At 42.4% G+C, this 144,179-nt stretch overlaps 3 protein-coding genes and 1 pseudogene across 4 annotated transcripts in view; 1 reads left to right on the forward strand and 3 right to left on the reverse strand.

Annotated features, from left to right (window-relative positions):
- Positions 1 to 1,094: 1,094 nt before the first annotated feature.
- On the reverse strand, positions 1,095 to 1,194 carry LOC132870250 (U2 spliceosomal RNA; annotated as a pseudogene).
- Positions 1,195 to 5,456: 4,262 nt separating this feature from the next.
- Positions 5,457 to 40,589, forward strand: usp44 (ubiquitin specific peptidase 44). Its single transcript, XM_060902951.1, has 8 exons — positions 5,457 to 5,539; positions 14,641 to 14,898; positions 16,562 to 17,542; positions 25,137 to 25,394; positions 25,484 to 25,679; positions 31,580 to 31,688; positions 31,772 to 31,983; positions 39,511 to 40,589. The coding sequence occupies exons 2-8, from the start codon at positions 14,722 to 14,724 to the stop codon at positions 39,639 to 39,641; spliced, it is 2,064 nt and encodes a 687-aa protein (XP_060758934.1). The 5' UTR covers positions 5,457 to 5,539; positions 14,641 to 14,721; the 3' UTR covers positions 39,642 to 40,589.
- A 9,373-nt stretch (positions 40,590 to 49,962) lies between these two features.
- Positions 49,963 to 80,316, reverse strand: metap2a (methionyl aminopeptidase 2a). Of its 2 annotated transcripts, none has more exons than XM_060903610.1 (11): positions 80,122 to 80,316; positions 75,538 to 75,639; positions 75,319 to 75,384; positions 68,805 to 68,925; positions 68,210 to 68,371; positions 67,865 to 68,046; positions 67,661 to 67,755; positions 61,122 to 61,218; positions 59,345 to 59,448; positions 57,190 to 57,305; positions 49,963 to 52,125 (listed from the first exon to the last, which is right to left on the reverse strand). In XM_060903610.1, exons 1-11 carry the CDS (start codon positions 80,249 to 80,251, stop codon positions 51,873 to 51,875), a joined length of 1,428 nt encoding a protein of 475 aa, XP_060759593.1. In that variant the 5' UTR covers positions 80,252 to 80,316; the 3' UTR covers positions 49,963 to 51,872. The 2 variants fall into 2 exon arrangements, with proteins under 2 accessions (XP_060759593.1, XP_060759592.1); XM_060903609.1 differs by having other exon boundaries at positions 75,310 to 75,384.
- Positions 80,317 to 90,342: 10,026 nt separating this feature from the next.
- The window catches only part of vezt (vezatin, adherens junctions transmembrane protein), an 80,830-nt gene continuing 26,993 nt past the window's right edge, over positions 90,343 to 144,179 (reverse strand). Inside the window, exons 3-12 of the mRNA XM_060902952.1 lie at positions 141,545 to 141,634; positions 140,972 to 141,156; positions 138,003 to 138,287; positions 126,936 to 127,073; positions 124,689 to 124,836; positions 119,824 to 120,152; positions 119,509 to 119,702; positions 103,667 to 103,764; positions 101,438 to 101,642; positions 90,343 to 93,098 (exon numbers count right to left, since the gene is read on the reverse strand). Of these exons, the coding sequence (XP_060758935.1) occupies positions 92,560 to 93,098; positions 101,438 to 101,642; positions 103,667 to 103,764; positions 119,509 to 119,702; positions 119,824 to 120,152; positions 124,689 to 124,836; positions 126,936 to 127,073; positions 138,003 to 138,287; positions 140,972 to 141,156; positions 141,545 to 141,634 (2,211 nt within the window). The 3' untranslated portion in view covers positions 90,343 to 92,559. The remainder of the gene's footprint in view (positions 93,099 to 101,437; positions 101,643 to 103,666; positions 103,765 to 119,508; positions 119,703 to 119,823; positions 120,153 to 124,688; positions 124,837 to 126,935; positions 127,074 to 138,002; positions 138,288 to 140,971; positions 141,157 to 141,544; positions 141,635 to 144,179) is intronic.

The following is a 144,179-nucleotide window of genomic DNA, read 5'->3' on the forward strand; positions in this document are numbered from 1 at the left end:
TTGGACTGTGGGGGAAACCGGAGCACCCGGAGGAAACCCACGCGGACACGGGGAGAACATGCAAACTCCGCACAGAAAGGCCCTCGCCGGCCACGTGGCTTGAACCCGGACCTTCTTGCTGTGAGGCGACAGCGCTAACCACTACACCACCGTGCCGCCCCTGTAACAAATCATATGATATATTTTATGTTACTTATAATTATACATAGTACAATTTGTTGTGAAATGTTGCCTAACTCCAATGACTGTGCAAAAGCACAAAGAAATGTATAAAACAATAATATACAGGACTGTGCAAAAGACCCCTTATTTTTTTCCATGCAAACTTTGTTATAGATTTCTATTTTATGACTTCTACATTATCAAGTCAGTACAAAAACATTTTAGGGTCCAAACGTTCGTTTTCCAGCACAAAATTAAATCTCATCTCATTATCTGTAGCCGCTTTATCCTGTTCTACAGGGTCGCAGGCAAGCTGGAGCCTATCCCAGCTGACTACGGGCGAAAGGCGGGGTACACCCTGGACACATAGACACAGACAACCATTCATACTCACATTCACACCTACGGTCAATTTAGAGTCACCAGTTAACCTAACCTGCATGTCTTTGGACTGTGGGGGAAACCGGAGCACCCGGAGGAAACCCACGCGGACACGGGGAGAACATGCAAACTCCACACAGAAAGGCCCTCGCCGGCCCCGGGGCTCGAACCCAGGACCTTCTTGGTGTGAGACGACAGCGCTAACCACTACACCACTGTGCCGCCTACAAAATTAAATGTTACAGAAAAAAAATGTTTGTAGCTGACTGAGCAGCATATTACATAAGAAAAAAGCCTTTATTTGTCACATGTACACAAGCACAGTGAAATTCCTCCTGGGCATTTAACCCATCTGAAGCAGTGAACATATGCATGCACACAGTTTGGTGCCTTGCTCAAAGGCACTTCAGCCATGATACAGAAGAAGGGGAATGTGCTGTTCATTCACTCAACCCCCTCACATTTTTCCTGCTGGTCTGGGAATCAAACCGGCGACCCTTTGGACCCAAGGACACTTTGACTGCCCAAAGCTGCTTCTCTAATCTTCAGGCCATGGCTCCCCCTAACATCCTCATTTAGAGGACGTATCAGATATTAAACTGATAAGAACAGATGCTACTCCTGATCTTAGCCAAAAGGCCGAGAAGCGACAAGAAACTAAGAGAGCACTTTTCAGATTATAAAAGAAAACGTAATGAAGGCTGCTGGGTTTTGGTGCAAAATGAAGAAGTGAGTGTGACAGTGAAAGTGTCCAGAAGAACTGTGGCTGGTTCGGTAAGATGCTCAGTAAAACCTACAGCTCATTTCCGCATAAAACTGCACTCACTGGACCTCAGACTACTATTTTTTTGAAAGCAAAGGGTCGTCTCACACCAAATACTGACTTTGTTTCATTTATTATGGCTTACTGATGATAGTATTTTTTTAACGTTGAAACATTTCATTTCATTATTTTTAAGCCATTTTTGGTCTACAGCATTTCTTTACACGTGCCTAAGACTTTTGCACAGTACTGTAAGTCAAAATAAATCTCAAACAAATCTTTACTTTTAAAAAATTAAATTAATTTTATTTTGTAAATAAATCCATTAGGGGCGGCATGGTGGTGTAGTGGTTAGCACGGTCGCCTCACAGCAAGAAGGCCCTGGGTTCGAGCCCAGCAGCCGGCGAGGGCCTTTCTGTGTGGAGTTTACATGTTCTCACCGTGTCTGCATGGGTTTCCTCCGGGTGCTCCGGTTTCCCCTACAGTCCAAAGACATGCAGGTTAGGTTAACTGGTGGTTTTAAATTGACCGTAGGTGTGAATGTGCGTGTTTGCCTCTGTGTGTCAGCCCTGTGATGACCTGGCGACTTGTCCAGGGTGTACCCCGCCTCTCACCCATAAAGAAAGAAAGCACAACTTTATTCATCACACACTTGTGAAATTTCCTCTCTGCATTGAACCCACCTGAAGGAGTGAACACACACATGAGCAATGAGCACACACACGTACCCAGAGCAGAAGGCAGCCATGCTAACAGCGCCTGGGGAGCAGTTGGGAGTTCGGTGCCTCGCTCAAGGGCACTTCAGCCTCAGGCCGTCCCATATTAACCGAACCGCATGTCTTTGGACTGTAGGGGAAACCAGAGCACCCAGAGGAAACCCACACAGACACGGGGAGAACATGCAAACTCCACACAGAAAGGCCCTCGCCGGCCGTTGGGTTCGAACTCAGAACCTTCTTGCTGTGAGGCGACAGCGCTAACCACTACACCACCGTGCCGCCCATAGTCAGCTGTCCTGCGACTCTGTAGGACAGGATAAGCAGCTACAGATAATGGAGGATGGATAAATGCATTATACACTGTAGAAGAAGAAGCAGCATGTATTGCATAAAAGTACAATGGGATGTGAGCATTTAATCAGATGTACATGACAGAAATGATATAGATACAAGCAGTGGCGTGCAGAGATAGACACGAGGTGGTGCTCAAGCACCTGCCCCTCTGCCCTCTGTCCAAAAAAGTGCCCTTTTGAATTTTTTTTTTTACAGTTTACTGAGGCCAATGTCGACATGATCTTTTAGAAAAGCCGTGGCATTAAAAGCGTGTGTGAAAATAATGTCCCGATGTGTGCCCCCTCCGCACACACACCGGACCTCTGTCTCTCTTGCTCTGTCACGTGAACAAGCGTGCAGTGCATTCAATGTGAGGTTGCAGCAGCATAGCGTCCTGGAAGCCACGGCCTTGTCGTAGCGCAGACAACACATCGGGCAGTCAGTCAGCTCTTCCCCTGCCCCACCAGCCAGGTAACACATGAATCGAGTGAAAATGTATTGTTTGCCCTCTAAGCCCAAGCTGTAATTATTTTGTCGTGAAGTAGCCCGTCGCATACAGAAACAACTGCACATAAGTATTATATTTTTTGCTAGACCATTTTCAGATTTAGGAAAACAAAAATTTCTTTTTCTATTTTGTTCAACTAGAGATTCCTGGCAAAGTCAAAAAGCCTTGATGTAATAAATTAACATGAAGTGGTTGTTTTACACCTTTAAAAACTAAAACGGGTCAGTGGCGACCCGAACACAAGAGGAGGGTTAAATCTCAGACTTTTATAATAAGGTGTTCCACATGCGCAAAAAAGTGCCCTTTTTCCCCCCCAGAGCACTTGCCCACCAAAATGTCCGTGCACACCACTGGATACAAGATAAATACGGCAATGTGATAGAAACAGTTTATTTAACTTCACTTTACACTACCGTTCAAAAGTTTGGGGTCACCCAGACAATTTTGTGTTTTCCATGAAAAGTCACACTTTTATTTCCCACCATAAGTTGTAAAATGAATAGAAAATATAGTCGAGACATTTTTCTGGCCATTTTGAGCATTTAATCAATCTCACAAATGTGATGCTCCAGAAACTCAATCTGCTCAAAGGAAGGTCAGTTTTATAGCTTCTCTAAAGAGCTCAACTGTTTTCAGCTGTGCTAACATGATTGTACAAGGGTTTTCTAATCATCCATTAGCCTTCTGAGGCAATGAGCAAACACATTGTACCATTAGAACACTGGAGTGAGAGTTGCTGGAAATGGGCCTCTATACACCTATGGAGATATTGCACCAAAAACCAGACATTTGCAGCTAGAATAGTCATTTACCACATTAGCAATGTCTCATCTCATCTCATTATCTCTAGCCGCTTTATCCTGTTCTACAGGGTCGCAGGCAAGCCGGAGCCTATCCCAGCTGACTACTGGCGAAAGGCGGGGTACACCCTGGACAAGTCGCCAGGTCATCACAGGGCTGACACATAGACACAGACAACCATTCACACTCACATTCACACCTACGGTCAATTTAGAGTCACCAGTTAACCTAACCTGCATGTCTTTGGACTGTGGGGGAAACCGGAGCACCCGGAGGAAACACACGGGGAGAACATGCAAACTCCGCACAGAAAGGCCCTCGCCGGCCACGGGGCTCGAACCCGGACCTTCTTGCTGTGAGGCGACAGCGCTAACCACTACACCACCGTGCCGCCCCCATTAGCAATGTATAGAGTGGATTTCTGATTAGTTTAAAGTGATCTTCATTGAAAAGAACAGTGTTTTTCTTTCAAAAATAAGGACATTTCAAAGTGACCCCAAACTTCTGAACGGTAGTGTAACTTGTAGGAAAAGACGGCCGAAAAGGATTGTGTTGGGGCGTGTAGCGACTGTGTGGACAACGAGATTGAGTGGAATACCTGTTTTATTCGATCCACATTCACTGGATTTTGAGAAACACAGCAATTTTATACATTTTAAATAAAAACGTCTGATTCAATCATTTCCGCTTAGAATGTAAACAAGCCGGCAAAATGACAATTTTGTGTGTGTGTACGCGAATCGTTTTAAAAACGTTAATCTGATGATCCGCTGATTCGAAATAATGTAAACAGGGTTAGAGGCAATGAGCAAACACATTGTACCATTAGAACACTGGAGTGAGAGTTGCTGGAAATGGGCCTCTATACACCTATGGAGATATTGCACCAAAAACCAGACATTTGCAGATAGAATAGTCTCATCTCATCTCATCTCATTATCTCTAGCCGCTTTATCCTTCTACAGGGTCGCAGGCAAGCTGGAGCCCATCCCAGCTAACTATGGGCGAAAGGCGGGGTACACCCTGGACAAGTCGCCAGGTCATCACAGGGCTGACACATAGACACAGACAACCATTCACACTCACATTCACACCTACGGTCAATTTAGAGTCACCAGTTAACCTAACCTGCATGTCTTTGGACTGTGGAGGAAACTGGAGCACCCGGAGGAAACCCACGCGGACACGGGGAGAACATGCAAACTCCACACAGAAAGGCCCTCGCCAGCCCCGGGGCTCGAACCCGGACCTTCTTGCTGTGAGGCGACAGTGCTAACCACTACACCACCGTGCCGCCCAGCTAGAATAGTCATTTACCACATTAGCAATGTATAGAGTGGATTTCTGATTAGTTTAAAGTGATCTTCATTGAAAAGAACAGTGCTTTTCTTTCAAAAATAAGGACATTTCAGAGTGACCCCAAACTTTTGAACGGTAGTGTCGGTTCAAAACATTCGACTTTGAAAATCAGGGGCCGATGAAATCAAACTAGGCGGAAGTTACGTGTTCTATGGGGCGGGCTTTTCATGTTTGTTTACTAACATGAAAAGACCATTAGACGTGTTGCCAAGGAAACGCTCGCCCTTGTTGTGAATAGGAAGCTCAAATTGTCTGACCTACGCTACAAAATGTCGTTTGTAGGTATCTAAGAGGCATCAAGCATGCAGAAATTAAAACAATAACACTTTCCTGACGCTTTATTTGAGAGAAAAAAGGCTTCCTTTGTCATTGCAAGCTTTCCGCGCGACATTACGTCAGTGGCCCTTGACGTCATGTCGCACACCACGCGACAACTTGGAGACAAGATGGCGACTGTGGTTATGGTTATGCTCGATGTGTAAGTTAAGATACCGCTGGTAGAAAAAGGAGCAGGTATGTACACAAAACGGTTTACTCCTCCTCGTGAAAAAAAACGGAAATATTCAAGCACTAAACGTCACCTGTTGTTGGGAAGAGGTATCTAAATACAGCGGTCATTTCATCCTTTAAAAGTTAGCTAAAGCGTTAGCTTGCTAGCTAACTAGCCGTGATTGTTGTGAGCTAGCTTACTCGCTAACTTTATTCCCTTCCAACCTTGCGAGTTTTCTCAGTGAACGCAATTAGCTTAGCAACCCCAGAACAATCCAACAAAGTGGTTAGCGTTATTAAATATCATCACCCGCGCGATATTAGTAGTATCGTCAATGTAGCTGATAATTAGGCTAAATACTTTCTGCCTGGATGAAAACACAGGCATGAATCCATGCCCATGTTCAACTCGCTTCTCTAATGGGCGGACCCTGACCAAGAGCACCGACAGGGTCACTCTTTATACACTTGTTTATACCTAAACAAACAAATCTGTGCTCAGGGATTAGTAGCAGTAGTTAGCAAATAAACTTGCCTCGCGTTTCGGTTTAGACTGACTGGTGTGTATTGTTTGTTCCAGCCCCTAATGAGGTATATTAGATACAAAAGATGATCAGAATCAGGATTTGCAAGCTGTGTCTGTCTGTGATGGCTGTTTGAGAGCCTGGATCACTTTCAGAGCTGGCTGTTTTAATTTAAGATGATCGTGTTTAGGTGAGTGAGCAGCTCGTTACTGAGCCCAGTGTGCACAAGTGTGCTTTATGTAGTATCACTAATAACATTTATTTATTGATTGATTGATGCCAGGTTTTTTCAGCCCCTGATGTTTGTTGATGACAGAAAGAGTACAGGATTGTATACATGACATCAGCTCAGTCTCAATAATAATAATAATAATAATACGTGCAGCGTTCAGTTGCTCCCTCAATTCCTTACCACAGTTTCTCATGTGCATATTTTTTCCCTTTTTGTTTCAAATCATGAAACACCAGTTTATTTGTGCACACAAATAATAATAATTATTATTATCATCATCACTAATAACATTTATTGATTGATTGATTGATGCCAGGTTTTTTCAGCCCCTGATGTTTGCTGATGACAGAAAGAGTACAAGATTGTATACATGGCATCAACTCAGTCTCAATAATAATAATAATAATAATGATGATGACAAACTTGTACCATAAACACACTTTCGTGCAGCGTTCAGTTGCTCCCTCAATTCCTTACCACAGAGTTTCTCATGTGCATATTGTTTCAAATCATGAAACACCAGTTTATTTGTGCACAAAAATAATAATAATAATAATAATAATAATAATTATTATTATTATTATTACTAATAACATTTATTTATTGATTGATTGATGCCAGGTTTTTTCAGCCCCTGATGTTTGCTGATGACAGAAAGAGTACAAGATTGTATACATGGCATCAACTCCGTCTCAATAATAATAATCATAATGATGACAAACTTATACCATAAACACACTTTCGTGCAGCGTTCAGTCTCTCCTTCAATTCCTTACCACACAGTTTCTCATGTACATATTTTTTCCCTTTTCTTTTTGTTTCAGGTCATGAAACAGCGGTTTATTTATATATTATTATTATTATCACTAATAACATTTATTGATTGATTGATGCCAGGTTTTTTCAGCCCCTGATGTTTGTTGATGACAGAAAGCGTACAGGATTATATGCATGGCATCAACTCAGTCTCAATAATAATAATCATAATAATGACGCCAAACTTATACTATAAACACACTTTCGTGCAGCGTTCAGTCGCTCCCTCAATTCCTTACCACAGAGTTTCTCATGCACATATTTTTTGCCTTTTCTTTTTGTTTCAGATCATGAAACACCGGTTTATTTGTGCACAGAAATTATTATTATCATCACTAATAACATTTATTTATTGATTGATTGATGCCAGGTTTTTTCAGCCCCTGATGTTTGTTGATGACAGAAAGAGTACAGGATTGTATACATGGCATCAGCTCAGTCTCAATAATAATAATAATAATAATAATAACGCCAAACTTGTACTATAAACACGCTTTTGTGCAGTGTTCGGTCACTCCCTCAATTCCTTACCACAGAGTTTCTCGTACATATGTATATAATTTTTTCATTTCAATCATAAAACACCGGTTTATTTGTGCATGGAAATGCACACAGTGAACGAGCAACCACGGCTTAAAGCTTTGATTTAACCTGCAAAACTTGAGATAGTTTAAATGACGCTCAATTGCTGTTAATTTGTTTGAACCTTTATGCTGACAAAGCCCAGCCCACCCCACACCGTCATTGGCTAAACCGCCAGTGAGTATGAATCCCTGGCCAATCCCAGCGCAGGAAGGGGGAGCTGATAAATAACTCGCATGTCGGTTTGTCAGAATGAAGATAAAAAATGATATATAAACACATCAACATCCACACTTTCCCAAACGTCAGGTCAGTTTTATTTCTATTAGTGTCTATTATATTAAAAGCGCGAAACAAATAAAAGCTGAAATTTAAACATTTAAAAATTTTATCCCTAATCAGCAAGCCTGAGGTGACTGTGATGAGGATGAAACCCTGACTCAAAAAGAAAACCATCATCATCTGGGTAACAGATTGTGTGATTTATAAACAACTCGCTTCTATTACTGTGTCCTATCTGGTCAAAAAGTGCAACGGTGTAACCAGGAAATTAATTACAGCTTTGATATGAAGTCTACGATTTATCAGTAGTTATCTTGGTAACTAATTAACAAGCGGTATACCAAGTTAATTATTAGCACAACCTCATTGGTTATACACTTGTACAGGAAGTTTCTTGTCATGATGGATTTAGCCACTGTGTCTATCATTACAAGCTTTTAATGTTACCTCTAGTCTAGTTCTGCTGCCATCAGATCACGCAATATTTTTGTCCTTTATGATGGTCACTGTATCAGATTAGACAGTCACGGTGCCGAAATTCTCGGTCAGGAGACGGGCAACATTACAAATCGCCCATGTCCTTGTGTGTCGTCGGGGAGGAGGGTCAAGAAATTGTCATCCAAGCAGCACATCGTAGGAATTGTCAAACTTTGCGAGAAAATACAAAAAAATTCTGACATGCTAGACTTTGTCAGGACGTCGTAGTACAGCCATTATTTCATGTTGCTGTTCTTTGATTACGTCACACTACAAGCCCTGTTTATCGTTCCTGATGTTCTCATTCTGACAGTCTGATGCTGGAAATATGTCTGCCACAACAATCATATCAAAATCAAGCTGAATTCATGATTCAAGTAGTTTACCAGTGCAGTACTTGTGAGCTGAGCTTCGTTAGTTAGAACAGCAATAATAATGAGCTTTATTGATACAGGGGACACACTTCAGCTGAGCTGTTCTCCCAGGCACCCCGATACAAAATAAAATACAAAATTATAATGAATAGGATAATTACAATTATTTACAATGTGAAATACAATATCAGGCAATTATAATATACAATAGTGACTCGATTAAAATATATGCACTGGTACAGTGGTGTTTGAAAGTTTGTGAACCGTTTAGAATTTTCTATATTTCTGCATAAATATGACCTAAAACAACATCAGATTTTCACACAAGTCCTAAAAGTAGATAAAGAGAACCCAGTTAAACAAATGAGACAAAAATATTATACTTGGTCATTTATTTATTGAGGAAAATGATCCAATATTACATATCTGTGAGTGGCAAAAGTATGTGAAGCTTTGCTTTCAGTATCTGGTGTGACCCCCTTGTACAGCAATAACTGCAGCTAAATGTTTGCGGTAACTGTTGATCAGTCCTGCACACCGGCTTGGAGGAATTTTAGCCCATTCCTCCGTACAGAACAGCTTCAACTCTGGGATGTTGGTGGGTTTCCTCACACGAACTGCTCGCTTCAGGTCTTTCCACAACATTTCCATTGGATTAAGGTCAGGACTTTGACTTGGCCATTGCAAAACATTCACTTTATTCTTCTTTAACCATTCTTTGGTAGAACGACTTGTGTGCTTAGGGTCGTTGTCTTGCTGCATGACCCACCTTCTCTTGAGATTCAGTTCATGGACAGATGTCCTGACATTTTCCTTTAGAATTTGCTGGTATAATTCAGAATTCATTGTTCCGTCAATGATGGCAAGCCGTCCTGGCCCAGATGCAGCAAAACAGGCCCAAACCATGATACTACCACCACCATGTTTCACAGATGGGATAAGGTTCTTATGCTGGAATGCAGTGTTTTCCTTTCTCCAAACATAACGCTTCTCATTTCAACCAGAAAGTTTTATTTTGGTCTCATCCGTCCACAAAACATTTTTCCAATGGCCTTCTGGCTTGTCCACGTGATCTTTAGCAAACTGCAAACGAGCAGCAATGTTCTTTTTGGAGAGCAGTGGCTTTCTCCTTGCAACCCTGTCATGCACACCATTGTTGTTCAGTGTTCTCCTGATGGTGGACTCATGAACATTAACGTTAGCCAGTGTGAGAGAGGCCTTCAGTTGCTTAGAAGTTACCCTGGGGTCCTTTGTGACCTCGCTGACTATTACACACCTTGCTCTTGGAGTGATCTTTGTTGGTCGACCACTCCTGGGGAGGGTAACAATGGTCATGAATTTCCTCCATTTGTTCACAATCTATCTGTCTGTGGATTGGTGGAGTCCAAACTCTTTAGAGATGGTTTTGTAACCTTTTCCAGCCTGATGAGCATCAACAACGCTTTTTCTGAGGTCCTCAGAAATCTCCTTTGTTCGTGCCATGATACACTTCCACAAACATGTGTTGTGAAGATCAGACTTTGATAGATCCCTGTTCTTTAAATAAAACAGGGTGCCCACTCACACCTGATTGTCATCCCATTGATTGAAAACACCTGACTCTAATTTCACCTTCAAATTAACTGCTAATCCTAGAGATTCACATACTTTTGCCACTCACAGATATGTAATACTGGATCATTTTCCTCAATAAATAAATGACCAAGTATAATATTTTTGTCTCATTTGTTTAACTGGGTTCTCTTTATCTACTTTTAGGACTTGTGTGAAAATCTGATGATGTTTTAGGTCATATTTATGCAGAAATGTAGAAAATTCGAAAGGGTTCACAAACTTTCAAGCACCACTGGAGGTATATAGGTGTCTCTATTAAAATATAAAACATAGCACACACATGACTGACTACTGATTAGTGCATTAGTTACTACCTAAAGATCCCGGAGTGCTACTCGCAGTAGTTTTTAAGATGATTACTTGTCACACTGGATGAAATAATGCCAGTAATGAATTCCTGGTCGAATTCAGAAACAGATTGGAGACATGCCATGTGTTCCGCATGTCAGAGTATATAATGAAGATCCTCTAACGATAGACCTGTAATTAGAGGAAATTGCAGCGTTCTGCTCAGCGCAGTTAAAAATAGACTTTAAAGTGAGCGTGAGGTAATAAGGATTTTTTTTGTTGTTGTTGATGTTGATTAGCATGTTTTGTTTATGTTCACTATTACCACTAGTGTATTTGTAGCTGTCTTGTGAGTGTGGTGTAATCTCATAACGAAACCTTTTAAATCAGAAATTTGCAACATCGCCTGAATTTTGTCCTCAACCAGCTTTGGTTGCAGTTAGCCTGGGCCCGCCCATCCTAAGCGTGACGCAACACGAGGGCCTGTTGCGAGCTTAGTCTGGCAAGGCAAGCTATCTCCAGCTCTTCCAAGCTCCCGAAAAATCGGGAGCCAATCAACTTTGAGCATCTCCAACAGCCCTGGGTAGAGGCGTGTTCAAGGCAGTGACGTAGTAGAACTGCGACCGGAAGCCATAGATTGTTTACAGAATCTATGCCGGAAGCGCTTCATTCACTAGAAACATTACGAACATGGAGCAGCAGCAAGCCTTTGACACAGTGGTAGATGCTGTATTGAAAGCATTCAACGGGAAGTTCTCATTGAAAACGGAGCAAAGAGCAGCCCTGGAGGTATTTATCTTCTTCCTGTTACTCAAGCAGTTTCCGTCGCGTCACATACGTCAGAGGAAAGAGTGATGTGATTGGTTTAAGCTTCGTCACAGCCTTTTCTGGCTTCGACCAGTAGCAAACTGAGGCATTTCAGGGAGGCGGGTCAACCACGCGCTTTGGGAAACGGTTGGGCTTAATATCTTTGCCAGACCAAATGCTCGCAGAGCTTTGAAGTCGCGTTAGCCAGACTAGGTTGTAGTGGCACTAAATCAGCATTCAGATTTTGTTTTCGAAGACCACCGATCTCAACTCGTCCGCAAAAATAATTGCTTCATAATGGGCAATGGTTTCGTATTTAAAGCCAGCTTTAAAGGTAATAATATTTACCTCAGCCAACTTTGTTGTGTCTGTTCCCAACGTAACTCAAAAAGTAGTGAACGGATTTTGATGAAGTTTTGAGGAAAGGTGAGCCATGAGCTTCATTAGATTTTGATGCTAATCCGGATATGTACGTGGATCTGAGATTTGTTTGTCTCTTCCCAACGTAACTCAAAAAGTAGTGAACGGATTTGGATGAAATTTGGTGCACAGCTTTAGTATTATCCTCGGTTCAAGTGATTTGATTTTGACATGTGTCCTCATTATAGCTAGGGTTGATTGCAAAAGTTTACATACCCTTAGTACCGACTGAATAAAACGCAAACATAAAATGTACATGAACACCTGTAAAGACTTTGCTTTCATAACAATGGTGGAAATTTTTTTTTTTTAAGTTTTTTTGGGCTTTTTTCACCTTTATTGGATAGGACAGTGTAGAGACAGGAAATGAGCAGGAGAGGGAGAGAGACGGGGAGGGATCGGGAAATGACCTCGGGTCGGAATCGAACCCGGATCCCCGGATTTATGGTGTGGCGCCTTATCCACCTGAGCCACGGCGCCCCCAAAATGGTGGAAAATTTGATATTAATATTGACCGGAAACAAAATTAAGTTTTTAAAGTTTGCAACTCGCCCTCTTATGGTGTATTCACACCTACGTTGTTTGGTCCGGACCAAACGAACCAAATTTCCTTTGGTCCGGACCTTTTGGGTTGGTCTGAATACAAACCACCAAACTCTGGTCTGGACCAAACAAGCGGACCGAGACCGAGCTGCAAGGTCGGACTCGTCCGGACCAAAGGAACCCTGGTGCGGATCTTTTGGACGTGTGAAAGCAGACAGGACCTAATCCGACAGTTTTGCTTTTTTGTACCTCGGGAGCTTCCGTCGTTTGTCGAGCATTATGGGAAACAGAGTCTTGACACTCCACCGCAAAGTGCAAACACTGTTTCGGTTGTCAAGGGAACCTTACAACAGTCGTTCAGTCATTCAGACCAGTGGTAGGCTAGACTACAGAGTACAAAAAATGAGTAGGGGGCAAACGTGGGCCGAGGAAGAAACGCGTACCCTTGTGGATATATGGGCAGATGTCCACATATCTGAGCTTTTGGAGAGAACACACAAAAATGCCGATGTGTTTGCTGTATTCAGTGAGAAAATGAAGGAGAAGGGGTTCACGCGCTCCCCAGAACAATGTCGGCTAAAAGTGAAGAAACTCCGTCAGACCTACATTAAAATCAGGGACATTCTTTCAAAAAGTGGCGGTACTAGCGACGCAAAAAAGAAATTCATCTATTGTGTGAAGAGCCAGAACTGTCACAACATGATGTGCGCTCATCAGCGCTATCCTCCGTAGCCGCCTTGCCCTTTGTCGTCGTCGTTGATAAATTACTTGTACAACAGCATAGTAATCGCACAATTGTGAAAACAGTAAAAACTGGAAAAAACATATAGCTTTGATGACATTAAAAAGAATAACAGCACGGAAAGCCTCCATGACTACTTTTGAACATAACGCTTTGTGCGCGTGTCGTCTCTGACCAATAGCTGAACGACCTCAGGGCGCGTGGCTTTGTTGACAGATTTTGGTCCGCTTACTAAAATGTACAGTGTGAAAGCGAACCGCACCAAAATGAAAAAATAAAAAAAAACATTTGGTCCGGACCAAAGCAAGTGAACTATCGAACTATCCTGGTCTGAATACACCCTTATTGCAGTCCGAATATCCTCAAATTACTTGAATGCCTGCCATTTGCTCTGTTATCTGCCTCCAAACTCTTCTTCTATCAACAGCTTGTGGTTTCTCTCAGGTTGTAATATTCTCCTTTCTCCTGCACTTCAAGAAAAAAAAAATGCTCTGTGTTTTATAACTCTGCCAGGTGTTTTGATTGCAGGATTTTGGATTCTTTGGGAAAACTAGATGTAGATTTTCTTGTTTTCACGTAGCAGCCATCAACAGTACCATGATATTTAGGTTTGCTAAGAATGTGTTCGAAGGAGAAGAAAAGCAAAATGAAACAATTGGGACAAAAAGTGAACCAATCAGCTGCATTTTTTTTTTTTTTAACGTAAAAGTATCGACAATACACGTCTCTGAATTATTGTGTATCGAGATCGAATCGATCGAATAGCTCTGTATTTGGCTGGTCGTAGATCAGGGCTCGATTTTAACTTTTCAATCCAGTCGGACAGGCAACAAAAGTTTTCATGCTTCCTGACCATAACCTTTTTATTACTATTTCATTTTATGTCCTAGTTCAATGAAAGAAAAGGATTAACAAAGTTTATCAAAAAAGCTGGTATAGTTATGATGATTGTTTGAATTATTGATAATTTTTACTTGATTTTATAAATTAAGTAAAACAGGCAGATGAGGATTTGACTTGTCCAGATCAAACATTTGGTTGTCCCGGACAGTCAGACTGCCATTAATGTCGTAGATAAGCACAAGTTGTTTAGTCAGGGTTTATAATGTTATGGCTTTGTGTATTGTAATGCAATTTATTGTAATTCTGTTTAGAAAGGGTTTTAAAGTCTGAGCACTGATCTTGGCTCTGGTGTAGCTGGTTTTCTCCACAGTGAGCTAAAAACACTGACGCACCAATGTTTATATGGGGCTCGATATGGAATAACGTCATTAAAACTTTGTCCTCGTAACGGAGAGCGCACATCATGTGAACAGGTTTAGGATAATGTCCGTCATTAACTTCACGTCTCGTAGTGTTTGAACTTCGACCCGGAGATTAAATCTGGAACTTTTGCTGACCCATGTTTCCATCCACCCCTTCAGATGAAGCATGCCCTGGCAGGAGGTAGTTGTACGGCTGACTGCCTTCACCACGGTCATGTGAAGTGTGTGTGAGCAACTGTGATGGACAAGTGTAAGCACGTGGGTCGACTGAGGCTCGCACAGGACCACTCGATCCTGAATCCGCAGAAATGGCACTGCGTAGACTGCAACACCACAGAGTCGGTGTGGGCGTGCCTCAGCTGCTCGCACGTGGCCTGTGGACGCTACATCGAGGAGCACGCGCTACAGCACTTCAAGGTAAGGCTTGCTTTCGAGCTGATGTTGGACGATAAACGTGCATGTAGAAACAGTGACAGTGAGTGCAAGCAGCATCATTCACTCACACACACTCACCTGTGTATTATGTATACGTTGTTGGAGAGAGAAATGTTCCTGTACATCAGGTTTCCCTGGCGGTTTCATGTCCCTTCTGGAAAGTTCATACATCACGGTGCAGTTTGGCGATGTTACACGTGGACAAGGACCGTTCAAACTTTCCACTGTTGTCACGATTGTCGTCATAAACCACATGTCAAGTGGCAAGTTGTTTTGGTGTATAAAATGATGTACAGTTTGTACACTCTGGTGACCATATGGTGTCATGGCTCACCGGCTGTAAAGGTTTGAAAACCCTTGACTTAAGTATTATAGTGTATCAAGGACTTTCACTGACATCACAGATTTTTGTTTACCACACGCAGCGTCTGCCATATTGCCGGGCAAACAAGGAACCGTAGCTATGACAGGTAATGAAGAAAACTGACAGGACTGCAGTCAGTACAATCTCTCTGAAATGATAAAAAAAAATTTTATACCAGCAGATCGTGTTACATCCAAAAGCTGAAACAAGCAGGCAGATCAGATCCGTATAATGTACCCACAAATATATTTATTTATTCTGCCCACTGTATGCATGCTCTGTGTGCATGTGTGCGTGGGTTAAATGCAGAGGAGGAATGTGACAAAGATAAAGGCTGCTTCTTCTTAATTTACCCACAAATGTATTTCTTCCACTTAAAGTGTTCAGCAAACCAGCTACCGGATTTGGGACATTACGACATCCTGAACTATTTAGTATTTGAGACTTCAAAATACACCGGAGATGCTAAAGGCACACAAAAGTACAGATGCTGACCAATATTTCAAGGCAGGCTTCATGCATGCAGGAATGTTACGGGAAATTCCTGATAAAGAAAAATACCTTATTATGACAAAGGTAAGCGCAGATGTGGACTTCTAATTGCAATAAATAAGCCAGGGCCTAGATCTAGCATGTTTTATGGTGTCTACATTATCAGTACATAACAAACACGCTGCTAGTCGAGCCAAGCATTAGGTCTCATAAAATATATCGTGTCCAAAGCCCACATCCAGATCTACATTTTAACACTGCACAGAACTTTCACACGAACCTGATTTAAAATGTTCTCCACGTACACGGGAATGTTTTATCATCCAGTCTTCCTGTTTAACTGCAGCTCGCCATTTTTCTCATCTTTCTGGGTTCTCTGGGAAGCAGTGATAAGTTCAACCAGGCTCATCTCCACATCTGTTATTACATCCAAAAGCACTACAAGTCTCTGGCATTGTTCTTTTAGATGTAAATTCTACAAGTTTATCTGTAGATGTTTACTGAATTTGGCTTCCACTCGCTTGCATACACTTGTGCCGGTCGCTGGGAATCACAAAGCTCACCAGGCAACATGGCTGCATAAACAAACCCTCAGTCGTGATGATGTCATGTGAAAGTCCTCTATAGAGACAGATTTCTTTAAAGGCTGTTTTTCAACTAAATCAGCTAAATCCACGACGTGAGCACCAAGAAGCTGATGAATTACACCAAATAGTTTCACCATTAAATATTGTTCTTATTCACGTTATTTTTTTTCACACTTGTTGTGTACTTGTTTTTTTCCTGTAGGAGCAGCGCCACCCTCTGGCCTTGGAGGTAAACGAACTGTATGTGTTCTGCTACCTGTGTGACGACTACGTGTTGAATGACAACGCCACAGGAGACCTGAAGCTGCTGCGCGGCACACTGGGTGCCATCAAGAGCCAACGCTACGAGGTGACAACACGCAGCGGGCGAACCCTCCGCTCCGGCACAGCCCAGCTGGAGCATGGAAACGCACAGGAACTGCAGCTGCGTGCAGAAGACCGCATGTTTACAGCACTGTGGCATCGACGGCGAGCACTCATGGGCCGCGTGTTCCGCGCCTGGTTCGGCCGCACAGAGCGTGGCAGGAGGTTCCTGGAGGAGGAGCGACAGCGCGAGGAAGAGGAGGAGCGCAGAAGGGAGATCCGGGAGAAGAGACGAACACTTAAACGGCAGCGCCGGGAAGAGCTGGAGAGCGCGCCGCCACGGAAGAGCAGCCGAATCCGGAAGCACAGCCAGAAAGCAGCAGCTGCCGCGTCCTTAACAGAAAGGAAACAAGCCCAACACAAACCAGCTCCACCCTCGAACGTTCGGACTCGAACAGACAAAACGCCTCCGAGAAGGCCAGGCACTTCTGCCAAGACCAAACAGACTCAGGCTCCGCCTACCCAAACCGGAGACTCCCCCATTAAGAGGCGGCCCACGGTTACACCAGGCGTGACTGGTTTAAGGAATCTTGGCAACACGTGCTACATGAACTCCATACTGCAGGTTCTGAGTCACCTGCATGTGTTTCGGGAGTGTTTTCTGAGACTGGATCTGAACCAGGCCCTGGAGCTCCTAGCGTCCGCCGTTAGCCGAAAGCTGGGGCTCTCGGTTCAGCATGCCAGCCAGCCCAAAACCGCCGGGCAGGGATCAGGGCTTAGCGGGGGCGCCTCACGCTCACGCAGCATGGAGCTCATTCAGCCCAAAGAGCCCAGCTCCAAACACATCTCACTCTGCCATGAGCTGCACACGCTGTTCCAGGTAGATCACACGGCGATGTGCTGTTTTTAAAAAAAAAAATCAGAGGGATCAGTTGATTTCACTAAAGCTGCTTTTAGGAAGCTAAATACACATCACTGATCAGATCCATGTGGTGTTATTTTATATGGTCAGAAATTAGCCAGATATCAATATAGTTAATCAAGGCTTTACTGATGTGATTATAATTTTCCGAGTATTATGAATACACACACACGCATGCACAATACCATTTTTTTTTTAACAAGAAGTTTCAGAGGCGGCACGGTGGTGTAGTGGTTAGCGCTGTCGCCTCACAGCAAGAAGGTCCTGGGTTCGAGCCCCGGGGCCGGCGAGGGCCTTTCTGTGCGGAGTTTGCATGTTCTCCCCGTGTCCGCGTGGGTTTCCTCCGGGTGCTCCGGTTTCCCCCACAGTCCAAAGACATGCAGGTTAGGTTAACTGGTGGCTCTAAATTGACCGTAGGTGTGAATGTGAGTGTGAATGGTTGTCTGTGTCTATGTGTCAGCCCTGTGATGACCTGGCGACTTGTCCAGGGTGTACCCCGCCTTTCGCCCGTAGTCAGCTGGGATAGGCTCCAGCTTGCCTGCGACCCTGTAGAAGGATAAAGCGGCTACAGATAATGAGATGAGATGAGAAGAAGTTTCAGAAATTGTGATTTTGAATCCTAACGCAAATCACATTATGAATGAATGTGGGTTTGCTGTAGAATATTTAAGTTATTCCACAAAATCGAGTCGTGTATGAGCTATAAGCCGTGTATGATGAGATTGAGTGGAATAACTGTTTTATTCTATCCACATTCACTGGATTTTGAGAAACGAAGCATTTTTAATTTTATTTTTTGCAAATTCGATAAATAAAAACTTAATACAAAACGTCCGACAAAATAATTTCCGCTTAGAATGTAAACAACCGGCGAAATGACAGGAGCAATTTGTGAAACGTGATAATTCTTGGAAAAAAAAAAACGTTCTTACCATCAAATACTTTTTATTCCATATTTTGCTGCTTTTTTTTTTTCTATTTTTTGGGGTTTTGTTTTCAAGTAGAGTTTTACTTTCATCCCCGGTTGGTTCAGCAACACGCGCCGCCATTTTGTTTTTCTCGACTCATGGTATACGAGCTGATAGCCTAGTAGTAGAGGAGCCAACCAGAGTGCCCGATTGCTCCTATCCAGTGAATGTGGATAGAATAATAAATAATTATTCCACGAAATCAAGTCGTACATGAGCTGATAAGGCCAATTTATGCTGACAACCCAGTCCTCGCAGACAGTGTCTGCGTAGCCCCCCCACCTTCGCTGACGCTCTGCGCGCACCTCCCAAAAATTGTGACCACCGCAGAAGCCTCGCAGACAAGAGGGCTCTGATTGGTCCACTCTACCCGCTGTACACGCACTTCCGCTTCCCTACTTTCCCGGTTTGTTTTGTTTTCACGACCGGCATTTTTAAAAACACGAGCGAAGATGGAGCAGCATGAAGAGCGGTTGATTGAGGAAGTGAAGAAGTACGGACATCTATACGACTCCAGTTCTAGTCATTATAAAAAAGTTCTAGTCATTATAAGTAACCGGAGGATAAACACTCCATTAACCACACCCACCAACTACTCCTAGTGACTTCTCGCCCCCTTGCGTTGTGCCGGTGAGTAACATCGCGCACGCCTATTATCCCCGCTCAACAATAAATTACAACTGTCTGCGAAAAGCTATCTGCGAAAGCCTTGTCGCAAGAGCATGCAGAGGCCTATAGTCGGCTATAAGCCGTGTACGACGAGATTGAGTGGAATAACTGTTTTATTCTATCCACATTCACTGGATTTTGAGAAACGGAGCATTTTTTTTTTTAAAAGATTTTTTTTGGGGGGGGCTTTTTGCACCTTTATTGGATAGGACAGTGGAGAGACAGGGAGGGATCGGGAAATGACCTCAGGCCGGAATCGAACCCGGGTCACCCGGATTTATGGTATGGCGCCTTATCCACCTGAGCCATGACGCCCCCAGAAACGGAGCATTTTTAATTGTATTTTTTGTGAATTCGAGAAATAAAAACTTAATACAAAACGTCCGGCAAAATAATTTCCGCTTACAATGTAAACAACCGGCGAAATGACAGAAGCAATTTATGAAACATGCGATAATTCTTGAAAAAAAAAAAACGTTCTTACCATCATACTTTTTATTCCATATTTTGCTGGGGTTTTTTTTTGTATTTTTTGGGGTTTTATTTTCAAGTAGAGTTTTAATTTCATTGTAGTAATCCCCAATGTGGGTGGAGCACAGAAGCACAGCAGGCGAGAGTTCGTGTTCACACACGCACTTTATTGAGCTTTTCAGCTTGCTTTCTTTCTTTCATTCATTCAGGCCATTATTAAAAAATGTTCTGTTTCCGGTCCACCGGCCGGGTGAGTGCCGTTTGTGCGGGTGAAATATTTTTTTTAACGCCGGTTTTTCGACATTTTTTTTCGGGTTCGTAAATCTAAAATCGAACTTGACGTTTCCGCATTCCCAGGGCTTTTCACTAAGGCTCATACTAGCCAGCCATGACAAATAAGTAGCCGGGGGGGAGTAAACACAAAATAAACTCCTGTGCACGCAGTTCCCAGGATTAAATGTATTTTCCACAGACCATTTATTTATTCACTTTACTCAAATACAAAGTAAAATGGCAGTAAATCTTCTTTCTTTTCTTGCGTATTGCATCATGAGGCGTTCCTGGCTTGTAAATCTCTTATTTTCGGTGCATGACACGTTCACGCAGCTGAGTGCGCACGCACACCGCATGTCGGGGCGCAGATGAATTACTCTCCCTTGATCAACGGTTCAGTTTGACATTATTGTCAGTCCGTTAGATAAACATTTAATTTTATTAAAATTGAAAATTAATATTTAGAGCCTGTGGGCTACAAAAATAGTCATTAAAGTAGCCGCCTGGACTTAATTGTGTGGCCGGCGCTTGTGGAAATCCCTGTCGAATCAGCTCTGCGCATGCGCCGTGCGGCACAAAAAAATGGCAGCCACCATGAAGGAAGGAGATCCGGAGTTTTCAAACATTTGCTTAAGTGTGAAATCGCAAAATGGTATTCTAGCGAACAACAAAATAGTAAAGATTCAGAAAAACAAATCATTCAGTGATCATTTTAATAGTGTAATTTCATCCGAACTCGGCCTAACGCTCGATTTAGAACTACAAAAAGTCCGTGTGTCGGACATTTTAAGTACCTTTTGTAAAGGTTTTGCAAATGTTGCAGTCAGCATTTAAAATGCTAACTTAAAGTTTTTGTACAAGTTTCAGTTGATTAAACTGTCATTTTATTAAATGTGTCTGCTTTTGTAATAAAGTACTGAAAGAAAAAGCAAACACAGCATTGCGATTTATCATCCATCCATATATAATAAATAAAAATAAATAAATCCCTCCCTCCCGACTGAAATTTTTTTTGCCCACCCGGTGGACAGGAAACGGATTTTTTTTTAAGGCTGGCCTCATTCATTCATTCACACACGCACACGTATGTTGTGGTCAGGGAGTGAAAATCCTCTTCTCTCCTCTCCCCCTCCCTTTATACTCCATCCCTGCAACACACACACACACACACACACACACACAAATTGACATCAGGTGTAATGACCTAGCCACTTACCTTCCCTGACCCCGCCCTCCATTCACAGACTGCTGCTTGGCCACGCCCCCGCTGCCACATACATCCTCGGTTGGTTCAGCAACACGCGCCGCCATTTTGTTTTTCCTGACTCATGGTATACGAGCTGATAGCCTAGTAGTAGAGTAGCCAACCAGAGTGCCCGATTGCTCCTATCCAGTGAATGTGGATAGAATAATAAATAATTATTCCACGAAATCGAGTCGTACATGAGCTGATAGTCGGCTATAAGCCGTGTACGACGAGACTGAGTGGAATAACCGTTTTATTCTATCCACATTCACTGGATTTTGAGAAACGGAGCATTTTTATTTTTTGTAAATTAGATAAATAAAACCTTTGCACAAAACATCCGACAAAATCATATCTGCTTCGGCAGACATCTTAAGTTATCAGTGGCTGCACGAATTGACTTTTTAGTGGTGGTGTTTTTTTTTTTTGTAGAAAGTGCCGTCTTGCTGTCGTGCCGAGGAACAGAACAGCTTTCGATGTTTATTTAATTCTTTCTTGGACATTTCAGTTCTGTAATTTTCAAACTTCTTAGAGCTTTCGAACCAGTCTAAAAAAAAATCGACAAGTTTTAATGCTTAAAGATGAAGAATGTAAACAAACCGGCGAAATGACAGGAGCAATTTGTGAAAAATGCGATAATAATAATTATAATTCTTGGAAAAAAAAGTTAAAGTTCTTACCATCAAATATTTTTTTTTTTTTAAAGATTTTTTTTGGGCTTTTTTCACCTTTATTGGATAGGACAGTGTAGAGACAAGAAATGAGTGGGAGAGAGAGATGGGGAGGGATCGGGAAATGACCTCGGGTCGGAATCGAACCCGGGTCCCCGGATTTATGGTATGGCACCTTATCCACCTGAGCCACAACACCCCCACCATCAAATACTTTTATTCCATGTTTTGTAGCTTTTTGTGGGGGGGTGTTTTTGAGTAGTTTTTATTTCGTCCTTGGTTCAGCAACATGCTCTGCCGTTTTGTTTTTCTCTACTCACCGTATATGAGCTGATAGCCTTGTACAGTGGCATGCAAAAGTTTGGGCACCCTTATTAAAATTGTCTGTTTACTGTGAATAGTTAAGTGAGCAGAAGATGAACTGATCACCAAAAGGCATAAAGGTAAAGACGACACATTTCTTTAATATTTTCCGCAAGATTACATTTTTATTTCCATCATTTACAGGCATAAAATACCAAAAAATGAAAAGGGCCTGAAGCAAAAGTTTGGGCACCCTGCATGGTTAGTACCTAGTAACACCCCCTTTGGCAAGTATCGCAGCTTGTAAACACTTTTTGTAGCCGGCTAATAATCTTTCAGTTCTTACCTGGGGGATTTTCACACATTCATCCTTGCAAAAGGCTTCCAGTTCTACAAGTTTCTTGAGCTGTCTTGCATGCACTGCTCTTTTGAGATCTATCCACAGATTTTCAATGATGTTTAGGTCAGGGGACTGTGAGGGCCCGGGCAAAACCTTCAGCTTGGGCCTCTTGAGGTATTCCATTGTAGATTTTGAGGTGTGTTTTGGATCATTGTCTTATTGTAGGACCCATTCTCTTTTTAACTTCAACTTTTTTACAGATGGTGTGACGTTTGCTTCCAGAATTTGCTGGTATTTATTCGAATCCATGCTTCCTTCGACCAATGAAATGTGCCCTGTGCCCCTGGCTGCAACACAACCCCAAAGCATGATCGAGCCACACCCTGCTTCAGAGTTGGAGAGGTGTTCTTTTCCTGCAATTTGCCACCCTTTTTCTCCAAACATACCTTTGCACATTGTGGCCAAAACATTCTATTTTGATTTCATCAGTCCACAGGACTTGTTTCCAAAATGCATCAGGCTTATTTAGATGTTCATTTGCAAACTTCAGACGCTGAATTTTGTGGCTCGGACGCAGGAACGGTTTTCTTCTGATGACTCTTCCATGAAGGTCATATTTGTTCAGGTGTCGCTGCATAGTAGAACAGTGCACCACCACTCCAGGGTCTGCTAAATCTTTCTGAAGGTCTTTTGCAGTCAAACGGGTTTTTATTTGCCTTTCTAGCAATCCAACGAGCAGTTCTTTCAGAAAGTTTTCTTCATCTTCCAGACCTCACCTTGATCTCCACTGTTTCTGTTAGCTGCCATTTCTTAATAACATTACAATCTGAGGAAACAGCTACCACAAAGCTAACACTTTGCTACGTTCTTGTAGCTTTCTCCTGCTTTGTGAGCATCAATTATTTTATTATTCAGAATGCGAGGGAGTTGCTTAGAGGAGCCCATGGCTGTTGATTTTAGGGACAAGTTTGAGGAGTCAGAGAATTTATACAGCTTTGAAATCTGCATCATCTGACCTTTCCTAATGAAGAATTTGAACAACCCACAGCTCAATAAGCTAATTAAAGTGCATATCACGGGTAAATTCAGGAGCAAGATCAGTGTAATTCTCCTATTTTATATTAAACTTGGGTCAAATATCTGTCACATTCTGCATTTTGTGCAATTTTTTTACCTTGCGCAATACCAGAAAAATTCAGTTGAACTCAAGCCATTTGAGGCGAATTGGTCCGCCTCTGAAAAAACTTGGCATTTGGATTTCCCAGCATTGATTTTCGTGACGTCGCGTGCGGGACGCCTCCCTCTGAATCCTACGCCAGCGCTGGTTTGTTTATGAGGAAACGACCTGGTGGTTTTCTGCAAATTTCTTCAACTTTATGGCGTAATTATTAAAATGGTTAACAGATGTATCGTAGGAGGGTGTAGCAACACCAATCTTGATGGGATTAGTACTCATCGTTTCCCAAAAGACCGGACAATGAGAGAGAAATGGGAGCGCTTGGTCTACACAGGCTGTGCACTGAAACCGTGCAAAGCTCGCGCAGCCTGCTGGCGCTTCCGCAGGTGACGTCACGAATCTGGCTCCAGACTCCCTTGGGATTTTTCCAGACGCGATTTTTTTTTTTTCTGCTGTAGACAGATGGCCTTGTGCAAAATTACCCTTCTGGATGAGTGTGTAAAGGGACATTCTTTCATATAAAAACAAAACGAAATCGGTCCAGAATATGCCCTTTAAGGTCTGGAACCTTGGTAAAAGTTACCCGAGAACTCAAATGTATTGGGGTGCCCAAACTTTCGCATGGTGTTCCTTTTCGTTTTTTACTCTCCAATTGTACAAAACAAAAATAATACACAAATCTTGCAGAAAACGCTGAAAAGAAATGTCTCGTCTTTACCTTTATGCCTTTTGGTGATCAGTTCATCTTCTGCTCACTTAACTATTCACAGTAACAGACATTTTCAGCAAGGGTGCCCAAACTTTTGCATGCCACTGGAGTAGAGTAGCCAATCAGAGCGAGCGATTGCTCATATCCAGTGAACGTGGATAGAATAATTAAACATGATTCATGTTGCGCTATAGAATATGGTCAATACGTCCTTGTGGCTTTCCATCAGCTACTGTTGCGTGAATGTACTGATCATGGAGCTTCAGTAAAGAGTGCTGTAAGGCAGAAAGCACCAACCACACACACACGTGCGCACGGCCAGAGACTGGAACCCATCTTTATCACTACATTGTTATTAAATCTAAATCCGTTTCCTTCACTCACTTTTCGATCTTTTCTTAGACTTTTTTCCAATGCAGTATGGCTGTCATTGCGGCGTCCGTGTCTGCTCTTAAACAGCACCGAAAAATGCTGCTGCTGCTGCGGAACCATGAACCAGTGGACAAAGTTGTCACCATGACAACAACCTGAGAAACTCTTCATTACCATTAAGCCAAAAGCAATTTAAAAAAAAAAACCCGTGTATGATGCCTCTGTGCTGTGTATAGCTGACGGATCTTAGAGACGCACACTTTTTTTTTTTTTTTTTAAACCAGCCACAAAACTCAACAGTTTATTTTTTTTACTCATGTTTTATTCGTGTTAATCTTTGTGTGTGTGTTTAGGTGATGTGGTCAGGAAAGTGGGCTCTGGTGTCCCCGTTTGCGATGCTGCATTCGGTGTGGCAGTTGATCCCGGCGTTTCGAGGCTACGCGCAGCAGGACGCGCAGGAGTTCCTCTGCGAGCTCCTGGACAAAGTCCAACACGAGCTGGAGCGAACGGGAACTCTGACACCAGCCACCATGCCGGCCAATCAGAGACGCCTGATCAAACAGGTGCTCAGCGTGGTCAATACCATCTTTCACGGTCAGCTACTCAGCCAGGTGAGGAGCACGTGCACACACACACATGTTAGTTCTACTCGAATGTGTATATTACACTATACTGTATATCTGTCTCACTCTCTTTCTAGGTGAGGTGTTTGGCGTGTGATCATCGCTCCAACACGGTGGAGCCCTTCTGGGATCTGTCGTTAGAGTTCCCCGAGCGTTACCACAGCAACAGTAAGGACGCTGTCCAGGTGCCGTGTAGGTTGACGGAGATGCTGGCCAAGTTTACAGAGACGGAGGCTTTAGAAGGTGCCATTTACGCCTGCGACCACTGCAACAGTGAGTTTGACAAGGTTCATTTTGATGGATAGGGGGAATTTAGCTTCTTTCTTTGTGCAGAGTTGGAATTTAAAAAAAAAAAAAACTCATTTGATGACTTAATTTCCCAACCCTCTTTTTTTTTTTTTAATAACTGTTTTACACCTAGGCATGTAACAATTCACCCAGTACACAATTTGCATCGTTTCAACTCATGATTTGTGATATTTCTGGGGAAAAATTATTTAACTGGAGAAAATTATTACCAGAGAAAATGCAACGTTTATGTTCCTATTCTTTATCAACTTAAAAACTTTCCATTTTTCTTCCTAACCACCAATAATTTACCCACATTTGTAAAGGCTGGAGTAAAATATAACAGCTTATTAACGAAAAATATTCCTTTTATTAAAAATGAAACGTGAATAACAAATAGGCCTTTTCTTAAACTTATGAACATTTGTACTCCATCCATTTGCTTCTCTCTTCTTTATCTTTCTGCAGTCTGTAAAAAGAGAGAGAGCGCTCTGATTTTTTTGTTAAATCTATTTGTACAGTCAGTCACACAACAGTTCTTTCCCATTTTAGATCTGTTTTTTGCAGCATTAGAGCTGTGTTACTTCCACCTACAGTGCAATCACGTGTTCCTGCTATTTCCACTGAGCTCTATCTCAAACCTGGAGAGCTCATCGGCTCGTCAGAGTGAAGCCATGTGGCCACCATCTTACCACTCGCGCCGCGTGTATTTGCTTTGTGTTAAAGCGTCGTATCCGATCAAAATTTGCCCCAATAAAAGTATCTCCTGACTTTTTTTTTTTGTTCCCTTTCATTACCTCCTCTTATTTTCTCCACTTTGCCCCCATTCCTTACATATCTTTATAGTGCTCCGCTTCATTGTTATTGTTTTTTCCTTTTCCAGTTCAGTCTCTGCTTTTTCAACGGCTCTTTTACTCCTATAATTATTTCAACTGAGATTATTTGAGTTTTTCTCTCATACAGTGCATCTTTCTCTTTCATGTATTTCTTCTGTTTATTATTCCAACACAAAGGCTGTACAATACTTCCATTATATTTAGGACAGTTGCCGAAACAGGATTATTTTCTCATGTGATTTGCCGTTTTCACTTCATTCTCACAGTCAGGTCTTAATGGTATTTATTGGTCATACTGGGCGCAAGCTGCATGAATATTGTCACAGTGAACCATGTGATCAATAAATACTGTGAGAATGAAGTGACAACGGCAGATAACATGAGAAAATAATCCTGTTTCAACAACTAGAAAGGAAGTATTGTGTACAGCCTTTGTGTTGGAATAATGGATAGATAGAAGAAATATATGAAAGAGAAAAGATTGAAATAACCTCTGTTGAAATAATTATCAGAGTAAAAGAGACGTTCAAAAAAACGATCAGAGACTGAACTGGAAAAGGAAAAAACAATAACCGTGAAGGGGAGCGCTATAAAGATGCGTAAGGAATGGGGGTAAAGTGGAGAAAATAAGAGGAGGTAATGAAAGGGAGGGAAGAGTCAGGAGATACTTTTATTGGGGCAAATTTGATCGGATACGACGCTTTAACGCACAAACCAAATACACGCGATGGGAGTGGTAAGATGGCAGCCAGATGGCTTCACTGGTCTCTATGGAGCACTTGCATGTGATGTCACAGCCGATCCAGATTGTGACAGACGCCATCTTGTCAGTCAAACGCCATATTTCCGCCTTCTACTTCTATTTCTGGTTCTACTTCTACCTTTTCTTCTGGAAAACCCTACTATATTCTACTACAACGGCTGCGGCTACAAGCTCTCCCTACCTGTGCACAATTTTTGTTTTTTGTGTGTATTTTTGCGTGTTGTTCGTCTGTACCGGACTTCAATATCCACTATAACCGTATAGACTTACTGGACATTGGTTTCCAGGAGAAAATGACGGTTTGTAGCGATTTCCATCGCATGCACAATATTCCGGACGAGATAGCGAGACGAGCGGGGTCTCCGTGGATTGTTATCGGAAGCAAAGCGAAGGAGGTGGCGCCGGGAGACGAAGCAAAAGCGAGGCTGCAGAGCCGGCCTGTTGACTAAGCTCAGAAAACAGCCACTCAAATCTCCACTACTAAGCCTCTATCTCTCCAACGCCAGGTAAACAAGACGGACGATTTGGAATTACAGCTGGAATTACCTTATTCTATTCTATAATCGGCTGGTCAGTGCTATACTCAATACTTAAGTGACTTACCCATCCAGTGAGGATTATTTTCTTGTTTACAAGATGCCACATCCGAGTCGCTGACACATCCTGAATTTCTGTAAAGATAACTGTCCAGAGATTTATAAGCATGCAGTGCTTCACCACTGAACAGCGAGGGAAAGTTAATGAGGTAATTATACATGTCCGGGTATTCCACCTCTGGCAGTTCCATATCCACTGACACGGTTGTGAAAACTACGTCCGGTAAGCCATAAGGGTCACAAATCTGTAGATCGTTTATTTTAGACATATATCTAGTTATCTGTTCATTAGAAAAATGAGCCGTGTAGTCCGTCGGTTGAAATTGATCCATTCTGTACACGAGTGCAGCAGTATTCAGCGGTGTTTTTTACCGACAAGATGGCGGCTGTGTACTTTCCGGTCATGTGACTGCAAGATCTCTATAGCAGGGAATGGGCTCTGAGCTCTCCAGACTTTCTATAGAGCTGTGTGCTAGTTCACATTATTGCTCCCTCTGCTGTGTAAACAATACAATTACAGCCAGGAAAAATTAAGAAATTATGCAGCATGATAATCGCAATTCATTTTTATATTTCATCAATTTGACTCGTCATCGAGAGGAATCAGCTGAGGTGGCTCGGGCATCTTTTTCGGATGCCTCCTGGACGCCTCCCTGGGGAGGTGTTCTAGGCATGTCCCCCTGGGAGGAGGCCCCGGGGAAGACCCAGGACACGCTGGAGGGACTGTGTCTCTCGGCTGGCCTGTGAATGCCTCGGTGTTCTTCCCAAGGAGCTGGCCGAGGTGTCTGGGGAAAGGGAAGTTTGGGCTTCCATGCTCAGATTGCTGCCTCCGCGACCCGGCCCCGGATAAAGCGGAACGAGACGAGACTCGTCATAAATTTGTATCGTGATGGATCGTCGCACGATATATTGTTACATGCCTAACCACAACAGAATAGTCAGGAAAAACTAAAGTTACGAAACTGAAGTTTTATTTTTTTTCCAAGTTGAAATTTCCCAAAATATTCCATCCAAAATGAAAATGGGATCAGTTCCTAAGTATAAATTCTTTCATAAACTGAACACCAGGTCATTCTACAAATTCACATTTGGCCTGGCTTATTAACGCGTTTAAATAATTGAGAAAACATGAGTACATTTTCCACGTACATGTTGGAGCAGACTGAGAAAGGAATTTTAAGACCGATATCGAATTTAAAAAAATCATATGATGATTTGATGATATCAGCCGATTATTATTATCAGAGACTCAGATTGTTTTGCAGGTCAAGGGGCCCACAGGGCCCCTCCTGGGAAAAAACAGGGGCCCATTTCTACAATGGGGGGCCCAGTGATTATCCTTCAGTTGAAGCGAACCTAGTGAGCGAAGCAAGCCCAATGAACAGCTGGGGCAGCCCAGGGGCTGTTTTTTTTCTTCTCAATTCTGTTTTTTTTTTTTTGGTATTAGAAGCCATATGAAGCAATGTAGATGACAAAAATCAGTGCTTCAACCAAATATACTGAGATATTGTTTAATCCGTGGCAATATTTTGGAATTCAACCACAGGTCACTATACATCACATCTATATTATCTCCTCCTTGTAAATTATAATTTATTTTATTAACTTGTTTTCAGTTTGGTGTAGGGCTATAGTAGTCGTAGTCACCAGTGGTAGTGGTAGTAGTAGTTGCTGTTGTAGTAGTTGATGTTGCAGTAGTTGTTGTAAATCTAGTATGACTAATTACCTTGGATATCAGGGGCATCAGTTTTTTCAGGTGAATGTACTCTCTTTCTGCCGAAGAATGACAAAATAGATATATTTTTCTTTTTTTTCTTATCCATGTTTTTTTGTCTCTTTGGAATATTCGTACATAGACCGTAAGACGCCACCTAGCGAAAGACTTGGATCAGGTTTTACTTGCTTGGGACGTTACAAATGGGGCGGCGTAAATACACGAACGGGTCCAACGTATATTCAATATGGCGGCAGTCAAAACAAATTCATCCAATGCTGAAATCTGTTGAATATCCAGATAATTATGTTGGAAGTTGCATATTTGTGCAAGATTTTCGATATTGAGACCATGAAGTCAAGTAATATCAGTCCCCCCAGGATTCCGCGGGCCTTTTTTTGTGATTGTTGCGGGCTAAAATGTCTGATGTTGCGGGGGGGGTTTCCAAAAAATTGCGATGAAAGTTGCGGTGTTTTTTAGGTTTTTGTTGCGATTACCTTTCGGGAGGAAGTGAAAGTTGCGAGAAATTGTTGCGATTTTCTCTTTTTGTGATTAAAATTGAGTGATATGTTAAATATTAAGTTATTACTGAAAAACTATTGATTAAAAGAACAAAGACACTGAGAAATGGTCCTATAAACAACTTTACCAATATAAAAGATTAGCAGGACTACGAAAATGCAGAAAAATAGGCTTTACTTATCCAAATGCACCTGTTGGTTCAAAAGTTAAAGTGCAGAGAACCTCACAGCACAACATGAAGTTACCATAATATAAATGCCTCAGCTTTCATGCAAGAAAAAAACCTATTAATACTAGTACTGTGTGCAGGCAGTCTCTCCTGAAGACTAAATTAAACAATAATTATAAACTAATAAAATAAATGGCTCAGGCTTCATAGAAGGAAAAAACAATTAACAGAATCTCACAGTATGATGCTGAAGCTGCCTAAACAATGGAAAATAAAATACCATTTTGGCAAAAATGTTGGCATCCATTAATTTCTTGTATTAAGTAAAAAAATGATGTAAAGTGCACACAGTCCTTCACTGTAAACATAACACATTTTCAGTAACAGAATTTAAGCCTACATAAACACTGACTCGCACATGCTGCTTCTCTTGAACGGAAACAGGGAAGTAAGCAGTGTTGCCAGATACTGCTGACGTTTTCCAGCCCAAAATATGTTCAAAACCCTCCAAAATGCACTTGAAACCGCCCAATCTGGCAACACTGGAAGTAAGGCGGAAGGTAGTTTGTCGACGTCACCTCAAGACGACGCCAACGATTGGTCAAATTTGCGGGAAAGTTGCGGTGATTGGATATAACTGCAGCACCGCCCTGAATTCACGGGGATTGGTTGAATTTGCGTTGAAGTTGCAAATCACATCACCACGAAATCCTGGAGGGTCTGTAATATGCCACGAAACGTTCCAAATAGGGTATAAAATGCACGCGTCCATATTGGCCCCTGCCCCTCTCGACAATGCGTTCATTATTTGAAATAGTGCGTCTTAGACGCGGGCGCGCCAACAATCTGAGTCTATGTATTATTAATTTATATTTTGCCAGAAAAACACAACGTAAGCAAATATTTTCCCTCACCTTTTATGTGTAAGTATTTGAATCCTCATCAAGATGACACGACACAGTACAGTTTAAAAATAAAATTTTATTGTCATAAATAGTACTTTGAATAAAAAGTACAACAAAATATGGGCTACTCTGTCGGGGTCAGCCGATTGTTGTGATTCGTGGTACCAACAGTGGCGGTGTTGTGTGCTCTCTGATGGACAAAATACACACCATCACTCATAACCTGGTCGAAGGCTCCATGTTCCTTCTCTCTCTCTCTCAAACTCTTATCTACAGTGAGCTCATGTTGGCCGATATCAGCAGACCATTTTATTGGTCAGTTTTTAGTCCGTGTGTGTGTAGCACGCACACGTTTAATCAGACGTGTTCCTGTTCCTCAGATAAACGGCGGCGTTTCTGCTCCAAGCAAGTGGTTCTGACTGAAGCTCAGAAGCAGCTGGTGGTCTACAAACTGCCTCATGTCTTACGGTTACACCTCAAACGTTTCAGGTATGTGTACACACTGTTAGTATAAGCACGCTCTGGACATGCTGTTTGTTTAACGCGTGTGTTTTGCTCGCGGCTGTGGCCAGGTGGTCTGGTCGTAACCACAGGGAGAAGATCGGCGTCCACGTCGAGTTCGAGCAGGAGCTGAACATGGAGCCGTACTGCTGCAAAGACTCCGCCTCCAACACGTCACTCCGCCACCAACATTTCCTCTACCAGCTGTCTGCCGTCGTTATGCATCATGGGAAGGGCTTCGGCTCGGGCCATTACACCGCCTTCTGTTACAATACAGAGGGAGGTAGGAGACGGAGGATTTTTTTTTTTGTAATTATTATAGATTTTGAGTTGCCGTTGAAGTGATTAACAGGGTTGCCCGTAGACATTTTCATTTTGCGAGCCATAATTCCAGAAGTTTATTCTTCGTTATATCGAACAAAGAATGGAAAAATCTAGAGTTGTTTCTTTTATTTCAATTTCTAACTTCTGAAAAACCCCATTGTTAAAACGTTACTCTTTCAGCTTAGTACTCGAGCAAAACTCAAATAACCAGTCGAATAAGTCTTACATGTACAGTAATTTTTATATTTCATACAAATCACAGGTCGTTCCTGACTTGTCATATCGCAGCCGTGTAAAACGAGCGAGTCGTTCTTAACAAAATACGTGAGTCACCTTGGCTTTCTTTGCGCGTGGTTCATCCTCACGCCTTTCCGCTTCCTCAGCAGTATCTTTCGGAATTGTTTCATTATCACTTACGTCAGCATTTAGTTTAAAAAATTTTGCTAGACCAACTTGTTACTATCCATCGCGTTTGACACGACAACTGTCAAACGAACGAGTAATTCTTTCACCCCTCGAGGAAGTAATGAGATCATGCGATTTGATTGGTCGTCACTTGGCTTAATTTGACCATTAGGTTATGGGAAAACCACTCTCGATGGCCAAACTCGCCGACGGCATCGGAATTAGTATTTCCAGCAATATTTATTGATTTTTTTTTTTTTTTTGGTGAAAGATAACGATATACAGTTGAGTAAAAGGCACAAACTTTTTTTTTTTTCCTGTTTTAGGTCAGTTCGGATCCCCAATTAATCTGTAAAAATGTCAGAATAGTCAGAGAGAATTTTTCCGATAAATTTTTAATTACTTTCATTAAAGTCAGAAGTTTACATACACTACCGTTCAAAAGTTTGGGGTCACCCAGACAATTTTGTGTTTTCCATGAAAAGTCACACTTTTATTTCCCACCATAAGTTGTAAAATGAATAGAAAATATAGTCGAGACATTTTTCTGGCCATTTTGAGCATTTAATCGACCCCACAAATGTGATGCTCCAGAAACTCAATCTGCTCAAAGGAAGGTCAGTTTTATAGCTTCTCTAAAGAGCTCAACTGTTTTCAGCTGTGCTAACATGATTGTACAAGGGTTTTCTAATCATCCATTAGCCTTCTGAGGCAATGAGCAAACACATTGTACCATTAGAACACTGGAGTGAGAGTTGCTGGAAATGGGCCTCTATACACCTATGGAGATATTGCACCAAAAACCAGACATTTGCAGCTAGAATAGTCATTTACCACATTAGCAATGTATAGAGTGGATTTCTGATTAGTTTAAAGTGATCTTCATTGAAAAGAACAGTGCTTTTCTTTCAAAAATAAGGACATTGCAAAGTGACCCCAAACTTTTGAACGGTAGTGTACACCAAGTTGATGGTGACTTTAAACAGCTTGGAGCATTCCACATGACGGTGGTGATTTGGCATTAGAAGCTTCGGCTAATTGACATTTGAATTAGCTGGCGGCACACGGGTGGATGTATTTTAAAGTGCATATCACGGGTAAATTCAGGAGCGAGATCAATGTAATTCTCCTATTTTATATTAAACTTTGGTCACATATGTCACATTTTGCGTTTTGTGCAATTTTTTTTTTTACCTTGCGCAATACCAGAAAAATTCAGTTGAAATCGAGCCATTTGAGGCGAATTGGTCCGCCTCTGAAAAAACTTGGCATTTGGATTTCCCGGCAAACATTGATTTTCGTGATGTCAGCGCTGGTTTGTTTATGACAAAGCGACCTGGTGGTTTTCTGCAAATTTCTTCAACGTTATGGCATAATTATTAAAATGGTTAACAGATGTATCGTAGGAGGGTGTAGCAACACCAATCTTGATGGGATTAGTACTCATCGTTTCCCACATTGCGCTCAGGTGACAATTCCATATTTCAATGCAGAATCGCTAGCTGCTAAACTTGGTCTACACAGGCTGTGCACTGAAACCGTGCAAAGCTCGCGCAGCCTGCTGGCGCTTCCGCAGGTGACGTCACGAATCTGGCTCCAGACTCCCTTGGGATTTTTCCAGACGCGTTTTGTTATTTTATTTTATTTTTTTCTGCTGTAGACAGATGGCTTTGTGCAAAATTACCCTTCTGGATGAGTGTGTAAAGGGACATTCTTTCATACAAAAAAAAAACGAATTTGGTCCAGGATATGCACTTTAAGGCACACCTTCAAGCACGAGGGCCTCTTTGCATGACATCATGGGGAAATCAACCAAGACATCAGGAAAAGAATTGTGGATCTTCATAAGTCTGGTTCATGCTTGGGTACAATTTCCAGACGCCTGAAGCTCCCACATTCACGTGTTCAAACAACAATACACAAGTATAAACACCATAGGAGCCAGCGTTGCAGTCGAGTCACTGAACCTCGAGTCCGAATCCAGTCTCAAGTCCGCAGTGTTCAAGTCATTAAAAATTTGAGTCGAGGCCACTATTGATACGAGAAAAAGACTCGAACCGCACCATTTGACGGTGGCTGTTTTAGCGCCATTAAAGGAATAAACCGGAGTGAAATGCTTTTCAGGGCTATTTTCGCAGGATTGGGAGTGCATATGTTGAGTTGGTAGCACAATCACGTCAATCGGTTGTGTTTTGAGAAAGTTGTTTTTTTGTGATTTAAACCGAAAGCGCAAACACGGCAGTGCGAGGGGCATGTCATTTCGCCGATACAAAACGCTGTTTTTAAAACCATTGCCAAGGTCCAAACAGCATTACAGTTCAGTGGAAGTGAGTACAGGGTTCCTACACACAAACCCAAGTGTCCCTGGCTCTGTAAGTGCACGGACAGATCGTCTAGAAGACTGAATACAAAACATGTCCCTTCCCGAAAGTAGTTGTTCTCCAGACGCCATCTTCAGGGGACAGTCTGTAAAAGTCAAGTGCAGAGCTAAATCCTCTGGAAATGTACAATTTCGTAGCATTTTATGGAAACACAGTCTAGTGTTTAGTTCGAAATTAAAAGGAAACTGCATGCAACAACATATAATCCAAGCGGGTTGGAATTTTGAATGGGAGGTCATGTGATGCTACGAAATTGTACATTTCCAGAGGATTTAGCTCTGCACTCGGCACTCGACTTTTACAGACTGTCCCCTGAAGATGGCGTCTGGAGAACAACTACTTTCGGGAAGGGACACGTTTTGTATTCAGTCTTCTAGACGATCTGTCCGTGCACTTACAGAGCCAGGGACACTTGGGTTTGTGTGTAGGAACCCTGCACTCACTTCCACTGAACTGTAATGCTGTTTGGACCTTGGCAATGGTTTTAAAAACAGCGTTTTGTATCAGCGAAATGACATGCCCCTCGCACTGCCGTGTTAGCGCTTTCGGTTTAAATCACAAAAAAAACTAGCCTGGCAAGCCAGACTAAATGTGAATATTTAGTCTGGCCTTGATCCGTAGACATTTCCGACGGGTGTGGGAGGAACAAACCGCTGTCTTTCAAACTGTCTCTGTGCGTATAGGCCAACGCTCTGACCAATCAGCGCAACAGCGACTGTGACGTAGTCAGAGCGACAGAAAGCAGTGGGGGAGGCCTTGAAATAAATAATTTTTCAAAATGCGTATTAATTAATAAACAGGTTCTAGATATTAAGAAGTTTGGAGATAATGACCACAAGTTTGGAGTCTGTACCACATACACATTTTTTTCCAAGTGCTTTTCAAGGGTTTGCTTAAACTGTTTTTGAGAGTTTTTATTTAGTGGTGTTTGGTGAAATAATTTCCCTTAAATTTAAAATAACGGGAAAATAAGAAACAATCAAAAAGTAATGTTTCAAAGCTGGTTATTAATTCTTCGTACTGCACAAACTAGCCCCATCCTTTTGGCTACGAGCGGAGCCAGCTGGTAGATCAGACTTTTGCCATAGCCGGTCGGCAAAACAGCGAAAACGTCCTTCTTGAAAAGGAATGAGCGGAGAGCCTCTTCCTGCTCATGTTTCAACGAAAACTCCAAGTCTAATTCTTCTAAAACTGATTCCAAAGCGGAGTCAAACGCGCGCTGTTCACTAGCCGTAGCCATCTTTCCTGTTGTGCTTTCTCCAGCGTCGCGCAGCTTTGTCGTTACTCCTGCAAAAGCCCGCCCAAAGAATCCAAACAAAAACCTTGCGTTGTGATTGGCGGGCACGATTTGATGCCCGGGGTGTTTTTGTTTATATGGTGCGAGGCTAGACCCATTCGCTAGGCAAAAAATATTTTTTGTGGGTCTAGTTTACTAGGCTAAAAAAAAACAACTTTCTCAAAACACAACCGATTGACGTGATTGTGCTACCAACTCAACGTATGCACTCCCAATCATGCGAAAATAGCCCTGAAAAGCATTTCACTCCGGAGTATTCCTTTAACATCAGTTTGCTCCTGAACGTGACGTATGAACAGGTGAATGTGCATCTCTTTGTCAGGGAGGGTGAAGTATTCTGTCAGAGATGGTTGGGAGACGGATGTAAGTGCAGAAGGTGTGCTTATTAATACAAGTGAAGACGGTAACCAATCCAGAACGGCAGGCAAAATCGTAAAACAGGTCGAGTGAGGCACAAACAGGCTGTTGTAGACTCTGCAGAATCAAAGACGAGAAACAGGAAACCAAACAAGGAAATAAGGCTCGGTAATGTGTCAGCAACACAACTCAGTACTTCGCAAAGTAAGTGTGCTTTCACAGTTTTTATATCGGTGCGCTGATCGCGCCTTAATCCTGTGCAGGTTCGAGTTGTTTACGGCACATGCGAGAGTCCGCTTGGCGCATGCGCTGTCCGGAGCGCGCACCAAGGCACGCAGGTGTGACACTCTTGCATGAAATTAGTTGAAAAATTAATGTAGATATAAATAATATGCCAAATTATTATGGCATGTTACAAAAAATAAAGAAAAAATCAGAGTCCTAATGCAGTTAATGCACGAGTGTATGAGCACGCAGCCATCATACCACTCAGGAAGGAGACAGCTTCTGTGTCCCAGAGATGGGTCACAGAACAGCCGTGAAAGACCTTGTAAAGATGCTGGCTGAAACCGGTAAGAGAGCATCATTATCCACAGTAAAACGAGTTCTATACTAACAGGAGCTGAAAGGCCAGTCAATGAGGAGAAAGCCACTGCTCCAAACCAATCATAAAAAAGCCAGATTACAGTTTGCCGCTGCACACGGAGACAAAGATCTTAGTTTTTGGAGGTGCGTCCTGTGGTCCGATGAAATAAAAATTGAACCATTTGGTCATAACCATCGTTATGTTTGGAGGAGAAAGGGAGAAGCTTGCAAGCCTCAGAACACCATCCCAACCATGACGTATGGCAGTGGCAGCATCATGTTGTGGGGCTGTTTTGCTGTAGGAGGAAAGAAAATGATGCGGATGTATTGAAGCAACATCTCAAGACATCAGCCAAAAAGTTAAAGCTTGAGCGTGGATGGGTCTTCTAAATGGACAATGACCCCAAGCATACCTCTAAGGTGGTGTTTACATTAGACCGTATCCGTATCGTTTTCGTTGCAGATGCACTGTCCGTGCACATTAAAACGCCGGGAAACGACTCCACAGGCGGAACAGTTTGAATCCGCCAGGGCCCACGTATTCAACCCAGTACGTATCTGATCCGGTGCTGTGTAAACATTGAGGAACGAGGACACGCAGTGCTGAGCTCTAGCTGACGTCGTCATTGGACAACGTCACTGTGACATCCACCTTCCTGATTCGCTGGCGTTGGTCATGCCACGTTGGTCATGTGAATGAGCAATACAGGAAGTGTGTTGAGGAAGTCATTAAGTGAATGAGCAATACAGGAAGTGTGTTGGTTACCGTAGCACTAAATAGTCTTGTTGTAATCGCAAAAAACGGCCGTTCTGCGAGGTGAAGAGTGTACCGAACACTGTTATGCCGCTTTTCCACTACAAACGCGGCTGAGTCGGGCTGAGTGGGGCTGTTGGAGTTGCATTTCGACTACAACCGCGCTGAACCGTGCTGGCTGGAAGTGGGTGGACACATTGGGTGGAGTTAGCGAAAGTGGGTGGACGTCACGTGATGTCGTTAAGCAGCGCAAACAGTGACATCAGTGATCTTTTAAGCGGTAGTCTCACAGCCCGGATAGTAAACAATAAACATGGAGGACATGGAGTCGTTAGTGTTGCTGGTCTTGGTGCTGTGGCTTGTTGTCACCGACAACGCCAACAGATACTGGCAAGAGCGTATAGATGAGGCGAGGCACATAAGGCTTCAGAAATTCTCGTAATTCGTAATTCTTCTTCCGGGTTTACGGTGTTTACAGACCCCAGCGCGCTCGCGGGACGTGTGTGGGCATGTGAGGACACTCCTCCTCACCAATCAGTGCACAGGGGAGTGTCTGCTCACGCCCCCAGCCTCACTCGGCTCGGTTTGGCTCGCTTCAGCCCCACTCCAAAACCGTGCGAGTTTTAGGGTCTAAGCAGGGCTGAAGCGAGCCGAGTCGTGCTGGTTTTTGGTAGTCGAAACGTGAGCCGTGTCGGGCTGAAGTGAGCTGAAAAAGGGTAGTGGAATAGGGCCATTAGATCCTTCTAGCATAAACACGAAGGCCATACACGGTGTAAAAAAGGCGTCATTGTAGTACCAGTACCGCCGATAACAGACTGGCATACTTCATTTTTTACAACGACATCCTTCCACTTGCAAGTGGTGAGTGACTTGCGCATGCCCGATATGCACTGGGATCATGTGACGTGCCGTCTAATTAGTCATGTGATTAGCGTATCCGTGTATTGGCGTTGCTGTGTGCACGGGGAACGGTTTTGTTGCGGGCACAGAAATTGTGTGTACGCGAATCGTTTTAAAACCGTTAATCTGATGATCCGCTGATTCGAAATAATGTAAACAGGGCCTAAATGAGTTGCAAAGTGGCTTCAGGACAAAAAAGTGAAGGTATTGGCGTGGCCATCACAAAGCCCTGACCTCAATCCTAAAGAAAATTTATGAGTGGCACTGAAAAGGCGTGTGCGAGCATAAGAAGGCCCACAAATTTGACTCAACTCCAGCAGGTCTGTCAGGAGGAACAGGCCAAAATTCCACTAAGATATTGTGAGAAACGTGTGGAAGGCGACCCAAAACACTTGATCCAAGTTCAACGGCAATTCTACCCAAGTGTATGTAAACTTTGATGAAAATAATTTAAAAATTCTCTGATTATTCTGACATTTTACAAATTTAAAAAAAAAACCTTGGGGATCCTAACTGACCTAAAACAGGAAACGTTTCCTCAATTTTACTGTCAGACACGGAGGAGAAAAAAAAAAAAAAGTGTCTTTTTCTCGACTGTATAGAAAAACTAACGGATGTTTTGTTTTTTTTACGCATCAAGTTGACAATCGTTTATTTTCTGGCCGCATTTCCATTCTAATCTGCATCAAATACACAGGAATCCTGAATTAAATAACCTTTTTTTAGCCTTAAATTGTCCTTATTGGAAAATTGAAGGTTAAAAAGATGCCAATAACCTGAAATATGCTTCTTCTTTTCTTTCTGTAGGATTTTGGGTGCACTGTAATGACTCCAAGCTAAGTGTGTGCGCAGTGGAGGAGGTGTGCAAGGCTCAGGCCTACATCCTGTTCTACACCCAGAGAAATTCTCAGGGAAAAGGCAAAGCCAGCGACCTCTGACCCCGACTTAGCAACCAGAGACGTGTTGTGTTGTACATTCATGTCAGTATGGGTTAAAGCCAGTCTGTGTGTATATCTGTGACACTGCATGAGCGTGACTCACACTCATGCCTTACACAGACTCCTGGCAGTAGGCACTCGTGTGTGTGTGAGAGAGAGAGAGAAATATCAGTCCTAGCCAGAAGCATTAGTGCAGCTTGGAGCCCTACATGAGAAGGGAGGGTTTTATCATTTTATCTCGCAGTGTGGAAGATTTACTTGCCCACAAACCAAAGTAGAAAAAAAACCCACAAACTGAATGTTAACTGTTCCCTGATTTACTCTCCAGTGGGACAGATGACATGACTGTGATGTCATGATTACAGAGTGTGTGTGAGGGAGAGAGGGGCCAGGTTCCTTTACATCCACTCAAAGTGCCCTGCCATTTTTTGATCAGTTTATTAAGGCTCTTCTAGTGTTACCAGCTCCATTAGGAACGTGATTCGAACAATTCAGTTTTTTTGTTTTTCCTATCTGTTTTTCGACTTTCCAGAATGTACTTTTTATATGCTGAGAATTTGGTTAAAACCAGATTTCTTTTTTATTTTTGTAAAAAAGAAAGTAATTAGAAAAAAAAAATTCTCACCAGCGAACACGACGTATATGCTGTATGTACAGTGTGTGTGCGAGAGAGAGAATGTTGTTAGCTGATCGGACTTGTTCTGTGGCTGTGTTGTGGTTAGCACGTTCTATGTGTAAGGGTGGGTGGGTGTGTGTGAGAGAGAGAGAGAACTGAGGTAATCTCGTCCTGAGTTCACACACTTGCGTCTGCCTCTTTCCAGTTGGTTCCAGTTCGAGTTGCTCCGCCCTTCAGCAGGTATAGGTGCAAAACTATGCAAATTGTTACCTCAATTTATAGAGAAATTTACCTCAATAAAATGAGACTATTTTTGCATTTTTTTAAAAATATCACCATTGTCGTACGTGTCTGATTCAGACTTGAACAGATTTAAGCATTATTTTATTGTATTGTGATTTTTTTTGTTGTTCTTGTTTGTTTTTAATTCCTCTTCAGTAGTGACATTACAGTGGCACCTGTCAAGGGGTGGGATATATTAGGCACTAAGTTCTTGAAGTCGATGTGTTGGAAGCAGGAAAAATGGGCAAGCGTAAGCATAATGCTGGTTAAAACAAAAGGTTTCAGCATTAAAGGAGAACGGAAGTCATTTTTAAACTTGCTTCGTTTCTTGATTAACGTGTTATTCAGTTTCGTTTTCGGATTTAGTAACTTTATATCGTGACTCATATCGGCAACTAATCACAATTAAATATTATACTTATCGGCCTATTCGGTTTTTAGCCGTGTTGAATTTAGTTCGTTTGGTCCACGGTAGGCGTCGCGATCTTTGAGACTTCGAAACGTGAAGTGTCAGTCAGGTGTCAGTGCTGCCGTTTTGAAAACTGTTTTCCAAATGAAATATTGCACAAAAACGAGTTTAAATGACGATTACTGCCTGCTTTTTTCAAACTTTCCTGATTGCTATCAAAACGTCCGGCTTGATTACATCAGCATTCGAAAGAGGGTGCACGCGTCTTTTGACAACGTTGGCAGATGTTGGTCACTTTTTGACTTCCGCTGTCTCGCACAGGTCTCGACGAATCTCGTTTACAGCCATTGCTTTGACAGAGCACATTTCAAACACTCAACTTGCTATAGCAGTGACAAAATAGCGATCAAAAATGCATTTCTATATTTAATAAAATGAGAAATAGAAGTTTGGTTTTTGTTTGTTTGTTTTTTTTAATTGCCTTCAGTTCCCCTTTAACTTTTTCAGCAGTTTGTGCTACAGTAGCTCTGCTGTGGGATTGGACCATATGGGCCAGCCTTTGTGCCCCATGTAAATCAATGAGCCTTCAAACACCCTGTCGCTGGTTCACCGGTTGTCCTTCCTTGGACCACTTTTGGTCGGTACTAACCCCTGTATACCAGGAACCCCCCCCACAAGGTGTGCCGTTTTGGAGATGTTCAGACCCGGACATCTCACCATCACAATTTGGCCCTTGTCAGAGTCGCTCAGATCCTTACGCTTGCCCATTTTTCCTGCTTCCAACACATCAACTTCAAGAACTGACTGTTCTCGTCTCTTGCTGCCTAATATATCCCACCCCTTGACAGGTGCCACTGTAATGAGATAATCAGTGTTGTGGCTGATTAGTGTATCTTTGTGTCAGGGTCATCATGGATCTGGAACCTTAGCCAGGAACACACCCCGAGTTGGACATCAGTTAGTCACAGGGCATCATACACACGTTCACATCTATGGTCAATTCAGTGGAGTCTTTTGTTCTTGGAAGTTTTTTGGGAGATGGAGAAAATGCACAGAAACTCCAAATAGACAGTAGGGCCTGGAGCTGTGAGGCATCAACACTATCCACACGATGACATTCTAGTCCTCTATAATAAAGTGAACAAATGAAGTAATAATAATAATAATAATGGCATGTAACCACTTTGGTTACAAAAGAGGTAGGAAGAGATGAACAAATTCATATCAGCACAATGATGCATGAAGGTTATTCTCCAATGTACACTACCGTTCAGAAGTTTGGGGTCACTTTGAAATGTCCTTATTTTTGAAAGAAAAGCACTGTTCTTTTCAATGAAGATCACTTTAAACTAATCAGAAATCCACTCTATACATTGCTAATGTGGTAAATGACTATTCTAGCTGCAAATGTCTGGTTTTTGGTGCAATATCTCCATAGGTGTATAGAGGCCCATTTCCAGCAACTCTCACTCCAGTGTTCTAATGGTACAATGTGTTTGCTCATTGCCTCAGAAGGCTAATGGATGATTAGAAAACCCTTGTACAATCATGTTAGCACAGCTGAAAACAGTTGAGCTCTTTAGAGAAGCTATAAAACTGACCTTCCTTTGAGCAGATTGAGTTTCTGGAGCATCACATTTGTGGGGTCGATTAAATGCTCAAAATGGCCAGAAAAATGTCTCGACTATATTTTCTATTCGTTTTACAACTTATGGTGGGAAATAAAAGTGTGACTTTTCATGGAAAACACAAAATTGTCTGGGTGACCCCAAACTTTTGAACGGTAGTGTAATTGTGCAAAAAAGATCAACACCATTATAAGTCACTTCAAAGAACAGCGCACTGTATTACAAAAGAAATACAAACACTAAAGTTGCCGTTGTCAGTTTATGATTATTAGATTGTAGAGGCAACTCAAAGAAAATGACAAGCAGAGCCAATAACCACTATTTGTGTCTGGACATATTGATATTTATTATATTTTACAACAAACAAGGAGAAAATGTACCAAATTAAAGTGACACAGGTTCTCCAGGTTCTACACCGTGCAAGTTAAATGTCTCAGTAGGAAACTGGGCTTGTGTTTCAATCACTCATCCATGGGACTTCACAGGAGACCACCCCAACCTTTTGATCCACTTCTCCAAAACAGAGTCCCTTTGTGTGGAACTAACATCTACACTACTATATGGCCAAAACTCCGTATATGTGAACACCTGACCACGACGTGACACCCCCATATGTGCTTTTTGGAACACTCATTCCAAAGGCATGGCACTGATACGGAGTTGGTCCCCCATTTGCTATTATAGTAAGCGCCACTCCTATGGGAAGGCTTTCCACTAGATTTTGGGCATGTGGCTGTATGGATTGTAATCATTCAGCGACGAGAGCATTAGTAAGGTCAGGTGCTGATGCCGGTGGTGTAGTGGTTAGCACTGTCGCCTCACAGCAAGAAGGTCCAGGTTCGAGTCCCGTGGCCGCCGAGGGCCTTTCTGTGTAGAGTTTGCATGTTCTCCCCGTGTCCGCGTGGGTTTCCTCCGGGTGCTCCGGTTTCCCCCACAGTCCAAAGACATGCAGGTTAGGTTAACTGGTGACTCTAAATTGACCGTAGGTGTGAATGTGAGTGTGAATGGTTGTCTGTGTCTATGTGTCAGCCCTGCGATGACCTGGCGACTTGTCCAGGGTGTACCCCGCCTTTCACCCGTAGTCAGCTGGGATAGGCTCCAGCTCGCCTGCGACCCTGTAGAACAGGATAAAGCGGCTAGAGATGATGAGATGAGGTGCTGATGCCTGGGGTTGAGGTCAAGTTCCTTGGCAAACCATGTCTTCATGGAGCATGGTTTGTTCACAAGGGCACTGTGATGCTAGAAGAGATTTGGGCCTGTTAGTTCTATCCATCTCATTATCTGTAGCCGCTTTATCCTGTTCTACGCCCTGGACAAGTCGCCAGGTCATCACAGGGCTGACACATAGACACAGACAACCATTCACACTCTCATTCACACCTACGGTCAATTTAGAGTCACCAGTTAACCTAACCTGCATGTCTTTGGACTGTGGGGGAAACCGGAGCACCCGGAGGAAACCCACACGGACACGGGGAGAACATGCAAACTCCGCACAGAAAGGCCCTCGTCGGCCACTGGGCTCGAACCCAGGACCTTCCTGTGAGTCGACAGTGCTAACCACTACACCACCGTGCCCCCCGTGTTAGTTCTAGTGAAGGGGAAACTAAAACTACAGCACACGAAGACATTCTGAACAAATTCTGGCAAAATTTGAGGAAGACCATGCACAGGGGAGTCATGATCAGGCATCCACAAACTTTTGGCCATAGAGGGCATTTATTCCACCCAATATCTACTTCTTAATGCCCTAACTTGTGTTTACATTGATAGGGAAATAAGGGTCATTTTTAAACAGGAGATCTATAAATGGAAAGATCTTGCATCTCCAGCTACAAGTAAAAATCAAACTTTTGGTGAGGCATTCGTAGGCTGGTGTGATCTAAAATGAGAACATTTTTAGGTTGATACTCATGGAAACCAACAGCAAACAAATAGTTTGACTGATGACGAATTGGTCAACTCCACCAGATGGTGTGGAAAGGAAAAATTGTCAACACGCACCTCTAGTAAATCAATAAAGGTATTTAAGTGACTTAGAAAAATCAATGTCAGCCATTTCAAAGACAGCATACAAGCACCTTATGTTTGTCGCAGAATGCACAGCTTGACTTTTTTTGTTTTGCGATTATCATGCTATATGAAGTTGAACAGCTGGACTTTTTCCCTCATACACTTAATTATTCCTAGGCACTGAGAAGAAACGGATAAAAGCAGCACGCAGATTCGCTCATGCCTGATCCACGAAATCAATCAAAACAAGCCCTTTATCAAGTGAATCAGATAACTTTGGATTAAAAAAAAAAAAAATTGATATACATGTTTACAAGATTGCCAGGACCTGAACTGAGAGCTGTTTACTGTATTTCCTTTCACCTTATTCAGGTAAAAAGACAGAACCAGACCGGGCCTTGGTTCCTCAAAACTCTCTACCCTTAAGGGGAGGGGAGGGGGGACCCCAAAACGTGTAACAGAGACAAGCCTGTAGGTTATGCGTTGGACACTTTAAAAAAAAAAAAAACAATCTAGCATTGCACATTTATTAATTTTTATCTAAAGTCATTTACAACTGAAACAGGACACAGCCCACATATACAGTACAGCAGCCCTGACCAATTCAAGGTCCTGGGATTTGACACCCTTTCATTCATTAGCTCAGAATATTAATTAATGCATTAAAAAAAAAAAAAACACACACACCACATCATCCAGTTTTTACAATCTAATCTCAACTGACAGCATCTGCAGTGTATTGTATAATATGATTACTATAAATAAAAGAAATGAAGGGAAAAAAGGTTATTCAAAACTCACTCGCAGCAGAAGCTTAAAGCTAGACAGCCTTTCAAGTCCATAAAATCGGTGAAATGTAGTTCCTTCTGAAATTCAGTCATTTTGATATGTTTATTTCTGTAATATCTCACAAAATATCAGGCCATTCTGTGGCTGGGAAGTTATTTAATTTGAGGGGATTAAAGCAAACAATGTGCATGAAATCACTCGCTCTGCGCAGTCAAGCAGACGCAGGAAGTCCGTGTTTGTGCGCGCGCGCATGCGCAGATTTACCTTTGACCGTGCACGGACAGTGACATCATTCTGTCGCTAAACAAACAGCTGATCACACCGAGGTGCTCGCTGAGCGCCGATATTTATTAGGTTTGGTCCTGCGTTTCCTTTCCTTCGTATATAACATAACGTCTTTTCTTCTTGCTTTCCGTTACTGTAGTCGGTCTTTCACGTTTCATTCGCACGCTCACGTCCTCCATTTTTCTGTCCGGTTTCAAATTTGTATCCCCTGATGCCTTGTGCGAACGGGGAAAGCCCACCACGTGATGCGATGCATGATGTAGCATGTTGAATTGGGTCATGGTGAAGCAGGAAAAAATAGCGGAGAATTTAGGGCCACATGGCCTTAAATTAATTAATTATTCTATTTAAAAAAAAACTAATACAATTGGAAGTCTGATTCGAATTTAGTAGGTTTCGGTCCACTAAACAAAAATAATTGGGTGTCGGGGAAAGTTCTTTTCATGACCTATACTTGAAAAATCTGAAAGGCAGTCTAGCTTTAAATCAGAAATAAACATGGTAGGACATGCTGCTAGAGGAAAATAATCAGCGACAGAGTGACATGAAGTGGCTAAATACATCCGTTCATATACAGTACACTGCATATCAGAATGCTGACTATAAACAGTTATTCCCTCGCGAGGCTCTCCGTTTTCTCTCTTAGAAGTAAAAAATATAGCTTGTGATGTTCCAAAGAAAACTTTCCTGTGGCAGAAAACCTGCTAACCATTACATCCTGACACCGGAGACTCCTTCCGTAAACAGTGAATAAACATTTCTTTACAGAAAACTTGACCATATCGTTTTTTTAAAGCTTTTCACCATACAAGTCTCTGTGAGAAACAATAACGTTTTCGAACATTTATTATACAACAACAGGTAGCTCCGGTCCACTAACCTGAGTGGAAGAGTGTGCTGATATCTAGTATAACAGCACACTTGCTTCAGTATAAACCTGATGTTTGAGTAAATTTTGTTCAGTGCTGTTGCAGTAAATTAATCAACAACTTCTGACCAATCAGAATGGAGAATTCAATCGCACTAATTCAGATTCGCGCAGTACTGGTTTGCGTAAACGGTTTCATTTTTGACACTGAATAATTTTTTCGCAAAGTTATTTGTATTTGGATAATCTGTCTTACAGAAATCGAACAAGAAGGAATTAATGTTTTGAGAAAAGAAGAAACATTTTGGTGTTTTGATTTTGGAGACCAACATGTGCGTAATTCTGCATGAAGACCTCAAAACCTGACAGCAGTCAATGAATGAATGAACTGCATTGCTGTCGTGTGGGACAGCCTTCAGTCAGCCTCTCTCTGTCTGAATTACTAGAAATGTTAAAAAAAAGTGTAATGTCTTCCCTAATACTTCGCTCCTCATTGTTTTGCCTTAGGCCCTGGTCACACTACAGCTTGCGATGGGTTTGTGAACACTTGATGAAAAATTGATCGCATCGGCACCAATCGTGTGCTGCATGGTGAATGTTCTCCGAGTTTCGCGAGTTGTTTTTTGGTGCATCTCTGCCGTGTGAGTGGCCAAAAACATCGCAAGAAATTTCAAATGCGTGCAACTGAAATTTGGTGGTGAGGTTTTCGTCGGCAAACTAAGCAGCGAAGACTCGCAGATGGGTTTGGGAATAAGTCCTGAAGCTTGGGGAACCTTCGTGGAGCCTCTTGAGATGCATTTGTCTTAAATCCAACGTCCCCGATGCTCACGGGAACCTCAACAACGCAGCGGCTCAGCACAACCTAACTTTCACCAAGACTTGCGTGCGTGCTTGGGACGCGGTCGTTGTGGGAAACACCTGATGCTGATTGGAGCACAATCAGCACACGCAGATAAAGATGTTGTTTTCACAGAGACTTTGCAAGTATTCTGTCAGCTATGCGTGTTTATTAGCAGGTGTGATATTTACAAAAACAAAACCGAAAGCAGAGTCATAAACATGGCTAAAAACAGACATGACAGTGATTAATGACAGACAATACTTCGCAAAATATCTGTGTCCTTATATGCACGTGCTGGTTGCACTCAAATCAGCATCAGGCGTTTCCCATAACGACTGGGTCCTGTGAGTGGACATGGCCGCTCAAGCACACAAAGGTATGGCCACAACTTTTAGCTCGCCTGTATATCACCATGCGTAGTCACTAAAACGCCTCATTTTCATTGATAACCCATCGCGAGCTGTAGTGTGACCGTAGCTTTAATAACAGGACAAAACAATCCCTGCTGTTCCAAACAATTTGGCATAATTGTCACACGGTTTTCATAATTTTGCCTCTGAACACCACCACAACGGATTTGAAATGAAGCAATCGAGATGTGACTGAAGTGTCCACCTTCGTCTTTAAGTCAAGGGGTTTAATATTTAAAAATAAAATAATCTGCAGGAACCGTTTAGGATTTACAGCCAGTTTTTTTTTTTTTTACATCGTCCCTCCATTTCCACAGGCTGAAAAGTAATTGGATAATTGTCTGATACGCAGTTTCATGGCCAGGTGTGGCCTGTTTCTTCGTTATTTCATGACAAATTAAGGAGAAAAAGGTCTGGTGTTGATTCCAAGTGTTGAATTTGTACTTGGCAGCTCCATAGGTGATCCAAAGGTGTGTCAAGGCAACGCGAAGGAGGTCATCAGTAGGAAGCCAGCTTCAGCTCAGCAACACCAAAGACCTGAAAGACCATGGAAATCCACTAAAGTGGATGATTGTAGAATTCTTTCCTTGGTGAGGAAAAACCCCTTCATAACATCTATCCAAGTCAAGAAATCTGTCAATGAGGGAGGCCTATCAATGTCCATGTCTGCACTCAAGCGACACCTTCATGATTGTAAATACAGAAGGTTTACCAACCAACCAACCATCCATCCATTATCCGTAACCGTTTATCCTGTGCAGGGTCGCGGGCAAGCTGGAGCCTATCCCAGCTGACTATGGGCGAGAGGCGGGGTACACCCTGGACAAGTCACTAGATCATCACAGGGCTGACACAGAGACAAACAACCATTCACACCTCCGGTCAATTTAGAGCCACCAATTAGCCTAACGTGCATGTCTTTGGACTGTGGGGGAAACCGGAGGAAACCCACTAGACACGGGGAGAACATGCAAACTCCACACAGAAAGGCCCTCGTCGACCACTGGGCTCGAACCTAGAACCTTCTTGCTGTGAGCTGACAGTGCTAACCACTACACCACTGTGCCGCCAGAAGGTTTACCTCAAGATGTAAACCACTGATAACGCCAAAGAACAGAAAGGCCAGATTAGACTTTGCTCGAGAGCCCAGTTCTGGAACAAGATTCTTTGCACAAATGAAGCCCAGATTAACCTTGTACCAGAATGGAAGAGCATGGAGAAGGAAAGGAAGAGCTCATGATCCAAAACATACCATATCATCAGTCTAACATGGTGGTCATGGGCATGTACGGCTGCCAATGGAACTGGGTCACTGGTGTTTATGGATGTAACTGCTGAAAGAAGTAGCAGGATTAACTCTAAAGTATATCCACAACTTTACTGAACTCTGACCTTTCCCATGATTCATTCATAGCAGAATCTGGGATTTTCCTTCCTCTCCACTGTGTTGATGTCTGTAGCTAACGCTAACTGCTAGGTCAAGAAGCTCAAACATGACTAAAAGATGGTTACATGGGTCTGATTTTCTGACGTGCTCTGGGGATAATACGATCAAAGCGCCCCATCCATCTCCCCTCACAGAACAGATAGATGATATGAAGCTGTGGCCTGATGTCAGCTACGTTGACACTGTCAATTATTTTACTCTTAGCGAGAGCGTTGATGGCGAGGAGCTAAGGAACTACAAAAGCACAGAGGCGTACAATTATCTACAGAGTAATAAAACTAGCAAAATTGTGTGTGAAAGAGAGGACGAGTTTGTTTGATTAAAAGGCTAAGGTTGAGCCGAGCCAGAGTTAAAAAAGGGAAATCAATCCTGCAGTCAGGCAGCACAGTGGTGTAGTGGTTAGCGCTGTCGCCTCACAGCAAGAAGGTCCGGGTTCGAGCCCCGTGGCCGGCGAGGGCCTTTCTGTGCAGAGTTTGCATGTTCTCCCCGTGTCCGCGTGGGTTTCCTCCGGGTGCTCCGGTTTCCCCCACAGTCCAAAGACATGCAGGTTAGGTTAACTGGTGACTCTAAATTGACCGTAGGTGTGAATGTGAGTGTGAATGGTTGTCTGTGTCTATGTGTCAGCCCTGTGATGACCTGGCGACTTGTCCAGGGTGTACCCCGCCTTTCGCCCGTAGTCAGCTGGGATAGGCTCCAGCTTGCCTGCGACCCTGTAGAAGGATAAAGCGGCTAGAGATGAGACGAGATGAATCCTGCAGTCATGGAGCAGCTATCATCTGGAAGGTAGGCCGTGTCAGAGTAGAGCGATCGGTTTATTGTATTGGTTTCCTAATAATGTAGTGTTTATATATTGTAAGTCGCTTTGGACAATTTACTTACTTATTAACTATAAGCACCGAGCTCTAGTCTAATCGAACTCTAGCCGACTGTACCGTAATGTCTCTTGTATAGGTTCAAGAAGCAAAAGCAAGGTCAGAGAAGCATAGGCTAACCATTTTAACGCAGATGCAAATGCGGTCAAACTTTGGAAACAAACGTCCCATACTTAAATAATTCCTTGTCGATGTATTTGTCCAAGCTTCTTCAACTTCTTACCTGTCCTGATCAGTCCAGATATTGGATGGTACTTGTAGGCGGTTTGTTTACACTGTACTTCAGCACGGGTCGCTCTTGGCTACCGAGGCCACATGCACTTATTGTTAGTCACTTTTAATAAAAAATGTCAGCTAAATGACTGTAGTGTCGAATAATGTATAATATCTAAATAGCAATGACCGAATTAAAGTTGTTGATTCAGGTCCAAAATGCAGTGATTAGTGGAAAGACAGGAATCGTATGTACAGATGAGCAGCGTATGGTGCTGGAAAACACGTCTTGCGAGTCCGTTTGCACTCAAAACAGATTCCGTTCGTAAAATCTTTAAGCTTTTGTGCACTCCACGACGAACCAGAAAAAGACGTAATTTAAAAAGCCGTTATCCTCGGATTAAAACATGGTCGTCGTAGCTAGCTCCACTCGGCTACGTTCGGCTCCCTCAGCCGCTTGGATAAACCGGAAGTCAAAAACTGGACACCCGCCTCTCGCGGATGCATGGCGACCCCCACTGTGTCTCACAGGAAAGCCGTGGATAGAGAGATACTTTCTGCTCAGATTCAGTCAAATGCTGCAAAACTGATAGGACGACACTTCACAGAACAGACGGATGATAATGACCCAAAACATGTCGTGAAGGAATCCAAGAACTTCTACGGCAAAGAAACTTAACGCTCTTAAACGGCTGCATCAGTCATCTGACTGAAGACGGCTATAGTAAAAGCCTGGCAAAACATCTAAAGGGAGGAATATCAGCATTTGGTAATGTCCATGGGTTCCAGACTTCACACGGTCACTGACTGCATCCAAGTATTAAAAATAATCCTTCGATTTATTAGTGTTAGTTTGTCCGATGACTTTTGAGACTGAAAATGGAGGGACTAGTTAATAAATGGCTGTAATTCCTAAATGTTTAATGGGGTGCGTGTGTTCGATCCTTCGAATTATATCTGAAAGTCTGCACTTCAAATTGCATCTTGATGACTCCATTTCAAATCAAACCCATTGTGTTGGTGTACAGAGGCAAAATTACGAAAATCGTGTCGGTGTCCAAGTACTTACGGACCTGACCGTAGATGGAAATGGCGGTTTGCAGACCACAGAGTGTCCTACTGTTCTCTTATACTCGTCATACAAGTCAGACACAGGTGTTATCCTGGTAGAATGGAAAGATAGAGAGAGACGGGAATTGCGCAAAAGGAAACTTATTTTTCTCTCAATAATAAGAGCTCAGTGTGCAAGATAAGATTGTACCGATACAGAGATCCCTGAACCCATTCAGCTTTTCCTGATACGCACAGGCACCACTGTCTTAAAGAAGATCTCGGAGCATTTGGCGAAACAAGGCCCAGGACAGCAGCTACAGAAGTCCGTGTGTCCTCCTGCATAGTTTAGAATGAATAATTCATGTAGCTTTTCATGCAAAAGGTTGCAGCATCCACTGCTCCAGCCAGTTAGTTAATACTTTATTATTAAATGTGCGTATTAGTGCGTGTCCCATGTGGATCGTGTAGTTTCTTTTGTATAGAACAATCGACGCATGGGTGCGGGTCAATAGTCGTCTCCTCGACTCACCACCTCCTTGCACGTGGGCCTGAGCAGAATGGTGTGTTCGTATTGAGCTGTGTAAGAGCCCTTGGCATCACAGAGTGGTGGGTAGGGGTCGATGATGCCCAGGTCACATAGGTTTTTCAGCGCCATCAGGTACTTGCTCTCACCGAGCCGGTCCAGCCAGCGGCGACAGAACGCCAGTGTCCCGAAGTTCTCGTTCACTACGTTCAGCAAGTGTTTGGCTCTTGGTAGTCTGACGGAGGGGAAAAAAAAAAAAAATTTTACACACAAGTGTAGGGTGCTAGAGCTAATTACTCATTCGTTTGTAACTGAAGACTTTTGTCATCTTGAAAAGAGACAAGAAAGTCCAAGTTCCCATTTTGGTTGTATTCATGTACATATGATGTCATGCTTATTTTCCAAACTGGAAGTCCGCCATGTTGGATGATGATAACCAAGATAGCGGCACTTCACGGATGAGCTGCTGCAATGCTCTGTGATTTTCTCTGGCTTTGAAGAAAGACAATACGTACTTTGCGTGCAGGATATAATTGCGGTAACAATGCTGCTCGTGACAAAGAGAAACGGTTCTTCAGAATTCCCAAAATAATTAAAAACGGCGACAAAACAGATGAAGAACTGTCCAGAGAGCACAGTGTGTATGCTGTGGATCAAAAACATCCATCGTAAGGACTCATCTAGCAATATCAAGAAGCAACAGGAGAAATGAAAGATTTGCCAAGAAAGCCAGATTAGAAGCAACGCAAACCTGAGCGAGTCTGGATACACAAGAACAACGTGGGTCAACTTTTCCAGGTGAGACATTAGCGATGCCGTTCCAGTAACCCAGTAACTTCGTTTTACTGATGCACCTTTTTATTTTGTAGAACGAGCTAGTTTACAATATCAGGGTATTCAGTTGGTGGAAATTAAGCTAAATCCTCTGTATACTCAGACGGCTTTAACACGTACAGCTCAAAGCCACAAATTTCAACTTTTTCTCCGAATCGTTACTTGGCAGAGAGAGGACTCCAGAGAACCATATTTCGAGAAAGTCTGAGACGCATCACAGTTACTGTTCGCACGAGACAGCATTTTGGATTTGTATAATCTTCCAACATGGTGGCGGATGCACACGTCACACTATTTTGTCACATGGTTGCACACGAAGAGCTTCAGGAGGCAATCGAACCAAGCAGTGAGGCATCAAGGAACATTCAAAAGCGTTCAAACTCTCGTTTTCTGTTTAAGATGCCTTTAAAGTGCATATCACAGGTAAATTCAGGAGCAAGATCAGTGTAATTCTCCTATTTTATATTAAACTTTGGTCAAATATCTGTCACATTTTGTGCAATTTTTTTCCCTTGCGCAATACCAGAAAAATTCAGTTGAACTCAAGCCATTTGAGGCGAATTGGTCCGCCTCTGAAAAAACTTGGCATTTGGATTTCCCGGCATTGATTTTCGTGACGTCACGTGCGGGACGCCTCCCTCTGAATCCTACGTCAGCGCTGGTTTGTTTATGAGAAAACGACCTGGTGGTTTTCTGCAAATTTCTTCAACGTTATGGCGTAATTATTAAAATGGTTAACAGATGTATCGTAGGAGGGTGTAGCAACACCAATCTTGATGGGATTAGTACCGTATTTTTCGGACTATAAGTCGCACTTTTTTTCATGGTTCGGCTAGCCATGCGACTTATACTCCGGTGCGACGTATATATGTTTTTTTTTTTTTTTCACCGCGGAATAACTGGAGCTGATGCTGAGTCTGACGACAGCCACGCAGAAGAAGAGGAAACGGCGCTTCGTCTGCCGCTGGAGTTGGCAGAGTTGTTCAAAAGCGACACCGAGGATGAGGAATTCAATGGATTTGCTGATTTGGAGTGAAATCGCCAGCTTGATTGACCTGTGTTTTATTATTAATGATAGGCCTATAGTTATTTAAATAAGTTATGTAATGATTTTAGGCAGTGCTTAATTTGTGAAGTGGGAGGTCCCGGAACGCAGGAGGTGGGTGGGTCCGGCGACTCAAAAAAAAAAAAGGTGGGGGGTGGTTTCCTATAACTTTACGAACATGCGCCTATTGTGTGTGTAAAAAAAAATAATAATATCAGACATTATGATCTTAGAAAACGCTTTAGTGACGAACAGTTACAGACAGTAATATGTCGTGATATGTTATAAAATATTATTTTTATTAGGCTATATATTAAATTAATCTTCTAAAATAACAGACTACTCATATCACAACCGGTTTATTTCACCATTGGAGATCAGATCACACAAGACATGAGTTAAATTACTCTTTTTAAGGATTTAAGTAGGGGATTTAAAAGCGGTTGTTGTTTTTTTTTCACTAGACGGTTGTCTTTGGAGATGATATACCTATAGCCTACTTGACCTCTGATTTAATGAAATAAAATTCGACAAAAATGAAGAATGACACTCCTCGATGATGACTACAGCTTTAATAACACAGATGAAAGAGCCATGGGGCGATAATAAGCCCTACCGGTAAAAATAATCTAAAAGCAAACTGATTAATGCATCAGTAATAGGCTACTAATATTAGTTATAATAATAATAATATAGGCTATTAGTAATAACGATAGTGATAGTATTAAAGATAGTAGTAGATATTTAAAATAATCAGACTAGGCTACTTACAGGGCAAAGGGCGCGTGATCACTGCTCAGCTGTTTGTTTATTAAATAAACAATGCAGTCGCGCAGTAACCACGCGCCGCTTATCAGATACAATCACAGATTCTATGGATAGAATAACCCTTCAAAAAAGTGCGACTTATAGTCCGGTGCGACGTATATATGTTTTTTTCGTCTTCATAATGCATTTTTTGGCTGATGCGACTTAAACTCCGGAGCGACGTATAGTCCGGAAAATACGGTACTCATCGTTTCCCAAAAGACCGGACAATGAGAGAGAAATGGGAGCGCTTGGTCTACACAGGCTGTGCACTGAAACCGTGCAAAGCTCGCGCAGCCTGCTGGCGCTTCCGCAGGTGACGTCACGAATCTGGCTCCAGACTCCCTTGGGATTTTTCCAGATGTGTTTTGTTATTTTATTTTTTTCTGCTGTAGACAGATGGCCTTGTGCAAAATTACCCTTCTGGATGAGTGTGTAAAGGGACATACTTTCATATAACCCCCCCCCCGAAATTGGTCCAGAATATGCACTTTAAACTGTCTCCAGTTGAAGGCACCATTGACGTATCCTTGATGCTGCCCATTACCCATAAATCTGTGCAGCAGCTCTCTCAAGCAATAAAAATAATAATAAACATGGTGGACCAAACTTCACAGAAACGTGATTTTGTAGACAAATATGAAGGTTCCCCCCCCACTTACATTTTTGAAAAGTTACCAAGAAATAAACACTGTACTCTCTTATAACTCGGTGACTGTAACCAAATAAATTTCTTTATGTATTGTCAGGCATCGGTTAGCAAACTAGCTAACTCACTGGTTTAATTACACAGCATCCTGACGTGACATTCCTGTAAATTCAATCCTAAAAGCTTATTCGAAACTTATGAGTTAACAAGGCAGAAACCTTCTGTTTCGAACGCAGCCCTGGGGGTTTAAAGGCCCGGTCCCACAATACTGATAACTATAACTACAAATAAATCTGCCCCCTGCGGTTTATGTGGTCGGTGCTGACACCAGACCGATAATGATACCTATAGCCCAGGCCTGGGTTTATCCGCATCACTGAGATTTGCTTCTGGAGCCATTTTTCCAGACCTGGACCTGATCCGATAAAACATCTGACCAATCAGGTCACTGTTTAAATGTGACGTTGTCTGAGCACGTGCTATTTTCCTCGGGCATCTTTGTACATCCTTGTTGCATCATGAAGTCACGGAATACAGAGTCACTGAAAATAAAAAAATATATATACATTATATATATAAAAATCCAAAGCACGGATCTTTTATTCACAGATGTGAGATATTTTCCGTGAACCATCAATCCTAAATTAATAAACATATAAATGCAGCTAAAATATTTTAATTACAGACTTGGGCAGTCAAAACATTTAATTGTTTTAGACTTCTTATTTTTTATTATCCGTGATGCATCATCCATCTGAAATCGGTAACCAACCTGTAATATATTGAAACGTCCGTGACTAATACGCGAATTAGCAGCATCTGTATTAAAATCCGTAACCACTCTGTATTTTGTATCCTTTTTTATTATATTTCCGTAATCCGTGACCTATCTGTATTATAATCAACCACCGGAGTGGGTGCATGGGTTGTCTTGAAGTCCAAGCTGTACAGTATGACCCGGAATAATGTGCAACTACTTGGAAAAAACTTCTATGACTCTTCCTAAGTTGCATGCGTTTATTTCCCTGAGTGGCAGCAGCAAGCGATATTATAGTCGGGATTCTAGTTGTGGTGTGACTGCTCCAGACTGGAACTAAATTCAGGTACAGTTGTCGGTATAGTTAGAGTTATCAGTGTTGTGGGACCGGGCCCTAAGTCTTTGCAATCGAATGCACTGCTAATGTTAGCTCATTGTTCGAAAAATTTAACCGCGACATGAACGTTTTAAAGTCATAAATTGCAGCAATTCCAACAAAATGTTAACGCAGATTATTTATAATAAACCCAGGAGCATAAAAAGCTGGAAGTGGTCATGTGCTTGGAGCAGTTTTGTACTCATGATCAACTTTTTAAACTCATCCTCTCATCTCTTCAGGAGTGTTTAGACCAAGGATGTATATGGCTTTTCAAATATCTGGTTAGTTGTTAAGAATATTCAAATCCTGTTCAGATATTAGCCATGGTCGGAAGTCAGTGTGAAATTTGAAAAAGAAAAGCCACATCTGGTAGCATTTTGATTCAGGAGTTGTGATCTACAAGTTAGAGGTTTGGATCAGGACTAAAGATTTCTCAGGTGTGTGCGTTTCTTATGTACATGTGCATTGAAGCATGACAGATAATACATTTCCAATAGCGTACAGTACAACTACATAAACAGTCTTATCAAAAACAGGTGGCGTTAAATCGGAGTTGAATGATTACCAGCTCCTTATGTTTTTAATCAGCAACACTTTGGTTAGACTGGAGTGGCTTCCAGATGTGCCGTTTTGCAAATGGGAATGAAAATCATTCCACGCCTAGTGATTCATTTCTCCAAACTGCTGTGTTAGCTGAAGTAGTAATGCTCTTTTATTCAATATTTTCATTAATTCTATATAATCGCCCTTTATGGACAAACAAAGCAGTGGCTCTCAATCCCATTTATACAAAATGATGGACTTCAATATCATCCCACACACACCTACCTGATTGGTACGTGTCCTACGTCAAAGTTCTTCATGTAGTGTGAACAGTCCATATCATCGTGCACAACTCCCTTCCCTGTACTTCCAAACGTCTCGATAGCATACACCTCACCTTCCTACACACACACACACACACACACACGTTAGGTTATAAGGCCGGCTTAAGTAAATCTGAATGCAATAAACCCTTGATGTTAACTCTGATCTAATGCAACTCTATCAAAAAACCCATTTCTAAATATAGAAATATCTATATATAGGAAATATGGGTTATAAATATATATTCCATCAAAATATCAGTTACTAAATACGTAGATGTTTTCTAATTTTATCATGAAAATATAAATCAGGGGGCGGCACGGTGGTGTAGTGGTTAGCGCTGTCGCCTCACAGCAAGAAGGTCCGGGTTCGAGCCCCGTGGCCGGCGAGGGCCTTTCTGTGTGGAGTTTGCATGTTCTCCCCGTGTCCACGTGGGTTTCCTCCGGGTGCTCCGGTTTCCCCCACAGTCCAAAGACATGCAGGTTAGGTTAACTGGTGACTCTAAATTGAGCGTAGGTGTGAATGTGAGTGTGAATGGTTGTCTGTGTCTATGTGTCAGCCCTGTGATGACCTGGTGACTTGTCCAGGGTGTACCCCGCCTCTCACCCGTAGTCAGCTGGGATAGACTCCAGCTTGCCTGCGACCCTGTAGAACAGGATAAAGCGGCTACAGATAATGAGATGAGAAATATAAATCAGAAAAAATTTTCCCGACAGTGATATTAAATATTTATACCTTTTCTGAACTACACTAATGACATGAAGTCTGAAGCTGAATTTAAAATGCTGATTTACAGGAAAACACATGCACTGCCAAGATTCTGCAGCACAATGTTATACCATTTGTAGGAACAGGTTTTTTTTCCCTTTTTTTTTTTTTTTAATGAAGCTAGTGACATTTTCTTGGTCATTATACAATACATGCACAGTACATTTGTATCTGTGTCCTGGCTAAATGGCACTACTATGGAAGCTTGGTGGTGGTGGTGGTGGTGAGACTCTTTAAAACACTACAGTGAGCCTAAGAAAAGTGCCAGAGCGTCAGCGACGCAGGAGCTCACACAGCCGTGCCATGAGAAACCAGACCCGTTTATAATTAGCCAAGTTGCTCTTCATGAGAACTATTAGAACAAACAGATCTTCAAAACAAAACAATCCGAATTAAAATCCATTGAAAACTCAGGGAGGAGTAGCGATTTTACTGAAAGTTCGTTAATCGGCCTAATCAGCAACTTGTTCATGAGAAATCACAAAAGCAGGGAGTAACTTTTGTACAGACTGATTGGATCTTCCAAACAAAACAACCAGACTCAAAATCCACTGAAAAGTCATGGAGGAGTAGCAGTTTCTGTGACTTGTAGACGGACGCCGCGTGATCGCAATAGCTCATCAACTGATGGCCAGTGCGCTAACATACATAAATAAATCTGGCCATATAGACATAAGAGATTATTATAAAATGATATAAATTTCTTTCATTCTTAAGAATATGATACAACTTCCAACATCTGTCATTTATGCAATTAATTTTGTGGTGGAATGCAATTATAACCTCCTGGATAATGCAATGAATTAAAAAAAAAAATGTAAATCAGTAAAATGCATATTTGAATGTAAAGGGATGTTTTTTATCCCCATTTTCTCCCAATTTTGTTCATTTGCCAATCCCCACTCACTCATTGGCTCTCCGCTATCACCTGACTGCAACCAGCAGGGAGGATGAGCGCGAGCAAGTGCTTCCTCAGAGACCCCTGTATCCAGCCACTACATCTTTTTGCACTGCTGCTCAAGCCATGTCTAACTGACAGGTTCAGACTCCGAGTAATCCTCATTCCTTCCTCCTAGCAAGCACAGCCAACTTTGTTGGAGGAGGTTATGATGTTTTCACCTCCGTTTGTTTGTCTATTCCCAACGTAACTCAAAAAGTAGTGAATGGATTCGGATAAAATTTGGAGGAAACGTGGGCCATGGGCTAAGGAACAACGGACTAGATTTTGATGCAAATATGAATGTGTGTGGCTTGGCGGACGTAGGCACTCTTCTGGGTGACCTTTTGATCTCTCCAGGATGGCTGTGGCATCATTAAGGCTGAAGCTTGAAGATGTGAGTGAACATACCTCCATTCTGGTGGCTTCACCACCCTTTACAATAGGAACTGTTTTGCCAGCGTGAATCCGGTATGGACCGATGGAGTGACCATTCAAATTGCGGACTGGCTTAACTAGAAGAAGGAAAAAAAACAACAAATGCTACAGTATTCATACAACACAATTCATATAGAATTTCCAATATTTCTGCATAAATATGACCTAAAACATCAGATTTTCACACAAGTCCTAAAAGTAGATAAAGAGAACCCAGTTAAACAAATGAGACAAAAATATTATACTTGGTCATTTATTTACTGAGGAAAATGATCCAATATTACATATCTGTGAGTGGCAAAAGTATGTGAACCTCTAGGATTAGCAGTTAATTTGAAGGTGAAATTAGAGTCAGGTGTTTTCAATCAATGGGATGACAATCAGGTGAGAGTGGGCACCTGTTTTATTTAAAGAACAGGGATCTATCAAAGTCTGATCTTCACAACACATGTTTGTGGAAGTGTATCATGGCACGAACAAAGGAGATTTCTGAGGACCTCAGAAAAAGCGTTGTTGATGCTCATCAGGCTGGAAAAGGTTACAAAACCATCTCTAAAGAGTTTGGACTCCACCAATCCACAGTCAGACAGATTGTGTACAAATGGAGGAAATTCAAGACCATTGTTACCCTCCCCAAGAGTGGTCGACCAACAAAGATCACTCCAAGAGCGAGGCGTGTAAAAGTCGGCGAGGTCACAAAGGACCCCAGGGTAAATTCTAAGCAACTGAAGGCCTTGCTCACATTGGCTAATGTTAATGATCATGAGTCCACCATCAGGAGAACACTGAACAACAATGGTGTGCATGGCAGGATTGCAAGGAGAAAGCCACTGGTCTCCAAAAAGAACATTGCTGCTCATCTGCAGTTTGCTAAAGATCACGTGGACAAGCCAGAAGGCTATCGGAAAAATGTTTTGTGGACGGATGAGACCAAAATAGAACTTTTTGGTTGAAATGAGAAGCGTTATGTTTGGAGAAAGGAAAACACTGCATTCCAGCATAAGAACCTTATCCCATCTGTGGAACATGGTGGTGGTAGTATCATGGTTTGGGCCTGTTTTGCTGCATCTGGGCCAGGACGACTTGCTGTCATTGATGGAACAATGAATTCTGAATTATACCAGCAAATTCTAAAGGAAAATGTCAGGACATCTGTCCATGAACTGAATCTCAGGAGAAGGTGGGTCATGCAGCAAGACAACAACCCCAAGCACACAAGTCGTTCTACCAAAGAACAGTTAAAGAAGAACAAAGTTAATGTTTTGGAATGGCCAAGTCAAAGTCCTGACCTTAATCCAATGGAAATGTTGTGGAAGGACCTGAAGCGAGCAGTTCATGTGAGGAAACCCACCAACATCCCAGAGTTGAAGCTGTTCTGTATGGAGGAACGGGCTAAAATTCCTCCAAGCCGGTGTGCAGGACTGATCAACAGTTACTGCAAACGTTTAGTTGCAGTTATTGCTGTACAAGGGGGTCACACCAGATACTGAAAGCAAAGGTTCACATACTTTTGCCACTCACAGATATGTAATACTGGATCATTTTCCTCAATAAATAAATGACCAAATATAATATTTTTGTCTCATTTGTTTAACTGGGTTCTCTTTATCTACTTTTAGGACTTGTGTGAAAATCTGATGATGTTTTAGGTCATATTTATGCAGAAATATAGAAAATTCTAAAGGGCTCACAAACTTTCAAGCACCACTGTAATTCTATTTCAAAAGTCTAAAAAAGATAAAATCCATACCTTGGTAGGTTTTACCATCCAACTCCACCTCATATGACTCCATCACTTCTTGTATGGACTCTCCAACATCACAGAGACGCACGTCAATGCCTGCACACTGAGACAGCACACACCAGTCATGTGTGGGGTCAAATCTTACAATCAGCTTCCACGTGCTGAAGTCATGCTTTACAGGCTACAATTAGAGTATATCATAGAGTATATACTTAATACAGTTTACCAGTTAATAACCAGGCATTGTACGTGTAGAAGAACAGGGAAATCAACAAATTGTCCTGGATTTCAGTCCTCCAGGACTGAAAGCAGACCCCTGAGTATGGAGTCCATTTCTGGGTTACACATATCTCCATTTCTGTGGTGTAAAATTTTGTGCAGAAAATTCACAGTTTCTTTTTCAAACACATCTCCAAATTTTTTTATGGAACACTTCTGTGGTCTTGAGAAAAAAAAAAAAAAAAAGACAGCCAAGTCTTCCCCCCCCCCCACACACACACACACTTCCCATCTTGGATGTATTCCAAACAGGGAAAATGCTGCCTCAGGAGGCTGTCTAACAAGGCAGTGAAGCATCAAGGACTGTTCAAAACCGTTCAAACTCCTATTTTCTAACAAATCTTTGCCATGTTGAGTGGCATGAACTCAAGATGACAACATGCAAGGTCTCGTTAAGTTTCCATCATCATCAGCCAAGGCTTCTGACGCTAAAATCTGCTAGCACTAAAAGTAAACACACAGAACCTCTCAACTTCTTACAAACAAGACAAAATAAGATTAGCATGAATGGAATTCCATGAGCATTTTTTGCTAATGCTGATTTTGCTGCTCAAAAAGTACAATTACCAAAATCTTGCTGATGAACCTGGTTGCATGCATCATGCCAGTCACGCTAATAAGCCACTAGTCTGCGATACAAATTGAGATACAGTCGAATATTTTTACAAGGAACCTTGCAAGGAAGGTTAGTTCAGTCACATTCTTGGTACCGAGAAGCAAATTATTATAGCCACCTTCACTGGATATGAGCAATCGCGTGCTCTGATTGGCTACTCTCCTACTAGGATATCAGCTCATATACCGTGAGTAGAGAAAAACAATGGCAGAGTGTGTTGCTGAACCAACCGAGGATGAAATAAAAACTCTACTCAAAAACAAAACCCCAAAAAATACAAAAAAAAAGGAATAAGTAGTAATTATTTTTTTCACGGTCCGGTTTCCATCAAATCCTGCGCTCTGATTGGCTGGCGAGCGGGTCCGTATCCTATGGTACGGACCCCAGTTACAGACCTCTGGTGACTTGCTCGTTCACAACACCAACAAACATAGTAGCAATTTTTGTCAACATTTATTTTCGCATTTCTCAGTAGAATAGCATTAATTTTACAGCATGGATAGCGATAACGACAGTGTTCACAGCGAATGCGAGTGTTACTACCCTGAGGAACACAAAATAAAAGAAAACATTTCAGGAGAAAACTAAAAACCTGTAACTTGCTAACGCCGAGCAAAAACATGGCTGAATCCTGAATGACTCCTATTTGTATAAATAGGGGACTACATAGGCGGCAAAATGTAGGGTTTTTTTTCCTGCCATGGAAGTGCACTTGTATACTGAGGAGGAAGCCATTTGCATTACAGCCGTGAATGAGGATTCAAAATGGCGGCTCGGCTCGGTTTTCCCTTTCGGGCGCTCTCGTTTTCTGTTAGAATTTGGTAAAGAAAAAAATAAATATTTACCAGCTTAAGGTCGGTCCGTATGGTGAAATACCGTGACCTCGGCCTTGAATACTGACCTCGGCCCAGAGGGCCTCGCTCAGTACTTTCAAGACCTCGGTCACGGTATTTCATGATACGGACCTCCCAGCTGATAAATAACATGTATTTGATGGGAAGAACATTACTTTTTTTTTTCCAGAATTATTATTATCGAATTTTTCACAAACTGCTCCTGTCATTTCACCAGTTTGTTTACATTCTAAGCGGAAATGATTTTGTCGGACGTTTTGTATAAAAATTTTTTATTTATCGCATTTGCAAAAAATAAAAAATGTTCTGTTTCTCAAAATCCAGTGAAGGTGGATAGAATAAAACAGTTATTCTACTCAATCTCATCGTACACGGCTCATCCTTGACTTACAAGTGACGTCAAAGCAAAACAGAAACCCGAGTGTCGGCCATGTTGGCAGATATACAAATGCAGAGTCAAGCGACATTCCATACAAAACAGTCACGCGTGCGCAACTCTCTGTTTTTCCACTGCTTTAAGCGTTCCTTTAGCTATGCCATATCTTTGTGCTGTATATGGTTGTGGTCACAACAGTACTCGTGACCGTGGCACATTCCGATTTTTTTAGAATTCCGTCCCTGATTCGGAAAGAACGCGAGGAAACTCTGAGGCTTAGTACGGAGAGGAGACGAGCACGGCTGAAGAACGTCGGCAGGGCTGATCTAACAGACTAAAACCAAAACAGCTCGTGTTTGCAGTCATCATTTTATCTCAGGTGAGATTCAAAAGCTCTCTCGATAATATCATGGAAGAATTTTATTTCGTGTTGCTAGAATTTTGCTATAAAATGAGCATTCTCTCTTGTCGTGGTTCATGCGGTCGTTGTTATAATTTTCTTCATTTCGCTTCGAGGAACGCCAGCAATATTATACGACAGAAACAATCCAGACTGGGCGCCCACTCAGAACATCGGCTATGTTTCGTCCAAGGTCGGACTTGATTCTTCAGCAGCCAAACCAGATAGAACGCGATACCTGGGTACTCGAGGGTCGGTAAAATCATCTTATCTTCAGAAAAGTCTGACTTTTTAAAATAATATTAGGTCAAAACCACACACATCTATCTTCTCTTTGTATCGAATCTTCGCTTGATCGTTCAAATCGTGGTAATAGTGAGAAAATTCAGCATTGTTTACAGACATGCTTTCAGCAGCTGCCATCCTAGTTGCTTTGGATATCCGCCATCATGGTAGATGCACATTTTGATCACGTGGTTGAGTCATCTATAGTCGATTCGGTGCTACGTGCCTCATCGGCTGTCAGCTCATGTATGACTCGATTTCGTGGAATAATTGTTAAATATCTGCAGGCGGGATATCCGTGTCCTACATGGTGCTCTCCATTCCCTACAAACAGCACAAGGAAAAAGTTTTGATATTCCTTGCCCTATATGGTGCATTGTTTGGAGACTAACCAATCACAGTGCCCTTCAGGCGTGTCCTGGGTATTATCCACTATGCCTTCAGATATGACGACGCCAAGATAAAAAAAAAAAAAACCTCTTGAAGTAGTGCATTAAAATAGTGAATTCAATCCAGTACCTATTATACAGCGACTGAATAAATCTTTAATTCCAACAGGATCACTCTATAGTACATTCTTACTCTGAACAACAAGACTATTCTGATTATTTGCCTGACTGCCAAAAAGCATTTTCACACACTGATTAAGTGACTGACTGGTCCCATTGTTCATCCGACTGGGTATCGCGTGAGCAGGGAAAAGTTACATATACGAGTACTGTGGGATATTATACACTAGATGGCGATGCGAACCTAAAACACAAGTTGCTCTGGTAAGGCATGATCTACTTCACAAGAAACCTGGACCAACTCGTAGAACTCAAGCACACTGATAGGTTTTCACCCGTCTGTATTCCATTATTAGATTGAAAATATTCTGTTGGTCAACAAATTGGTGTTGAAGCTCAGAGAACTTGGTCTGAGCAGCTCTATCTGCAGCTAGGTGATTGATTTTCTAACCAACAGGCCCCAGATAATGAAAATCAGCAAACGCAGGTCATCAGCGACAGTGTACCACAAGGCTGCTGCCTCAGCCCACTACTGTACATTCTGTTTACCCACGACTGGGTGGCCAGGCATGAGGGCAACAGCGTTATCAGGTTTATGGACGACACCATCGTGACTGGCCTCATCAGCAATACAGGACTGTATGGTGCAAGAACACCACCCTCTCCCCGAACACTGATAAGACCAAGGAGCTCATCAAGAAGACAACACCCCACTCTACTCTACATCCACGACCCATCCATCGAGACAGTCAGCAAGTTCAAGTTCTTGTGTGTCCAGATCTAGAAGATACGAAGGTGTTGAAAAACTTGGATTTTTCAGACGAAATACATCGTGGATCTCAGGGACATATTTAAATAATATTGGCTGGTATTGAGTGGTATACAAGATATATTCCATTCAGCTAGCATGGTACTGAATACATCGAAGAGGAGTTCAATTTCATGTGAGCTGAATGGAATATATCCGATAGACCACTCAACGTCAGCCAATATTATCATCATCATTATTATGACACATACACATTCCTTTCAGGCGATAGGGGAAATTCTTCTCTTATGACGCAACTTCAAGTTCTCCACAATCATGCAGCATGAATGATTTTGGTTTTACCTTTTTTTCGTCAGGAACGGACGCCTTAAAAAAAAAAGCTCAAGCGGAAGCCGCCCAGCCACAGATGTGCTGAACATTGAGCTACTTTCATTGACAAGGGTTTAAACCAGCTGTTTGCTCGCAAGTTTGAAATTCATTTCAATAAGGCTTACAATGGTGCTTGAAAGTTTGTGAACCTTTTAGAATTTTCTATATTTCTGCATAAATATGACCTAAAACATCATCAGATTTTCACACAAGTCCTAAATGTAGATAAAGAGAACCCAGTTAAACAAATGAGACAAAAATATTATACTTGATCATTTATTTATTGAGGAAAATTATCCAATATTACATATCTGAGAGTGGCAAAAATATGTGAACCTCTAGGATTAGCAGTTAATTTGAAGGTGAAATTCGAGTCAGGTGTTTTCAATCAATGGGACGACAATCAGGTGTGAGTGGGCACCCTGTTTTATTTAAAGAACAGGGATCTATCAAAGTCTGATCTTCACAATGCATGTTTGTGGAAGTGTATCATGGCACAAACAAATGAGATTTCTGAGGACCTCAGAAAAAGCATTGTTGATGCTCATCAGGCTGGAAAAGGTTACAAAACCATCTCTAAAGAGTTTGGACTCCACCAATCCACAGTCAGACAGATTGTGTACAAATGGAGGAAATTCAAGACCACTGTTACCCTCCCCAGGAGTGGTCGGCCAACAAAGATCACTCCAAGAGCAAGGTGTGTAATAGTCAGCGGGGTCACAAAGGACCCCAGGGTAACTTCTAAGCAACTGAAGGCCTTGCTCACATTGGCTAATGTTCATGAGTCCACCATCAGGAGAACACTGAACAACAAATGGTGTGCCTGGCAAGGTTGCAAGGAGAAAGCCACTGCTCTCCAAAAAGAACATTGCTGCTCATCTGCTGAAGATCACGTGGACGAACCAGAAGGCTATTGGAAAAATGTTTTATGGATGGATGAGACCAAAATAGAACTTTTTGGTTGAAATGAGAAGCATTATGTTTGGAGAAAGGAAGACACTGCATTCCAGCATAAGAACCTTATCCCATCTGTGAAACATGGTGGTGGTAGTATCACGGTTTGGGCCTGTTTTGCTGCATCTGGGCTAGGACGGCTTGCCATCATTGATGGAACAATGAATTCTGAATTATACCAGCGAATTCTAAAGGAAAATGTCAGGACATCTGTCCATGAACTGAATCTCAAGAGAAGGTGGGTCATGCAGCAAGACAACGACCCTAAGCACACAAGTCGTTCTACCAAAGAACGGTTAGAGAAGAATAAAGTGAATGTTTTGGAATGGCCAAGTCAAAGTCCTGACCTTAATCCAATGGAAATGTTGTGGAAGGACCTGAAGCGAGCAGTTCATGTGAGGAAACCCACCAACATCCCAGAGTTGAAGCTGTTCTGTACGGAGGAATGGGCTAAAATTCCTCCAAGCCGGTGTGCAGGACTGATCAACAGTTACCGCAAACGTTTAGTTGCAGTTATTGCTGCACAAGGGGGTCACACCAGATACTGAAAGCAAAGCTTCACATACTTTTGCCACTCACAGATATGTAATATTGGATCATTTTCCTCAATAAATAAATGACCAAGTATAATATTTTTGTCTCATTTGTTTAACTGGGTTCTCTTTATCTACTTTTAGGACTTGTGTGAAAATCTGATGATGTTTTAGGTCATATTTATGCAGAAATACAGAACATTCTAAAGGGTTCACAAACTTTCAAGCACCACTGTATCACAACTATAACACTAGATTTAACAGTAATATTCGAAAAACAGCAGACAGTCGAAACGGGGGCTTGTGGATATCTACAAGTTTTGCTGTAGACGACTGGAACAAGTTAGATAGGTCCTTGAGGGAAGTGACATCACTTAGAAAGTTTTAAAAAGGCCTGTGCAAAGTAGTTTCCTCGCCAGAAAAGATATTTTATATTACAATTTCCTAACTGCATAATTTTGCCTGTGTTATTTTTATGGTTTTTAATTTAATTTATATATATATTTATTTATTTTTTAGGACCCTTTTATAAATCACTTCTGTGATGTTGGCATCCTCAATAAAGAAAACAAAAAGCATGCATGGAGGTGCATCAACACACCTTGATTCCAGTGTCAGTGGCGTCTTTTACAGCCTCGAGTAGGCGGTCATACTTTGGATTAAAAGTGACAGTAAAGGCACAGTCAATAATCCTCCCTGAAAAACACACACAGGCAGGATAATAAGTGCAGATTTGTGACGTCGGTAACGTTTTTACACGCTACACCGCCTTCGATTCCACGAGAATGCATGTGTGTTTGTGTACCGTTGACGTGTGTGCCAAAGTCGATCTTGCACACGTCGTCATACTTCAGCACGGTGGGGTCTCCAGTGTTGGGTGTGTAATGAGCAGCGCAGTTATTGAGAGAGCAGCCGGTGGGAAAAGCCAAACCTGCTTTCAGTCCATTCTCCTTAATCAGCCTCCTGCTGCACTCCTCCAGCCGCTCACTGAGAGCGAGAGACAGAGAGAGGACGAGAGACTGGGAATGAGAATCAAGATAGATCAATTAAATTACATCTCATATTGTCTTGTGCGTACACGTATACACGTGTCATCAGATGTTCGAGAAGCTCATTAAGCAAAGAATGAAGGATTACGATTGGTCCTCACCAGATGTCGATCATGGTCAGGCCTGGTTTGATCCAGCTCTTCACGTACCGTCGTACCTGCCGATGAGCTTCGGCGGCCTGCCGAAAATCATTCCACATGTCCTCCCCGGCTTCGTCCAGAACGCGCTTCTCCTCACTGCTCATCCGCCATGCAGCACTCTGCCTGGACAACCGTTCCCACATATACATGAACTCTGATGCGTACATTTCTCAGTTTCAGGGAAAAAAAAAAAGCGCCGGATAGAAAAGAGCACTGAAGCAGAAAAGCCCTTGAAAGCTGTTCGAAGGTCGGAATGTCACGATCGATACAGAGCGATGGGTTTCGTCAGCACTCAAGCAGGAAAATATGGGACAAGACTCGGTTTGCAGAAGTACTACTTTATATAGTACAAGTGTGCGCGACTGACCTCTGTGTCAGGTGCCTCAGCAATATAATACAGGATAATATTACACATTGCACAGGGTAATCCGAGGTACAGCAAATTTCAGGTAGGACAAGGTGAGCCGAGGAGAGAAGATGAAAGGACAGGAGAGGAGACGGAGAGAAAACATGGACATCAGGAGAAGAGGGGAACGATAAAGCACTAGTCTCTTACCCATCCTGTGAGGAAGGATATTCACACTCCTCTCCAACAGGAAACACCCCGTTTGGATAAAGCTCACATATCGGCACAGAAGGAGGATCAGTCTGTGTTTTGGCTGTAGAAAGAGAGTCACCTATGTTGCATGGGATAAAGGTAGTTAAGTAGATGAACATGTACAGTATAAACATACTGGTGATACTGTGATGTATCAGGATTAATGACTGGTCTGCATTACTCTGAGCAATATAATATACAACCCCGATTCCAAAAAAGTTGGGACAAAGTACAAATTGTAAATAAAAACGGAATGCAATAATTTACAAATCTCAAAAACTGATATTGTATTCACAATAGAACATAGACAACATATCAAATGTCGAAAGTGAGACATTTTGAAATGTCATGCCAAATATTGGCTCATTTGAAATTTCATGACAGCAACACATCTCAAAAAAGTTGGGACAGGGGCAATAAGAGGCTGGAAAAGTTAAAGGTACAAAAAAGGAACAGCTGGAGGACCAAATTGCAACTCATTAGGTCAACTGGCAATAGGTCATTAACATGACTGGGTATAAAAAGAGCATCTTGGAGTGGCAGCGGCTCTCAGAAGTAAAGATGGGAAGAGGATCACCAATCCCCCTAATTCTGCGCCGACAAATAGTGGAGCAATATCAGAAAGGAGTTCGACAGTGTAAAATTGCAAAGAGTTTGAACATATCATCAGCTACAGTGCATAATATCATCAAAAGATTCAGAGAATCTGGAAGGATCTCTGTGTGTAAGGGTCAAGGCCGGAAAACCATACTGGGTGCCCGTGATCTTCGGGCCCTTAGACGGCACTGCATCACATACAGGCATGCTTCTGTATTGGAAATCACAAAATGGGCTCAGGAATATTTCCAGAGAACATTATCTGTGAACACAATTCACCGTGCCGTCCGCCGTTGCCAGCTAAAACTCTATAGTTCAAAGAAGAAGCCGTATATAAACACGATCCAGACGTCTTCTCTGGGCCAAGGCTCATTTAAAGTGGACTGTGGCAAAGTGGAAAACTGTTCTGTGGTCAGACGAATCAAAATTTGAAGTTCTTTATGGAAATCAGGGACGCCGTGTCATTCGGACTAAAGAGGAGAAGGACGACCCAAGTTGTTATCAGCGCTCAGTTCAGAAGCCTGCATCTCTGATGGTATGGGGTTGCATTAGTGCGTGTGGCATGGGCAGCTTACACATCTGGAAAGACACCATCAATGCTGAAAGGTATATCCAGGTTCTAGAACAACATATGCTCCCATCCAGACGACGTCTCTTTCAGGGAAGACCTTGCATTTTCCAACATGACAATGCCAAACCACATACTGCATCAATTACAGCATCATGGCTGCGTAGAAGAAGGGTCCGGGTACTGAACTGGCCAGCCTGCAGTCCAGATCTTTCACCCATAGAAAACATTTGGCGCGTCGTAAAACGGAAGATACGACAAAAAAAAAGACCTAAGACAGTTGAGCAACTAGAATCCTACATTAGACAAGAATGGGTTAACATTCCTATCCCTAAACTTGAGCAACTTGTCTCCTCAGTCCCCAGACGTTTACAGACTGTTGTAAAGAGAAAAGGGGATGTCTCACAGTGGTAAACATGGCCTTGTCCCAACTTTTTTGAGATGTGTTGTTGTCATGAAATTTAAAAATCACCTAATTTTTCTCTTTAAATGATACATTTTCAGTTTAAACATTGATATGTCATCTATGTTCTATTCTGAATAAAATATGGAATTCTGAAACTTCCACATCATTGCATTCCATTTTTATTTACAATTTGTACTTTGTCCCAACTTTTTTGGAATCGGGGTTGTGTGTGTATATATATATATATACACACACACATTTTATTTCTTCTTGTCAGTGGCATAATTTATCCTAACACTCGCCAGAAACTTTTTTTGGAACCTCTGAGAATGCATTATCCAGCTATGTATACAGTACAAGTCTATCCACCCCTACTCGTTCATAGGTTCTTCTGTATCCTATCCTGTATCAAAACTATGAAATAACATCTGGAACATGTATAGCACGCACACACCCAAAAAAAAAAAAAAACCACGTTTCATATTTTAGGTTCTTCAAAGTAGCCACCGTTTACCTTGATGAAGCTTTGCAGACTATCGGCATTATCTTAACCAGCTTCATGAGGGAGTCACCTGGAATACTTTTCAATTAACAGATAATTAGTGCAATTTCTTCCTTCTTAATGCGTTTGAGATCAAATAGTAAATAATAAAAAAATACAGTAAATAGCCCTATTCTACACCACAACTGTAGTAATCCATATTATGTCAAGAACCGCTCAACTAAGTCAAGAGAAACGACATCCATCATTACTTTAAGACATGAAGTGACTTTTAACTAATAATAAAAAATAAAAACATTGAATTAGAAGGTGTGTCCAAACTTTTGACTGGTACTGTATAGCTATTTATCTATCAATACATAGATCAGGCTTGTAGTACTCGAGTCCGACTCATGCCCTCCTTTTAAGGATTCGTGACTTGAGCACTGATGACTCGGACTCGTGCATTAACTGCATTTGGACTCGTAAATTGGAGACGAGGACTCAGATTTTTTTTCTTTATTTTTGTAACATGCCATAATAATTTGGCATAAGATATTTATATTTATATTAATTTTTATACTAATTTCATGCAAGAGTGTCACACCTGCGCGCCTTGGCGTGTGCACCAGATAGACTCTCAGGCACGCTCCGGACAGCGTGCGCGCCGTAAATGACTTGCACCTGCACAGGATTAAGGCGCAATCAGCGCGCCAATATAAAAACCGCGAAAGCGCACTTACTTTGCGAAGTATTGAGTTGTGTTGCTGACACATTACCGAGCCTTATTTCCTTGTTTGGTTTCCTGATTTCCTGTTTCTCGTCTTTGATTCTGCCGAGTCTATGATGGCCTGTTTGTGCCTCGCTCGACCTATTGCTTATTTCACTGTTTTATGATTTTGCCTGACGTTCTGGATTGGTTACCGTCTTCACTTGTATTAATAAACACACCTTCTGCACTGGCGGCACGGTGGTGTAGTGGTTAGCGCTGTCGCCTCACAGCAAGAAGGTCCTGGGTTCGAGCCCCGGGGCCGGCGAGGGCCTTTCTGTGCGGAGTTTGCATGTTCTCCCCGTGTCCACGTGGGTTTCCTCCGGGTGCTCCGGTTTCCCCCACAGTCCAAAGACATGCAGGTTAGGTTAACTGGTGACTCTAAATTGACCGTAGGTGTGAATGTGAGTGTGAATGGTTGTCTGTGTCTATGTGTTAGCCCTGTGATGACCTGGCGACTTGTCCAGGGTGTACCCCGCCTTTCGCCCATAGTCAGCTGGGATAGGCTCCAGCTTGCCTGCGACCCTGTAGAAGGATAAAGCGGCTAGAGATAATGAGATGAGACCTTCTGCACTTACATCCGTCTCCCAACCATCTCTGACAGAATACTTCACACTTCCTGATAAAGAGAAGCACCTTCACCTGTTCATACGTCACGTTCAGGAGCAAACTAATGTTAATGGCCGTCAAATGGTGCAGTTGGAGTCTTGTTCTCGGACTCGACTCGGATCAATAGTGGCCTCGGCTCGGCTCAAAATTTTTTTAATGACTTGGGTTTGAACACTGGGGACTCGAGACTGGACTCTGACTACAACACTGAGATAGATAGATGGATGGATGGATGGATGGATGGATGGATGGATGGATGGATGGATAGCCTCCACTCACATAGCTGGACACTGTAAACTCATTTTTGGACTGATTGCCAACACTTTGCATGAGTTTAAAATTTACAGATCCCTAGAAGCTCAGGAAGTGTTTTTTTTTTTTTTTAAGTGGCTGTCTGGAAGATCTGCTAATTCATGAGCTGGCAACTGCAAGAGCCCATCATCATAAAGGTAAGGTGGCATTCCTCTTTTGGCCTGATTATTAAGCCAAAGATCTCATCTCATTATCTGTAGCCGCTTTATCCTGTTCTACAGGGTCGCAGGCAAGCTGGAGCCTATCCCAGCTGACTACGGGCGAAAGGCGGGGTACACCCTGGACAAGTCGCCAGGTCATCACAGGGCTGACACATAGACACAGACAACCATTCACACTCACATCCACACCTACGCTCAATTTAGAGTCACCAGTTAACCTAACCTGCATGTCTTTGGACTGTGGGGGAAACCGGAGCACCCGGAGGAAACCCACGCGGACACGGGGAGAACATGCAAACTCCACACAGAAAGGCCCTCGCCGGCCACGGGGCTCGAACCCGGACCTTCTTGCTGTGAGGCAACAGTGCTAACCACTACACCACCATGCCGCCCTAAGCCAAAGATATCATTCAGAAACATTCAGCTGTGTGGTTATTATATCAAGTCATAAGCAGTCTGTTTAATTAGCTGCATTTTAATAAAAAAAAAACATTACACATCTGCCGTGTCGTGAGCCGTAATGGTCTCATGCACTACTGATGTGCGAGTTGCTGTGGCTGTTTTTTTTTTTTTGCTATAAAATGAGCAAAGCACGCTTGTAACTGTTGGAATTTTGTGTATTCTTGCCCTGCTATAAGTTAAGAGTTGACTTTTTTTGTATAACTGATGACTCTACAGTCATCAGTTATACAAACGCAAGATTGGATTGAATTAAAAACAGCATTACGCTATATCCAGCGAGTAATAATTCTACGAGAGTGGTGGTGGTGGTGTATTTCAGAGAGAGGGAGGGGGAGGACAGACTGTACATTTCCTTTTTTCTGACAATAAGGGTGGACACCCCAACTTTCTGGTGATATACTGCCCCCTACTTGCTTGGAATGTGGAGTATAAGATTCGCCACCTGGCGAATTCACACATTGCACCTTTAAAGGCAAATGCACAAAACAAAAACAGATAGCATGGTATTTTGTTCATGTGAAACGTCAATATCCGTACAAGCATGTGGTAAAATCAGCTTTCACGTTTTCGGCAGGTTTTATAATTTTGGCATTATCTTTTTAACAAACGCAAACCTTTTTTAAATCTGTGCTCGTGTTTGAAGGTTCTACACGAAACCTTAAAGAACCTTTTCCTTCAGAGAGAAGAACTTTTTTTTCTTAATCTATACTACTAAAGGAAGGCTGTCCGTCTCTGTCTGTTCACCTGTGCAAATCGACACAGCTGGATGCACATACTCCATACTTTGCACATGGATTGGTGACAGCCCAGAGGGGCCCAAGACAACATTTTCGATTTTCCAAAACATGGGATTAACGCTAATCCAACACACTATTCATTCCCCATAGGCTACATGCTCACGCTAACACACTGCGTGCAACCTCGGTGGGGAATCCCCTCCCCCACTCACCTGGGAGTTTCGATTGTACGGGACCTCGCAATCGGCGCTCCTCGCCAGAGATTTCCGCTCAGGCCGAATCTACGTCTCCTCAGTGACGGGCAGTAACTACTACATCTCCTCTCTCCCGCGTGCAATAACTGCTAGTCAAGCTACTAAGAGTGCAGGAAGGGATAATTAAGATTTAATTTATAGAATTTAGTCTCACGATGGCAAACAGAAGCCAGCTTGACTGAGCTTTGGTTCGGGAGACGGAACATTAAAAGTCTGTTTGTGAAACGACATTTTTGCCTACTGTAAAAGATGAACTGGTTTGTAACATTTCCCACCAATTCACTTAACGAAAACTAACACATTTGTAATTTTTATTTACAGAGCAGCAGTAAAATAGTGACACTGAAATACTTCAAATTTCAGCTAACATATCGTTAAGCAGGGGCGGCATGGTGGTGTAGTGGTTAGCACTGTCGCCTCACAGCAAGAAGGTCCAGGTTCGAGCCCTGTGGCCGACGAGGGCCTTTCTGTTCGGAGTTTGCATGTTCTCCCCGTGTCCGCGTGGGTTTCCTCCGGGTGCTCCGGTTTCCCCCACAGTCCAAAGACATGCAGGTTAGGTTAACTGGTGACTCTAAATTGAGCGTAGGTGTGAATGTGAGTGTGAATGGTTGTCTGTGTCTATGTATCAGCCCTGTGATGACCTGGCGACTTGTCCAGGGTGTACCCCGCCTTTCGCCCGTAGTCAGCTGGGATAGGCTCCAGCTTGCCCGCGACCCTGTAGAACAGGATAAAGCGGCTACAGATGATATGAGATATCGTTAAGCTCCATTCAGAAAATGCAATCTGTAGAATGACCCTTGTGATACTGCAATTATCCGAATGACTACTTGCTTGGCTTGCATCCTGACTTAATTGGGATTCACTGTGGATTCAAAGCATCCATCAACGGAATAAATGTAGATGCAAAAATAAATAAGTGGCCATATTGATGAGTGTGTGGTATAAGAGAGCAGCACAGTGAAGTTCACACTGCAGGAGTCTCCCAGTAGTACAGCATGCTTGGCCCAGCGCCAATTCACTCTCCTGCTCTGCCAGGCATGAACTCATCCACTAGCTCAGGAATAAGAACAAAATCCGAGAAGGACAGAGAGAAGGGGAAAAAAATACCTAACTCACGGCCACTCTTTTTCTTTGGCTTCTTCTTCTTTTTCTTCCCAGCGGAACCGTCTCCATCTTCTCCATCTATAAAACATCATGTCACTCAAGCCAATATAACCAGTGTCCAGGCTGAGCTACTGTACTTTTCAGAATTTGGGAGGAAATTATGTGCACGTTTTAGCAAAAACAGATTTGTGTCGACCCGAGTGTGCATCTGTGTGTTTGTGTGTGCTACACCTTCTCCGTCCTCGTCTCGCTCCCTTTCCTCCAAGCTCTGCCGCTCCAGTGACTTCCTCGTGTCCTCAACAACTCCATCCTCCCCCAGTTCAGCTTGTCCTGCTGCAAAGTCACACACATACACACACAGGTGAATGAGCCCAAAAGCAAAGGAAGTGCTAACGGCACAGATTCATCCAGAGCTGCATTCCTCATCAGCTACACTCATGGGATATCGAGGCGACTGACTGAGTGGCCTAAATGGGTGTCAGTTTGGTAGGGGGATGGTTTCATTTCACATAATGCATGAATGAGATGGAGGACTTGGCAGAGAGCACTCAATATACATCATCATATGTATATAACCTTGAGAATACAGTGCACCTTATACACAATCCTCTATATAGTCAATCCCCATATACAGCACACACACACACATTCATGAATTGGATTAAACTGTGCATCTAAGTATAAACATTTGCACATAAGGTACACATAGTGTGTAGAAATAAATCCCAACCTTCTATGAAACGCTATGCAATCAGAAACGCTGAAGTAGAAGCCAGAACACACAGCTGGCTGAAAAGAGCTTACTGTAACACTGGCTAAATCCTAACTGACCTACTTCCCATTCAATTTATTCATTCAATTATTTATAAATATAAACTCAAACACTTTATTCTGACCACCTTTACACCTGTTCATCACATTCGTGCAATTCTCCAATCAGTCAACCATATGACAGGCCATAAAATCATGCAGAGTCGGGTCAATAGCTTCAAATAACAGATCAGAATGGGGGAAAATCTGATCTTGACCCATGGTGGCAGTGTTGTTGGTGATGCCAGAGGTTGGTGCTGGTTTGAGTATTTTCGACGCTGACATTTCCATGCACCACCAACGGTTATTGATTTCCACCAACAGCCTGCAGAGTTTACACAGAATAATATGGAAAGCAAAACAAAAAAACCCAGCGAGCTGCAGTTCAATGGGCGAAAACACCTCGTTGATGAGAGGAGACAAAGGTCAAGCTGACAGTAAGGCTGTGGTAACTCGAACAAGACCGTCCATGACGGCGTAGCTCACTCCAGCCCAAATCTGGGTAGAAGCTATATGCACCCTTCACGCCAGAAAGAATCAAAATCAGTGAAGAAGCGATGTGTGTGGAAGCTGCTCGTTAGGGATTGAGTAATTACTCCATATCTTCATTATTAATTGCAATTACACAAATTTGGGTCAAAGCTATATGCACGCCAGGCAGACCTACCTTCCTGCCAAAAAGAATAAAAAAAATCAGTGAAGAGTTGAGAGAGAAGAAGCGATTTTTGTGAAATGTGAATGACGGACAACACGTGATGGAATAAGCTCTTCACCTGTCAGCCGGATGAGCCAAGAACCACTCTTTGCAAACGTGATGAACAGAAAAGCATCTCAAATGCACAACAAGCTGAAATTTGAGGATGGATTCACAACGACAGCCAAAGACCACATCGGGTGCCACTCCGGCCAGCCAAGAACAGGAATCGAAAGCTACAGTGGGCACACCGAGGATCACCGAAACCGGAGAGCTAAAGATTGGACCAGTCCATGTTTTTCTAACCTTCAACTGTCCAGTTTAGTTGCACATGTATAAAGTGTATAGGAAGATGATGGAGCTTACCAGACTTCTGAATACCCTACACACACACACACACCATTCATGAGCAGAATTAAACCGTACAGCAAACTACTGCATCATGAGCTGCACGTGTTTGTAGAAATCAATCTCAACCTGCTATGAGATGCGACATGATCCGAAATGCAAATAAAATTAACAGCTGGGATACAAAATTGACTGGAAAGAGAGAGAACTACAGCTCAGCTTTACTGTCACAATGGTCAAATCCCAACTGGCTCGCTCCTTACTGGACATACAGCGCACTATATAGTATATAGAAGCCATTATCCTATTTCATAATTCATTTATTTATGAAAGTATGTTGAGAAAAAACAAGCTGACCGGTTCCTCTTTCCAGTTTGGCCCTGTTAACCCTTTCACCACTGCATAATCTTTCCAGAAGGGGTTTCCCTACTACATTGAGACCGGAATAGTGGTTTGTGGTGGTGAAAGGGTTAAATCAACATATAAAGAACGGCGCTGTAGAAAATAACAAAAATGCAAAGTTCCCACAAATTCTACCTGATGTCATTTATAATAATTAAGCACTCTGTTTATAAGAAGCCGTGTTCACAATGTCAACTGAAACACTGGTCATGAAATAAGGCACATTTAGTTATGGAACATTTTTGGATAATAGAGTCAGAGTTTAGTGTGCAGGGGTGGGTTTCCCAAAAGCCTCTTAACGCTAAGAGCATCTTAACTAGGAGAGAGAGTGTGTTCATTGTGATGCTCGCTCTACCATCTAACAATGATCTTTGTGCTACGATGCTTTAGGGAAACTCATCCCAGTCCAGTTACAGTGCTATTTTTTTTAATAGCATGTTTTTGAGCATCATACTGAGAGGAAGAAACCACACTGTATATCTTTTTTTTTTTTATATATATATATATATTTTTTGGGGGGGCTTTTTTCACCTTTATTATTGGACAGGACAGTGTAGAGACAGGAAATGAGCGGGAGAGAGAGAGAGACAGGGAGGGATCAGGAAATGACCTCAGGCCGGAATCGAACCCGGGTCCCCGGATTTATGGTATGGCGCCTTATCCACCTGAGCCACGACGCCCCTCCACACTGTATATCTGACGAGATTATATCTGTGCACATGGCTGAGAGTCTTTTAGAGCAATGATCGCCATTTCTCAGCTTTTTATCCCCCAGTGCACTTTTTTCCTTTTTTTTTTTTAAATTTGCACTAGCAGCGATAGCGCAAATTGTTACGCTCACTCAGGATCTTTCTACCCATTATCATCCTCCTAATGGTTTTTTTAGGACGCCATTTCTCCCTCAGTTTTCAACCAATCACCAAATTTCACATTAAGAATACCTCTAGGATGAATTTCGTTGCTATGACTTTTGGTGCTGATCTGGATCACTGAACCGGAATGATCCATGAAAAAACAGGTTTCCCCCCCCACTAAACATCATTCTCCATCTCTTACCGTTCTGGATCTATAGGGTATGGTGACCAAACGTCCCAGTTTGTAAGAGCTTGCACAAATCACTATATGACTTTAGATCAGTTTTTCCCTAGGTTCCCCCTCCATTTTTAGCTTTGACATGTTAATTGTCAGAGAAAATTTGACAAATGTCATAGTCAAGAAAACTACATTTTACTAACAAACAAAAAGAAATGAGACTAACATATCTATCTATCTATTTGGCATACCACTGCAGTAACCATCAAAGTTTCAAGGAAAGGATTACAGTACTGGTTTCCCGTTGCCTTCTACTCGATTATTAGAGATTTTCTCCTCTCAGCCATTCACACACATGGGCAACTTAGAGTCACCAGTTAACCTAACTGCATGTCTTTGGACTGTAGAGGAAACCGGAGCACCTGGAGGAAACCCACGCAGACACGGGGAGAACATGCAAACTCCACACAGAAAGGCCCCTATCGACCGTGAGGTTCAAACCCAGAACCTTCTTGCTGTGAGGCGACAGTGCTAACCACTACACCACCGTACCACCAACATTACTTTGGTAAAACTTACTTATGGGTTTCGGACATTTTTAGTTTTAGTGCATTCCGAAAAGAAAAGTAGGGTTTCACTAGGATCATTTGAGGTTCTTGTTTCATTTCAGAATTCGTCATGATTAAAGATCCTTTGCAACACGCTGCACTTTTAAGGTATTTTGGTTTTACAGAGTGTATTCCTAAGGAGGTAAAGTGATCTAGAATATTAATAATTAACATGACCGTACTGTCGCCTCACAGCAAGATGGATCCAAGTTCAAACCTCACAGCTGATGGGGGTCTTTCTGTGTCGAGTTTGCATGTTCTCCTCGTGTCTGTGTGGGTTTCCTCCGGTTTCCTCCACAGTCCAAAAACATGCAGTTAGGTAAAATACCCAGGCACTGGGGTTGCACAAGCCAGTACATATTAGTTCTGGTCCCAAGCCCGGACAGATTGGGGAGGGTTGCATCAAGAAGAGCACCTGGTGTACAAAACATATGCTGAATCAAATCTGCGGATCATGATGAGCCAAAAGAAGAAGAAAGATCATGACAGAAGTGAGCGATCCTGCCAAGTTGGTCACTGAAACTGAGAATTCTGTTATCAATTATGAATCATACCTTAATTATAAGTTATGCTTTAAAGGAAAAAAAAAAACCTGACAAGATTTCCAACCTTAAATAAAAGCCTAATGTCTAGTTCCCTACTCAGAGGTGCCTGAGGTGATGTATTGACAGGTCGGTCAGTACTGCACCACAGGGGTCGGCCAAGAGCAGGACAGCACCTGGACCCCAGCCATAGTGCACTACATGGGCTGGAGAAGGACGTTATTTCATATAGTGCACTTTTATAAGGAGGAGCGAGAGAGAGACTCAGGGTTGCGTCACATGTGCGCACGTGCATGCAGCCCGTGTCAAGTTTGACAGATCGAACAGCGCACGAGCCCGTTACTATACAGCCAAAGCTAGAGCTTCTCCTCAGGCTTACCCCAAACCATGGCTCTGCTCTTCTTTCTCTTCTTTCTCTTCTTCTTCTTCGCAGGCTCGGGCTCTGAGGAGTCCCCGTTAATGAGTGCCTCATCCGCCGGGAGCAACAACTCCATTCCTGAGTGCTGCATGATAGAGAGAGAGAGAGAGAGAGCGGGCTCTCTGCAACCTGAGCAAAACAGAAACAAGAGGCTATACCACTAAAGGGGCGGAGCTAAATTCAAGTAGGTGGGGTATTCCAAACATGGTTTAATAACTACTAAAACGCATTAGGAAAAGCCCCGCCTACCTCTGCTTCAATGGAGTCTAGAACATCATCCAGCCTAGAACATTTATAAGGATCAAATCAAATTATTTTGATGGCAAATATACACGATATAGCCACAAGTTTGTGGACACCTGATTCCCAAATTGTTGTCACAAACTTAGCATAGTTTAAATCACACGTACACTCAAGCACAGACTTAAACACCGTGAAATTCATCTGAAGCAGTGAAAACACACACACACACACACACACACACACAAATGAGCAATGAGCGTGACAGCTATGCTACAGCACCCAGGGAGCACTTGGGGATTAGGTACCTTACTTAAGTGCTGTTAATTCACTCAACACCTCACATTTTTCCCCATCAGTCCCAGGAATTGACCCAGCAACCCTTTGGGCCCCAAGGCTGCTTCTCTAACCATCGGGTCATGGCTACCCCAGGTTAACCAAACCACATGTTTTTGAACTGTAGGGGAAACCGGAGCACCCAGAGGAAATCCATGCAGACACGTGGAGAACATGCAAACTCCACACAGAAAGGCCCCCATTGGCCGCTGGGCTCGAACCCAGAACCTTCTTGCTGTGAAGCGACAGTGCTAACCACTCTACCACCCTGCAATACTGTATATTATTATACATTACACAACACTTTTTCGATGGAATAAAAACATGTATTCTATTCACTTCCAGCAGGTTTCATTCCTTTGGTTTGATAGCGTGGCAATATTATCATATCGCTTATCCTTCATGTATTACGCCACTCTACCCAATTGAGAATGAGTGTGCAATATTACATGTCATCACATCACATCACATGTCAGAGCATATGTGAATATCCAGTGACAACTTTTCTGCTGTGCATGCGCAGAACCATTTCTTTGTCTGCCGGGAAAGGGAGATGATGAGGCTAATCCAGCGCTACTGCTAGGATCAGTGATGCTATAAATCAAGCACTAAATAAATAAACTGAAACAAAAAGCTGCACTGAACACTTGAAAGGCTACCAAAGCTTCATTAGATATTCTTCATGCATATTTACAAGAGAAAAACATACCAATGGACAACGAAAAACTGGAAAAGAGACATGTCAAAGATGTAAAACTTCCATGCTAGCGAGCGACTGTGACAATTTGTAAACAAACATGGCTGCCAGGTTTGCTTCATTAAATATGGAAGATTTAGAGAGAAGGTGACTTCACCGCCACACTGATGAATGCTACACCAGCTAAAAGGTAACTGCACTGCCACGCTAACAGCACTGAGTCGTAGGTAAGCTAGTGTTGGGCTTCACTAACACTACTGATCAGTGCTACACCAGCTGGAAGGTGACTGCACTGCCACGCTAACAGTGCCAACTCACAGGTAAGTGAGCACTGGTGAAATTTAGTTTCCTCTGAAATTTGGTAATTGTGATACATGTTTATTTCTGCAATATCTCACAAAATATCAGGCCATTCTGTGGCTGGGAAGTTATTTAATTTGAGGGGATTCCTGAGCAAATAATGTGCATGAAATCGCTCACTTCACGCAGTCAAGCAGACAGAGGAAGTCTGTGTGCGCATGCGCAGATTTACCCTCTTCTTTTGGGTTTTACGGCAGCTGGCATCCAGTGTTGCATTACTGCCATCTACAGGTTTACTTTTGACCGTGCTCTGACGTGACGACATTCTGTCGCTAAACGAACAGCCGATCACACGAGGTGCTTGCTGACCGGCGATATTTATTAGTTTGGTCCTGCGTTTTGTTCCTTCGTATATAACAATGTCTTTCATGTTTCATTCGCACGCTCGCGTCCTCCATTTTTCTCTCCTGCTTCAAATTTGTATCCCACAGTGCCTTGCACAAACGGGGAAAGCCCACCACGTCATGCATGATGTAGTATCTTGAATTGGGTCATGGTGAAGCAGGAAAAAAATAGAGAATTTAGGGCCACATGGCCCTAAATTCATTAATTGTTCTGTTACGGGGAAAAAAACCAAAAAACACCTAATAAAATTGGAAGGCTGTGATTCGAATTCAGTAGCTTTCAGTCCATCTCATCTCATCTCATTATCTCTAGCCGCTTTATCCTTCTACAGGGTCGCAGGCAAGCTGGAGCCTATCCCAGCTGACTACGGGCGAAAGGCGGGGTACACCCTGGACAAGTCGCCAGGTCATCACAGGGCTGACACATAGACACAGACAACCATTCACACTCACATTCACACCTACGCTCAATTTAGAGTCACCAGTTAACCTAACCTGCATGTCTTTGGACTGTGGGGGAAACCGGAGCACCCGGAGGAAACCCACGCGGACACGGGGAGAACATGCAAACTCCACACAGAAAGGCCCTCGCCAGCCCCGGGGCTCGAACCCAGGACCTTCTTGCTGTGAGGCGACAGCGCTAACCACTACACCACCGTGCCGCCCCGCTTTCAGTCCAGTAAACAAAAATATTTGGGTGTTGGGAAAATTATTTTTATGACCTACACTTGAAAAATCTGAAAGACAGTCTAGCTTTAAGCCGTTACTACTGAATGTGACCACATTTGTGTCAGTTGTTGAGAGCAGCAGTAACACTGAAGTGGGAAAGCCAAATCAAGACTTTTCTGCGTGGAATGTCATAGGATTTATCGTGCAAAGTGTCCACCAGATGGAGACATTGCTCTGTATTCCTCTGAAATTAGTCCACCACTCTCAAAGCGTGAACAAAATTAAAACCACCAACATGTGAAGTGAATCACATTGATTATCTCATTACAGTGGCACCTGTCAAGGGGTGGGATATATTAGGCAGCAAGAGACGAGAACAGTCAGTTCTTGAAGTTGATGTGTTGGAAGCAGGAAAAATGGGCAAGCGTAAGGATCTGAGCGACTCTGACAAGGGCCAAATTGTGATGGTGAGATGTCCGGGTCTGAACATCTCCAAAACGGCACATCTTGCGGGGGGTTCCTGGTATACAGGGGTTAGTACCTACCAAAAGTGGTCCAAGGAAGGACAGCCGGTGAACTGGCGACAGGGTCATGGGTGTTGAAGGCTCATTGATTCGCATGGGGCCTGAAGGCTAGCCCATATGATCCAATCCCACAGCAGAGCTACTGTAGCACAAACTGCTGAAAAAGTTAATGCTGGCTAAAACAGAAAGGTGTCAGCAGTAACTTTTTCAGCAGGTTCAAATCAGGGAGTTTTTCCGAAGCCTGGAACACCACAGAAATAATTATCCACTGATGATAACTACTCTAATACTCACCTGCATCACCATTTCAACAGGGTCGACAATCAGTCAGAAGGCAAAATAGCTGAAATTAGCCTGTAAATGTTGATGTATGACAGAATCAATAATTAAATCCAGTAGGCTTGCTTTTTCCATCACAATCCTTGATCTACAAATCACCCTATTTGGCAGAAAAACACAAGTTGATAATCATCTATAATCAATTTTAATTTTGTGTTATCTTCAGTTCATCCTTTGTTACATTTCTACTTATAGTAGATTATGTAAATGCAAACACATCCACACTGCTGGTTTTCATGTTGCTTGCTTAGTAGTGTTGCAGAGTCAGGGTCCTTCCAGAACAGGGTGATTTTATATGGACATCATGTGACCGATCATGTGACACTTTGATTGCACACAGGTGGATCTTAATCAACTACTTATGTGACTTAGGAAGTGAACTGGTTGGAGCAGCTCTTAGTTAGGGGTTTCATACGAAAGGGGGTGAATACTTACGCACACTCCAGATTTCTGGCTTTTTTTTTTTTTTATCTTAATTATTGTTTGTGTCACAATAAAACAACAATTTGCACCTTTAAAGTTGTAGGCATGTTGTGTAAATCAAATGGTTCTAACCCCCCCAAAAAATCCATTTTAATTCTTGCTTGTAATGCGACAAAACAGAACAAACACCAAGGGGGATGAATACTTTTGCAAGACACTGTATGATGTGATATTATACATGTAATGGTGCTTGAAAGTTTGTGAACCCTTTAGAATGTTTTATATTTCTGCATAAATATGACCTAAAACAACATCAGATTTTCACACAAGTCCTAAAAGTAGATAAAGAGAACCCAGTTAAACAAATGAGACAAAAATATTATACTTGGTCATTTATTTATTGAGGAAAATGATCCAATATTACATATCTGTGAGTGGCAAAAGTATGTGAACCTCTAGGATTAGCAGTTAATTTGAAGGTGAAATTCGAGTCAGGTGTTTTCAATCAATGGGATGACAATCAGGTGTGAGTGGGCACCCTGTTTTATTTAAAGAACAGGGATCTATCAAAGTCTGATCTTCACAACACGTTTGTAGAAGTGTATCATGGCACAAACAAAGGAGATTTCTGAGGACCTCAGAAAAAGCGTTGTTGATGCTCGTCAGGCTGGAAAAGGTTACAAAACCATCTCTAAAGAGTTTGGACTCCACCAATCCACAGTCAGACAGATTGTGTACAAATGGAGGAAATTCAAGACCATTGTTACCCTCTCCAGAAGTGGTCAACCAACAAAGATCACTCCAAGAGCGAGGTGTGTAATAGTCGGCAAGGTCACAAAGGACCCTGGGGTAACTTTTAAGCAACTGAAGGCCTCTGACATTGGCTAATGTTAATGTTCATGAGTCCACCATCAGGAGAACACTGAACAACAATGGTGTGCATGGCAGGGTTGCAAGGAGAAAGCCACTGCTCTCTAAAAAGAACATTGATGCTTGTTTGCAGTTTGCTAAAGATCACGTGGACAAGCCAGAAGGCTATTGGAAAAATGTTTTGTGGATGGACGAGACCAAAATAGAACTTTTAGGTTTAAATGAGAAGCGTTATGTTTGGAGAAAGGAAAAACACTGCATTCCAGCATAAGAACCTTATCCCATCTGTGAAACATGGTGGTGGTAGTATCATGGTTTGGGCCTGTTTTGCTGCATCTGGGCCAGGACGGCTTGCCATCATTGATGGAACAATGAATTCTGAATTATACCAGTGAATTCTAAAGGAAAATGTCAGGACATCTGTCCATGAACCGAATCTCAAGAGAAGGTGGGTCATGCAGCAAGACAACAACCCTAAGCACACAAGTCGTTCTACCAAAGAACGGTTAAAGAAGAATAAAGTTAATGTTTTGGAATGGCCAAGTCAAAGTCCTGACCTTAATCCAATGGAAATGTTGTCGAAGGACCTGAAGCGAACAGTTCATGTGAGGAAACCCACCAACATCCCAGAGTTGAAGCTGTTCTGTACGGAGGAATGGGCTAAAATTCCTCCAAGCCGGTGTGCAGGACTGATCAACAGTTACCGCAAACGTTTAGTTGCAGTTATTGCTGCACAAGGGGGTCACACCAGATACTGAAAGCAAAGCTTCACATACTTTTGCCACTCACAGATATGTAATACTGGATCATTTTCCTCAATAAATAAATAACCAAGTATTATATTTTTGCCTCATTTGTTAACTGGGTTCTCTTTATCTACTTTTAGGACTTGCGTGAAAATCTGATGTTGTTTTGGGTCATATTTATGCAGAAATATAGAAAATTCTAAAGGGTTCACAAACTTTCAAGCACCACTGTGTCCTACAACTTGTCTTAGACATAATGTCATTCACTTCCAGGTCCATCCCTGCGTGTGTAGCTAGAACAATAACTGACGCACAAACTCCTCTTGGTTTACTCCATGAATCACATGACTGACTTCAGCACAAGCACAAAACACTGAGCTCTGCTTCAAGACTGCTTTATTATTTCACAAAATGATAAGGTAATTGAAATGAAGGAGGAAAAAAAAAATCAAAACAACCTTTTGAAAAGGCAGAGGTGTTGAGGACAAGGTTGCGCGCACACACACACTCACATGTAGGGTCTGTCATGGTCACAACTGCTTAGGAGGGAAGTTTCAGATTACGCATGGAAAAAAGTACAGAAACCACCGAGCACAAGACCAAGACACGAACATACTCACATCAGAGTAACAGATACACAGACGAAGCATGATGCATCCATGTCAGATTGTCTCTACGGCTCAAATCTCATTGGAAAAATCTTCTGAAAACAAAAACAAGCTCCATGACACCAGTGAATCTGAGAATAGTTGAGTTTAAGGCGTGTCATGTCATGGACCAGTAAACGGCATTCAGAGTTTCTACCCATGAGCTATTCACAAAACCAAACCCAGGTACAAACAGCAGCTGAGAAGTGAGGATCATTTCCAAGAGGTAATAAACGATGCTGTTTTCTTGCTGTCGCTGCATAAATCAGAGATTATACACGATATTCCTGTTTACTGACCATCAGCAGCACACTCCATCACCCGAGCCATGACACCAAAGTCAATAAAGAGCAAAGTGTTCGCGTTAACAGAATCACGAAGCACAGCCCTTTACAGTTTTAAAGAAAAGGTAACTGAGAACGCGTTACGAATACAGAGAATAATCTCAGATAATCCCTTAACTAACTTTATTACAGTATTAACAGCATCAATATGAACAAAGTATCACCTAGTGTGTCATGTTAACAAGGTAATTAACGCTCATATTGAGTTTTTTTTTTTTTTTAATGTCACAAACACCAGCATTAACTAATGTTTATTCAAATCATGACGAGAAATAAATCCAGTGAAATTAGCAGAAATTGAGATTGTTATTAAACACGGACTCTGAATTTGGGTCATTGGGTGTTCATGTTAGAGCTCAGCATTCAGCCCAGAGCTGGGCAACGTGAATGGAATTAATCGTGATTTCATATTAATATTAATGTTCATAAAGTACCTCAATACTGGTGGGAGTTTTCAAAGCACTGAAACACGATAATCAGAAAAGTGTATCACGCTCACAGTATAATCAGAAGATTAATATTAAGCCACAGCAGGGCTGAATTCTATGGTAGCATATTAATGCCAGAAGAGGGGGAAACCCCCCCCCCAGATCAGTAGCACGTTATAATGTGAAAATGTTATTGTTAAATAGAGGATATTAAACGGTTGTGCAAAAATAGTCTGTCTATCTTTGAGTGGTAATGGTATATTTACGAGTGAGCGAAGCAAATGAGTGAAACCAAGATCAACTGCTCACTTACATAAACCCGCTTACATCAGAATGCAAGCAATCAAAGGAATAGGACACTTATGAAATGTTGACTTCAACAAATAATCAACCCTGAAACAAGTAAGTAAAGAGCAGTGTCTCTCCACAGGGATTTCACATAGCATCCTGGTAAACTGGCATTCTGAAATAGCATTTTGCTTCTCGAAATGGCGTCAAAATTCACCCTGTTTCGTAAATACGTTCAGTCAATAAACACGAAGTCGATGTGCGACAGACCTGATAATGGTACACACGGTATAGAACCCCAAGCTGAAGCTTGGTACCAAATATCAAGCAGTTGTGGTTTGTAGTTGCTGAGAAAAACTTAACGAAAATTTTGTAAATCCACGCTATAGGTTTCGTTAATACATTCAGTCGGTAAACAGGAAGTCGATGTGCGACAGACCTGAAAACGGTATACACGGTATAGAACCCCAAGCTGAAGCTCAATACCAAATATCAAGCAGTTGTGGTTTGTAGTTGCTGAGAAAAATGTGATGAAAATTTTGTAAATCCACGCTATAGGTTTCGTAAATACATTCAGCCAGTAAACAGGAAGTTGATGTGCGACAGACCTGAAAACGGTATACACCGTATAGAACCCCAAGCTGAAGCTTGGTACCAAATATCAAGCAGTTGTGGTTTGTAGTTGCTGAGAAAAATGTAACGAAAATTTTGTAAATCCACGCTATACGTTTCGTAAATACATTCAGTTGGTATAGAACCCCAAGCTGAAGTTTGGTACCAAGTGGCTATGATTTGTAGTTGCTGAGAAAAAAGGATGTTTCGGATGGACAGAGATACAGACAGACAGAGGTAAACCAGTATACACCCTCCCCCCCGGTAGAGCGTTCACACGGTACAAAGTTATAGCGGTGTCGCCCCTGAAAGCTGCTTAAACCAGTGCAAATCTAACCCTGCTCAGGAGGCGGTTTAAGAAATTTACTCCGGAGTAAATGCTAGTTTGCGGGGCAGCACGGATATAAAATGGGACGTCTGAACGCTACAGGGGTAGACTTGCTACGCGCAAGGAGAGTTGATTACATACGGGCATTGCATAATTTGCATCCTGGTATTTTGCGCTTCTAAAATGGCGAATATCAACAACAACAACAGAACTGCGTGTCTTCATCCACGTTGTTTTCCCGGCGCTTGGTGATGCCATGACAACCATCCACATGGCCATGAACGACACGAAGTCGTCGATTTGTTGCCGAATGAATTGTAGAATGCGTTGTTTTCGTGCTCTCTTGTACTTGCGCAACCTTTCCTTTCTCTCTTTTACGGTGTCTGATCGACCACAACGTAGAAAGTTTGTCTGGAGAAGTATAAACCATGGGTTTTCGATATATCAATCACAAACAAGGCGGGAAAAGGAAGTACATTTTCACGCATGCGCATATTTCATTTCCGCATTATTACTATCGTATAGCACGGTCGCAAAAACTGCCGTGTGAACGCAAGTGGGGCTGCACCGGTGCTAACACGCTTCTCTCTAGTAAGCAGGTTTGTGACGTGTGAACGCTCCACAGAATTTACACCAGTGTAAGATATATCGCAACAAAATACATCGGTGCAGCATCGATGCAAATATGTGCCGTGTGAACACCCCTTAATACAAACCTACACCTTAATCAGTTCTACCCTCAAGAACTAAAATCAGACATGATCCAAAACATTACCTAGGATGGTTTTTTGCTGTATCTGGATCTATGGCAGTTTGGTAAGTGGTGTGGACGATGCACACAGACGGTCTGTATTACACACGGGTGCTGATGTGGTCGTGTGCTGCTGAAGCTCAGACACTGTTTCCACTCAGGCTGCTTTTACAAAATCATGTTCAACATTAAAATGAATGCACCATCACTGCACCATCCTGTCGTGTGCTGGAGAGAAGTCGGAGAACACCGGAAGCTGCTTCCTGGAGCAAAAAACAGAGCTACGCACAACACACTCCCTCACTCAGGACACATTTATTTTATGAACACATGAAATCAACTATTCAAATATTACGCATGTTATAGACACACATGTGTACGATCATAATTTGGCTATTTATTAAAGCCAGAAATAAGAGATTTTTTTTAATTATTATTTCTGAACCTTACACTCAGAATATTAAAACAGTTATTCGAATCATGTTGGCATTACTGTATTCATAAAGCAACTTTTTTTTTTTCTTTTTAAAATTACTGAGGTTTGGATTGAACCCGTTCGATTCAAGCGGCCAAGCAAACAAGCTAATCACTGACTATACACTTGACCGGCTACTTTCATAGGAATCTGCTCATTCGTGCCCTTATTCAATCAGCCAATCATGTTACAGGAGCACGTAAAATCAGAACGTGCACAACAAATATCATAGAGACAAATGTGATGTGATCAGTAGTTTTGACCAGAGCAAATAGACTGCTCTGAGTAACTGCTGATCACCTGAGAGTTTCACACGCAACAAATTTTGGAGAGTTTATACAGAACGATGGGGGAGGGATGATAATAATAATAATAATAATATCCAGTGAATGTCAGTGCTTTTGGACAACAGCTGGTGTCATTAAAGCTGACAAGAAAGCTACGCTAATTTGTATAACCACTCTTTACAACAGCGTTGAGCAGAAAAGTACAGCACGGTGCAAAAGTCTCAGGCACAGGTAAAGAAATGCTGTCGACCAAAAATAGCCTTAAAAAAATACTATAAAACAGCGGCGGCACGGTGGTGTAGTGGTTAGCGCTGTCGCCTCACACCGGGTTCGAGCCCCGTGGCTGGCGAGGGCCTTTCTGTGCGGAGTTTGCATGTTCTCCCCGTGTCCGCGTGGGTTTCCTCCGGGTGCTCCGGTTTCCCCCACAGTCCAAAGACATGCAGGTTAGGTTAACTGGTGACTCTAAATTGACCGTAGGTGTGAATGTGAGTGTGAATGGTTGTCTGTGTCTATGTGTCAGCCCTGTGATGACCTGGCGACTTGTCCAGGGTGTACCCCGCCTTTCGCCAGTAGTCAGCTGGGATAGGCTCCAGCTTGCCTGCGACCCTGTAGAACAGGATAAAGCGGCTAGAGATAATGAGATGAGACTATAAAACAGCAGTACGTCACTTTGCTTTTAAAAAAAAAAAGTCGTCTCGGGTCCAATGAGTGTAGTTTTATATGGAAATGAGCTGTAGGTTTTACTGAGCATCTTACAGAACCAGCCACAGTTCTTCTGGACACTTTGACTGTCACACTCGCTTCTTCATTTTGCACCAAAAGCCAGCAGCCTTCATTGTTTTCTTTTATAATCTGAAAACTGCTCTCTTATGTAATATGCTGCTCACATACAAACGTGTTTTTTCCTCTAACATTTAATTTTGTGCTGGAAAACGAACGTTTGGACTCTCAAATGTTTTTGTAATGTTTTGACTCGATGTATTAATCATAAAATAGAAATCTATAACGAAGTTTGTATGAAAAAACTGGGAGCCCAAGACTTTTGAACAGCCCTGTATCTCAAACTGAACCTTGAAAAGGATGAGCTACGACTACAGAACACATCGGGTTCACGTTCCTGTCAGCCAAGAATGGCGAGTGTCAAAACTCGACAATAAATATAACAACTGATGCTTCTTTATGCTCCGAGGCAGCCATGTTGCTGAATGCTAACTGGAGCTGACAGAAGATTTCATTATCCCCGGCCCACTGATAGCCCGAGTGCATAACAGAAACAAACATCAGACGTCAGTCATGTCTTGGCTGGATGGCTACATTTATTGTAAATGGAAAATCAAGTGCGAATTCCCCCCATCATCTTTAAAAGTAGATTTATATCCACATACTGAATACATTTCTCAAAGCTAGCGGGTGGGGGGGAACCCATACGACTCAATCTCTGAGATAAACCCCCCCCCCCGCTCAAATTCTCAGAGATAATAAGATGGTAAATTTACCATAAAAAAATAAAACCCCTCAAATTATGAGATTAAGAAATTAGTAATTAATTGGAGGTGGGCTCCAAAACGATCTCCTGCTTCCTGGCTGCAGTGCATTCTGGGGAATGCAGTTGAAAATTATCCTCTCTTATTGTGCGATCGAGGCGGAAAGATGGCATTTCTATAACTCAGCCGTGGCGTCTGTGGTGCGACCAGATGATGTCGGTCCAACCTAGTAAAGTGAAGTGATCTTGTTCCTTGCACCCCCCCCCCCAAAAAAAAAGGGAAAAAAAAAAAAACCTCAACTATTTTCCCCAAGTTTTATTTCTTGTAAATTTAATCTTAGAATTGTAATTTTTTTTCCTCAAAAATTTATAATCTCAATGACTATCCAAGGTTATTTTTTTCAATAAAGTTACGGCTTGAATCTCAGCAATTCTTTATTTTTTCTTTAATTCCTCCTCGGAATATCCCCCGCTCTATTTTTTTTTTTAAACCTACCTGCCTGAATACAGCATTGTATTTTTCTCGATCACATCGCTTTAAATATTAATCAGCGTATAAAGTCAACACACACCCCAATTCCAATGGATAATGAGTCATGAATTATTAATGGAAATTTCAGTGTGTGTGAACATTCTTCTAGATGAGTGATCCTCACAGTGGGCTCTGTGACGCACAGCCAGAATGTCCAGGACTTTTTGTTCCTTCCCATTATTGACAAGTTATTCTATTTATCATTATCACTGAGTGTTTTATATTATCAGCCTATTTGACTCGTCATTTGAACCAAATGGGTATAAAACGCAAACCTCGCTCACACAGAAACAAGCAGGCGTATGACTAATGTCCGCCTGAATCAGTGGGTGGACTGTTGAGGAATAAAAACCTACCAATGGCCCAATCGGTAGCCAAAATATAACCGTACACAAAGAAATAATAATCCTGGTCTGTGATGTGTGTTGAATTCCGTGTCTGTATTTGCGAGCTTGTACCTGATGCATACTGCGAGAAAACAGGGACGGTTGAACGAAGTGATGGTAGACAGAGTGTAAACAAGAACATACATGGAGGCACATAAGGGACGGACATAGAAACCTCTCTCTCGCACCCGGTCTATGTGCTGCAGTCCTGACCTCAAGCTCAATAAATAAATCTCGGGCAGATGGGAATAAATAACCTGTATATGCTAAACAGTTCAGCGAGCTGTCCTTCACTTCTCTGCTGTCTCCATTTCCTTGGGCTGTGATCTAACTTCCTCCTCATCCGAGTCCCCATACGTGCATTCCTGGAGGTGCGTGAAGGTGTGCGAGCGAGCGGCCACCTGGGCAGCCAGAGCCGAGCCGATGCTAAGCACTTCAGAGCCATGCATTTCTGTCAGTCTGTCCATCACGGAGAGGGCGGGGACTCGGGGCGAGACGGGGTGCGACCCATCCGGGCCCGCCTCCTCGTCTATCAGCCCGTCCGACTGGAAGAGCCGCGTTCCCTCTTCCTCGACTCTCTGATCTTGCGTTTCTGCGGCGCTTTCGGAATCGCCGCAACAGAACTCAGTCACAGTGGCGTCCGTCTGTCTGTCCTCCGTACCGTCTGTCGCAGTGTCTCCTCCTCCCTCTTCTAACTCCTCCCCTTCTCCTCCCGAGGGCTGCTGGGAGATGTGGTTGCTTGCACAAGACGCTGCAAGTTCTGTTCCTGGATTCGCTGAGGATTCTGGGAAATGATCCGACGTCTCCGTGGCAACCGGACCCAGTGCAGCTGGAACATGGAAACAGAAGAAGTACAGAGAGTGATTTAGTTACCCAGCGAGCAGATCTACGGATTACAGATCCTCAACACGAGGAGCATCAGTGAGCCAAAGAATACATTACATAATCACATTGATTTTTTCCCCCGTCTTTACGATGAACAGAACAGACTCGAATCCATTCAAAATTTATTTAAATTGAGCACTGTTCCCAGAGCACTTAGACGTGCACTCATGGGGCGTCGTGGCTCAGGTGGCTAAGGCGCCATACCATAAATCCGGGGACCCGGGTTCGATTTCGACCCGAGGTCATTTCCCGATCCCTCCCCGTCTCTCTCTCCCACTCATTTCCTGTCCTGTCTCTACACTGTCCTATCCAATAAAGGTGAAAAAAAGCCCAAAAAATCTCTCATCTCATTATCTCTAGCTGCTTTATCCTTCTACAGGGTCGCAGGCAAGCTGGAGCCTATCCCAGCTGACTACGGGCGAAAGGCGGGGTACACCCTGGACAAGTCGCCAGGTCATCACAGGGCTGACACATAGACACAGACAACCATTCACACTCACATTCACACCTACGCTCAATTTAGAGTCACCAGTTAACCTAACCTGCATGTCTTTGGACTGTGGGGGAAACCGGAGCACCCGGAGGAAACCCACGCGGACACGGGGAGAACATGCAAACTCCACACAGAAAGGCCCTCGCCGGCCCCGGGGCTCGAACCCGGACCTTCTTGCTGTGAGGCGACAGTGCTAACCACTACACCACCGTGCCGCCCGCCCAAAAAATATCTTAAAAAAAAAAAAAAGACGTGCACTCATTTAATTTGTAGAAATCCCTTGATTTGTTTTTTGTTGCTGTACAAACTCCTCTCGAAAAAGAGTTTTAGTCTGATGGTATTCGTATACCATCAGGTGTATGTCCTCGCATGGGGACGCGTTTTTGATGGCAACTATAAAGCACTTCTGTAAGGCGCGCTGGATAAGAGTCAAATCTTCCAAATGCTGGAAATGTAAAATCTATGACTGTAGACGTTAACGCGATAAAAATAACGCGTTAATGCAAAATTCATTTTAACACCAATAATTTTTTTAACGCGTGATTAACGCATGCACATTCTATGCCCCTCCCCCATAGTTTGGGAAATCAGCAAGTGACGTAGCACGAGCGAGTGAGAGATGTAGCGAGTAGCTGGTCGGCGTAAGTCGTGATAAGGTGCACTTACGTACAGAATCGACTTATATTGTTGCGTTCTGACCGTTTACATAAAATGTATGCGTTTTAAATGCTTTTGATGGTCCAGAGGGGAGAAAAGACGACGTGTTAAGGTCCAGGTGTGTACCCGTACGCGTGCGCGCAGGCTGCACATTGGAGTGAGACAGAGTGCGAGTTTGTTTTAATCTGAGAAATTCGTGAGTGATGTAAAAAAGGTGTTTATAAATGCAGTTTTTGCTCATGAATTTGTACTTTTATTCTCTTTATTTAAAGATAGCCACTCCTGTTGTCCAGAGTCCACATCACCGAGTGTGTTTAGTTTATTACCTCATGCAGGACGTTGTCCACCAGGGGGCGAGGTATTGTTTTTGGTCGGGTTTCTTTGGGGTTTTTTGTGTTTCTTTGTTAGCAACATTACAAGAAAACGGCTGGACCAATCTTCATGAAACTTTCAGGATAGATGGGCATTGGTCTCAAATAGAACCTCCAACATTTTGAGCGTCATCCGGTCAAGGTCACCAAAAAGGTCAAATTTTTTTTTCACGATGTCTTCCTTCATATTCATCATATTTACTTCAAACCAATTCCAAACTGTTCATCTTTCAATTCTGTTTCCATTGATATGCTACATGATGGGGTATCTCTCATAGTTTTCTTCGCGGTTGGGGGTCAAATGTCAGGGGGGTCAAGGTCATTGCTAAAATTTGCATATTTTACATGGAACTCTAAAACAGTTGAGAGAGAGAGAGAGAGAGAAAGAGAGAGAGATGTTTATCATTATCAACATATAGGAAGTCATATATGGGCTTTCATTTGGCACCATGACCTTTACCTTGTTTGTTTGTGTCTTTTAACAATCTAGCGTCTAGATGGTTCGACCAGTTGACTTCAAATTTTCAGGGTAGGTGGGCAATGGGCTATAGATGACCTGATTAAATTTTGGGGGTAATTGGGTCAAGGTCACCGGAAAGGTCAATCTTTTGGTCAAAATAACATTTTCCATTATAACTCAAAAACGGTTGCAGATCGACAAATGTTTACTATTATGAGCATATAGCAACTCTCATATGGCCTTTCATTTGGCACCATGATCTTTGACCTTGAGTGACTTTGAAAGGTCAAATTCAAGGTCACGGATTTTCAGAGGGCTGTAATTTGAAAACGGTTGATGGTAGACAGATGTTTACCCTTATCAACTTATAGGAAGTGCCATATGGGCCTTCATTTGGCACCATGACCTTTGACCTTGAATAACTTTGAAATGTCAAACTCAAGGTCATGGATTTTCATTAGGACTCTAACCTGACAGTTGCTGATTTGAGAAATATTACCATCATTAACATGTAGGTATAAAATAAGTGCTGCCGGGCGAGGTTTGTTTTACCTGGCAACACTTATTTACTGTATAGTTTGAATGCTGGATGTTAAGGACAGAACTAGGGGGAAATTGTTTTGTTCACACTGAACTGTGCGAAACCCTCAAAATTATAAAGTTAACATTGCTTTATTATTATTATTATTATTTTTAAATGCAGTGGGGGAATAAAATACCCACAAAAATAATGTTTTGCTGTGTCCAGCCTTATCCTTCCTGACCTGGCTACATATATTTGCATAAAGCAAGCAGATTTGTCCACGCCTGCTCACCAAAAACATGAAACATATCCCTTTCAGGTACATTTAGAACAGATATATTAAAGTGTGATTAATTTGCAGTTAATCATGAGTTAACTATGGTCAATAATGCGATTAAGTATTTTAATCGATTATCTATGGCTGTCAATCAATCAATCTAGCAAGCTGATGTCTGAGAGAAAACTGGCTAGCTATTAGAACCAATAACCCTGTGAGTAAAGAGCGCTGGCTTTTCGAACAGCAGAATTTTTACAAGTGAAATTACACTCGTGTCTGGAAAACTATTAGACACAGCAGCAGTGTTTGTATTCAGCACATTAATATTACTGCAATCTGTTTTTCATTCCAGTCCTCAAACCGGTTCAGAGCCCTGATTATAAATAACACGGAGACTTAAAAAAAAAAAGGGAAGGATAAATGGCTGAATTGCATTTGCAATGGTTTCCTCATTTCCACCAGGATAGTGCTCGTCACAGCTAAAATGTGGAGTCACGACTGGATTTTGATTCAAGAAAATGGAGGAATTTTAGTTTTGCACACAGCCCTGGTCATGCTGTTGGTTCCAGTAATGTTGCACAAGGAGTAAAACTGAAACATCCTTGTACGTACCCAGTACTATACGTTTAGATTTCCTAATACCCTGAAGTTAACAAACCACAGGGAGTGCGAGCTTAATGGGACCTCGTGTACATTATTCAGGGACCTGAATGAAGCAACAAGAAGGTTCTTCTGCTTCAAATAAGAAGGTGGTGTGAACTCCGTGTTTCTAAAATTCACTTTACCTCGGCTCATCAACGATCCAAGCAAGTAAACACTTTCTCTGTGACGTAAATGTTTACGGAAAACAGCCGAACAAACTTTGGCCAAATATCACATCTTAAAATCCTCAGCGTTTCAGAAGTGTACATGTTCGACTCCGCCTTCTCAGAGAGCATTTTGAATGACTCCAGTTCTTACATGTTAGGAAACAGCAGCCTACGAGAAATAACTTCAAGTCATTTACGGAAAATGTCACATATGGACATTGCATCTGGTGAGACTGACATTCAACATGCAGCTTGAAATCTTACTATACATTTAAAGTGCTGATGACACGAACATGACTCTATGCAATTTCTTAAATAAACTAGACAACATGGCAAACATGTTAGATTTCTGTTATAATTACGTGAAAAGAAGCTGTTGTTACGCAAATATCCAACTTTTAATTGCACAGCGCAAGAAAACTGGGTCCGTGGCTCGCGGCCATGCTGTGACGTCAGCGGGAGAACACGCTGCGGTTCACTGGCTGTTCTACTCTGGTTCTACTCAATGGAAATGGCGCATGAAAACGCCGGTGAACTGTCTAGTGCTAGCTCTTCCTCTTCTGGGAGTCTAGAATTGTGTTGATCTCTTCCGAATAGAATCTATGATAGCCTACCCCAGGGTTTTTTCTAGAAAAATTTAGTATGAGGGCACTCACCATGGCGAGGGAGCGGGGGGGTTGGTGCCGGTTGTCCCCCCCCCGCCGTGCAAAGCCTTTGAAAAATGCTCCAATGGGACATTCTGAGGCTATCTGAGAGGGAAATTGTAACAAATTGTCTGTCAACATTGAAAAAGAAAGAAGTAAGGCCAAAAAAAAAAAATAGTGTGTTTCCGGTAACATGAAAATACTAAAATAAGGTCGGTAGGTAGGAAAGTTTTTTTTTTCGTAATTTTTTTTTTATTTTGTTCGAAAAAATTAACACAAGTAAACATCTTACAAAATAGTATTTTGGCACAGAATCCTTTATACCACACATCATAATAAAATAAGTGTTTTAAATCTTTAAACAAATAAAAAAAATATCGCGAGAGTTCGAGTTATGATCTACGGAAGTGATATTTCATGATATTTTCATGTAATAACGTGAAAACACCTTATCAAGAAATAACGTGAAAATAACGTCCTAGGCTAGGCTACTTCCATTAAAAGCAGTCGGCCTAGCCTACTGTAGAACTTGGGTCGAGCAAAAACATGGCTGAATCCTGAATGACTCCTATTTGTATAAATAGGGGACTACATAGGCGGCAAAATGTAGTGTTTTTCCCTGCCATGGAAGTGCACTTGTATACTGAAAAGGAAGCAATTTGCATTACAGCCTTGAATGAGGATTCAAAATGGCGACTCGGCTCAGTTTATGCAGGAGGGCTGATAGAAGTGGCGAAACATTTTACTTTTTATCGTTTCTTTCACAACTTGAATGCGCTGAAACAAAAAATGACAAACTAACGCCGCTTACACTAAAATATCGAGGGAAATTTGTAATAAAAACTTTACGGTCGGCAATTTCGACGTGGAAATTCTCGATCGGTCGGGTTACCGGAAACACACTATTTTTTTTATATTTGGCCTAATCTTCTTCTGCCCCGGACAGTCTTTGGCTTTCTTCCGCTTCGTGCCGCGGGATGACATCTTTAAATGCCCAAGTGTCAACAAAAACAACTCGCGAACTACTTCTGTCAAAAGCTCCCGCGCCGGTGGGTGAAAGGTCATTCAGTCTCGAGAAATCTCGCGCTACAAGTCAGCTGACCTTGTATGTAACCCATGTCAAATCTCGCGAGAGCAGCCATGACAAGTAAACAACTAAACAGCATGGCGCCTCAGTCTGGAAAACACCAATTCGGATTATTTTTGCACCGTCTGGCGGTGTATCTACTATGATTGGAATATTTTTGGCGCAATTATAACGTATTTGATGATCAGACACATTGTCACGTAGTGTTGCTGGGATGTTTTCACGGAGTCGGTAAGGGGGCGCACGCCGAGAGTAAGAGGGCGCAGCGCCCCTGTTCCCCCGTTTAGACGAAGGCCTGGCCTACCCTCTTTACCCTTTGCCTCTCGTTGCTAGGCGGCAGTTACATGAAAGCCGCAAGCTTTCACAAGCAAATACATGACTGATATCACGCCGACTTTATGATTACATTTATGATTATCATGTAGAATCTATAGCTCTACGTACCTTTATCTTATGTCATTTCACAACACATGTTCTGACAGGAGGACTGTCTTTGGATCCGGCATAGCTACTAGTAGACCCCCTCCGGAATACTGGCAGTGTTGCCAGATTGGGAGGTTTCCCGCCCAGTTGGGCAGTTTCAAGTGCATTTTGGTGGGTTTTGAACATATTTTGGGCTGGAAAACTTCAGCAGTATCTGGCAACACATACTGCTGACGTTTTCCAGCCCAAAATATGTTCAAAACCCACCAAAATGCACTTGAAACCGCCCAACTGGGTGGGAAACCTCCCAATCTGGCAACACTGTGTAGGCACTGCTGATGGTAGTAACACACGTTTGTGCTGAACTGCACACCCAAGAGATTCTTTTAAGCTGGGAAGGGTGTCAAAACAATCCAAATCGAAGTGTTCAGAGCACAGGACGGATGTTGGTGAGGGCTCCCACTTGTCACGAGTGCACCTGACTTGCTTCACCCACTTCGCATGCAGCTCGGGATCTCTGGGAAACTTGAATAAACTTACCCCATCCTTGTGGGTTTTGGAGCAAAAGCCGGCAACACAACGCGAAGGCATAATAACTAATATATAATAATGTATAATAATGTCTAATAAAAATACTAATAATGATAAACTGAACACCTGTCGCATCAACAACAAACTGCTAAGTTAGGGAGAAGGTTCTTTCGCTGACGTCATATAGCTCCTCCTCCTCCTTCGTCTCCTGGGTGCTGCAGCCCCGTCAAATTTGCCCAAATAGCCGCGTTTATCATCATAACTTGTAAAATAGGCGCCTTCGTGAATTAATATATGGATCATTGGGAATTACTTTTTATGTTCTAAAACATCGCCAAAGATGTCAAAAACGTGTCATCAGCAATTTAAACGATCAACTCTTAGTAGTCCAACCAACAGGAACTTTCGAGGCAAAACAAGCAAAAACCATGAACAGTTCCAACACGGCATACGGCCAAATGGGAGGCTTTGGGTGACTGTGGTCACCTGGAAATAGATCGGAAAAGAAAAAAAAAAAAATCACGATGCTACCCGAGCTAGTCCTATATGAACACTATTAGGACATGTTGTGCTTTTGGTGATAAATATCTAACATAGGAGGAGTGGGACCAATAGTGTGACCAACGTAAAATGCGAATTTCTAGTGTTACCACAAGAACCTTTTACAGGGACACGTCCTCATTAAATGTGTTACCATAACAATAACAAGGGTTTTGCGGCAGGAAAATGCAGCACACTTCAGTATTTTCATTCTACATACAATACAGTACTGTACAAAAGTCTTAAGCCACACTTTTTTTTTCATCCAAACTTTGTTATAGATTTCTATTTTACATTATCAAGTCGGTACAAAAACATTTTAGAGTCCAAACGTTTATTTTTTTCAGCATAAAATTAAATATGTTACAAAAAAAAAAAAAAAAAATTGTGTCTGAGCAGCATATTACACAAGAGAGCAGTTTTCAGATTAAAAAAGAAAACGTAATGAAGGCTGCTGGGTTTTGGTGCAAAATGAAGAAGCGAGTGTGACAGTCAAAGTGTCCAGAAGAACTGTGAAGGTTCTGGAAGCTGCTCAGTAAAACCCACAGCTCAGTTCCGCATAAAACTGCACTCACTGGACCTCTGACTACTATTTTTTTTTTTTTTAAAGCAAAGGGTCGTCTCACACCGAATATTGACTTATTATGGCTTACTGTTTATAGTATTTATTTTTTTTAAATGTTGAAACATTTCATTTCATTATTTTTTTTTTTAAGCCATTTTTGGTCGACAGCATTACACGTGATGAATACTTTTGCACCGTACTGTATATGTTTTTCTGATTATTGTCTCTCGGGAACTGTTTATTTGAGAGCACGGTGGGTGAGGACCAGGACTGAGGCTGAAAAGATTGATGTGAGTTATATAGGTCTCTAATCTTTATACACTACCGTTCAAAAGTTTGGGGTCACTTTGAAATGTCCTTATTTCTGAAAGAAAAGCACTGTTCTTTTCAATGAAGATCACTTTAAACTAATCAGAAATCCACTCTATACATTGCTAATGTGGTAAATGACTATTCTAGCTGCAAATGTCTGGTTTTTGGTGCAATATCTCCATAGGTGTATAGAGGCCCATTTCCAGCAACTCTCACTCCAGTGTTCTAATGGTACAATGTGTTTGCTCATTGCCTCAGAAGGCTAATGGATGATTAGAAAACCCTTGTACAATCATGTTAGCACAGCTGAAAACAGTTGAGCTCTTTAGAGAAGCTATAAAACTGACCTTCCTTTGAGCAGATTGACTTTCTGGAGCATCACATTTGTGGGGTCGATTAAATGCTCAAAATGGCCAGAAAAATGTCTCGACTATATTTTCTATTCATTTTACAACTTATGGTGGGAAATAGAAGTGTGACTTTTCATGGAAAACACTAAATTGTCTGGGTGACCCCAAACTTTTGAACGGTAGTGTATGGTTTTTTGAGAGAGAGAGAGAGAGAGAGAGAGAGAGAGAGAGAGAGAGAGACCTTTGTCGCTGAACAGCAGCAGTTTGCGTTTGTCTCGTTCTCCCTCGGAAGTTCGGATCCCCAGGACGGATTTAAGCTCAAGTAAAACTCTGCATGATTCCTCCCTCTCACGCCGCTGACGCTCCCGTTCCCATGGCGACAGCATGTCCACAGCCCCATGCCACTCTGAGTCTGAGTCCGAGTCAGAGACGTAGGCCTCCAGTTCCTGTTCTCACACACACACACACACACACACACACACACACACACACACACACACACACACACAATCACAAGCTTAGAGCAGATGTCCTCGAGTAAATCTCACTACACACCCACCCACCCACTATTCTATAACTCATTCAAGCCCTATGCTGATGTCATCAGTATCACAGGGTAACATCCGTAATAACACATCTGCACGGTTTTTCTTTGACGAAACTCTAATATCTGCATTTCTATGAATCAAAACACTTCTATTCTCTGAATCAGGAAGGATAATTATTAGCATGACACAGTCAATAGACAGCGTTTCATTCATGACGTGTGTGAGGGGAATTTTGTCTCGAGCTTGTGGTTTTAAGCCTCAGAATGTGTCGGGATTCCTGTAGACTTTGTCTCTGGAAGCACAAAGTGTGAAGATCACGGCCTCTGTAGCCACGGTTATCTTTCTGATCCATTGTTGACGAGGTTAGAAAGACTGCTCTCCCATTTCAACAGGTTATGGACCTCATACACAAACTGTTTTAGTTTGCTACAATTTTTTGAGAGCTTGGCGAAACTGGGGTGTTATTTAGCATGAATTAATGATTGATATACTTGGGAGGTATCTAAACATCACGCTCCTTAAGCTGAGCCTAAATACACCGAGTTTAAATGTTTAAAGTACCTCAGGTAGATGTGATCTTGTCTTCTCCACCACTGATGATCACTGTAAAGGCGTTTCACGTGACGAACACAGACCCATCATTAAAATTGTAAAACCCTAAGGCCATATGGTCAATGCTAGTATGTCGGTTTTCTTTTGAAAAATAGCGGGAAATGTTTTAGCCAATCAGAAGTCTGCGTTTCCAACAAAGAAAGTCCTTTTACAATGATTTTAACAGAAGTCGCTATTTTGTTTTGGGGTGGTCCTGGGGTGGGTCTCCCAAAAAGGGACCCGACTTAAAAACTGCTAACAAGAGTTTAGACTTGAGTGTTTTCTGGGATTCGCTCTGTGCAATAAAAGCGTTTAAGGCAACTTCTTTCAAGTAAGTACATTTTTTGGCTACTTTTAAGTTACAGACTTCCACGATACATGGCATTCAGAATTGCATAAACATTACCTCATGGATTTTCCCAAGAGACTCTGCAAGTTGTACAATATCTGCAAATTCATGTGATTTTTTTTTCTTCCCGGTAGCTGTTGTTATAATGAGTCATTTATTCTGCTTACAGAAACTAAACATCATTTTGTGCTTGCCAAAAGTATTTCAAGATTCGTTGGATAGCCTGTGCGAAGATTTGGAGCAGGAAGTAAAAACCGAAGAGAACATCCATCCATCCATTATCTGTAGCCGCTTATCCTGTACAGGGTCGCAGGCAAGCTGGAGCCTATCCCAGCTGACTACGGGCGAAAGGCGGGGTACACCCTGGACAAGTCGCCAGATCGTCGCAGGGCTGATACACAACCATTCACACTCACATTCACACCTACGGTCAATTTAGAGTCGCCAGTTAACCTAACCTGCATGTCTTTGGACTGTGGGGGAAACTGGAGCACCCGGAGGAAACCCACGCGGACACGGGGAGAACATGCAAACTCCACACAGAAAGGCCCTCATTGGCCACTGGGCTCGAACCCAGAACCTTCTTGCTATGAGGCGACAGCACTAATCACTACACCACCGTGCCGCCCACCTAAGAGAACATTTGCTTGTAAAATCACAGAGATGTCTATTTGGACAAGCATCACTTTTTAATGACCAATTACTCGCTATGAAGAATTACATTACCGAACGTTGTAATGGGATAAAACCAGTGGACTAAGATGTAAATCATGCGTTAGTGCACTGTCTGATGGGGTGACTGAGATCTCAGTAGACCTCACTATTTTAGTCAAAGAACTAAACATGGTCCAGGGTATTCCTGACCAGGCTAATTCAATTAGATGGGCATTTAGATTGCATTTGTAGACGAAAGTACATGTCGATCATCAGAACAAAAAGTCATTTCTATTCTCTTTCTCACTCTCGCCCACTCACACCGTACCTGTTCCTCTGGGACGGGATCCGTGTCGTCTATGAGTGAGGTGGGGGCAGGGGGAGGTGGGGCAGGACCAGCTGCTTCCTCTGGGCTATCTGTACTTCCTGTCAAACACACACAAAAATAAACAGTCACATGCCCTCCAACTGCATGAGACCAAGTTTGTGTCCAAGGATTAAGCTGTTTATGAATAACCATTATTAAAGACCACTAAACTGTGTGCATCCAGTTACACTGGCTAAAAGTTCAATTTCTCCTCAAAAAGAACAGCTACTCATACACCGATCAGCCATAACATTTAAACCATTGACGCGTGAAGTGAATCACATTGATTATCTCATTACAGTGGCACCTGTCAAGGGGTGGGATATATTAGGCAGCAAGAGACGAGAACAGTCAGTTCTTGAAGTTGATGTGTTGGAAGCAGGAAAAAACGGGCAAGCGTAAGGATCTGAGCGACTCTGACAAGGGCCAAATTGTGATGGTGAGATGTCCGGGTCTGAACATCTCCAAAACAGCACATCTTGTGGGGTGTTCCCAGTATACAGTGGTTAGTACCGACCAAAAGTGGTCCAAGGAAGGACAACCGGTGAACTGGCGACAGGGTCATGGGTGTTGAAGGCTCATTGATTCACATGAGGCCTGAAGGCTAGCCCATATGGTCCAATCCCACAGAACTGTAGCACAAACTACTGAAAAAGTTAATGCTGTCTAAAACAGAAAGTTGTCAGCATGAACTTATTCAGCAGTTTGTGAGATAGTAGCTCTTCTGTCGCGCAAATATATCCAAATCATCAGCCATTATCATCTATACACACAGGACACTTTTCGATGGAATAAAAACACGTTCTAGTCCCTTCTAACGGGTTTCATTCATTTGGTTTGACAGCATGCAATATTGTTAGCTTATCACTTATGTGTATGTCGTCACTCTACCCAATGGAGAATGAGGGTTGAATATGGTTTACGATACTGCATGGTTGTCAAGAGAACATGTCACACGGAGACGTAAAATGTCTGTGCTAGTGAGCGACTGTGAAAATTTGTCAACAAACATGGCCGCCAAGTTTGCGTCGTTAAACTTGGAAGATTTTGAGAGAATTTTGAAAGAGAAAGACGCGTTGGACACCCGAAAAGAAGGTATAATAATAATATTAATAATAATAATAATAATAAAACAACTACTACTACTACTGTTGGAGCCAGAATGAGCTGCTATTATTATTCTTCATGGTAATGGTATGATAAAACATAAAAAAAATTAAAAATCTATATACATCTATCTCTCTCTCTATCTCTCTTTTGTGTAGTTTGATGTTTGTTTTTGTCCGCTGGTTGCGGTGTAGCTCCCAGTTTTGTGCGTTGGTTCCCTCCAGGCCTTGGTTCGCTGTGGGTGATGCCTGTGCTCCTTACTATGAACTGCAGTGAGCTAGTTGCTTATTTGAACATCATGGCTCTCCAGCACTCTGTGCAGCAGTGCTTTAGTGCTTGGCGTGATGTTCCGAGCAATGTTGCTTGGTGGCGTCGCAGCGGCTGTGCAGACGGTTTGGGACATACCAGTGCTCTGTGTGGCGGTGCGTCTGTGCTCGCTTTGTGGATCCATGGCATGGTGTTCTGAGTGATGTTGCCCGGTGGTGTCCCGGCAGCTGTGCAGGCGGTGTGGGACTTGTTTCCATGCGCCTTTTGGTGGGACTGTGGCTGCTACACCATTGGAATGATATCCTGACCTCTATTTGGTGGACTTTTTTTTTCCTCCTATAATTGTAAAGCAACCTTGGGTTTTGAGAAAGGCGCTATATAAATTGAAAATAATAATAATAAAAATATTTAATTCATGTTTTGCATTTATGATGGCTTGAAACAAAATATATTATGATTTCGATGCGTATTGTCTACTCCGAGCAATATGGAAGTGCATTTTGGACCCTCCCATTTCAGACAGGTGACTGCAGCACCTGTTCTGTCAGGCCTAACTTAGTGTAGCACACGTATCCTCTCGGGGGACTCAGGAACGCAAGGTATGCAGCCGTACGGTTTCTGACCGTCGCAAGCGCTACTTCAAACTAATCAGGAAATCTGAGCCAACAGTGCAACATCTTGCACCTCCATATTGCACGCTGGGAACAATTCACGCTGGAATCAAGGTTCAATCAATCTTCATTTTGAGATGCAAGAAATAACCTTTCGTCAAACTAAACCCACAAATTTAAAATCAGCTATTCATTTAAAATAAATAAATAAATAAATAAATAAATAAAGGACTTGAGGGCGTCTACCAAAGCTGTATTTTAGATCGCACTTACAATAATAATAATTTAAAAAATGGCTTTTTTATGATACATCAGATGTATTCCATTCAGCTAGAATGATACTGAACTCGTCTTCGACTCATTCAGTATCACGCTAGCTGAATGGAATATATCTGATATACCACTCAATGCCAGCCAATATTATTTAAATAGTCCAGGAAATGTTTACATATCTTTACATATGTGATAAAAGTCACTGGAGCAGTTACTGGGCAACCAGAACATGTAAAATATCTCAAGACAGGTCATCTGTAACTCCCGGTGTTACCAACATCTCCAAGCATCAGCACCTGGTTCAACGGATTTGTCCGATTGCCAGTTCAATCTCGTTCGAGCAGGGAAAAGCACACGGCTAAGGTCCTGACTGAATGGAAGGAATTTGGCAGAATGACTGCGTACACTTACACAACCGTTCTGTGTTGACCTGTGAGCTGCACTAACGTTGCCGAACACTGAACCGAATTCACTTGACTCATTACAGATGACTTCATCTGCTTGGCCTTAATAAATCTAGGACACACACACACAAACTTCTTCCTCTACAGCTCGACACTCTTAGAATAACTGCTGAATGGGAACAAGTCAAAAAATAGAAATCTAAAAATATGCTCTGTCTCAATCCGTCTTAAACTGTGTACTGTATTCCTAGACTAGTACGCATCATATCCAACCCCAAGTTAGAAACAAAAAAGTGACCGGGACAGTAGGCTGAAATTGAAATTAAAACTTAACTCAATGATTTGTAAATATCTTTGACCTGTACTGCACTCAAAACAATACAACAGCACATTACTTGATGTCTGACCTCATCAATTTTATTGTTTTTTCAATATAAAAACATGTCAATTTTGTTTACTGCAACACATTTTTTTTAAAAAAGTTGAGATTTTACCACTTTATAATGCTCCCATTCCTTCTCACATCACTTAAAAGATGTTTAGGGACTGAAGACACCATGTGATGAAGCGTTCCGAGTGTTATTTATTTTGTCCCATTCTTCCTGCAAACAGATCTTAAAGTGCCATTCCACCATTGGATGTATTCTTTGGCATAAAATACAATATATTTTGACAACATATATAAATGGTATCACTAGATAGAGAAATCATTTAGCTTCAAAATGATATATCAAACATAATTTTTTGACAACGACAAGTATATTAATTTTGCGACCAAAGTCACCTACCCTTTTAATTCCCGCGCGTGATGTCATCGGCAGGTTCCCCTTCTTGTGTACCATGTAGAGCCCTGCACTCCCGCGGGACTCGCGGGACCCGCCGCAAAGCAGTGCGGCGCGGGACAAATTTTGAAAGCTCATTGCGGGCGCGGGTGGGACCGGAAGTGCACATATGCGCGCGCGGGGGTGGGAGCGCACATATGTGGCACGGGCGGGAGCGGTGATAAGCTGCAGTCCCGCTAACTAAAAATGTGTTTGAAATAAAATGTATAAATTATTAATTTATGTCTATCATATATAATTTGTGCTGGATATTTTATTTGGCATTAATAAAAACATTTTAAGATGCCTAAATTTGCAGAGAGAGTCAGATTGCCAGTGGAATGGCATCTTAAATTTGCCATTGATCACCCTAACGGGAAATCCTTTGATCACTCTAATGACTCGCAGTTCACACCCAGCTAGCAAGAGAACCATGAGTGAAGTGATTTACGGCTTGCGTTAGTCTACAACTTTAGTCAGAGAGACATGTTACACAGTGACGGTAGGCTTGACTCAGTGCTATCCCAGAAATCCTTCCTGTAATATGCAAATTTGGCTGTCCAATCAGAGGCGGCCAAATTTGCATATTACAGGAAGGATTTCTGGGATAGCATTGAGTCAAGCCTACCGGCACTGTGTAACCTGTCTCTCTGATTAAAGTTGTAGACTAACTCAAGCAGTAAATGAATTCACTTCTCTTACTAGCTCTGCTTTGCAATAAAAAACAAAACAAAACCATTGCTACAAAGCAAGCCCATTCACTTTTTTATGCCGATCAGAGAATTGCAATGGTTTCTCATATGATAAAAATGTGTGATTCGCGATTAAATATTTTAATTGTTTGACAGCACTAATTATTGTTATTAGAGAGAGTACGTGCTGAATTCCAAAACAAGGTAAATAATAACAACATGAGCTGTAGATATTTATGCTGAAATCCACTCGAAGTAGGGGGCGAGGCACCATCACGCTGTGTCAAGACAAGAACTTTCCTGAGAAATAACGCGAACGTCTGCATCATGCGGGATTTGCGGGCGGGAGCGGGACAAAATATGGCAGGCGCGGGCGGGAGCAGGACTAAAAATCATAATTTTTTTGTGGGCGCGGGCGGGAGCGGGACTGAAAATCATAATTCTTTGCGGGCGGGAGTGGGACTGCACAATGCGGGCGCGGGCGGGAGCGGGACTGAAAAATCCGACCTGCGCAGACCTCTAGTACCACGTGACGTGTGACGTGGCACATATTATCAGCAATGGCGGATAGAACGCGCTAAAAATAATACCAATAAATCTAGCTAATACCAATAAATCTAGATAAAGATTAACTCAAAATTTTTCGCAATTTTTTTGGCCCCCATATACGAGGAGAAATGACTCTCTCACTTTGGGGGTTTCCTGGTCTAAAAATAGACAGACACATGGTACACAAGAAGGAGAACCTGCCGATGACATCACGTTTCACTACCGCGTGGAAATTAAAAGGGTAGGTGACTTTGGTCGCAAAATTAATATACTTGTCGTTGTCAAAAAATTATGTATGATATATCATTTTGAAGCTAAAAGATTTCTCTGTCTAGTCATGTTGTCATAAAATATATTGTATTTTATGCCAAAGAATACATCCAATGGTGGAATGGCACTTTAAGGTGTAAAGCAGTACGGGGTCGTCATGGTTATATTTTTCCATTTCAAAATTCTCCACACATTCTCTGTTGGGGACAGACGGGACAGGCGCTCTCTTCTTCCACAGCCATGCCGTTGTAGTGTGTGCAGAATGTGGTTTTGTTGAAATCTCCCAGGAAAAGATGTCATCTTGAAGGCAGGAGATGATGCTCCAAAATATCTCAAATGTACTTTTCTGCATTAATGCGCCATCACACAAGTGTAAGTTAGCTTTGCCAAGGGCACCGACACAACCCCATACCGTGACGGACCCTGGCTTTTGCATTTGTTCCTGGTAACAGTCTGGATAGTCCATTTTGTTTTTGGTCTGGAGCATGGTGTCCATTTCTTCCAAAAAAAAAAAAAAGACCTGGAATGCCGATTTGTCTGACTACAATACATGATTCCACTGAGTGATGGTCCATCCCAGATGCCTCCGAGCCCAGAGAAGTTGACGGCGCTTCTGGACGCAGTTAACATAAGGCTTCCTTTTTGCACAGTAAAGTTATAACTGGTATTTGTGGATGTAACTCTGTATTGTAGCGTTTGACCAAGGTTTGCCAAAGTAATCCCGAGCTCACGTGGTTATATCAGTTATAGATGAATGACGGTTCTTGATGCAGTGCCGTCTGAGGGATCAGAGATCACGGGTGTTCGGATTAGGCTTGAGCCCTTGCCCTTTATCCACTGAAATTCCTTCAGATTCCTTGAATCAATCATTTAATGATATGTACCATAGGGGGGTGAAAAATCCAAATCCCTTCATATCTTTCTTTGAGGAATATTGTGTTTAAACATTGCAATAATTTTTTCACACATCTGTTGACAAACTAGAGACTCTCAGCCCATCTTTGCTACTCAAAGACTCGGTCTTTCCTGGATACTGATTTTGTACCAAACCATGATTACAATCGCCTGTTGACATCACCCGTTTCAAATCACATCATGATTCAATTGTTTTCTCATATTACTAGTCCGAAATTTTCCCCGTCCCAACTTTTTTTGGAATGTGTTGCAGGCCTGAAACGCAAGAATGGATGTATATTAAAAAAGGAAATGAAGTTGACCAACAAAACAGGAAATATCTTGGATTTATACTGTCTGCAATGAAATACAAGTTAAAGTAAATTTAGAAAAATCACTGCTTTTTTTTTTTAATTTGCATTTTCATATCGTCCCAACTTTTTCTGATTTGGGTATGTACTTGCTTCCATGGTACCTGCGACTGTAAGCTCTGTAAGATCCGAGTACCAAGGATATATAGTATGTTTTGTTTTTATTATTTAAAGGTTACTTGAGCATATCTGCATTTTCTTCCCATTAGAAGACCAGGAGTTTGATTTAACAAAAGTTAATAAAATTAGTCTGTCAGAGAGATAACTGTTTAAAGGAAATATGCAGAACCTTTATTTTTAAAATACATTTCTGAGTGGATAGTATCTCCATCCTTGACTCTTGTATGTTGCATAATTGGGAATTAAAAAAAAAATATATATATATTTTTTGAGAGTTGAATTCGACCGCAAAAGTTGGCATTCGAGCTGCCCCGCTGAGCCAGCCATCACAGCGGGAACCGGTGCTAAGACCAAAGCCAGACTCGGCAGGCGAGAGTGGTTGCAATGGCTTCTTCGTTCGGATTTATTGGAGATTCTTCAGATTCCTCGGATAGTAATACAGCTGAGTGTGATAGTCCTGAAATTGGAGTGTGTGCACATGCTACTGTTATACACGTAGAACCGTATCAGTTCAAACCATCGGAAAGTGAATCCGACAGTAACACGTCAGCCACGGAGGCCCCCACCTTACAAAATAAAGCCAGAGAACAAAGCCGTCGAGAGAATCGGATGGAATTAAACTGACAGTCTCATGTGACTCTCATTAAAACAGGATAGGTGTTATAACTTATGCAACATACTTGTACATGCATGCATTTTCACTGATAAAACGTAAAAGGCTAATTAAATAATCAGATGAACTGAATCACATTCTGAAGCAAATTAAATAATCTTATACCGGTAACTTAAACACACAATATAAGTTACATGTATTAATCTAAATGCAGGTAAACAACGAGTGCTGTTATGTAACCAAATGAGAGTCGCATCTTACCCGTCTGCGTTCTCACTTCTTGAAGGCCGATCTTGTGGTTGATTGTTTTGAAACAAACTGACTTTCAGTTCTTCGTTCATTTGCTTCTTCCACGTAAGGGCGAGATATTGCTGCTGAGGCAAACATATCCAGCAGAGAAACCTGATGACTGGTCCAATCATTCTTCATTTTCTCCATACTGAGTACTCCACCATTACTGCTCGGCTCACACTCCAGGAGAACTGGTGCAACTGAACTTCCTTTCCTTTTCTTGTAGTTTTCTTTTCCTTTAATTGTTGGTACTACACCCTCTTTCAGTATGGGCTTATAGCCAACGCTCCTCAACAGGTCGGAGGTTTCGTACGAGTCTTCAGTAAAATGTGCAGAGCAGAGGACAGACCACTTCGTAGGCGCCCAATCCGTGAATTTCTCGCATACCCGCATCCAAATCTTTGCAGTTTAAACATTCTTGGGCCATGAATGCAGCGCAAATCCACCTTCTGTCATGTTCCTGCACCCGCCAGCAACACATCTATGTGGCATGGCGATAAATTAGCTCAAAATGGAGGATCAGAGTTGCAGTCAGCTCTGTGTTTTAGTATAGCGGAAATGGCGATGAGACCGATAGACTTCCTGCAGTGACGTCACAGATGTCAAGGTCATTCACTCGGACCGCTACCTACAGTATAGGAGTCATTTTAATCGTAAAAATTACTATATTAGATTTATTGTTAACGCTTAAAACGATTCCTGTGCCATTCTTGAGGTTTCAAGGCATTTATAAACAAAAAGTGAGGCCATGGTTCTGCGTATATGTTTTAATGATTCAGAGTTAATTTAAGTGCATGTGGGGAGGGTTTAATTGCACACACTGGTATTCAAACCTCAGAAGTAAGTATGGACATGAGTGTTATTCAGAAGGATATGAAAGAATTACACACATGGGAATAAAAAAGGTTGCGTAAAAAAAAAAAAGACGCCGGTCTTAGTCATGCAAGAACTTGAACTTGTTGCCTGATTTCGTCTGGAGAAGCAGTCTTAAGCCCGGCACTGATGGCTAATTACACTGACTAAATCATGTTAAAATGTATGCTTTGGATTGTAAGTATACCGAAAAACCTATGAAAGGTCATTTGATATTTAAATATTTAATACAAAAAGAAATAAATAAGTAAATAAATACAGTAAATAAATAAATAGTATCGCCCTTTTTAACTGCACAAAGTATTTTTTTTTTGCACAGAAAACTTCAGAAGAGTCAGAGGAGGACTTCTGAGGCTTCTTCATCAGGAACATTGCTTATTTCAAGGACGCTTTTTATGGAGGAAGTTATGAATTAACTCAACATGAGCCGCATGTGCAGCAGAAGAATGCCTTGAGGGATCATCCTCGACACTGTGGACAAGTTTTGTTTCCAGGGCAGCCCGCTGAATCAATAAAAACACGGCATTATTATTATTATTTTTTAAATTGACAACTCAAAATAGTGAACCAGAACGTCAACGTTCTAGCCTGCTATGAAAACAACCATGACGACCAAAACTGAAACGTGACAATGTGAGCGAGGACCAACCTTTACGACAAACTGTTGACAACAGGAAAATCAACAAAGGACTACATTTTGTTCTCCGAGGGCAGATCGACCCAAAACATCGATCAGAACTGAATTCGCAGAATAAACGAGAGAGGAGATACAATTCTAATCAGAAGAAAATGTATGAAATTGACAATACAATGACCAAATGTTGTGTAGAAGGACTAGTTCTTTCAAATAAAACAAGACGACATGGTCATCACTATCCCCCACCACGAGCATTTTATGAAGACCTCTTAAAGGACCCATGGCATGGTGGTTTGTTGATGCTTTAAACAGGCTCGTGGAGGTTTCCGGATGTTATATCCGCAGCCTTTCTCGAAATGAACCCTCGGTACGTAGATATAGCCTCCTGGGAGAAAGCCCCATTTCAGCGCTTTTCCCAGTGCGCCGTTTTGCTAATGAGAAGCATGGAGGCGGGGAAGGGTAGAGGGTGGGGGCGGGTCTTATCATTAATATTCATGACATGTAAACATGTTACCTCTGACTGGCTAACAGCACTGTGACGCTACCTCCAGTGGGTCAGAACAAGCGGATGTGGGTGTCTTACTATGGCGAGAGAGAAGGAACAAACCGCGAAGGGAAAAATACCGCGTGCTGATGTCATTAAGGTGCAACGCGAGGAAATAAAATAAATTCAACAAATGTTTGGGTTTGTACTGAACAAACAAACAAATAAAATGAACGAGTGACTTAAAAAAAAGAATGTGGGTGTCTTTGTAAAAACTGTTTTGATTGGCTATTATAACAGAGCATGCTGCATGCTTTTTGGTTTTGTAGCCAGAGTACCTGGCTAACTGCAGGAAGCGGTTAGCTGCACAGCTAATGTAGCCATTGCAAGGCTAACGTGGCACCGATTTTAAAACACGGCAAAACGACTTAACAGTTATACACTTACTTGTTCGGTGTTTGTGGCTGATGCGGCAGGGATGCTTGGTACGGACCCAGGCTTCAGTGACAGTTGATGTGCAAAACCTGCCCTGTACTGTCCCAAGTTGTGGAAACATTCCTCAGGAAAATGCTTCCGACAAACATACACCGTCTTAGGTAGACTCGACGGCGTATTATTGGAGTAAATAAAATTAAGCCTCTGTGTCTTCAGGGGCTCTCCCGGCGGCAGTAAAACAGACTCCTTTCTGTGTTGTCACATCCATGTACAGCGCAATTTCCATGTCTGGTGGCAACTTTTGAGCTGGGCGGGCAATCCATACAGTGGGTGGGAATCCAGAGGGGGGGCGTGGGGATCATCTCCCTTGCTGACGTAGTAAAGGGAAGAGCTTATCAACGCGCCGTTTTGACGCGCCATTCTCAAATGTTGGGCATAGTTTGGTTTACACATTATGAAATTTCTAGCCACTGGGGTGACTTAAGAAGGTCAGAGGAACTCATTTTAACGTTAAAAAACCTCAGAAAGTGAAAATTTCATGCCATGGGACCTTTAACACTTACACCCTTATAAACCCACTGCTTTAATGCTGAACCGTGATGTCGTAAGTGCTAGGACGCCTTCATAAAACGCTACCCAGCTTTTTTCAGCAGTATGAGCACGCACGTATGAGTTTCACTGATGCAGCTTATGTAGTTTCTGAGAAAAGTTGTCTAGATTGAAACGGAAGGACGGACGAATTCCATTCCTATTTCCCCCTGTGCACTTCGTGGTAATCATCAGAAATCCATTCAGAACTGAGGGAAGAGACACAATTTAACTGAAAATAAACAAAGCTGGAAACAACGTCTTTACAACAAGAAAATCAATAAAAAGTTTTGTTCCTCAAGAGAAGATCGACCCGAAACATCGATCAGAACTGAAATCGGGTGAGGACTGCGAGACGAGATACAATTCTAAGCAGAAGTCCGAAAACTTAAGGTGACCTAATTAGCAGCTTGTTAGCAAAAAATTGACAATACGATGACCAAGTGTTGTGCAGAATGACAAGTTCTTTCAAATGAAACAATCAGAACTGAAATCCATCAGGGTTCCTACACATTTTCAAATTTAAAATTCCAGACTTTCCATACTCAAATTCTCAGGTTTGGAGACTTCAGCGAACAAACAACTACTCATATATTTAAAAGAATTACTTGAAAATCAAACCGGTACTCACATTATGACATACCACCAAAATGCATACCATATTTAGCTTGGCCTAAAATTTGTATCAGTGCCCTGTTTTTGTCATAAATATATATATATACACACATTACACAAAATACAGGATGCCACTCTGACGCACACGTATCTGATGCTCACTTCAAGACATTAAAACACAGGTGTGTGAAGATGTCAAGCACATACAGGACGTCCCGAAAAAAAAAATGTATACACACTTTTAATCACTGTAAAGTACTGTATGTGTTTATTAAAATCCATGTAATTTTCAAAGAGTAATAGAATTTACAGACATTTTATTATTTAGTCACCGCCTGTTCTCAAACTGACATCCATTCTGGTCCAGTCACTGCTGACAATGCAAATCACATTCGATTCTCTTGGTATTTTTGGACGTTCACTTTCAGTGACTGTTGCAGGTCTCGTAGCGTAGACTATAAACATCAGTTAGAGGCAGTGATAAAACAATAAAGTGATGTCTGTAAATTCTATTACACCTTGAAAATGAAATGAATTTTAATAAACACCTACTTCACAATGATTCAAAGTGTGTATACATTTTTTCAGGACACCCTGTATGTTGTGCACACACACAAGTTTACTCATCTCATCTCATTATCTCTCGCCGCTTTATCCTTCTACAGGGTCGCAGGCAAGCTGGAGCCTATCCCAGCTGACTACGGGCGAAAGGCGGGGTGCACCCTGGACAAGTCGCCAGGTCATCACAGGGCTGACACATAGACACAGACAACCATTCACACTCACATTCACACCTACGGCCAATTTAGAGTCACCAGTTAACCTAACCTGCATGTCTTTGGACTGTGGGGGAAACCGGAGCACCCGGAGGAAACCCACGCGGACACGGGGAGAACATGCAAACTCCGCACAGAAAGGCCCTCGCCGGCCACGGGGCTCGAACCCGGACCTTCTTGCTGTGAGGCGACAGCGCTAACCACTACACCAGCGTGCCGCCCACACAAGTTTACTGAAGCTTCTAATTTGAAAACAGTCATTATGGCATTTTTTGTATTTACTATTGTGTTTTATGAAGGCCCTGTGTTAGTTCCACTGTAGATCACATTTTGTCCACATACCAAGAGATGGTAGACGTGGCCGAGACGTGGCCACCCTAACCAGTATGTAATGGCTGCAGTGCCCTTGAGCAAGGCATTTAACCCCACATTGCTCCAGGTTGTAACCATGTTGTACCCTGTAATAACTAAGTGGCTTTGGATAAAAGCGACAACTAAATGTAATGTAATTATAATAATAATGTAATAACAGCATTGTTCAGTTTATATGCATGTTTGCGTACACAGCCTTCATATTTTTGTTGGCAGTTTTTTTTTGGCTTGGGTCGCTTGTTTTCAGGGTCCATGTGCCTTATTTTTCTAGCAAATTCTGGCAACACTGCCAAATAAGCCATAAGCATTTTTACACTGACTGGAGCTATGATGTGTGTTCACGTGTGTTCAAGAGGCGTTTTGTAGCAGGGGGTTTTCCTGCGTCTTGTCCAAAGTCTTGCAAGAAGCAAGCAGGTTCAGGGGGTGTGGCGGAGCGCATGCCAGTACAACAGAACACCCGTTTCCCTCCCTCCCTCCGCATTTCAACACATTTCTTTGGCAAAATTCAACTGAATGTCGAGCTTCATTTTACTATGTAGCGGCAAAGGTCTGGAAACACATATTTCTCCATACCCTAATTTCCATTTTCCATACTTTTCCAGACCTGGAAAATACTAAAATCAAATTCCATACTTTTCCATACTGCGTAGGAACCTTGATCCATTGAGAACAGAAGGAGGGAGGAGATACGATTTAACTGAAAATAAACCAAGTTGTAAACAACTTGGTTTATTTTCAAAATTGGGGAAGCCATGGCCTAATGGTGAGACAAACAGCTTTGGGACCAAAAGGTTGCTGGTTCAATTCCCTGGACCAGCAGGGCTGGCTTAAGTGCCCTTGAGCAAGGCGCCTAACCCCCAACCGCTCCGGCAAAAGTGGTGGCATACCTTGTGTCTGATTAGCCAATGAAAAACTGATGATGTGATCATCAGTTCGAGCATTGAACCCGACCAACTGAACTGAACTGTAAACAAATTGTTTACAAGAGGAAAATCAACATTCAAACGACCAAGTTTTGTTCCTAACAAAAACATCGCTCAGAACTGAAAAACATCAGATCAGAACTGGAATCGGATGAGAAATCAAAGAGAAGATACAATTTGAGTGAGAGGCCTGGAAAATTCGTTAATTTGGCCTGATTAGTAACTCGTTAGCAAAAAAATTTGACATAACGACCAAGTTTTGTTCCTCAAGAGAAGATCTACGCAAAACATCGATCAGAACTGAAAAACATCAGATCAGAACTGGAATCGGATGAGAAATCGGAGAGAAGATACAATTCTAGTGAGAGGCCTGGAAAAATTTGTTAATTTGGCCTGATTAGTAACTCGTTAGCAAAAAATTTGACAAAACAACGACCAAGTTGTGTGGAGTGATGAGCTCTTTCAAACAAAACAATCGGAATGGAAATCCATAGCGAATTGACGGAGGAGATACGATTTAACTGACTTGGGAATGATGGACAGACGGACAGATGGACACCATGCCACGGTGATAACTCGTCAGCCTTTTGACCAGATGAGCTAAAAATATCCACACACATTATGATTTAACCCATAAGAACCCACGGTGACAAGTGTCACACACTCTTGAAATGTTCCACAAAGTTCCTTATACAGCTTTATCCTTGACTTTAACTCATCAAGTCCCTAAGTGGCATATACTGAACATCCTGGTGTAGTCACATGACAGTGTATGAATTTTCGTCGCCATGGCATCATTTCCAAAATGGTGGTGTACCTAGTCGGCACATGTGGCTGAACAAGCTAATTTTGTTACGAAAAGGTGAATTTCGGCACATTCAAAAATTTTGAAGCTTGCGTAAAATGTTTAATATTACATTGAAGCAGTTTTGGTTACGTTTCTTGAACAAATTGATATAAAGCCAGTTACGACAATATCGTTGTGACATACGTCACATCGGGCTTCTAACCTTAAACTATTCACTGACGTCACACTGTGACGTCTTTGTCAAGTAAAATGATAATGAACGACTCAAAGTGACAGAGGTGGATGGATTAAAAAGATGAATAGTACCCTGTGGTGCTAGAATAACCCCGAGCTACTCGAATCCCACGCTGTATTGCCCGCTGCCTCATGCCTGTGAAAGAGAATGAGCTGGAAAAACAGAGCACGCTCCTGTTTATGCTTGGGTACGCAAACGGCCCAAGTTTATCCTCGTTATAATATTATAATGAGCGAGGTCGCAAGAAACATGGCGGAACCGGCAGCCTTCAACACAGAACTGAGCGCTCGAGAGCCTTCAAGACCACGGCGCGTTTCAATTTGGAATATTTCAATTCTCGATTTTTATAAAAATATTTTTCTAAAGTTTTCAATTTGTCTCGATTTAGGAGTCTTCGTTCGATCTGGGCGATCCGCTATGTTTGCTGTGACTCCACGGTCGCGACCTCTGACCCGCGCATGACCTCACGTGACTTTTCCGACCTGGCTGCTGAGCGAGCGGTTTGTAAACAGACGAACACGTGGTTAGGACGCCCCGCATTAGGAAATAAAATGCATTGAAACAAGATGATGTGTATCAGCTACGGGGAAGGGTATCAGCTCAAATAATTCAGAAAGGGGAGTGGATTCAATTATTCCTGAACTAGCACATTGACCTGGGTCACTTTAAAGTGCACATCACGGGTAAATTCAGGAGCGAGATCAATGTAATTCTCCTATTTTATATTAAACTTTGGTCAAATATCTGTAACATTTTGTGCAATTTTTTTCCCTTGCGCAATACCAGAAAAATTCAGTTGAAATCAAGCCATTTGGGGTGAATTGGTCCGCCTCTGAAAAACTTGGCATTTGGACTTCCCAGCATTGATTTTCGCGACGTCGCGTGCGGGACGCCTCCCTCTGAATCCTACGCCAGCGCTGGTTTGTTTATGAGAAAACGACCTGGTGGTTTTCTGCAAATTTCTTCAACGTTATCGCGTAATTATTAAAATGGTTAACAGATGTATCGTAGGAGGGTGTAGCAACACCAATCTTGATGGGATTAGTACTCATCGTTTCCCAAAAGACCGGACAATGAGAGAGAAATGGGAGCGCTTGGTCTACACAGGCTGTGCACTGAAACCGTGCAAAGCTCGCGCAGCCTGCTGGCGCTTCCGCAGGTGACGTCACGAATCTGGCTCCAGACTCCCTTGGGATTTTTCCAGACGTGTTTTGTTATTTTATTTTTTTCTGCTGTAGACAGATGGCCTTGTGCAAAATTACCCTTCTGGATGAGTGTGGAAAGGGACATTCTTTCATATATAAAAAAAACAAAAAAAACGAGTTTGGTCCAGGATATGCACTTTAAATTTAGCTGATTTGGTGATTCTGAATCAATATATTTTCTGTTGTTCAATTTAAATGAATGTTTTGACACCCAATGTAACGACAGATTTGACACTACAAGGTTATATTTAAAAAACAACAACAACAACAAAAACCCAGAGAAATGTGTTATGAGATCCATTTGGTCTGTTTTGTATCCCTCATAATTTCCCTTAAGGAGAAATGTGTCTGGGTTCTTATGGGTAAACAATACTGATATAGGTGCATCACCTATTTCTGAATAAGCGTCACTTTCTCGACGTAAATACAAGTTTTCGACTTAAATCTCAACTCTGGAAAGCATAAAGGCTTGGCTTACATCGTAAACGAGAAAGGTGAAACGCACAGAACCACTGTTTTGAGACGGAGGCTGTTGTAGCGTGTGTGTGGCTGAGAGTTTGACTTCTGACCTGGGCAGTGGGTGACCCTGCGTAGCATGCGCTCCACCTGAGCAGTCATGTCGTCCCAGCAGCAGGAGCTAGCCTGCATGTGAGGCTGCAGGAGGTGCAGGCGCTCACGGAGCTCCTGGTAACCTGCACACGTCACCTCCTCGGACTCCTTCGCAACCATCAGCTTCTCCAGCTCGTCCTCCAGAATGATGACCCTGGAGCGAGAGAAAGGCAGGGAATGAATTACAAATCACATTAAATATGAACAAACAAACAGCAGTTGAGTCAAATCTTGATACACTGGCATGCAGTGTGTATGTGTGTGTTTGCTCGTACTCGCTGAGCAGGGCTTTGAGGTGGAGCTGAAGGCTGCGGATGGACGTGTGCAGCGAGTTGAGCTCTCGGCATTTCTGTCGTGCCCGACTTGCTCGGCCCGAGTTCTGCGCCTGCTGCTGCATCTCAAAGTATCGATGGAATTCATAGCTGCGCTGCAGGTCACCAAGGCAACAGGCCAGGGACGGATGAAGGGAGGCGGTGACTGTTGCAACACTGTTGTACGCGATTAGGTGAGGCTTGGAATCTAGCTCCGCCCTCCCAGAGGACAGCATCAGAGCCAATCGGCGGAAAAACTCCGAGCTCTGGCCCACCCACAACTGAAAAAGCAACTGAGAGGAAAAAAAAAAAAAAAAAAGAAATGCATGCACAATTAAAAAAAAAAAAAAAAAAAGTTAGCCTCCGGAACCTCTAGAATTTTCCTGACAAACTGAAACACAACAACACCGCCATCACTTTGCACAAAAAACAATCTGAAAAATTATGTCAAGTCTAAAACATTGCTTTTCGTCAAGTTATTCGAGCTGCGATTATACAGTCGGGTCCAAAAATCAGAGTGCACTACTAAGAACAGTAGCTAGATATCCAACTGAGGGTCCATGGTAGAGCCCTGCACTCCCGCGGGAGTCCCGTGGGACCCACCGCAAAGCAGTGTGGCGCGGGACAAATTTTGAAAGCTCATTGCGGGCGGGAGCGCACATATGCGGGCACGGGCGGGAGCGGTGATAAGCTGCAGTCCCGCTAACTAAAAACGTGTTTAAAATAAAATGTATAAATTATTAATTTATGTCTATCATATATAATTTGTGCTGGATATTTTATTTGGCATTAATAAAAACATTTTAAGATGCCTAAATTTGCAGAGAGTCAGATTGCCAGATTGAGTGAGGAATGGCATCTTAAATTTGCCATTGATCACCCTAACGGGAAATCGTTTGAACACTCTAATGACTCGCCGTTCACACCCAGCCTCCAGTGACCCACACTAACATGATGCCTCAATGACACCTTAGATGAGCTGGTCATCAGAATTCTGATTCTGATCCAGGAGAGGATAAATAACTCTCGTACGTTTCCGATTCCTTTCCTCTTCCGTGTTTGAGATCTCCGATCATGGCAGAAGAGCAGAGCTCCTTTACTGAAGCTCACAGTGCTTCAAAAGTAAGTGCTGCTTTAAAAAGAGATACATTTACCGTTAAAAAGTCAAGAGTCCTGAAATCGGACATTTGGAAATCATTCTCACTCGTGTACGACGCGGAGGGAAATCAGCTGCCTACTTAAATAATTATTATTATTAGGTCTACATGCTGCCATTTCAACATTCCGAATTCAGAAACAAGGTAAATAATAAACGTGAACGTGAGCTGTAGATATTTATGCTCAAATCCACTCAAAGTAGGGGGCGGGGCACCATCACACTGTGTCAAGACAAGAACTTTCCTGAGAAATAACGCGAACGTCTGCATCATGCGGGATTTGCGGGCGGGAGCGGGACAAAATATGGCAGGTACGGGCGGGAGCGGGACTGAAAATCATAATTCTTTGCGGGCGTGGGCGGGACTGCACAATGCGGGCGCGGGCGGGAGCGAGACTGAAAAATCTGACCTGCGCAGACCTCTAGTCCATGGAGCCTGGATAGCTGGACACCGTGTGTGTGTGTGTGTGTGTGTGTGTGTGTGTGTGTGTGTGTACACACATGCACACCAAGACCTTTCAAAAAAAATCATGACAAATAATTAAGTTATTCCATGAAATCAAGTGGTATATAAACTGATAGTGTAATCCGTGTACGGCGAGATTGAGTGGAATAACTGTTTTATTCTATCCACATTCACTGGATTTTGAGAAACGGAGCATTTTTATTTTTTGCAAATTCAATAAATAAAAACTTGACAAAATGCCAGACAAAATCATTTCCACGTTGAACGTAAACCGGCGAAATGACCGGAGCAATTTGTGAAAAATGCGATAATTCTTGGGGGGGGGGGGGGCGGGGGGAGATACGTTCTTACCATCAAATACTTCTATTCCATATTTTATTGCTTTTTTTTTTGTGCATTTTTTTGGGTCGTCTTTTTCTTTAGGGTTTTTTGGTGTTTGGCAAACCAGCTTAAAGGTGCATTACTGCCACCGACTGAGCTGGAGTGGGGAACAGGCGATATTGGGAGGAAAAACGAAAACTATATTCTATTCTTTTAGCTGTTTGTTTCTTTTAAATACACTACCGTTCAAAAGTTTGGGGTCACCCAGACAATTTTGTGTTTTCCATGAAAAGTCACACTTTTATTTCCCACCATAAGTTGTAAAATGAATAGAAAATATAGTCAAGACATTTTTCTGGCCATTTTGAGCATTTAATCGACCCCACAAATGTGATGCTCCAGAAACTCAATCTGCTCAAAGGAAGGTCAGTTTTATAGCTTCTCTAAAGAGCTCAACTGTTTTCAGCTGCGCTAACATGATTGTACAAGGGTTTTCTAATCATCCATTAGCCTTCTGAGGCAATGAGCAAACACATTGTACCATTAGAACACTGGAGTGAGAGTTGCTGGAAATGGGCCTCTATACACCTATGGAGATATTGCACCAAAAACCAGACATTTGCAGCTAGAATAGTCATTTACCACATTAGCAATGTATAGAGTGGATTTCTGATTAGTTTAAAGTGATCTTCATTGAAAAGAACAGTGCTTTTCTTTCAAAAATAAGGACATTTCAAAGTGACCCCAAACTTTTGAATGGTAGTCTACTTGATTTTTGGGGTTTTGTTTTCGAGTAGAGTTTTTATTTCATCCTCGGTTGGTTCAGCAACACGCTCTGCCATTTTGTTTTTCTCTACTCACGGCATATGAGCTGATATTCTAGTAGTAGAGAAGCCAATCAGAGCACACGATTGCTCATATCCAGTGAGTGTAGATCGGAAAAAAAAAAAATCAATACAGTGGCATGCAAAAGTTTGGGCACCCTTACTGAAAATGTCTGTTACTGTGAATAGTTAAGTGAGCAGAAGATGAACTGATCACCAAAAGGCATAAAGGTAAAGACGAGACATTTCGTTTCTGCAAGATTTGTGTATTATTTTTGTTTTGTACAATTGGAGAGTGAAAAAAAGAAAAGGAACACCATGCGAAAGTTTGGGCACCCCAATACATTTGAGTTCTCAGGTAACTTTTACCAAGGTTCCAGACCTTAATTAGCTTATTGAGCTGTCGCTTGTTCAAATTCTTCGTTAGGAAAGGTCAGATGATGCAGATTTCAAAGCTGTATAAATTCTCTGACTCCTCAAACTTGTCCCTAAAATCAACAGCCATGGGCTCCTCTAAGCAACTCCCTCGCATTCTGAATAATAAAATAATTGATGCTCACAAAGCAGGAGAAGGCTACAAGAATGTAGCAAAGTGTTTTCAGGTAGCTGTTTCCTCAGATTGTAATGTTATTAAGAAATGGCAGTTAACAGAAACAGTGGAGATCAAGGTGAGGTCTGGAAGATGAAGAAAACTTTCTGAAAGAACTGCTCGTTGGATTGCTAGAAAGGCAAATAAAAACCCGTTTGACTGCAAAAGACCTTCAGAAAGATTTAGCAGACCCTGGAGTGGTGGTGCGCTGTTCTACTATGCAGCGACACCTCAACAAATATGACCTTCATGAGAGTCATCAGAAGAAAACTTTTCCTGTGTCCAAGCCACAAAATTCAGCATCTGAAGTTTGCAAATGAGCATCTAAATAAGCCTGATGCATTTTGGAAACAAGTCCTGTGGACTGATGAAATCAAAATAGAACTTTTTGGCCACAATGTGCAAAGGTATGTTTGGAGAAAAAAGGGTGCCAAATTCCAGGAAAAGAACACCTCTCCAACTCTGAAGCATGGGTGTGGATCGATCATGCTTTGGGGTTGTGTTGCAGCCAGTGGCACAGGGCACATTTCATTGGTCGAGGGAAGCATGGATTCGAATAAATACCAGCAAATTCTGGAAGCAAACATCACACCATCTGTAAAAAAGTTGAAGTTAAAAAGAGAATGGGTCCTACAATAAGACGATGATCCAAAACACACCTCAAAATCTACAATGGAATACCTCAAGAGGCCCAAGCTGAAGGTTTTGCCCTGGCCCTCACAGTCACCGACCTAAACATCATTGAAAATCTGTGGATAGATCTCAAAAGAGCAGTGCATGCAAGACAGCTCAAGAAACTTGTAGAACTGGAAGCCTTTTGCAAGGACGAATGTGTGAAAATCCCCCAGGTAAGAACTGAAAGAATATTAACTGGCTACAAAAAGTGTTTACAAGCTGTGATACTTGCCAAAGGGGGTGTTACTAGGTACTCACCATGCAGGGTGCCCAAACTTTTGCTTCAGGCCCTTTTCCTTCTTTGTCATTTTGAAAATGTAAAAGATGAAAATTAAAAAAAAAAAAATTGTTTTTGCTGAAAATATTAAGGGAATGAGTCATCTTTAACTTTATGCCTTTTGGAGATCATTTCATCTTCAACTTGCTTAACTGTTCACAGTAACAGCAATTTTGACCAGGGGTGCCCAAACTTTTGCATACCCCACCAAGAGTTGCATACGTAACTAGCGTTCTCTTTTACTGCTCCTTTGTGAGGGCCAGCGAGAATCATCTGGATAAGGTAAGCCACAAAGTCATGAGGAAACGACCATTCGGACTGAGTGAAAAGGTGCTTGGGGATGGCCACCATGATAAGGCAACTAAGAGGGGTCACGTGACTCTGTAGTACCAGGACAAGTGCCATGGTGATGCCGAGCTTGCAGCAAAGCACGGTTTCTTGCTGCCAACATCTCGAGTGACCTAGCTATATAAAATCAATCACATCCTGAGAGAACGTGCAAACCCAAGTGTTTTACTCACTTTGAGGGTGGGTAAGCTGTAGTCATTGGTCAGCTCCTGTGCCTGCTCATCAGAGAGATGCTCCGCCCCCAAGCCCAGGCCCAGTTCTCTGATTGGCACAGTCGATACATAGTTGGTGACGTTGTCGATCTCGGAGTTGAGCGGAAATGTTACACAATGTTAAGGATCCAGCATAAAAAAAAGTTACACAATGCGTGGACTGTATGAAAAGTTACACTAAATGTCTTGAACATTAGGACATTGTGGCAGCGGGGGCGTGGTCAAGCATTGGTCTGTGACCGGAGGGCGGAGTCAGGGAAGGTAAGTGGCAGAATCACCTGTGTTTGTGTGTCTTCCCAGCGACCACGCCCTATATAAGGAGAGAGAGATAGAGAGAGAGAGAGAGAGAGAGAGAGAGAGAGAGAGAGCAGAGGAAGTGAGCTCTCTCCCCAACCAGACGACTTGTGTGTGTTGTTGCATCTGAAAAGAGCATAATAAAACAAGTTTGGAACTTTATTCTAGCCTGCCGTCTTTCTGTGCTCCACCCCCTCCTACGAACTGCTACAGTGGTGCCGAAACCCGGGATCGAGCACAGGAAAAGAACAGCCTCATGGAGCCCTGCACTCCCGCGGGAGTCCCGCAGGACCCGCCGCAAAGCAGTGCGGCGCGGGACAAATTTTGAAAGCTCATTGCGGGCGCGGGCGGGACCGGAAGTGCACATATGCGCGCGCGGGCGGGAGCAGGAGTGCACATATGTGGCGCGGGTGGGAGCGGTGATAAGCTGCAGTCCCGCTAACTAAAAACGTGCTTGAAATAAAATTTATAAATTATTAATTTATGTCTATCATATATAATTTGTGCTGGATATTTTATTTGGCATTAATAAAAACGTTTTAAGATGCCTAAATTTGCAGAGAGAGTCAGATTGCCAGAGTAATAGCGTCTTAAATTTGCCATTGATCACCCTAACGGGAAATCCTTTGATCACCCTAATGACTCGCAGTTCACACCCAGCTAGCAAGAGAACCATGAGTTAAGTGATTTATTGTTTGCGTTAGTCTACAACTTTAGTCAGAGAGACATGTTACACAGTGACGGTAGGCTTGACTCAATGCTATCCCAGAAATCCTTCCTGTAATATGCAAATTTCACCACCTCTGATTGGACAGCCAAATTTGCATATTACAGGAAGGATTTCTGGGATAGCACTGAGTCAAGCCTACCGTCACTGTGTAACATGTCTCTCTGACTAAAGTTGTAGACTAACTCAAGCAGTAAATCAATTCACTTCTCTTACTAGCTCTGCTTTGCAATTAAAAAAAAAAAAAAAAAAAGCCATTGGTACAAAGGAAGCCCATTCACTTTTTTAATGCTGATCAGAGAATTGCAATGGTTTCTCATATGATAAAAATGTGTGATTCGCGATTAAATATTTTAAGCGTTTGACAGCACTAATTATTGTTATTAGAGACAGTACATGCTGAATTCCGAAACAAGGTAAATAATAACAACGTGAGCTGTAGATATTTATGCTGAAATCCACTCAAAGTAGGGGGCGGGGCACCATCACACTGTGTCAAGACAAGAACTTTCCTGAGAAATAACGCGAACGTCTGCATCATGCGGGATTTGTGGGCGGGAGCGGGACAAAATATGGCAGGCGCGGGCGGGAGCAGGACTAAAAATCATAATTTTTTTGTGGGCGCGGGCGGGGGCGGGACTGAAAATCATAATTCTTTGCGGGCGCGGGCGGGAGTGGGACTGCACAATGCGGGCGGGAGCGGGACTGAAAAATCCGACCCGCGCAGACCTCTACAGCCCCATGGAGTCCTCCCCCTTCGCAGACCTGGTCCACGCCCTCGCCATGGCCCAGCACCAGGCGTTAGTCACCCTCCGAAAGGAGCAGGAGCACTGGTTCGAGGCCCTGGTGCTGGCGCAACAGAAAGACGGCAGGCCAGAATAAAGTTCCAAACTTGTTTTATTATGCTCTTTTCAGATGCAACAACACACTCTCCCAGCCACGCACGCGCACACACACACAAGTCGTCTGGTTGGGGAGAGAGCTCACTTCCTCTGCTCTCTCTCTCCTTATAAAGGGCGCGGTCACTGGGAAGACACACAAACAGGTTAATTGACATCAGGTGTAGTGATTGTGCCACTTACCTTCCCTGCCTCCGCTCTCCGGTCACAGACCGACGCTTGACCACGCCCCCGCTGCCACAGACATGCTTGACAAAGAATAATGCTGGTGTGGTTTGAAGAGGATATGATTTAAGCATGATGCAGGTGGCGATGCGGGAGGCACGGAACGCGCAGCGGAGGCTCTGGTAGGCTGCTTTTCTCAAACCAATCAACTGCTGGCTGCGCAGATGCCCCGCCCTGTTAAAGGGACAGGCCGCACTCACCCTGTCGAGTAAACTTGACAAGTGAAACATGATCCAACTGTGCAGACGTCCGAGAACCATCAGGGCAAACATACATTTACATACATTACCCAAACATTTATTTACATACCCTACACACACACACACACACACACACACACACACACACACACACACACGGCATCATACCAACACCTGCCATATTCACTGGTCTAGTTCAGGGATTCTCTCACTGTACAGGCTGTTTAAACTACAAAAATAAATAAATTCCACAGACCCTCTTCGTACTTAGTGTTTTATGAACATAATCCCGCTGTTCACGATTACATTTTGCTTATTTATTCGAGCCATAGAGCTTTCCAGAACGCATAAGGATCAAGTTCATATAATACCGCCTGGCCAAAAAAAATAAAGTCGCCCACGCCAATATTTCATCAGACCGCCTTTCGCTTTGATTGCAGCATACATTCACAGTGGCACTGTTTTAACAAACTTGTGCAACATCACAGCATTTAATACAGATTTGAATTCATTTTTCGCCGAGATCTTGGACTGATGACAGGAGAATCGAACCACTCTGTAAAATCTTCTCCACCATCCCAAACACTTTCAATGGGTTTAAGGTCAGGACTCTGTGGTGGCCAATTCATGTGTGAAAATGATTCCTCATGCTTCCTGAACTACTCTTTCACAATCTGAGCCCTAATTTTATCCCCGTTCCATCAGGGAAGAAAAAAAAAAATCCACTCACGTGATAACCCGGTCATTCAGTGCATTCAGGTCATCAGCAGACTTCATTTTTTGTTTCTCAGCCTCGACCTGAGCAACTGAAGCAACCCCAGATCATCACACTGCCTCCAGAGGCTTGTACAGTGGCCACTATGCATGATGGGTACGTCGCTTCATGGGGTTCCCTTCCTACCCTGACACACCCGTCACTCAGGAATACGGTCAATCTGGACTTATCAGATCACATGACCTTTCTCCAATTGCTCCCGAGTCCAGTCTTTATGCTCCCTGACAAACTTTTCTCCTGATTAGTCTCACAAACAAGTGGATTTCTTACAACCACACAGCTGTTTAGACCCAATTCTGAGAGTTCTTGTTGCATTGCAAGTGTGGAAATGCTCTGACTTTCACTATTATACATAGTCGAGTTCTACTGTCGATTTTTTTACGACTGAACTTTGCCAAGCGTTTAAGTGGTCTCTGATCATAGTCAATCAAGAGATTTTTCAACCACATTTCTTCCATGAAAGCTGACGCTTCTCCACGATCCTTCCAGGTTTTAATAATGCACTGGACACTTCTTAACCCAATTCCAGTCATTTCAGCAATCTGCTTACTTTTCTTTGCTTGATCCAGGTCAATAATTTGACCTTCGGAAACACGGGAACATCTTTTCCATGAGCACAGGATACATCTTCCGACAAGTTTAAGAAATGAGAATCTACTCACTGCATCAGTTAGAGTTAAAACAAGTGTTGCAGCTGAAACATCAATCACTGCAGTAATTATCCAAGCAAAGGCTTTTAAGTATTTGCATATTTAAATCCAAAAACAGCGACTTTTTTTTGGCCCAAGCAGTGTATTTATAGGCCTACTGTCTCTCCATAATTAATTCTTGATGTTTGGATTAAACCAATTCAATTCAACTAACAAGTCCAACAACTATTAGAAGAACTTGACAGTAGGCGGTATTTTCCATTACGGTTACAAAATAACAAACATCATGGGACCCCTGACCCCACTTTGAGAACCACTGGCCTTGATCATTCAAATAATATAGCATTATCGAGACTATAAAATTATACACCTACATCCGGGAAAAGTTTCATCCTAAAAATCACATCAGATCACAGAGACATTTAGACAAACCAGCACGCATGCACACAATTACATTCGAATGACAAAATGGACAGTAACATCTATCCCACACACACATACAGACAACACAGAAACAAGAGTCACATCAGGGGTTGACGTAACAAAAACACAAATACCACACAACAACTGTTAATGAGCTACAGGGAGTGCAACAAGGACCTCCTCTCACGGTTTTTTGGTTCCAATCAGAATCGGTTACTATTTAAAAGAACAAAAGCCGAGTGACCTGATTAGATTAAAGGAGAACTGAAGTCACTTTTAAACTTGCTTTATTTCTTAATTAACGTGTTATTCAATTACGTTTTCGGTTTTAGTAACCTTATATCGTGGCTCGTATTGGCAACTAATTGCAATTAAATATTATACTTACTGGCCTATTCGGTTTTTAGCCATGTTGAATTTAGTTCGTTTGGTCCACGGCAGGCGTCGCTTATCCGCGCGATCTTCACGAGACTTGTGCAAGACTTCGAAACGTGAAGTGTCAGCGCCGCCATTTTGAGAACTGTTTTCCAAACAAAGTATTGCACAAAAACGAGTTTAAATGACGATTACTGCCTACTTTTTTCAAAGGTGGCACGGTGGTGTAGTGGTTAGCACGGTCGCCTCACAGCAAGAAGGTTCCGGGTTCGAACCCAGTGGCCGCCGAGGGCCTTTCTGTGTGGAGTTTGCATGTTCTCCCCGTGTCTGTGTGGGTTTCCTCCGGGTGTTCCGGTTTCCCACACAGTCCAAAGACATGCAGGTTAAGCCTCGGTCACAACCGGCTGTACGTGCTCCTACGGCCGGTCTACGTGCAAAAAAACGCAAGAAACGCACAGAGGGCGTGTGTGACGTGCTGATTTTCGAGCCGTAGACCGGCCGCAGAGGTTCTTTGTCATGTCAAACAAACTCTACGGGCGCTTACGTTTTTTTCAGGTTGCAAGACAAACTTACAGCCAACTCGTGTCTTTCTCCATGAACAAAAAAAACAAACAAAAAAAGCAGCGATTTGGGAAACGCCAAAAATCGCACGGCCAAAAAAAAATCGTACGTCCGGTTGTGATCTAGGCTTTAGGTTAACGTGGGGCGGCCTTGGGCTCAAGTGCCCTTGAGCAAGGTACCTGACCCCTGACTGCTCCCCGGGCGCTCTGGTGTGGCTGCCCACTGCTCTGTGTGTGTGTGTGTGTGTGTGTGTTCACTGCTTCAGATGGGTTAAATGCAGAGGATGAATTTCACTGTGCTTGAAGTGTGCATGTGACAAAGGTTTCTTCTAAACCTTCCTGATTGCTATCAAAACAAACAAAACTTCCGGCTTGATTATGTCAGAGGGTAATCTTTTGACAACGTCGGCAGACGTCGGTCGCTTTGATTTCCGCTGTACGTTTTACTTCCGTCCTACGAAGTCTTGCACAGGTCTCAACAAATCTCATTTACGGCCGTTGCTTTGACATATGGACTGATGTATTACAGAGCATATTTCAAACACTCATAACTTACTATAGCAGTGACAAAATAGCTATCAAAAATGCATTCCGATATTTAATAAAATGAGAAATAGAATTTTGGTAATAAAATATTTGCCTTCAGTTCTCCTTTAAAGAGGGTCTGGGAAACTTGATGGCACATGGAACCGAAATACAAATTCAACTGAGATACTTATGAAGAGAATTACCTGCTAACGGACAGCAAACCTCGTGGCTCATAACGGTCACTTAAAATATTGGGAATTATCATATACATACTTCTAAAAGGTTTAAAGGTTCTGACTGCAAAGTTGAATTCTGGGCAAAAATGTTCTATTTCTATTACTGTTGGAGTTTCGAGATGTTTCACTGCTGCACACACACACTGTATCCGATATGGAAATGTTTTGCCGAGATAAAAAGCGTCTTGCGTTTTATGATTCTGGAGATCGCCGAGGCAAGTGAGCAACAAAATCACGTGATTACCGTGGGGCGTTTCTGATCTACTTTTAACCAAAACAAGTCGGCATGGGCAAACATGGCAGACTCCGCTCTCCCGCCAGCTAACAAGAAAAGAAAAGCCTGCCTAGTGAGTGCAACTGCAAGATACAGCGAGGTTAGACGATGTGTCATTTTTCTGGACAGATAACTACATCACTCTAGCTAGCACTTAGCTATCTTAGTCTTAGAATGCATGGGCTTGGCTCCACGGTAGCGAGTATGGCGTTCTACACGTAATATTTAGATCTTACAGAGAAAGAAACGATAACACAAAACAGTAATACATGATAGATTTGTCTTTTGTTCCGCAGATCTATTCGCAAAATATCCACCACAAATTACATCCCTGTGACTCAAAACTCTCCAAGGTTGATGCAGAGTTACGATGTTTTCCGCGCATGGCTATCTTGGTGTGACGCAGTTCCATAGCTATGCTAATTAGTTAAAACTCCTCGCGTTCGTCTGTTTCCATAGAACCATACTGTTTACCCTCAAGAGGTAGGAAAACATCCCAAAATGGAGAAAAGCGACCCTCAGGACATCACAACGATCACGCACGATATCATTCTTGCGAGATACCGGAAAATGCCATGTGTTTAAAAAAATTTTATGAAAATTTCATACGACTTTGCAGTCAGTACCTTTAAGTACTACAGCTAGCTTTTTAATCGACAAATATTTAAACGCTTGCCGTTTCTGCTGCCATGCATAAACAATAGTTTTGCTGTTTGAGTCCGGTTTCATTTGCAAATACATGTGGGTGACAAATGCGTTCTAGTCTTCTGCAATGATAAATACTGGGATAACGTTTATATTATTCGCATGACACGAAATAATTCTCATCACAACCAGGACCCCGACATGGCTTTGGTACACTATAGGGCCAAAAGTACATGGATCCCTGACCAACACACACACATACAACAGGCTTTCGTCTAAACGGGGGAACGGGGCGCTGCGCCCTCTTACTCTCGGCGTGCGCCCCCTTACAGACTCCGTGAAAACATCCCAGCAACACTACGTGACAGTGTCTGATCATCAAATAGGTTATAATTGCTCCAAAAATATTCCAATCATAGTAGATACACCAGGGCGGCACGGTGGTGTAGTGGTTAGCGCTGTCGCCTCACAGCAAGAAGGTCCTGGGTTCGAGTCCCGGGGCCGGCGAGGGCCTTTCTGTGTGGAGTTTGCATGTTCTCCCCGTGTCCGCGTGGGTTTCCTCCGGGTGCTCCGGTTTCCCCCACAGTCCAAAGACATGCAGGTTAGGTTAACTGGTGACTCTAAATTGACCGTAGGTGTGAATGTGAGTGTGAATGGTTGTCTGTGTCTATGTGTCAGCCCTGTGATGACCTGGCGACTTGTCCAGGGTGTACCCCGCCTTTCGCCCGTAGTCAGCTGGGATAGGCTCCAGCTTGCCTGCGACCGTGTAGAAGGATAAAGCGGCTAGAGATGATGAGATGAGATGAGTAAAGTTTAGTTGTTTACTTGTCGCGGCTGCTCTCGTGAGATTTGACATGGGTTACATACAAGGTCAGCTGACTTGTAGAGCGAGATTTCTCGAGACTGAATGACCTTTCACCCACCGGCGCGGGAGCTTTTGACAGAAGTAGTTCGCGAGTTGTTTTTGTTGACACTTGGGCATTTAAAGATGTCATCCCGCGGCACGAAACGGAAGAAAGCCAAAGACTGTCCGGGGCAGAAGAAGATTACTTCTTTCTTTTTCAACGTTGACAGACAATTTGTTACAATTTCCCTCTCAGATAGCCTCAGAATGTCCCATTGGAGCATTTTTCAAAGGCTTTGCGGGGGGGGGGGGGGGGGGGACGACGACAACCGGCACCATCTCCGCTTCGCGCCCTCATACTAAATTTTTCCAGAAAAAACCCTGATACAATATATGGTTCGTCCCCAAACTGTTGCCACAAACTTGGAAGCGCATAATTGTCTTTGCATACTGTCGCATTACAATTTCCCTTCACTGGAACTAAACCCTGTTCCAGCCAATCAAAGCCTCCATGAAGTCATGACTCATCAAGGTTGGTGTAGAACTTAAGTGTCCTGCACAGAGTCCTGACCTCAACCCCACTGAACACCTTTGGGATGAACTGGAACTCCGAGTGCACCCCAGGCCTCCTCACCCAACATCAGTGTCTGATCTCACTAATGTTCTTGAGGCTCAATCTCCACAAAATCTAGTGGAAAGCCTTCCCAGAAGAATGGGGGGGTTACTGTCACACCAAAGGGGACTTGGCAAGCAAAGGGGTCCACAAAAGTTTGGCCACATAGTGTATAATAACAACCCAAATAATCACCGCTCAGTGAAGCTTCGTTTCTACTGATGGAAGAGGTCTAGGACAGCTGACAAACGTGAGCTACTGTCAATAACTGTACATCTACGGTGGTGCTTTAAAGTTTGTGAACCCTTTAGAATTTTCTATATTTCTGCAAAAATACAACCTAAAGCATCATCAGACTGTCACACAAGTCCTAAAAGTAGATAAAGAGAACCCAGTTAAACAAATGAGACAAAAATATTATACTTGGTCATTTATTTATTGAGGAAAATGATCCAATATTACATATCTGTGAGTGGCAAAAGTATGTGAACCTCTAGGATTAGCAGCTAATTTGAAGGTGAAATTCAAGTCAGCTGTTTTCAATCAATGGGACGACAATCAGGTGTGAGTGGGCACCCTGTTTTATTTAAAGAACAGGGATCTATCAAAGTCTGATCTTCACAACACACGTTTGTAGAAGTGTATCATGGCACGAACAAAGGAGATTTCTGAGGACCTCAGAAAAAGCGTTGTTGATGCTCATCAGGCTGGAAAAGGTTACAAAACCATCTCTAAAGAGTTTGGACTCCACCAATCCACAGTCAGACAGATTGTGTACAAATGGAGGAAATTCAAGACCATTGTTACCCTCCCCATGAGTGGTCGACCAACAAAAATCACTCCAAGAGCAAGGCGTGCAATAGTCGGCGAGGTCACAAAGGACCCCAGGGTAACTTCTAAGCAACTAAAGGCCTCTCTCACACTGGCTAATGTTCATGAATCCACCATCAGGAGAACACTGAACAATGGTGTGCATGGCAGGGTTGCAAGGAGAAAGCCACTGCTCTCCAAAAAGAACATTGCTGCTCGTCTGCAGTTTGCTAAAGATCACATGGGCAAGCCAGAAAGCTATCAGAAAAATGTTTTGTGGATGGACGAGACCAAAATAGAATATTTTGGTTGAAATGAGAAGCGTTACGTTTGGAGAAAGGAAAACACTGCATTCCAGCATAAGAACCTTATCCCATCTGTGAAACATGGCGGTGGTAGTATCATGGTTTTGGGTCCGTTTTGCTGCATCTGGGCCAGGACGGCTTGCCATCATTGATGGAACAATGAATTCTGAATTATACCAGCGAATTCTAAAGGAAAATGTCAGGACATCTGTCCATGAACTGAATCTCAAGAGAAGGTGGGTCATGCAGTAAGACAACGACCCGAAGCACACAAGTTGTTCTACCAAAGAACGGTTAAAGAAGAATAAAGTTAATGCCTTGGAATGGCCAAGTCAAAGTCCTGACCTTAATCCAATGGAAATGTTGTGGAAGGACCTGAAGCGAGCAGTTCATGTGAGGAAACCCACCAACATCCCAGAGTTGAAGCTGTTCTGTACGGAGGAACGGGCTAAAATTCCTCCAAGCCGGTGTGCAAGACTGATCAACAGTTACCGCAAACGTTTAGTTGCAGTTATTGCTGCACAAGGGGGTCACACCAGATACTGAAAGCAAAGCTTCACATACTTTTGCCACTCACAGATATGTAATATTGGATCATTTTCCTCAATAAATAAATGACCAAGTATAATATTTTTGTCTCATTTGTTTAACTGGGTTCTCTTTATCTACTTTTAGGACTTGTGTGAAAATCTGATGATGTTTTAGGTCATATTTATGCAGAAATATAGAAAAATTCTAAAGGGTTCACAAACTTTCAAGCACCACTGTATACATGTGCATTTTATTTATTTATCTATCTATCTTTGCCTTTGGGCAGTGTTTCTCAACCAGTGGCCCGTGAAGGGCCATCGAGTGGGCTGTGAATTTTTTTCCCCCCACCCCAAGTTGAAGCTCATTTTTACTCCTAGCAGGGTATAATTGCTGGATTGCATCTGACGTCACATCCGCCTCACTAAGCTACGGTCACACTACAGCTCGTGATGCTTTGCGATGGGTTATCGATGAAAATGTAGCACTTTGGTGGCGATGCATGGCAATATACACGTGAGCTAAAAGTTGTGGTCACACAGCAGGTGAACACTTGACTGTCATGCCTTTGCGCACTTGAGCCTGGCGCAACTTGAGCGGATGCGTGTACTCACGGAGCGCATTGTGCATGCTCTTGGAACCCGGTCATTATGGAAACACCTGAGACTGATTTGAGCACAATCAGCACACAGATACGGACACTTTTCACAAAGGCTTTGCGAAATATCATCATCATCATCACGTTTGTTTCTTGCCATGCTTATAACGCAGTTTAAATACTCTGCTTTTCTTTCGTTTGTGTAAATATCACGCCTGCTAATAAACACACTTCCACCTGACTACCGCCATCTATCTTGTAGTGTCCTGATCCCCAGATCTTTAACCCAGCCACAAATAAAAAGTTCTACACCTCCATGTTCTTCCAGGTTTTCATCTGTGTGTCCGTGTAGAACCATGTCTGCAGCACCAGGTAGTTTGAGATGTCGAGAAACTCAACGGATGGATAATTTTCCAGCTCATAGAAAAAAAAATCCTTCTTTGTTAGTGTATAAGGATCTAATCCCATTGAGTGGTTTCTATATCCAATTCTTTTGTGTACACGCCTTGGTTTTAATAACTTGCTTGTTTGCTGAACACAAACCCAGCAATAAGTTCTTGTGTTAATGGACCGGACTCCACTTTTGGATCATTAATCCCTTTTGACTGAGAATGACCCGCACGCATGTGTGGTTTGGCTTCTGGTACATCCATACAGTTTCAAATACAATATCTACAATTACAAACAGTTGGTTTTTATTGCATTTATTTAATCCCTGGGCTCCCATCTGTAATAGGGCGTGATGTTGCATCCCATTAGTACACTTTACAGTAGATTATTAGATTTGAATAGAATAGACGAGCCAAAATAATTGGGGATCTTTTTTAATGGGCCCCAACTCGTTACAAGTATAAATAGGTGGGCCTTAAAGTAGAGAATCCCTGCCTTACGGTAAACGAATTTGAAATACTTTTACACAAGTAATAATAAAACTAAAGCGGGGAAAACTGCAACAGCTACAGCCAATTACTGCGGACCCGTACGTAAAACTAAGATTGCATGACGAATTACACTTAACACACTGTTCTCCATGTTCGTGGTTGTAAGTAGACTGCAGGGAGAAGGTGCGATACTGTAGGAGGAGGGACTTGTAGGAGGACAGTGTTAGTTCGAGTTGACGAGTTTAGTGTCGTAGCGTGTTCCAAATTCTCGTTGCTCTTATCGGATATGACTTTTGATATGTGGAGGTCCTGCAGAATGGTTGTTTGTACGTGATTCCAGCTATAACATTGTGACGATTTCTTGTTGCTTTTAGTGGCAGATGGCAGAACTTGGGAATCAACCCAGTGACGATCTTAAAGAACAGCACCATGTCGAGATACTCATGCCAGTAACAGAGGGGAAGTACATTTGTTCTTATTAATCTTTCCTGGTAACTAGTATCACAGACGCAAGGCAGGAATATGGATATTGGGTTATCTGATAAGTTATCTTCAGAGGTATATGCAATCAAAACTGGTTAAGTTACTAAATACTTCTTGCACTTTTTCCAACACACACACACACACACACACACACACACACACACACACACACACACACACAGTGAAACATGTTCACTACGGTCACCTTTACGTCAAATCTTAAAATGATGTCAAATAATTCCATTAAGTAGCTCATGGAAAGAGAAAGACCAACAGTCTCACAGACTCAGAGGGCAAAGACATACATGAACAATACCAGGACATAAGATGATACACAAACGGTGTTTGTTTTTGCAAATTTTCAGGACCAATCTCACTAGACTAGGTAGGAAATCCAGGAAAAAGGGATATTCGAAATAAACGTTAAAAATGTAAAAGCTACGCCTTTTTTTTGTTTGTTTTTTTAACTAAAATGGTAAAATCATTGCTTTGTGTCTCCGAAATTAAAAGTCATTGCTAGATTTAGGATTAAGGCTTGAAATATTATTATTAAATTTTTTTTTAAAAGCTAGATGGCCTTTCGATTTCATAAAATCGGTGAAATTTAGTTCCCTCTGAAATTTGGTCATTGTTTATTATTTATATGTTTATTTCTGGAATATCTCACAATATATCAGGACATTCCGTGGCTGGGAAGTTATTTAATTTGAAGGGATTAAAGCAAATAATGCGCATGAACTCGCTTGCTTCGTGCAGTCAAGCAGACAGAGGAAGTCCGTGTGCGCATGTGCAGGTTTACCTTTGACCGTGCACTGATGGTGACATCATTCTGTCGCTAAACGAACAGCTGATCACACCGAGGTGCTTGCTGAGCGCCGATATTTATTAGTTTGGTCCTGTGTTTCCTTTCCTTCATATATAACAACATCTTTTCTTCTTGCTTTCCGTTACTGTCGTCGGTCTTTCACGTTTCATTCACACACTCACGTACTCCATTTTTCTCTCCTGTTTCAAATTTGTATCCCACAGTGCCTTGCACAAACGGGGAAAGCCCACCATGTCATGCATGACGTAGTATCTTGTATTGGGTCATGGTGAAGCAGGAAAAAATAGCGGAGAATTTCGGGCCATGTGGATTGAAATTCATTAATTGCTCTAAAAAAAAAAAAAAAACTAAAAAATTGGAAGTCTGTGATTTGTATTCAGTAGCTTTCGGTCCACTGAACAAAAATAACTGGGTATCGGGGAAAATTCTTTTTATGACCTACACTTGAAAAATCTGAAAGGCAGTCTAGCTTTAAACAATTGTGTACTCCAATGTCCTGATATGATCCAAAAATGTGTGTGTGTGTGTGTGTGTGTGTGTGTGTGTGTGTGTGTGTGTGTGTGTGTGTACACCTACAGGGTGAATCCCCGCGAGATGACTTCGGTCTCCTGGATGAGACGGAGCGATTTGCGTGCCAGGCTGGTGAGAGCTCGACTGTTGATCACTAAACTCTCCAACTGGACGGCTTGAGCCTGAACCTGCTGCTGCATTGCTGCCTTGTGCCACAGACGAACGCCATGACGCACACACACGACGCACACCGCGCACACACACAGCCATAGCAGGCCCCACCCATCCTCATGACAAGAACACCAAACTGTGAGCAGGATGGCCAATAATCCGACCAATGCAGAGACATCCCTGTGAGAAAACACACATTTTATATACATACATACATATATACATACATACACACATACATATATATATATATATATATATATATATATATATATATATATACATATACATATATATATATATATATATATATATACACACATTATATATATATATATATATATATATATATATATATATATATATACACATTATATATATATATATATATATATATACACACACACACACACACATATATACATATATATATACACACACACACACATACACACACGCATATATACACATGTATGAGATATATATATATATATATATATATATAAAAAAACAAAAAACACACACACACACAGGGCTCGACATTAACTTTTAAACCCACTTGCCCTGGGGAGCGAGTGGGGGTAAATTTCCACTTGCCTCCCCAATATTAAAATCACTTGCCTCCTATTTTGCAAGGACTCCTCTTTTTTTTTTAGGAAAACCACAGAATAGTTGTGAATTGCAACATAAAATGAAAATCACACATTGAGTTGAAGTTTGGTTATTGATTAAGTTTATTATTAAAGTTTGGTTATTGGTTACTTTTTACTTGTAACGGACAATAACAATTTTATCCGAAATAGTTTCCCCTGCCTTAGTCGATTTATTTCCAGTTCACATGCATGCAGCTGTTGTAAAGTTCAGTGTGTTTGTGTAGAACTCTCTCAGACTGCAGGCTCATTACTCAATAATGTAGAAATCATAAAATAGAAATCTATAACAAAGTTTGTATGAAGAAAACAATAGGGTGCCAAGACTTTTGAACAGTACTGTGTTTCAGAATATTTATATATCTTTTTATGCCTCCGCCACCGTAAGGTGCAGGAGGCATTATGTTTTCGGGTTGCCCGTGCGTCCATCCTGAAACCTTGTGAATGCGATATCTCAAAGGCTAATGAAAGGAATTTCACCAAACTTCCACCATTCGTGTGCTTTGGGACAAACATGAACTGATTAGATTTTGAGATCAAAAGGTCTAAGGTCAAGGTCACTGTGAGGTCAAATGTCTGTCCGAAAACCTTGTGAACACAATATCTCCAAGGCTGATACAAGTAATTTCACCAGGTCAAGATTACTGTGAGGTCAAATGTCCATCCCCAAATCACAACTTAATAAGGCGTGTAGTCTACCGGGCGGAGGCATCCCCATCGACGCCGTTGGCATTGAGTTCTATCTAGTTTTTCTGGTTATATCATCCACCTCGAGGTTTAAAGGGAAGAAAAAACTAGATAGAACTCGCTGCCAACGGCGTCGATGGGGATGCCTCCGCCTGGTAGACTACACGCCTTAAGTTGTGATTTGGGGATGGACATTTGACCTCACAGTAATCTTGACCTGGTGAAATTACTTGCATCAGCCTTGGAGATATTGTGTTCACAAGGTTTTCGGACAGACATTTGACCTCACAGCGACCTTGACCTTAGACCTTTTGATCTCAAAATCTAATCAGTTCATGTTTGTCCCAAAGCGCACAAATGGTGAAAGTTTGGTGAAATTCCTTTCATTAGCCTTTGAGATATCGCGTTCACAAGGTTTCGGGACGGACGCACGGACAACCCGAAAACATAATGTCTCCTGCACCTTACGGTGGCGGAGGCATAAAAAACCCAAGCTGCATCATGACAGACAGGATAATGTTTAAGTTTAAAATTATTGTTTAGTTTGTAGGTTGTGGGTGTTTTATACAGACATGGCAACCTGTAACTGAATCAGTGCAGCTGGTCTGTCATGAAGCAGCACTTTTTTTTTTAAAATAAACCTAGAGGCAGATGATAAACAACAAACAAACAAACAAACAAAATGATATACAAATATTTTGCACAGGACTGTGTTCCTCTGATAACAGAAACAAAGCTCCAGCTCTCTCTGCTCTTCATCTGTTCTGTTCTGTCAGGATTTATCGTGCATGTTGCTCCTTGTTGAGTTTTTTATGTCCGAGTTGTTTGAAACCAATCTGGGTTTTCTGTGTCGAATAAGGAAGCGGCTTCATCTTTAAGTAAATCAAACACTTTCATGAAGGCGCTGACTCGAATGCGAGCAGAAAATAAAAATAAAACAAGATTCTTAATGAAACTCTTCTATTTGTGAACATTTCAAATGCTTCTATTTGTTAACATTTCTCTTGATCGCGGGGAGACGGTAATGCCTTTTATCTCTTTCTCTGTTTGAACAAGCAAAAACAGCGCAAAAATTAACCATATTGAAGACAGATTAAGCTGCTTGCATGAAAGACGGTGTCCGTCTGACTCCAGCTGGAATGATCACTTGATGCGTGACGTCATGCACAATGGGTCTATAAACAGTATGCGTACCATACTACAACAGTGGGGGGGGGATAGAAAATAACTTGCAAAGCAGTAAATTAAACCGAGACTAAGAAAACAGCCACAAACGGCAGATACGTCGCGAGGGACGCTTTTAGGAACTGAAATCAAAGATCACAAAGCCTAATTTCTGTGGCGTTAGTTCATAATATATGCTCATTCCAACTTGCCCGGTCGGGCATGTCGGGGACATATCCCACTTGCCCCGGTCAATCGGGCAGTCCTTAATGTCGAGCCCTGATATATACACACACACAAACATATATGCTTACAGAATTTCTCTCTAGACATTTCATAGTGTGTGTGCACACGTGCGCATACCATATGGATGGTGTGGAAATGTAACGGGGTGCAGGCAGAGCTGAGGTGGCGCTTGGGCAGGCAGTACTCGTAGAGCCCAGAGAGAGGGCACTGGGGTCTAATAGCTCAATGAGCTCCACGTCCTCCTGCAACAGCACGTCCTGAGACAACACACAGCGCAGGGAGTACTGCCGGAACGCAGAGTCCTGCCAGGACACAAAAACACAGAGTGTCAGAATGTACTGACGTCATCAAAAACAAAGGCTGTACAACAGCAGATTAAACATCTGTCCCAGACAGTTCAAACTGCTCCCGTGAACTCGGGTTTTTATCCAAGTGCCACAAATATTTTCTATCAAAAGTCTTACTAACAGTCTGGAAACAAAGATTGGACACATCCAGAAAGATGTGTCCAATCATCCTCTTTGCTCCTTTCCGAGATTATAGTTTCAAACTCTGTTATTGACTAACAGTAGATGACTCAGTCGCTGCTCAGAACTAGAACTCAGGCAGTGTGTGTGTGTGTGTGTGTGTGTGTGTGTGTGTGTGTGTGTGTGTGTAGGAAGCTGAAACAAAATCACCAGGTCTTCTTACCAGCTGCTGCTCCAGCTGCAGAGGGGCATCGCTCTGACCGAACGGACTCAGAGGGCGTAGGATCTCAGCCAGCCTCCAAATCCCACCTGCCTGGAAACACATCATCTGATTAGTCATCTACACGTTTAGCTTTGAATCGAAGGCATGATGAAAATTAAAATCGTATACAATAGGGTCCGCTCACATTTTATAGAATGAGTCATGAAGCGATAAAGGTGATTTTATTATTACGTGTAATCTGGTCAGGAGATAAAAGCATGTGAGTAACAGGAACAGGATATGACGTCATTTCTTCAGACACACAGCAGACGCCAGGTCCAGGGTGATAAATGAGGCTCAACCCTGGTGCGGGTTACACAAGCTGGATCCACCCTCCACTTGAATAAACACAATAGTACCATCCTGTGACTAGTATTTCTTATTTTTACACTTGTCCAAGACAGTAAAATCTACTCAGGGTCAGCTTTTGGAAACAATTTGATAACTTGACATTCGGACACTGGCGGTTTTGATCAGTGACTTTGCTTCAAGATACCACGAGGCACTGTATCACATCTCACTATGTGCAGCACTTTAACTGTAACGTGCTTTTCTTGTCCGCAGCAGGACGAAACTAACTCGTATTCTTGTGTTACACACATTCTTGGGACATCCGTGCCCCGGTCTGTGTGTGAGCGAGTTCGCTGTTCTTCCAATGTGAATGCAAAGTCTGAATAAAGGCAATGAATGCTTTTTATTTCGAGGTATTCGTCAGTGTGTTCAGTATTCTGCTAGCGTTGCTGAGGGGCATTCGGACTGCTTTGTGTGTTCAAGACAGCGAGTGAAGAATGAGAAGAGTTGAATGTGTGTGTGTGTGTGTGTGTGTGTGTGTGTGTGTGTGTGTACACAGCGCACACTGAACACTGAAGAAGCAAGTTGTATAAGACTTACAGCATTACAACATCAAGTGTTATGGATCATACAGCACAATCATATGACTAATTGATACCACACAGCACAAATATCACCGTTTCACAAAGCTTTTACACACGCGTCTCACCTTCCACTGACAAGTATTAAAGCTAGACTGCCTTTCAGATTTTTCAAGTGTAGGTCATGAAAAGACCCCCCCAAATACCCAATTATTTTTGTTTAGTAGACTAAAAGCTACCAAATTCAAATCACAGACTTACAATTTTATTCTTTTTTTTTTTACAAGAACGATAAATGAATTTAGGGCCATGTGGCCCTAAATTCACTGCTATTTTTTCCTACTTCACCATGACCCAATTCCAGATACTACGTCGTGCATCACATCACATCACATCACATCACATCACACAGTGGACTTTCCCCGTTCGCGCAAGGCATTGTGGGATACAAATTTGAAACAGGAGAGAAAAACGGAGGACGGGAGTGTGCGAATGAAACGTGAAAGAAAGACCGACGACAGTAACGGAAAACAAGAAGAAAAGATGTTATGTTATATACGAAGGAAAGGAAACGCAGGACCAAACTAATAAATAGACGGTCAGCGAGCACCTCGGTGTGATCAGCTGCTCGTTTAGCGACAGAATGATGGAACGGTCAGTGCACGGTCAAAGGTACGGTAAACCTGTAGATGGCAGTAATGCAACACTGTGGAGGCCAGCTGCTGTAAAACCCAGAAGAAGGTGGTAAACCTGCGCATGCACACACGGACTTCCTCTGTCTGCTCGATTGCACAAAGCGACCGATTTCATGCACATTATTTGCTCGGGAATCCCCTCAAAAATATCAAAATGACCAAATTTCAGAGGGAACTCAATTTCACCATTTTTATGAAATCGAAAGGCCGTCGACTTTTAACGCAGTTTGTTAACGCTGTGCCGCCACCCAACCTTAACCCCAGTAATGAAACTTTTTGGCTCTTTTTCTTTTTGTTAAACAACAACCATTTCCTTGTGGGGACCATCCAAATGTCCCTACAAGGTCAAAATTGTCAGATTTTACCATCCTTGTGGAGACGTTTGGTCCTCAAAAAAGTCGAAGTCCTTCCTGTGCCAGGACCTGGTCTTCCCAGGCAGTCTCCTGTCCCAGTGCTAATCAAGGTCTTAAGGCACATTGGGCGGTGCCAATCTCTGTTTCTATAGTCCTTAACCTCTCACCTATTACATAGCTAGGGTTACAGTGGTGGGAGGGCTGGTCCTCTGGGAACCGCAAGGGTTTGACTTCCTACTCATATCAGTGTTGTGGCACGCCTCACCAGAAAACCATAGGTACCATTTCTATGATGGTCTTTGGTATGACCTGACTGCAAGTCAAACTCACAACCTCCCGGTCGAGAGGCAGACATGCTACCACTAGTCCAACTCACGGTTACATTTGGTCCTCAGTAGTATATCTAAACATGTGCGTGCACACTTTCTTGTACTTCTATCTTTGTGGGGACTCTCACTGACATAACGCATTCTCAAACCCCTTAAACTAACCTTATGCCCAGATCAGACGGCAGAAAGACGCATGCTGCGACCGGAGATCGGTTGGGTGACGACCGACTGCAGGTGGACACAGGCGTTTTGCATCAAATCCTTCATTGTGGTCAGACTTACTGCAAGATGCAGGGTTTTTAAGCTGAATCTTGTCATGAGCCAGCCGGGAACATCCAGGTCCTGAT

Source organism: Neoarius graeffei, chromosome 21 (genome assembly GCF_027579695.1).
Source record: "Neoarius graeffei isolate fNeoGra1 chromosome 21, fNeoGra1.pri, whole genome shotgun sequence".
NCBI lineage: Eukaryota > Metazoa > Chordata > Actinopteri > Siluriformes > Ariidae > Neoarius > Neoarius graeffei.

What these genes read in the sequence shown, in the direction of transcription:
- usp44 (XM_060902951.1), top strand. Translation starts at nt 14,722, where the DNA reads ATGGACAAGTGTAAGCACGTGGGTCGACTGAGGCTCGCACAGGACCAC. An exon ending in ACGCGCTACAGCACTTCAAG is followed by an intron (nt 14,899 to 16,561) that starts GTAAGGCTTGCT and finishes TTTTTCCTGTAG; the next exon opens with GAGCAGCGCCACCCTCTGGC. An exon ending in CTGTTACAATACAGAGGGAG is followed by an intron (nt 31,984 to 39,510) that starts GTAGGAGACGGA and finishes TTCTTTCTGTAG; the next exon opens with GATTTTGGGTGCACTGTAAT.
- metap2a (XM_060903609.1), bottom strand. Translation starts at nt 80,251, where the DNA reads ATGCAGCACTCAGGAATGGAGTTGTTGCTCCCGGCGGATGAGGCACTC. An exon ending in CTTTGGCACACACGTCAACG is followed by an intron (nt 67,756 to 67,864) that starts GTACACAAACAC and finishes TGTGTTTTTCAG; the next exon opens with GGAGGATTATTGACTGTGCC. An exon ending in GTAGGACACGTACCAATCAG is followed by an intron (nt 52,126 to 57,189) that starts GTAGGTGTGTGT and finishes CCCCTCCGTCAG; the next exon opens with ACTACCAAGAGCCAAACACT.